The 143,175-nt window shown below is 42.4% G+C and overlaps 6 protein-coding genes and 1 pseudogene across 10 annotated transcripts in view; 3 read left to right on the plus strand and 4 right to left on the minus strand.

Moving 5' to 3' along the window:
• The first annotated feature begins 2,448 nt into the window (after positions 1-2,448).
• On the plus strand, positions 2,449-29,017 carry KLHL15 (kelch like family member 15). 3 transcript variants are annotated; one of them, XM_066622065.1, is made up of 4 exons: positions 2,449-2,811; positions 5,180-5,253; positions 17,415-18,126; positions 27,882-29,017. In XM_066622065.1, the coding sequence occupies exons 3-4, from the start codon at positions 17,422-17,424 to the stop codon at positions 28,989-28,991; spliced, it is 1,815 nt and encodes a 604-aa protein (XP_066478162.1). In that variant the 5' UTR covers positions 2,449-2,811; positions 5,180-5,253; positions 17,415-17,421; the 3' UTR covers positions 28,992-29,017. The 3 variants fall into 3 exon arrangements, with proteins under 3 accessions (XP_066478162.1, XP_066478163.1, XP_066478164.1); XM_066622066.1 differs by lacking the exon at positions 5,180-5,253; XM_066622067.1 differs by lacking the exons at positions 2,449-2,811; positions 5,180-5,253 and adding an exon at positions 13,971-14,059.
• On the minus strand, positions 9,459-9,575 carry LOC136646145 (5S ribosomal RNA; annotated as a pseudogene).
• A 5,025-nt stretch (positions 29,018-34,042) lies between the features above and the next one.
• On the minus strand, positions 34,043-52,625 carry C3HXorf58 (chromosome 3 CXorf58 homolog). Its single transcript, XM_066620597.1, has 8 exons — positions 52,548-52,625; positions 49,909-50,008; positions 48,183-48,277; positions 46,041-46,152; positions 44,762-44,893; positions 44,111-44,340; positions 36,957-37,101; positions 34,043-36,477 (listed from the first exon to the last, which is right to left on the minus strand). The coding sequence occupies exons 1-8, from the start codon at positions 52,580-52,582 to the stop codon at positions 36,316-36,318; spliced, it is 1,011 nt and encodes a 336-aa protein (XP_066476694.1). The 5' UTR covers positions 52,583-52,625; the 3' UTR covers positions 34,043-36,315.
• Positions 52,626-52,735: 110 nt separating this feature from the next.
• APOO (apolipoprotein O) lies at positions 52,736-87,452 on the plus strand. Its single transcript, XM_066620573.1, has 9 exons — positions 52,736-52,815; positions 59,880-59,990; positions 60,247-60,366; positions 69,371-69,425; positions 76,741-76,836; positions 78,168-78,259; positions 80,668-80,775; positions 82,748-82,836; positions 87,061-87,452. The coding sequence occupies exons 1-8, from the start codon at positions 52,807-52,809 to the stop codon at positions 82,814-82,816; spliced, it is 660 nt and encodes a 219-aa protein (XP_066476670.1). The 5' UTR covers positions 52,736-52,806; the 3' UTR covers positions 82,817-82,836; positions 87,061-87,452.
• Positions 87,453-94,523: 7,071 nt separating this feature from the next.
• On the minus strand, positions 94,524-99,483 carry SAT1 (spermidine/spermine N1-acetyltransferase 1). The gene is made up of 6 exons (XM_066620116.1): positions 99,197-99,483; positions 97,685-97,736; positions 97,506-97,589; positions 96,083-96,184; positions 95,957-95,997; positions 94,524-95,046 (listed from the first exon to the last, which is right to left on the minus strand). The coding sequence occupies exons 1-6, from the start codon at positions 99,257-99,259 to the stop codon at positions 94,876-94,878; spliced, it is 513 nt and encodes a 170-aa protein (XP_066476213.1). The 5' UTR covers positions 99,260-99,483; the 3' UTR covers positions 94,524-94,875.
• An 8,004-nt stretch (positions 99,484-107,487) lies between these two features.
• ACOT9 (acyl-CoA thioesterase 9) lies at positions 107,488-137,953 on the plus strand. 3 transcript variants are annotated; one of them, XM_066622428.1, is made up of 16 exons: positions 107,489-107,654; positions 113,500-113,591; positions 114,517-114,543; positions 120,058-120,103; positions 120,854-121,024; positions 121,122-121,159; positions 122,271-122,354; positions 124,595-124,698; positions 126,516-126,589; positions 127,823-127,890; positions 132,250-132,361; positions 133,226-133,316; positions 134,519-134,604; positions 136,408-136,495; positions 136,677-136,827; positions 137,536-137,953. In XM_066622428.1, the coding sequence occupies exons 1-16, from the start codon at positions 107,641-107,643 to the stop codon at positions 137,598-137,600; spliced, it is 1,311 nt and encodes a 436-aa protein (XP_066478525.1). In that variant the 5' UTR covers positions 107,489-107,640; the 3' UTR covers positions 137,601-137,953. The 3 variants fall into 3 exon arrangements, with proteins under 3 accessions (XP_066478528.1, XP_066478525.1, XP_066478526.1); XM_066622431.1 differs by lacking the exon at positions 122,271-122,354 and having other exon boundaries at positions 107,488-107,654; XM_066622429.1 differs by lacking the exon at positions 114,517-114,543.
• Positions 137,954-142,803: 4,850 nt separating this feature from the next.
• PRDX4 (peroxiredoxin 4) overlaps positions 142,804-143,175 on the minus strand; it is a 10,124-nt gene continuing 9,752 nt past the window's right edge. Inside the window, exon 7 of the mRNA XM_066622432.1 lies at positions 142,804-142,941. Within this exon, the coding sequence (XP_066478529.1) occupies positions 142,891-142,941 (51 nt within the window). The 3' untranslated portion in view covers positions 142,804-142,890. The remainder of the gene's footprint in view (positions 142,942-143,175) is intronic.

The raw sequence follows: 143,175 nt of genomic DNA on the forward strand, positions 1-143,175 counted from the left end.
GTCCTTGTATCGCAGCTGTGGTCTACTTGTAGGGCGCTTTCCTTGCATGAGTTCTCCATAGAGGAGATCCTTTGGGATCCGGCCATCATCCATTCTCACGACATGACCGAGCCAACGCAGGCGTCTCTGTTTCAGCAGTGCATACATGCTAGGGATTCCAGCACGTTCCAGGACTGTGTTGTTTGGAACTTTGTCCTGCCAGGTGATGCTGAGAATGCGTCGGAGGCAGCGCATGTGGAAAGTGCTCAGTTTCCTCTCCTGTTGTGAGCGAAGAGTCCATGACTCGCTGCAGTACAGAAGTGTACTCAGGACGCAAGCTCTGTAGACCTGGATCTTGGTATGTTCCGTCAGCTTCTTGTTGGACCAGACTCTCTTTGTGAGTCTGGAAAACGTGGTAGCTACTTTACCGATGCGTTTGTTTAGCTCGGTATCGAGAGAAAGAGTGTCAGAGATCGTTGAGCCAAGGTACACAAAGTCATGGACAACCTCCAGTTCATGTGCAGAGATTGTAATGCAGGGAGGTGAGTTCACATCCTGAACCATGACCTGTGTTTTCTTCAGGCTGATTGTCAGTCCAAAATCTTGGCAGGCCTTGCTAAAACGATCCATGAGCTGCTGGAGATCTTTGGCAGAGTGGGTAGTGATAGCTGCATCGTCGGCAAAGAGGACGTCACGCAGACATTTCAGCTGGACTTTGCTCTCAGTCTGGAGAGGTTGAAGAGCTTTCCGTCTGATCTGGTCCAGAGATAGATGCCTTCTGTTGCAGTTCCAAAGGCATGCTTCAGCAGGACAGTGAAGAAAATCCCAAACAAGGTTGGTGCAAGAACACAGCCCTGCTTCACGCCGCTTCGGATGTCAAAGGGGTCTGATGTGGAGCCATCAAAGACAACAGTGCCCTTCATGTCCTTGTGGAAGGATCTGATGATGCTGAGGAGCCTGGGTGGACATCCAATCTTGGGGAGAATCTTGAAGAGGCCATCCCTGCTGACCAGGTCAAAGGCCTTCGTGAGATCTATGAAGGCTATAAAGAGTGGCTGTCGTTGTTCCCTGCATTTCTCCTGCAGTTGTCTAAGGGAGAATACCATATCAGTGGTGGACCTGTCACCACTATATGCCAATAAAGATTCTGATGATGATGATGAAATAAAAAGAGAACATAAAAATGGAGAAGAGCGTGAAGTGGAGTGCTAGGAAGTATAAAAACAAGTTATTTTTTTCCCATGTTCACTTCTTTGATAAGAGTTTTTGAAACATCAAATTTCAAATTATTTCAAAAAGGAATCTTTTTTAGTGCCCCTGCTTTGCTGGTGCCCTAAGCATGTGTTCTCTAGCCCAATCCTAGGCCTGTCTGTCTACTCAGAAGTGAGTCACATTATAGTCAGTAGGACTTAATCCCAGGAAAGTGTAGCCTTAGGGCTGAATCCTATCCAACTTTCCAGCACTAATGCAGCCCCAAATTAAGGGAACAAACATTCCCATGTCTTAAGGAGGCCTCCATGACAACTGGCCCACTGCAGGATGTGGTAAATGCCCCATTGGCATGGCTGCATCGGCCCTGGAAAATTGGGTTGGAATGAGCCCTTAGTCTGCCTACTGGGTAATCCAGCCCTCATGTAAACACAAAATGAGAAAATTCACCCTGAAATCCTCATCAGCCATGAAGCTCACTATCAGCCACTGTATCAGCCTAATTTACTTCACAGGGTTGCTGTGGGGGGTCGGATGGTTGAGGAGACCTGTAAACCACAGAAAAAGTGAGGTAAAAATATAATAAAGATGAATAAATAAGAATAAGTGTCCACAAGGCTCAGCATCATCACAAACTGCAGTTCCCAGAATTCATTGGGGAGGAAGCCACGACAAATTATATTTTTAAAAGGCTCTTCAGTTTGCCCTGTAGTAGATCATATTTCTTAAGATAGGACTGTTTTAGATAGAGCTGTAAGGGTCTGTTTGTGAAGTGGAGCCATCACTCCACGAAGAAACAGCAGGCATCTCCTTGCCGGCTGTAATTTGCTTGGGCCACAATCCTGGCCACACTTTCCTGGGAGTAAGCCCCGTTGACTAGTATGGGGCTTACTTCTGAGTAGACATGCACAGGATTGGGTTCTGAGGTTGCAATCCTGGCCACACTTTCCTGGGAGTAAGCCCCGTTGACTAGTATGGGGCTTACTCCTGAGTAGACATGCCTGGGCGGGGAGGCCTGCTGAATGGCGGGGGGGGGAGGCAGGTGTTGTCAGCCAGCGTGGGCGGGGAAGAGGGAATGTGGGAAGTCTTAAGGGGCGGGCGGGGAAAGTGGCGGTAGCGGTTCATTGTGTTGTGCACGGCACGAGACGCCGGCAGCTGCCGCGAATGGGGCGGCCGGGGCGGCCGAGGTGGGCAGGAGGAGGAGGAGGAGGAGGCAGCAGCAGCAGCAGCAGCGGCGGCGGCGCCGGCGCCCACCCGGCCGCCCGCATGGAGGCTCCTTCTCCGCGCGTGCCTCTGCCTTCCCCGCAGGTGGCGGAAGTGACGGGCAGTGTCGGGGTGCTGCCGTGGGGCGAAGATGGCGACCGTGCCTGCGCCAGGCGGCGAAGAAGGTAAACAGCTGTGAGCGGCACGGGAGAGCCGGCAGCGCCGCCGGGCCGGGCCCGGGCCGGCCAACGCCGCCTCGCCGAGAGAGGCCTCGCGCGCGAGAGAGGAGCGAGCCCCGGACCTCGGCAGTCCCCACTCCAGTCCCTCTGTGAGGCGCTTCCTCTCCGCCTTTATGTCGCCCAGAGACCCCCCTTTCCGCAGGGTCAGCCGGGAGAGCGGTGTCTTCAGTGCTGCTGAGAGGTAGGTGAGGCTGGAGGGCCTACCGTGTGCCCCCTTTCTGTCTCTGTGTCCTCCCTTGCCCTGCCATGCCCGCTTGGCTTGAGCCCCCCACTTCAAAGATCAGGGGTGTGGGGCGGGTGGGGAGGCAGGTGAGGCAGTGCCTCCCCAGGGGGGTCCTTTGAAAAGCGCCTGTGCCCTGTGAGGCACCCAAGCACCCACAACCCACTTGCAGAGCAAGGAGGGAGGGAGTGCAGAGCGCATGGGTTGTGGGTGCTTGGCTACCTCACAGGGTGCTGGTGCTTTTCAAAGGACCCCCCTGGGGGGGCACTGCCTCACCTGCCTCCCCACACCCCTGCCAAAGACCCCTTTTCCCTTGCCTTCTCCTCTGCTGTGTCTCCAGCAGTGATTTTCAACCTTTGTCCTCTCAGGGCACACTGACAAGCACAAAAACTGACAAGGCACACCATCATTGACAAGGTACTTCATGCTGCACGTAGGGGGAGTTCACATCCCCCAATTGCCCTACTGATAAATGACCCTCCCCAAAGTCCCGTGGCACACCTGCAAACCATCTGTGATACACCAGTTGCACAATCCATGGATCTGTCATCTCACTGCACACTGAGGGCCCAATCCAATCCAATCTTCCAGGACTGGTGTAGCCATGCCAGTGGGGTGTGCACTGCATCCTGTGGTGGGGAGGCAGTCACAGAGGCCTCCTCAAGGTATAGGAACATTTGTTTCCTTACCTTGGAGCTGCATTTCAGTTGCACTGGTGCTGGAAAGTTGCATAGGATTGGTCCCTGACAAGGCACTAAAACTGGCAAGGCACACCATCTGTTTTTTGACAGTTGACAAGGCATAGCATGCTGTTGATGGGGGGGGGCTCACATCCCCCAGTGGCTCTACTAATAAATGACCCTCCCCAAACTCCCACAGCACACCTGTAGACCATTCATGGCACGCCAGTGAGCCATGGCTCACTGGTTGAAAATCCCTGGTCTACAGCCACAAGATGCATAAGCTGAGCCCCTTTCCTCCCCTCCCCCCTTCCCTAGTTTTGAAGGTAGACTACTATATTTCTAGAGAAGAGAACCATCTTGGCTGATGCTTCTGGTAAAGTAAATGCAATTCTGGCTATTGGTTCACATATTTCACGGTAGCTAACAACTCCATTTGGTGTTCCTTGAGGTACTATTTCTTTAACTAGTTGGGGAAGTTGTGTAATGCCTCTGGACTTGTCAGCTAAGCATTTTTCGGTCTAAGGTGCCTTCCTAAGGGGCAGTATGGTGAAGCTGTCTTTATGACTTTTTAGGGGGAAAAACTGCCTGTTATGAACTGAGTGGAGAATAGATTTTTAGTAAGGTGTGTATCCTCAGTACTTGCAGACCAGAACATTTAAGTGTTTTTATTTTAAAATGAAGCTAGTGATGGTTCCAGGAACACACCATACATAAAATGTACATGACAGAGACATTCGTTAGACTTCCTTTCCATGCATCTGTGCTTCAATTTTACTCCCCATTTGGACCAAGCGTTTCTAGTTTAGTTGCCCCAAGTGTTTTACTCTTTACCAATAATAATACTATATAATCTCTGAGAACGTTCTGCTCTAGTGGTCTTGTCCAACCCTAGGCACATTGACATCAGTAGTGTGCAGGCCCTTTTGTGTGCAGAAAATTGCCGTCATGTTGGGAAACTTGACATAGTTGAGACTTTGCGGATTTCCAGTAGGTTGTATAATCTATAAAACATACTGTTATCTTTTCGGTTTCAGTTTTTTGTAAAATATAAATAAGGGCTATTGTATAATTTGAAACAATCCTGAGAGTTTTGAAGGCGGGGGAAGCATTTGATTTTTGTTTGTAGATTGATATGCTGTGCACGGTCCATGTGTGCATCATCTCGGAATAGGCATTTCCTCATCTGAGAGAGGAGTAATGTGTCTTCTAGTTCAGGGGTCTCCAAACCCTGGCCCGGGGGCCAGATGCGGCCCACAAAATGCCCTTATCTGGCCCGCGGCTAGCCTCTGATCCCCGAGAGCCTCTGGCCCAGCTGACCAACACAACCAGAGTTGTGTTTGTGGGTTGGGGGAATAGGAGTCCATTTAAGTGTGTGTGCTTTATTTCTTGGGCTATGTTGGTGCTTGGAGAAATCCTGGACATTTCAGCCCATTCATTCATTCATTCATTCATTCATTCATTCAAGTTCCATCTCTAATGTATTTATTTAAATTTTATACTTAATTTCTTTTTCTGGCCTTCGACACCGTGCCAGATATTTGATGAGGCCCTTCGGCTGAAATGTTTAGAGACCCCTGTTCTAGATTGATACTTACATAAACAGCAGGTACTTATGTGAAATACTGTTAATATTTCCAACTTTCCAGCGCCGTTGCAGCTGTGCCAACAGGGCATGCACTGCATCCTGCAGTGGGGGAACAGTCATGGAGGCCTCCTCAAGGTAAGGAAATATTTATTACCGTGCAGCTGCATCAATGCTGGAAAGTTGGATAGGACTGGACCCTAAAATGTTGGAACCCTAATAACAATATTGTCAGGAAAACGGTGTAATAGTGCTGCAAAATATAAACACATTTGTACAATATGGCTTGTAAGGTTGAAACTACAGGTTGAGTCTCATTATTTGCATAGGTTCTTTCCAAGCACTCAAATGGATGGCAAAAAACAAAAAAAAACATGGATGGCACTATAGCAAATCAATTTAAAAAACAAAGTTTCTTTGCTCCAGTGATTTAAAAACAGCCTTGCTGACCTTTGTGATGTAAGATAAGAGTCATTAAGAAGACAATCCATCAATCAGTCCTCCTCCAAGTGCTTACAAAGGCACTTCACTAGGTCCCTGCCTTCACCAGTGCAAAGTGATCACCTTTCTTTCACGTGCTCAGGGGGAAGGGAGGGTCAGGTCGCCTGGAGAGAGAAGGATTGGTGGATTGTCAGCCAGCTGCCCTTTCTCTCTCATTAACAAGGCTATTGTTGGGGGACTGTTCCATTTTTTAAAACTGATTTTAAAGGGATGCATTTTCCCCCTTCTCCAGGGATCAGCACATTCCTTCTCATTTGCAGGGGCCATTCGTGTTGAGTCAAATCCATGTATAAAAAATCCATGTATAACAAGGCTGGACTTGCATAAGCCTGAGTGTTTCTGAACACTTCAGAGTGCTTCTGAAGTTTATGCTTCTTCTACTGGAGGCTTTGTAGGAATTTAACCCTGGTTCTTATAGGACCAAATACGGTGTTCTGTTTACTGTATAATTTGCCTAGCCAAATTATGCAATTACACACTAAAATAGGTAATTATTACTTAAAAGAAGACGTTGCATTAAAAAGGTATAGCTATGGAAGAGTAATTGAATTATGAAACAAATGTTTATGATGAGTTGAATGAATAACTTATGCACAGCAATTTCTTTGGCAGTTCAGAATGGCACTGTCTTTAGTTAGTAGTAACTCGATGGTTCCCAAACTTTTTAGCACTGGGACCCACTTTTTAAAGTGACACTCTGTCAGGTCCCACTTAGTGTTATGAGACTTTAAAAAAGTTTCACTTTACCAGCCGCTCAAGTCTATGTTTTTATTCTTTTAACTATGGGGGGGGGGGGAACCACCTTCTGGAGCATTTGTTGAGCTCCACATTCATCAGATTGGGACCATTCTGGTGGCCTTGCATTCTCCTTCACCTGACCTTCCTTAGGAGCCAAGGCACACTTACTTACTCAGGAGTGCATGTGTGACTTGGTTTCACTTTCCATAGAGCTCAATACATTTTTCCTTATCAGCTTGGAGTGGGGACTTCCTTCTTGAATATGTTTTGGGGCCTGTGTTCATTGGATTGGGACCATTCTGATGGTGTTGTGTTCCTCTTGACCTGCCCCTTGAAGTGAACTGAGGCACAGTTACCTACTCATGTGTAAATGTGCACATGTGGTTCAGTTTCACTTTTCTTAGGGCTCAATACATTCTTGTCAGCTATTACCTTGTCAGTTTCAGGTCCCACCAAAAATCAGATTGTGACCCACTGGTGAGTCCTGAGCCACATTTTGAGTAACACTGTATTAACTGATTAAATGTAGATTGCAGTGATGTCTTAATTGACTTAATGTCTTATTTCTGAATATTCATTTCTTTTCTAGTTAAATATTGCTAGGGTTAATTGTAGTGTTTATAGCTATGGCTATTTCCTGATATATGTGATTATGAAAACTGATTATGATATAGTTGTTGAAGGTTATGTTGGACAAGAATTACTTATAGGAGAAGGATGAAAATTTGTTTAAATGCATTTTTTTACCTATCAAAATAGAATACGAACTGATAAAAATTTAGCCTTGTTTGGCAATGGCAGTTATTTTCCGAAAGGGTTGCTTTGGATAATTTTTATAAAAATGGCAAAAAGGAATAAAATGAATAATTCTAATGTAATGTCAGTGCTAATCATAATAAACTTTAGTAGAATATGCAATTTTTCATAATAAGTTAGGGCCCAATCCTGTCCAACTTGCCAGCACCGATGCAGCTGTGCCAATGTGGTGTGTGCTGGCTGCATCCTGCAGTGGGGGGGGGGCAGTCATGGAGGCCTCCTCAAGGGAAGGGAATGTTTGTTCCCTTACCAGGGGCTGCATTGCGGCTGAACTGTTGCTGGAAAGTTGGATAGGATTGGGCCCTTAATCAGCAACACGAACACTAGTGCATATGTATGCATTGCAGTTCATTTTTCTGAAAGGAACAATTTCCAAAATAGGCTGTGTTGGGTCAACAGTGAATCAATTATACGCAATAATTCTGAACTTGTGGAAGAGTAATCCAGTGTAACTTCCACACCGTATTAACTTCAATTTCAACCCCATGCTAATAGAGGTAAAAGTATCTGTTCAGTAGTAACTGTTTTCACAAACTGTTACTGAACAATGTGGTAGAGATATGCTGTTGTAAGCCACCTGTTATAATATAATAATATACAGTATTTATATACCGCCTTTCTTGGTCTTTATTCAAGACTTTATTCAAGGCGGTTTACATAGGCAGGCTTATTAAATCCACGCAGGGATTTTTACAAATTGAAAGAAAGTTCTTTCTTTCAAGAACCACTACATTCAAGGTGTTACACTCCGATCTGGTTTAACATTCTGGCCTCCATCCTCCCACGCTCCGAGCAGATGGAACAGCTCAGCTGCAGCTTGTCAGCTGCTTCAAGGTCGCACGGTGCCAGTGGCCTCGAACTGGCGACCTTGTGGATGTTAATCTTCAGGCAAATGGAGGCTCTACCCTCTAGACCAGACCTCCTGCCCTCCTGTTATCACTGGAAAGTGTTTGACTGATGTAATGAACAAAGAGGAAATGTATATGTGCAGTTGCTGTTGTGGGCAAGTGTGGGTACAGTGTATCACTGTGATAACATATGTGAAATTGCTTGAGTTACCAGCCATTTGGCTATTGAGAATGAGTTAAATTGTCTGAAGTCTGGGAGAACTAATCAAATGTCCCACCTTGCCTTTCCCAGCAAAAAAGTAACTAAAGTGACTATTTTTCTCGCCAAGTTTTATGGCAAATCATAAGCAGCTATTCATGTAAAGTTCTTTACTGTATATAATAATAATAATAATAATAATATACAGTATTTATATACCGCCTTTCTTGGTCTTTATTCAAGACTTTATTCAAGGCGGTTTACACAGGCAGGCTTTATTAAATCCACGCAGGGATTTTTACAAATTGAAAGAAGGTTCTCTCTTTCAAGAACCACCACATTCAAGATGTTACGCTCCGATCTGGTTTAACATTCTGGCCTCCATCCTCCCACGCTCCGAGCAGATGGAACAGCTCAGCTGCAGCTTGTCAGCTGCTCCAAGGTCGCACGGTGCCGGTGGCCTCGAACTGCCGACCTTGTGGATGTTAATCTTCAGGCAAATGGAGGCTCTACCCTCTAGACCAGACCTCCTGCCCTACTACTGTATCAACAACAGAAGAATCAACAATTCTAATTAGAATTCTTGAGCAGCTATCGGGCAGCAGCATCTTGGGTGGAGTACTGTATTACTCTTCAGCCTACCTGTTTACACTGTGTTGGTCCTCTTTTATGGAACAACATTATATATCAACATTATATGGCTAGGTCTCCGTATATACTTATCAGGAGCTGTTGGTTAGCTATGTTTTGAGAGTATCTCTACAAGGACAAAAACATCACTCTTTTTCCATCAGCTTAAGAGGCTGTACTAGTTAGTGGTCAACTGTCCTGATGAGGATGCCTATGCCTTGTTTTATCTTGCATTGTTCTATTCACACTTTTACTTCCTGCAAGATATCACTTCACTTTACTGTTGTGGTTTGATCCAGTGTATGAGTGGAGGAAAATCAGCCATGTTGATCTTACTTACTAAGGCAGAGCCATCAATGATTGTCAGGACAAGTGTTATCCATCTGTTTCAGCAAAAGTTTAGTTTAGTTTACAGAATTAGTAATTGTACAGACCTCGGTTCTCCCAAGTGCTGAAGTATAACTTTGCCTCTGATCTCAGGCATATAATTTGACTATCTTTTGTTTTCCTCTACCCCACATTTATTCCAACAAGGCCTTTTAGAATAAATCACCTGTCTATTTTTTATCCTAGATGTTTGGCAACCTTCAGTCTTGAAAGACTATGGCATAAGCCTACAGCACCTGGTATTCCCAGGCAGTCTCCCATCCAAGTACTAACCAGGCCTGACCCTGCTTAGCTTCTGAGATCAGACGAGATCAGACATGTGCAGGGTAACAGTTGCTAGAAATTCACAAGTGCATGCTATTCAGAGTAGGTTATGTGTGCTTGCATGCAGAAATGAGAGAGTGAAGTTATCAGTCTAGGATAGTGGTTCTCACACATTTAGCACCGGTCCACTTTTTAGAATGAGAATCTGTCAGGACCCACCAGAAGTGATGTTATGACCATCAGGCAGGAAAATTTTTAACAATCCTAGACTGCAATCCTACCCACACTTAACCAAGAGTAAGTCCTATTTACTAAAAAGAATATACATAGTAGCTTGTTAAAAGTACAGGTCTGTAACATTTCTGCAAACCATCCCCAAACATTTCACATACCATGGTAGCATCAAGTCTAATATATTAAAAATAAAATATTGAAATGAATGGGGACCCATCTGAAATTGGCTCACGACCCACTTAATGGGTCCTGACCCACAGTTTGAGAAACACTGGTATAGGATGCTGTCCCCTTCTTCTCTTCCCTCACTCACGTAGATCAGCAGAGTGCTTTTGTTTTCCCTGGCAATGTCAAACAGACTAGTGCTCTTCGTATGTGTCCTTAGAAAACTACTTTGGCACGTGGAGCTGAGCACAGGCAGAATAGTGAAGGTGGCAGACAAACTCGTAGAGAAACTTTGGCCTCTGATTCACAAGGTTGTCAGAATTGTTTAAAGTAATTTCCTTCCAGATGTAAGCTGAAATTTGGTACATGCATAGTTTGATACACACTGATCACTAGTCAAATCTGAAAATGTGACAAGAAAAATGGGGGGGAAATTTTTTTCACTCCCTCACCTCCCATCCCCAAAATGAACATAAAACTCTCTAAACAGCAACCAGCACTCCAGCACATTGTAAGTCACAAGTATTGGACTGTTGGAGTTGTTGGTTTTCTGTTGGAAAGGGGGCAGAATACAAAGCTTGTATTTTCTAGAAATTATTGGATTGTGCCATTGTGCTTAAATGAACATTTCCCTTGCCTTTTACCTGAAATTATAATTTTTCACATAGTGAATAGTGTAACAATCAACCAACTTTTTTTTAATGAAAGAGCTTTAAAATTATGCCCTTCATGTGCATCTGCATCCAGAATTGAACTATTTAAGGTAGGCTCACACTTTGTGGGTGTGCATGCACGATTTCCTCTTAATATATTGATAGATGTGTTCTCATCTGTCCCTCATTGCTCCAAAACACTAAAAGTAATACACAATGTAGTAGTACAGTGTGACTAAAAATGGAGTGCAAAATTATTCTAGGAAACATGTAAAATAGCTTTGGGCAACGTTAAGCATTGTAGTACATTTTCTTTCTAATAGTGTTAACTCTTTCTTTTTACAGTTGTGACGTGTGAGTAGGTTTACCCTACAGCTTCGTTTGTTATTATCTCTGGTTGATTTCAGACTACAGCAGAAACTCCAGCTTCCACTAGGGTTGGAAAACCACCATTGGCATGTGCACCCAAGGGATATAAGTATTCATTTATTTTCAGCAAACAAGTAGTGAAACTATTGTGTGCTTTGTGATTATGTAGGTAAAGATAATTCAGACATTATTAATGAGAAAGTATTCTCTGTAGAAAGGAAAATCTCCAAATACTGTAGACTTCTGGAAAATGAATGTTAGGAATTGTAGTAGGAGTTTAGGGGTTTTTTATAAGGGGTTTTATTTCAAATTGAGACAGTGGGTTATGTCAGAAAGAGCAGGGCATTGAAAGAACTTGAGTATGAAAAACTTTGTTTTCAGTATATTCTACAGTTGTAATCTGTGCCTAAATTACTACCCAAAGGGATTCACCCACCTGATGTTTGCATTTAGCCTCATACAGGGTAATGTGTATGTTCTTACTATGATAGTTTGTTTACTATCATATGTGCGTGAGGCATATTTGAGCTTCTGTTTATGGAAAACAGGCATGAGTTTCCCATGAGCTAGGCATGAGTTGAGAAACGCTTGTAAAATTTGGCAGTGCTAATATAGATCTGAGTGGACACTTGAATAGGAGAATTGAAGGAATATTTTCTTTCAAGTTAGGGAAAATCTTGCTTTGTCTTTGTTTGCTATAATTTGTAGTCTGGCTGTATGCTTTAGGAAAATAAACATGAAGAGTTTTTTCTTATTATAAATGAGCAATTTTTAAAAGTGGAGTTCTTTCAACTCTTGTCATGTCTTGGCTCTGAATTGCAGAGCAAATCTAGCTGTTATAGGTCACATGCAGCGATTGCTGAAAAATTATTGGCTGTAGGCCCAATCCTATCCAACTTTCCAGCATCAGTGCAGCCGCAATACAATCCAGAAATAGGGGTACAAATGTTTCCTAACATTGAGGAGGCTTTTTTGACTGCACCCCCACCAAAGGATGCAGCACATGCTCCATTGACATGGTTGCACTGGCCCTGGAAAATTGGATAGGATTGGGCTCTGTCTCTCACATGTGCTACATGTCATGAGCCCCTGCTTATCACATGAATCTCTTGGCACTGGGTGAAGATTATGCTGTTGCTGTGGACACTGTGTGGTAGAAATTGACTGGATTCGAAGTTGTCAATTTAACCAAACTCTATAACTGCTAGGTCTAATTTAGCAGCGGTCTGTTTTGATTACTTAAGGAAGAACACTGCACTCCCCAATCCACCGCAGACCGTCTCTGCATGGAGCGATAAAGGACACAAGCCTACTAGTTAATAGCCCCAGGCAGAGAAGCCAGATAGTAGAAGTGTTATTTCAGTAATAAGGGATGTAGCATGTAGATAGGCTCCCCTTTAAGTGTGCAAAACATCTTTTGTTTGCTGCTGTGTGTAATGCATATAGAATGTGGGAAAAGTTCATAAGTGCTTATTTTTTCTCATTTTTCTTCCAGAAGATCTCATTTCTCTTGCTGCATTTAGATGTCAGTTACTCTGGAGGGATAGACATTCTTTCATAGTAGAAGTGAAAATTGTATGAGCTAGGCAAACAGAATGCATTAAGAGCCACAGTTCTGACAGAATCATCCCTGAATATATACTAGATTACGTCATTACTTTCGAGTGGAAGTGTGTTTCAGATGGGGGGAGAATGCCAAGCATTATCTGCCTTCTTAGTTCCATTTAGACGGAAGACAAACTCAAATATTTTTCTTTTACTGCAGAAAGAGGGGAAAAAAGAAAAATTATGCCAATCTGCCAGTGTTTTCTTAGAAATTTGCTACATTCAAAGTACAGTACACAGTCTGACTACTGCTGAAACTGTGGGAGGCATGTGAGAGATGTGTTAGACAAAATGATTACAACTAGAATTTTATATAGTCCTTTAAAATACTTTGCTACAGCCTGACTTATTGTTAGGGTTGGAGATAGTCTTTATGCTTCTATCTTTAGTAACAGATCACTGAGTTCCTAAAATGTGCAATTTTCTTGCCATGTTTACTGTTTTCAAGCCAATTAATATTTTTCATATTGTGTGTTGATTGTGATGTTGCTTTGAAATGACTATGTCAACATATATTGCAATTTACTGACTTCAGTTTGTGTTTTGAAAGTGTGTGCGTGTATTAAAGAACACAGTAAGCTGCAATCTGAACATATTACTGAGCATGCGGATCATCTGGTCACTGTGCCAAGATTCTGTAGAAAATTAAAACCTTTCTTTGTTGTGTAATCATAATCATAATGTCAACCCTTTGTTTAGGCTGACGCATTCATGAGGCCAACTGAAGCAGTCATTTCAGGCAGCAGATTGATGAGGAGTGACCATTGCCTACTTGCCTCTGCTATAGCTTCTTCTTATTCTGCTTCCTGGATCAGAAAGAAAGAGGGGGCAGATAGGAAGAAGTGTGGAGAGGAGAGTGCTGAACTGCAGCATTAGAGAATGGGAGCAGCAGAGGTTTGGATAAGGGGAAGCGGCAATTGGCATGCTGCCTTGGGCATCAGGAGGGCTAGCCCTGCCTTTGGCTGTATACAGGTGGTTATCTTTGTGAGGCAAAGAGTGAGACTTTCCCTCTATTGGTTGTTCTTAGTCCACTCTTGTAGCTGACTACACTACAAGCATAATTGCAAGGGGCATCTTTGCAGCTTGCAGCTTTGCCATGGTGATATCTTTTTGGCGTAGAAAATACCTATTTGTTTGCTTATTTTAAGTAATTAACTTTTAAAATACAGGAGAAGTTAACTGTTCATTGAAACATGGATTTTAACAAATAAATGATCTTGAAATAGCTGATCTTGAAATATGTTGATATTGGTCTGAGGAAGCCTTGCTTCATTTTCTTCCTTGCTAATTTTTTAAATGAACCAAACATACATCTATCTTCACCTTTACCACACAATAAACTTTAACCCTTTTTTGCCTGGTCCACAGGTGTACACGTTTGATCCCTGTTGCGTATATGCAACTTTGGGCAGAAATGGATTAAGCAGGATCACCACTGACATCTGTGGAGGGCAAGTCTATCAAGTGTCTTCCTATGAGTAGAGATGTTTGAAAACTGTAATTTATTTTACTCAGAAGTAAACCCACTGTGTTCAGTAAGTTGTAATCCTATCTTAGTCACCAGAGCCAAACACTTCTATCTATAAGGACTAACTGTCATGATACTTTGAATCTAGTCCTATAGTATATACTATAGGGCAGGGGTGCTCAATAGGTGGATCGCGATCTACCAGTAGATCGTGAGGCAAAATGTGTAGATCGCTGAGCCCTGTCTCTCCAAACTATTAATATGTCAGTTTCGTCTAGTGACTAGACGAAACTGACATATTTAGCTGACACTAAACTGAAACTGACACTTTAGCTGCTCTTCAGGCATGCAGCAACAAAACTGACCAAACTGACTAGACTCCAGCAGGGGCTCCATACATTAAAGGGAGTGTCTGTCAGACGCTTCCTTCCCCCCTGGTAGATCTCCGGGCCTTGCTGGGTTTCAAAGTAGCTCTCGAGCCAAAAAAGTGTGAGCACCCCTGCTATAGGGAATTTAAAGAGAGAGAGAGAGAGCTTTTCTGCCCTGTTTGCCTTTTCCTACAGTCTGTAGTGATATGGTTGTGTATAAGCTTATCTGCTGCTTGGGAGAACTTTGCTGTGGTCTTTAGTATCTATTACAGGGATGACTATGGGGATGTATTTTAGGGTATGCACTGGGACTCTGCATAGATATATAGATACTGGATTTAGTTGAGAGATGTAGAGCTTTTGGTAGTAGCTGTTCTCTGTGTAAATTCTAGTCCTTTGCAAACAGAATTGTAGAGGAAAGACAACAGTATGAGCTATTGCAGATGTAAGGTGACCCGCACCAGCATGTTGCTTTAAACTATGTCTCAGTTTTAGTAAGGCTGAAGTGCTTATGAAGTAGAGGTATCCTAGGCATCTATAGTGTAGGCTCAGGTGTATTCTGTATGCCTATTCACTGCCCACTGCAATTCAGTGGACCCTTTTCCTAAACCCATTCTCTCCAGACTGAGCATATTATTAATAGTAAAGGAGTTTAGTGAACCAGTCTCACTCTCCCTGTTGGCAACTGAAATATTTTCAATCTAATCTGTCACTAGAGAAAATTCAATATTAATTTTTTGCAAGTTTTAAAAAACTGATCCTAATACCTGCATTCTGTTTGTTTTGAGTAAGACAATGTTCTTTCTTCTTTTGTTCTTCCTTGTTTAATATCTAAGACATGCCTTATCGTGAGATTTAATCAGGGTCTCTCTTGCTTGCTTAACTTCTGGTACAACAAGACAAAGCTAGTGCTAAATATAAGAAAACACCACTTTAAAGCTGCCTCTTTGCCCAATTAGCAGTGGAAAAGTGTTCCTATATTCATGTTATGCTGGTTTCCAGGAACAGCAAAGGTACAAGGCCTGGATGGTGGAGTATGTCATTCTTTTGATCTCCTTACCAATTCTTCTGCTTTGAAACAGTTTTGAACAGTTTTGAACCATCTAGGCAGGTGATCTTAATTTGGCCGAAGTACATTTCTTTGATGAAATGTTGACTCCTTGGAAAGAAGCCAGAAGGTGACAGAAAGATATAGCAGTGTAAGAATTGACCGAAAGTGACTTGCCAAGGAAGTAAACACAGCTACTCAGAAATTTGACTTGATGTAGGCTAGAAGAGTGGCTGCAATCTTTCCCATGTTCCAATATGTTCCAATTAGTTTACAATAAGATGCTTTTGAAATTGAGATTCTTAGAACCAAGTCTTTTTTCCCCCTAAAAAACTTTCCTGCCTAGTGGTAAATCTTACTAATCCCAGTGATAACATTTTGATTAGTGTTAGGTGCTGAGTGGGAGAGAGAATTAAGTCACTAGTTTTCTTAATTGGTATTTGGCAAGGGATTTAGTCAGATGCTGAATCTAACCCATGCTGATGATAGGGCTAACACTTCAGGCACTTAATCTTTGTGGCACTTGTCTGAATCCTCCCTAACATAGCAACATCCTTCCTGAGCTGTAGTGTCCAGCACTAAAAACAGTTCAAATGAGATCTTATTTGTTCTGTGTTGAGTGATTCTCTTACTTCAGTCTTGAAAAGACTTGGTGTATGCTTTGGTTAATAACTCCTGTCACTATTTGTTTTGTGTTGTAACTTAATATTGACATGTTTGCTGTGTTTCCAACACTTGTGTCTTGGAAAGGCTACTTACCTATCTCGGTTAAGCTGCCCTTTCTTGCATATTTGATTTGTAATTTTATGTACAACACTTGTTAAACTACATTTTTGTTTTTGCCTCATACTGTAATTGATTATTCTTTAGAAAATCTTTGTTACTTGTTATAGTATTTGTAGGGCTTGTATTCTGTATAATCTGCCATTTAGATAAAACAGGAAAGCACATTTCTCAATCCTTAATGATATTGAAAGCACTGAATCCCTATGCTAATGTTTTGCAAAGGAGAGGACTGCTGAGAAGCTAATTTAAGGCTGTGCCATAGCATACTCTCTATGATCTGTTAATATAACCCAGTGTACTTCAGTGGGGCTATAGTTGTCTTGCCTCAGCTTATAGATAAATTCCATAAATGGGGCTAACTCCATTCCAGGATCCTTTTGCTTTCAGTGGCACAAAAAGTCAAATAAAAAATAGCATTTCCACTTGCAAGGAATAATGTTTTTGTGTGACTGGTCTTCTGTGCCAGGTCTCCCCAAGTTCAAGTTCAGTACTTTATCTACCGTATACTATAACTATAGTATTATAATGTTATAATACTATAACAAATACTATAACAAGTAACAAAGATTTTCTAAAGAATAATCAATTACAGTATGAGGCAAAAACAAAAATGTAGTTTAACAAGTGTTGTACATAAAATTACAAATCAAATATGCAAGAAAGGGCAGCTTAACCGAGATAGGTAAGTAGCCTTTCTAAGACACAAGTGTTGGAAACACAGCAAACTCAACATGTCAATATTAAGTTACAACACAAAACAAATAGTGACAGGAGTTATTAACCAAAGCATACACTTGGAGATTAACCAAAGCATACACTTGGAGTTATTAACCAAAGCATACACTTCCATACAAGTGTTGGAAACACAGCAAACTCAACATGTCAATATTAAGTTACAACACAAAACAAATAGTGACAGGAGTTATTAACCAAAGCATATGGCTTGGATATAAACAAAACAAAAGCTTGGAACGAAAACGAAAGCTTGGAGAGAACAGCTTAAAAGTTTACTTAAAAAAAGAATTAGTGTAAGTAATTTTGAAAGATCACCTCCCAATTCACTCTCCTACTCCTCCCTCTGGAAGCAAAATTTCTCTTAATAGTCACTGTTTTGCAAAGTGCCATACTGCAGAATATGTCAAACAAATGTAATTATTAAAGTTTTTCTACAGCTCATTAATGTTTAGGAATTATAACCTTTATTTATGTTTTTTCCCCAGGTGATTCATGGCAGGGGACGTGGAAGGATTTAGTTCCTCCATCCATGATACCAGCGTCTCTGCTGGATTCAGAACACTATATGAAGAGGGTTTGCTTCTTGACGTCACTCTTGTTATCGAGGATCACCAATTTCAGGCACATAAAGCACTGCTTGCCACCCAAAGTGATTATTTCCGGATTATGTTCACTGCTGATATGAGGGAGCGAGATCAAGACAAAATCCACTTGAAAGGTCTGACTGCCACAGGTTTCAGCCATGTTTTACAATTCATGTACTATGGAACCATTGAACTGAGTATGAGCACTGTTCATGAGATCCTGCAAGCTGCCATGTATGTCCAGCTTATTGAGGTGGTGAAGTTTTGCTGCTCTTTTCTTTTAGCAAAAATTTGTTTGGAAAATTGTGCAGAAATTATGAGACTCTTAGATGACTTTGGTGTGAACATCGAGGGAGTCAGAGAAAAGCTAGACTCCTTTTTGTTAGAGAACTTTGTGCCACTCATGTCCAGACCTGACTTCTTATCCTATCTGAATTTTGAAAAGCTTATGAATTACTTGGATAATGATCGTCTGAGCAGGTTCCCTGAAATAGAGCTCTACGAGTCTGTTCAGGCTTGGCTGCGGCATGATAGAAGACGCTGGAGGCATACCGACACCATCATTCAGAACATCAGGTTTTGTTTGATGACACCATCCAGTGTGTTTGAAAAGGTTGGTGCATTTGAAAGCAATAGATAGAATTCATCATTGCATTTAGGGCAGCATGCTGTTAATAGGTAACATTCCCAGAATTAGAAGGAAGGAAAAATAAGACACTATTTTTAGAAAATGGAACATTGAAGTCATCAGTGTCTGAAACAAGTACTGTCTAGCTTTTAAAACAAAAAAATTCCCCAAATGCAGACTAGCAGGATTTACAGCCAGGAAACAGGTAGGTTTGCAGCTTTTTCTATTTGTCAGTTATGAGGGAAAACCTCATGAATAAGTGCAGATAAGGTAATTGACCAGGCTGTGGTGGCTCAGTCAGTGAATTTGAAATAATGGGTTTCATCCTCTGACTGTGTGTGTGTGTGTGTGTGTGTGTGTAAATGTAGCATAGTTGTGCAGATTTTACATTTTAAAAGAAAACACCAACACACTCTGTAAAGGCTTTAAAATTCCTGCTGTAAAAAGAAGTCATAAATGCATGAGTATACTGAAAAATGATCATATTTGACTTCTAGATTTTTAATTTTTCCCCTGTGCTTTTAATTTTCCCCGCAGTCTTTCATCAATAGAAAATGTAGATCATAATTTCTTAAAATTGTGTATATCAGACCATAATGTTCTCTTGTATGTGAAGTTAAAATGGACAAAATATTTGAGAAGTGCAAGTGGATTCTACTGTGGTTCTGACACTTTTTTTCTAGCTGCTGTTAATTCATGTTCAACCTTGCCCATAGGTGATGTCGTATACTTGTCTTACACTCCCAGGGTTTTGGGTGCTCAGAGTTCCTGATTCCTGAACCCTAGAGCCTCAAGAACCCCTGTTCGGTAGAACTGCCACCACCCTGTATGTGCCAGTGCCTCAGTCCAGGGACACTGAGACCCTCTAGGCTTAACTATATCCCTTGTAGGCACTGAGCACTTTCTTTACTTAAAGTCTCAGTTCTCATGTTACTAGTCCACAATGAGGATTTGGTAGCTTGCTGAACGGCTAGGCAGGATTCTGAACCTTTGTCCCCAACAGACAATGAACAACTTAGTAAAGGGATTTTTACTTTATTAAGTACATAGGGTTACAAAAAGTTACAAAAGGCAGCAAATGCTAGAGGCATAAAAACTTCTAGGAAACATATCAGCATAAAGCAACAAAGCTAACTGGCTAACTCTATTATTCTCTAACTCTCACCTGGGTCAGCTTCTTTTGTAAATCCTCGGGCCAGTTACCTATAAGGCCACATGGTCCTGGCGGGGCAGGATGTGCACCTATCTCACCTATCTCACCAAGAGACAAAGACCAAAAGACCCTGTTCTACGGAAGTGGGGCTGGATGCTAGCCCTCTCAGCTCTTCCCTCCCCCCTGGAGATCTACAGCTGCATTCCATCTTTGATGGGCATCTTTCTGGCTGCCTAGGTGCTACATTATCACCTTCCATTGAGTTGTAAATTCCTAGCAGCTAGGAACTGCAAGCCACTTCTGTGTTACTGTGTTACTGTTTTAGCTTGGTTCAGGCTTTACATGTTACTTGGCCTAAACTGTACATATTCATGACAGGTGAGTAGAACGTGGAGTGAATGTGAAGGGTCTAATCTTATCAGTGATTTTGGTCCCACCCTGCATCTTCTCACCCTGTCCATCTTCTCCTTGTAGAGGGAGATGGTTAGAACTCTGATCATAAGGGGACTTATTCTTCTCTTGCTTGTATTGTTGGAACCTTGTGAAAAGATGGGAGAAGCTGAGCTCCCATCCCATTGAGGGGAGAAAGCAATATAATGCTTTTCCTCTTGGAGCTTCTCCAATAGCAGAGAAACAGTAGTAGTTGTGTACTGAGTTAAAGGTAATATTTGTAGCATAGGGAGGCCAGCTAGAAGGGATGTAGGTCTTTGGGACAGGTTCTTTGAGGTGGGATTTGAGTCAGTCAGGAACCAAATTCCTGTGTCAGGAAGGTCAGCCAGGTATGTATTGGATTAGATATATTTCATGAGTTGGACATAATTCTAGGAAAGTCTAAATGGGAAGGGTGCAAGGCAGGCACAAGGTGGGTGCAGGAAGGATAATGTAGAAAGGTGTGGTAGGAAACAAGCAAGGAATGATGTAACACAGGGCAAGGTAAGAGAGTAACATAGCAGTGTACTATGTTGCTCAGAAATTGAAGCATGGAAACAATTATATAGGGATACAAGTGAACTCCATTTTCTTGTGTGAGAGATGGATGGCCAAGGGAAAGGGCTGTTGGGGTTTCTTTAAACCCAGTAAGCCCTCAATCTATAAGGGAGGTAGTATCTGAATGACCAGGACTCCTGCTTCCTTTCCCACCCTAAACCTTCTCACTCAGGTAAGAGTGTTGGGTTGCTTCCATGCAAATGCATTAGGATATAGATACAAGACTGGAAAAAAAAATTAAAACCCATTCTAATAAAGTGTAACTTGTTCTCCAGTGTTACACAAAAATATCTTTTTGACAACCCTGACTACTTAATTGTAAAAGTGTGTATCTGCTGGGAGTGTGTGCTTTTGTTGGCCCTTGGCAGCCTGACTAAATAAGGCCTACTGTATGGCAAAGCTGAGTTCCCCCCCCCCCTAAATCCCTCACAAGAAGGCAAATACCTTCTCAATTACCATAGATACTTGCCTATAGGGTGATAAATTTGTCCCAACAGATAGCTCCTGAATTCACCCTTCGCCTTATCTGCGGGGCCACTCTGGGTCAGGGCTGTTTCAGACACACTGCGGAGCAGCTGTGGTGCTGCTGGGGAGGGTGACGGGCCACTAACTGTGCATGCTCGCCTGCTGCTCCCTCCTTCCCACCTAGAGTGGGGAGCCTGACAGAGCTGCTCTGCTCACCTGCCTTGTTGCTGCTCCTGGGCATTGCAGTCCTGCCTGATCAGGCTCCCTGAGCCTGGTCTCCTTGGCTCTGACTTCCTCCTCCTCCACCCCTGCTCATCTTCACAAGGACAGGAAAGGGGAGCAGGAACCTGGAATGCATCCCATGCCTGTTGTCAGTGGGGTTTACTCCCAGGAAAGTGCACGTAGGATGGCAGCCTTTGAGCCCAAGCCTGTGCATGCCTACTCAGAAGTAAGTTCCATTATTGTCAATGGGGCTTACTCACAGGAAAAGATTGTAGCTTGAAGATGGGGCAAGAAACGGGAGGGCTGCTTCTTCATGCAGTGTTTACAGCTCTGCATCTGCTTCTTCTGAGCAAGAGGGAGGAGGGGAGCCCCCCACACAGCCTCCCTCCTGCCCCCACTCCTGCACTGCCTGATTCTCTCTGCCCTTCAGCCCCAGCCCCCTCCATGAGCGTTCACTCTGTTGTACTGTTTTTCCCCCCTTCTCCCTTCCCCAGTGTCTCTCTTTCTCTGCCCCCTATTTACAAGCCATGCAATCAGGGAAACTGACCAGGAAACTCCCTGACAGCCTTGATCCTGCTGTAAATCAAGAGGAGGAAACAGCCCTCAGACCAGGTGAGGGTGGGCTTGTTGCAGCTGCAGGATGCACCTTCCCTGAAAGTGGAAACACTCCCATCAAATGTCTCACAAACTACAATTCAGAGCACCATTACTTAGGAATAACACCCAGGGAAAGCAATGGGTCTGCTTCTGAGTAAATAGGGTTTCAGATATGTGCAGCTGCACTTGGTCACAGCCATTTGCTGTTGCTTATCTCTGCTGTGAATTGAATTGCACACTCCCAGTTGTGTTCTAAGTTATATATGTAGAGCTTCTGGCTTAAGAGCAGAAGACTCTGCCTTTGCACTGTTTTGCATCAGAAGTGTCCTGAGAAATTCTGAGTGATAGATCACTTTTTTTATGTTTTAGTTTTTTTCCTGTGCTGTCTTCAATCACTGGTTCATACATGAACTGATCACTAAAAATTAGCTATTGGTGGGGCTTTCACAGTCAACTAGCAACATCCCTTCCTGCCTTGCTGGCCCTGCAAGGCATTCTGGAGCACTGCCATTACTCCATGCTCTTTCAAGTACCCCTAAAGGTCCTGTTGAGTGCCCCTGGGGGTACATGAACCCCAGGTTGGGAACCACTGTTCTATTAGCATGTTTACAGTGCAGTTACTCTTTGATAGTGTTTACAAAAAGGTGAAGACCAGAATTTAAAAGTTTATGAATAAAAATGAATCTTACGATCTTTTACTATATTTTTAATAAATTAGAGACTGTCAGTTCTTAGGTAACAATTACTGGTAGGTTATTTTTCAGGATTTGGCCTAGGGTAAAATCAGACAAAATTATAATCAGACACACACACCCCAAGTTTATGACCCCGACTTATCCGAGGGTCATAGAAAATTCTATGATTCTTGCCTCAAAACCTGCCTTCGTTTTATCTGTGAGATCGACTTATTGGTGAGTATCTGCTGTATATTTTCCTCTGACTTTGCGCAGCCTGTGCTATTTTGTACACAGAACTCTGTGTTAAACAGATGTTAATTGAAAGCATCTGTTTCTTTCTGTAATTAAATATAATTCTAAACTTGCAATTTACCTGCCACAAGTACATAACTATAATTAGGAAGATAGGGTTATGTAAGATTCTGTAACAGTACTATGTCTGGTAAAGCTGTCATACCAGTTTGTCATTTTTCTTTTTAGTATCTATAGACTTGAACAGAAAATGCAAATTCTTAAATCCATGTGCTTAAAAATATGCATTGGAAGAAACTTCAATGATGTGCTTCTTTTAAAACTAGATCTGCAAAGGCAAGCATGTATTTTTGTTACACTGCTTTTAAATATACATTTCTGACTTCTGTGCTATGAGCTAATAGAGTAAAGTAACAGAAAGCTTAAAAGACAAAGCTAGAGTGAAAATATATTTTCTATCACATACCCCTAATGCCACATTTCTTGAAGTTTATCAAATAAATGGTTATACACTGACTGTTGTGTACTGTAGTCATTGGTTATAAACATTTGATTTTACATCTCTCTTTAAAAAACATTTTGCTTTTTCAACCCTAATACTCTGCTTTTTTTCTTGGCCTTGGTTGCGTTAGAAATTGATATTTGTGTTTCATGTGTCTCACCTTTTATTTTCCATTTCCATTGATATTTCTGTCATTGATTAAGATGAAGACTAACCTGTGAAATAATGCCAAGATACCTGTGTTTTGGACACAAATATAAATGAAGAGAACCCTTTTGTGCCTGTACCGGCCATCCTATCCCATTTTCCAGAGACCAATGTAGCATTTGTTTTAGAGCATTTATAGTGCTCTTATTTCATGGCTGTTCTTACTTATTTTAGTGACCTACTGGGCTACTGCCTCTACGCATATTTCTAGCAGCTTTTGTCCATGTCTTCTAACCCTTTTGTTCTCCAAAATATTGTTTGCCTTGGCAGAAACTATTTTATCTTGGAACACAGATACTGCCAAGTGAAGGCAGAATAAAGGGAGGGGGTCAAATGCTGCACTTAGAAGCCGTGTCCCAGTGTGTCATAGTGGATTACTAAATTAGTGCCAAAGGTGTTAAGAGGTCTAGGTATACTCTCACTTTGGCATCTAAGTGAAGACGGGTCCCTCACTGTTTCTGGAAGTCAGTATGGGCAGAGAAGGGGTTCTTGTGCTGCAATCCTTTACTTGGTAGTAGGTCCCACTGAACTTAACTAGACTTTCTGAGTAGACATGCCTAGGATAGGACTATAAATTTCCTCCTTTGTTTAGATTCTATCTTCTATGTGTAGCATAGGCAGCCTGTGCCAGAAAGAATACAATATGCTTAGAAGGCATTTCATGCTTGGATTGCCTTTTGGGTTATATCCCACATGCACAGTTGAATGCAGGTTTTTCATCCTAAACAGTATTCAACCTTCAGTGCTGTGTGAAGTGATGCAGGATGCATTGAGCCTATGCTTGTACCCCATAACAGATGCTTGTATCCCAGTACTATAACCAGTTTTGAAAATACTGATCACTAGGGAGAGAGGGAGGGACTGAATTCACCAATGTGGGTGACTGATGGCTCCAAAACTGATTCTGACTCAGTGCAGACGTAACATTGCTTGATCCTCCAACTATGATTAGATCAAGAATACCGTGAAGACTCATGCACTTCTTTCTCTCTTCCTTGCATGGGTATTCAGAGAATAACTATAGCTTAATGGTGGAGCATAAGCTTTGCAGGCAGAAAGTTCCACATTCAATCTCTTGCATCTCCAGGAAGACAGAAAAATTCTGCCCAGTTGCCAATTAGTGTAGATACTATTGAGCTAGATGGACCAATAATATTACTTGTTATGAAGCAACTTTCTATGTTTCATTTCCCTTTCTCATTTACAGGGTAAACTGGCAGCATTCATTACACCTGTATGGGAATTTTTAGTAATCCCAACCTGTTAGGAGATACATGCACAGACCCTATTGATCTTGCCTTACTTCACACATCACAGAATGATGGATGCTGTCTAGGATGAAAAGCCTGCATCCAACGCATGTGGGATGTAACCCAGTAGGTGATCCAAGCATCGCATAGCGAGCTCCAAAATTGGAAAGCAAAGGAAAGTGCTAATATAAGAGAAGAGGACCCTGTGGGCATTATTTATCTCCCAGGTGTGGTTAGATTGGACTGTGCTACATCTGCACCAGGCCCACTCAGTTATCTTAGAGAGATGCAATATGCATGGAACCTACTCAGCCTGTTGCTGTGTAGAGATGACTGAAACAAAATTGTGATGCAGATTTAGTGGACACTGAAACAAATGAGCCAAACTTCAGATACTTTGGTAGGTAGCAGGGCAAAAGTTCTGGAACCATGTTTGGGAGTTGCTTTTAATTTAAAAAGAATAGTATTCATATCGACCAGTTCAAGGCTGAGTTATTCATCACTGCCATTTGTCTCACTGATATCAGTAAAGAGAGTACTTTGCAAAATATTTATACACTCAGAGCAGGTTACTTCTTGAACTTGTTCTTGTGTGTTGGCTAAAACTCATGTGTGGGGTGTATTGGTATAGGGCAGGTTATGTAAGGAACTTCTTGGGTGGGTTAAGATGTAATGCTAAATCATGGTTTGGTATTAGCATTAGCCACAGTTTTGCACACTTCCCACATTGTGTGCAAGGAATGAAATTCTGTTTGTAGTTTTAAAATAAGCCATAAGCATTATGTCTCTATCCATCAAATTATGGTTTTAACCATAGTTTGAGCAAGCCAGGATATGATTCTGGTTTGATATCCTGGCCTGTTCACAGTCTGCAATTAGAACAAAGGGTAATTTTGCTGAGTTCAATGACAAATCTGCCTATTTTAAACCAAAATGAAAGAAGCAAATTTCTTTCCCTCACCTGCAGAGGGGAAGGGAGAATGCAGCCTTGTCTGTAGATAAAGAAAATTTACGTGTCCTCAGAAATGTTTGCTCACCTGTTTCAGGGTGGGGGTCTTGCCCTCCATGATGGTAGTGTTGTGGCTTTTCATCATACCTATGCAGGCAGTGGTAGCTTCTGTGCTTAAAGTGCTATTGCCAGCCAGTAACTCTGCCAATCACCACTTTTTTCTTGCCTTCAAGTGTACCAGGAAACAACTCTATGTCACAATCTACTCAAAGTATGTAGGTTATAATGAACTTGATCACTAGAATTCATTATTCTCAAACACACACATTGAAGAATTCTACTTGTTTCTGTGATCAGGTGTGTGAATACTAAACTCAAAATATTTAAGTTTGATATCAAACTTAATTTGAGCAGTTAAAACAGCAGAGCCCTGAATAAATGTGAAAGTAGATAATAATGTGAATAAATGTGAAACATAGATAACAAAATGTATTGTCCCAGGCCAAAAGATTGTAAGCCCAAGTTTTTATGTTCAATGGAAGTCCCTATTGACATAGGATGCTTCTCTTCTTTTATCGGTGAGATGAAGATTCTGTAACTCAAGAAGCACTTACTTTAGGAATGCAGTAGGAAGTCTCTCCCCTGCCAGTGGTTTTATTTGGGGGGGGGGGGCATGAGGCTTATTCACCATAAGGATGTATTGAGGATGCTGTTAGTGTCTTGGCTAAACACTGCAGAGAAACAAGTTTTCTTACTGTAAAGTATACTAGAAATGCAACTAGATTCCTAGTCTCAAATTGGTTAACATATTTTAAAATAAAGTGAAACAGAATGTGCATTTCATTTGAAATTGTTGGAGAAAAAAGGAATTCAGGAACTGAAACTTATGGTTTGATTTACAAAGATATGTGTAATTGCTGATAGAGATGTATTATCTACAGACACAGAGGTGCCATATAGGATTTAGGCACTTGGTTTTAAAATTCATATGTGGCTCAAACGCTTGTAACTCTGCAAGGATTAGCAGTTTATGGCGCAATTCTAACCTGCGCTGGAGCAGGCAAGCAATGCGGGATTGCAGCAAGCAGTGGCTCAGCCACAGGCAAGAGGAATCTTTTCCCCTTACCCATGGGTAAGGGCTGCACGCCCCTATGGGTCTCCTTGGACCTGCGCCACCTCCAGAGGTGCGCCACATCCCCTCGCCATGGGGATTGGGATTGGGCAAAACTGCCAGGTCCCAGCCCCGCCCCCGGCTCCCTGCGCGCGCGCCCCTGGGCCCGCCTTCCCCTGCCCAGTAACACCCCCTCCGGCCCCCTTCCCACACCTCACATGCCTACCTTTGCTGCTTATGTTGGCATGCTTGTGCCGACGCAAGTGGCAGCGCGGAAGCTGCAGCTGAGGCTTCTGTCTCTGTCCGTGCATCTGAATGCGCTGACGCAGCTCCTGCCTAAGGAGGCGCAAACGTGCTTTACAGCACATTTGCAACCCTCCAGGGCCACCTATACCGGCATAACTGCCGGTTAGGATTGCGCCCTTAGTCTTGTTTTACCAGGCTATGACTGCACTATATAACTATTTTTGATTATTGCAACATCTGGATGCAATGATAAAAGGTGGCAACTAGCAACTTGCACTAGTGCAGGGCCATCTGGGAACAGTTCCACTTTCATGGTCTATCATGGTCATCCTCCAACAGGATCAGGGCCATCTTGCATTTTATAAACAGCATGGATATGTGTCCCTTTCTGGTGCAGTTCTGATCTTTTCAAATAAAACTTTGAAAGCCCTTCACTGTTAACAAAAGTTGTCACAGGTCTTAGAATGATTTCAAAGCAGAAGGCTACAGATTCCAAGGTTTTCTGGGTTCCTGATGATATCAGAGCAGTTGAGGCAGAGGCAACCGAAGGACATGACATTGTGGTTATGGACTGGCAAGAATAACAAAAGCCGCTGGTGACATGAGAGGATCTGCAACTAGTTATTTGAAATAGCTAATCAAATCTGATTATCTGTAGGAACTTCTTTGGTCAGAGTTATAGGAGAATAGCAGTTTCTTGGAAGACTGTTCACACTTTGGTTTCACACATTAAAACATTGCCATAGAAAAGAATTTTGGTCTAGTTAAAGTTTTCTGCCAAGCAGTTCATTTTGTTTTTGAAAGGTTTTGTTATAGCAATCAATCTCAGGCCAAAACCTGTGAACAGAGCCCTTGTTATAAGAATTTATGGATTTCAATAGTTATGTCCACTGAAATCAGCAGGGAAAGTAATTGTAATGGGGACTTTGGGGGTGGAGGGGTGGAATTGATAGGCCTTACTGGACTTGCAGAATCTTGCCTAGGAAGCCATCTTTGCTGTAATGTGATCATAACTTTTTCAAGATTTAATTGAGTGAAACTAGGTAATACTCTTTGAGGGAGATGTCTCCTCCATACTGTTTTTCCTTGGTCAATATGACATTTCTTTTGCTCTGTCCATAGGTGAAAACATCGGAATTTTATCGTTACTCCCGGCAATTGCGACATGAGGTGGAGCAAGCTATGAATTACTTCCATAGTGTTCACCAGCAGCCTTTAATGGAAATGAAATCAAATCGCATTCGTTCTGCCAAACCCCAGACTGCTGTATTTAGAGGAATGATAGGACATAGCATGGTAAACAGTAAAATTCTCCTTTTGCACAAACCAAGGGTTTGGTGGGAGCTAGAAGGCCCACAAGTACCTTTACGACCAGACTGCCTTGCTATAGTTAATAACTTTGTATTCTTATTGGGTGGGGAAGAGCTGGGGCCAGATGGTGAATTTCATGCTTCCTCCAAAGTGTTCAGATATGATCCAAGGCAGAACTCTTGGTTGCGAATGGCAGACATGTCCGTACCACGCTCAGAATTTGCTGTTGGTGTTATTGGAAGATATATCTATGCTGTGGCTGGAAGGACAAGGGATGAGACGTTTTATTCAACAGAACGATACGATATCACAGAAGATAAGTGGGAATTTGTGGACCCCTATCCAGTCAATAAATACGGTCATGAAGGAACTGTTCTTGGTAACAAGTTGTACATCACTGGTGGAATAACCTCCTCATCCACATCTAAGCAGGTGTGTGTGTTTGACCCTAGTAAAGAAGGGACTGTTGAACAGCGAACAAGAAGGACTCAAGTGGTCACTAACTGTTGGGAAAACAAATGCAAAATGAATTATGCAAGATGTTTTCACAAGATGATTTCTTATAATGGTAAGCTTTATGTTTTTGGAGGTGTCTGTGTAATTCTGAGGGCTTCTTTTGAATCTCAAGGGTGTCCTTCTACAGAAGTTTATGACCCAGATACTGACCAATGGACTATTTTGGCTTCTATGCCAATTGGTAGAAGTGGCCATGGTGTAGCTGTGTTGGACAAACAGATAATGGTTCTTGGAGGCCTTTGTTACAATGGTCACTACAGTGATTCAATCCTCACTTTTGATCCTGAAGATAATAAATGGAAAGAAGATGAATACCCAAGAATGCCCTGCAAGCTAGATGGCTTACAAGTTTGTAGCCTACATTTTCCTGAATATGTACTGGAGCACGTTAGACGTTGCAGCTAAAGCATTCTACAAACTATAACTTGATGGGATGGGAAGAGAGGGAATACAGATTTAACTCCACTGAAGACAGAGTTCTAGTAATACACCACTTGAATTAATAGAAAAAAAGTGTACAGGGAATGCATCTACCAAGTTTAATAGGAATGCCAATAACTGTGGTTTCGTACTGTACCGATTGTTTTTATTTTTACATGCTATTACTGTAAGTTTTGAGAGAGGGATAAAATGAAATCTGTTCTTCTATTTGTGTGTTAAACCCATATAATGTTCATGCTTTGCGAGCAAGGACAACACATGGGAATATATTTGCAAGGTGGATCAAAAGCATCTATATTGTGCATTTTAACTTTTAAAAACTGTGTCAGAATAAAATTTAGCAGCCTTACCAGGAGAACTTGACTTCTAATGTAGCAGTGAAAGGGGCCTTTCACTTTGTTTCTTTGTTTGTTTCAATATTACTCCACCGACAAGCCCACACTCCTGATCAGGTTTGACTCCTCTCATTTTTAACACCAACAGCTTCAAATGGTTTTCTGTTTTTCATTTTTGCATGACGTTCCCCTTCATTTTGTGTAGTTCCACTAAGTCTGCTGAAAAATGTTCCTTTTTTAAACCAAGTTTTCTACTAAATAAATTATAGGCTGCTTTTGTCTGCATTGTGGTTTGTGAATCAAATATATATCTGTGTATACATACATTGCATACACTGTTTGATCAAGATAAAATGCATCTTTATGTGCAGCTAGAGAACTTTTTAACTAGTGCACAGGTATCTGCCATATCTGTTGAATTTTAGCTGTAATAATGCCATGTAGTTATGTTCATTGGATTACTGGAGGCCTCATTCCTATAATGTAATTTTACCTTTGTTGTATACTGATTAATTCAGTAATAGTTGAACTCTATGGTAATGGTAGCTTTACCTTTGTGTTTTTGTGTGCGTGAAGAAAAAAGTGCCAGAGAACCTATCCCAGCACTTCAGTACTCTAATTCCTGAAATTAAGAGAAGCCACTCTGCCCTGTGTGAAGGATAGTTGTGTTTTTCTTTAGATGCTGTTCTCAGCGGTTGTGAAGCAATACAGCTTCTTGTTGAAAGCTTCCATTGATGGCACTCCTGTGCTTGCAAAAAAAAAAAAAAAAGCTGGATCACATGAAATTCTATTTATTTTTTTAAGCAGCCTTAGAAGAGAAGTACTAGCCTTGAAGTTGTTGAATTGAGGCCTGTGAGGCTTCACCAACTGCAGCTTGAACACTTTCTTAGCTTGTAGACAATTTGTCCATAGATCAGCAATACTATCCCTGACATAGTAGAGTTCTTAGTTGAAATTCTTGAATCTCTCAATCTTTTTGAAGTCGTATATGGAGATGAAAATCCTGCCTCAGCAATCTAAGACCTGGTGTTGTTGGGCATTCTGCCAAGACTTACCAAGAGATACCACATGCTATCCTGTTTTTACAGGATAAAAAACATACAAGCATAAATTGTGGATCAGTTCTTGTTTTGTCATTTTTGAGCTGGAAATCACTATAGAACAAATGAATTCTGGGGCCATTTATTTGATTTTCTCTGTAAAGCACTATGAACTTCTTGGTGAAACACAGTATATAATATTAATAATATTCTGGGAGTTCAGAGTTGTGCATGCCAGAAGGACCAAACATTCCTAAATGTGTGATACATTTAAATAGTAGCGCATTTGACTACAATCTGTAACTGTAGTAACCTGTAAGCTGCATTAAGCCAGACATTGCCCAGCTTGAACTCGCTGAAGGTGACTGGAGCTGTGCTCTGGTCAACCCCAGAGGACTTTCTGAAACCTGCATAGGCCGTGTATGTCCACCTGTGGCCTCTGCGAACTTCAGAATGGCTGAAAAGGCAAAAAAAAGTTACTTCTGGTTTCCAGAGGGAAACCAGAAATGATGTGTTTAATGCCTTATAAGGCATTAGGAGGCCTGGGGAAGCCTTCCCTCTGGAAACCGCAAGTAGCGTTTTTTCCGCCATTCTGAAGCCCGCGGAAACCATGGGGTGGACTCACACAGGCTCTGCGGGCTTCAGAAAGCTGTACAGAAGCAACCAGATTTCGTTATCCGCTGTTCTGTGTATCCGTGGGGGTTCGAGAATGGATCGCTTGCGGATACTGAGGCCCCACCTGTAACTGCTCTTTATAGACCACTTTCACTACACACTCGTACTACCTTTTCAGGTCTTTAAATCAGACTTCTGCAGCTATGGATTAATACTGAAAAAACACGATTGACCATTTTTGTTTACATATGAGTGTAATAGTAATTAAAAGAAAATATTCTACACCAGGGTGTCAAAACATAAGACCCAGGGAGCCAGATGCAGCCCGCAGAAGCTTTTTATCCGACCCTTGAGCTCTCAACTGCTGGGCATTGCTGAGATGTCACTTCTGAAAGGGAAGCCCACATGAAAATTGGGCTCTCCCATATCTTGAAATATGATCAAGATTTGCTTATTTCTGTTCTGTCATTTGCAGCTAATAAGTTCCTAAGTTAGAAGAAATGCTTATTTCTGGTTATGACCTGTTTAATGACATCACTTCCTGCATAATGACATCATGTCCAACCTTCAGCAGGTGTCCTGAATGCTGTTTGGCCCACTGTATGAAATGGGTTCGACATCCCTGTTCTACACTGTCTTAAATGAGGTGGTGATGTTATATTAACATTGATTGCTAGATCAATCTTTCGCATTTATCTTCCAGTACAAAATAAGGTTTGCTCGTAAACTATTGATTGATCATCTTTAGCCAATATTCATGTACTTCAGACATAACTTTCAGTATGCTTCGCAAGCTACTTTTGTAGCAGAAACCCAAATATACATGTGTCCTAAAGTGGTGGTGGGGGTGATTTGTATTAAGCCCATAAACATTAACTTCTATAAAATGTCCTTACCTTACCTATAAAATAGACTTACCTTCGTACAAGTGGGTAAGAGCCAAACTACATGATCAGCATCCCCGTTAATCCAGCTTCATGCATGGAGAAAACTAGCATATTGGGAAGAGGATTCTAGCATAGACCCCTCCTCAGCATTGTATTTTAAAGCATAGGGAATGCTTTGTTGGGGGAGCATGACTTCATCTTATTACTGAAGGGGTGATATCCACCAACAGATACATCATGAGGGTTTTAACTGTATTTCAGCTTTAAGCCAAAGTAACCTCATAGTAAAATAACTTAAATTGTTTCATTGCCCATTTAGTTTTATATTGAGAACTAGTTTTGTGTTGGGAATTTGAACTTGTGCAAGCTGGTATACATTGTCACAAATCTTCACAACAAAACATTTATGCTGAACTGAATCTAAAATTAGCGTAGTATTGATCTATACAACCAGTATATCTGGGCATAGTGATGACCAAGAATGGTCATGATTAGACAGCATGGAGGCCTTCTACTGGCCTTCATGCTGTGCTATTTGACTTAAATGTGCGTACCACTTCTGACTTCAAGTACGTATCTGGTTTTAGGTTTCTGTTTGCAGCAGTTCAAAAGGTGTATCTGAAAAGATGCATGAGGTAAGAACACTAAGATGACAATTGAAGAGGGGGAAAAATAGGACATGTAAAAAGTTTTTAACGATTCATTTAGAACAGGGGTGGGCAAACTTTCAATTTGAGGGATCCTGGACCTTTAACAATTGTATAGAAGATAACAAGCTGCACCTGCTGAAATTCTCTCTCCTACACAATTGTTAAAGGTTCAGAATCCCTAAAGCTGAAAGTTTGCCCACCCCTGATTTAGAATGTTACTGTTTAATCTTATTTTCCTTGTCATTGCAATGCAACCATCTGAAAGGTTTGTACCCCATACCTATGCATGAGAGTAAGTGCAGTGTTCCTCAAACTGTGGGTCGGGACCCACTAGGTGGGTTGTGAGCCAATTTCCAGTGGGTCCCCTTTCATTTCAATATTTTAATTTCAATATATTTGACAGGTATGTGACTGCATTTGGAGAAATGTTACAGATCTGTACTTTTAACAGGCTACCATGTATATGCTTTTAACAATGATAGTCACTCCTAGGTAAGTGTGGGTAGGATTTCTGCCTAGAATTGTGAAGTTTTCCAGCCTGTTGATGTCACTTCTGGTCATGAAACCACTTCTGGTGGATCTTGACAGATTCTCATTCTAAAAAGTGGGTCCTAGTGCTAAAAGTTTGAGAACCACTGCCTCAGTGAGTTCAGTGGGGCTTACCTTCAGGTCTGCATGGGATGGCAGGCTTATTTCTCTGTTAGGTACACTGGATTTTTTTTAAAACTATGTGTATCTCTACTATTATTTCTGTCTCAAACAGCAGGTGGAAAGAATAAACAAGCATTGTTGTTGTCTTTTGGATACTGTTAAGCAACTATCTGTTAACAGTTTGGGTAGGTAATTTTTTGGTGTGTTAGAGTAGATTTATTCATGTTGCCAGAAACACTATTTTATATGTTCTCAGAACTCCTTTCTGTGCATTGTCTGGATATGCTTGCTTAAAAGAAAAAAAGGTGGAGAGCTGGTGGCAGCACAAGTTTTGACTCGCATCCTCTTTCTGATTAAAATATACATCCCTGGCATTGAATCCTTCCCCATTTTTTCTTCCATTCTCTTCAGCTAAATTACCTTATATTATGGACCAGAACTGTCAAGTACTGGACTCTTCATAAAAGACTCAAAGTTGGTTCAAGTCCTATGGTTCCTGTTTGCACTGGTGACTTAGTTGCCCTTTTTAATAGTGCCAAAAATAAAGAGCCACAGCAGCATAATGGCTCAATACAAACATTGATCACAATACTGAACATACTCAAAGTCAAATTTTTTCAAGGGGGTTCTGCATTGGCTTGTGGCTTATTTAGGTAGGGCTATATGTAGAGTACATTAGCTGTCAACAGTAGTTGACAGTGCAAGAAGAAAGGTGGTTGAATTAAATGTTCTTCCAAGGGATCAGTAGCTCTACAAAGACCAGAGTGTCTTGCAATCAGGCAATGTTTACATATCTTTATACTTATGAAACAGTTGATACCTGCATTTTTGTGGCATAAATCAGACATTTATTGAAGAAAACATTTTGCAGTCATCATCACTAATTGTGGATCAAGCCTGTTCTTGGAATCATATCTTAGATTTGTACATGCTGATACAGTTAGCTTGATTATGAATAGTTTTCCCTAAATACCAGGAGATGAAAAGAGTAAAACTAGAATGGGTGGGATACAGCTTGCAAAAATTTAGACACCAAATAACATTACCGCATGTTTAGTATGATCATTTCTTATGCCATTAGTCACTGCTAGGAAAAAAAATGTGTAATTGGAGTGATTTAGTAACCACTTTACACTGAACTGCATTATTAAAACATCAGGTGATGTGATATAGAGCTCCATTACTACTCTTTCTATGCTTGCTTCATTTAAAAAAATTGAGGAAATACTATTTTCTTAATCTGTTTATAGAAATTGTTAACTTTCAGAACTTTCAAAGTCAAAAGACTTTTATTCTGAATAGAACAAAAGTAGAGAATTAGATTCAGAATTTGAAAATTCAGGGTGCTTGTGGAGATTCAACTGGATTACTCATACCTGAAATGTAAACTATAACAACCAATATTCAGTGTGAGCCTATCCATGCATAAAACTGAACATGTGCTTAAAACCTCACATCTGGAAAATCTTATTTTCCTTATAGTATCATGTCTGATCAGTGACAGATTTTATTCAGGTGGTGTAGGAAAGGGGCCAACAGAAAAGTGAGTGAAAATCTGGATTAATAATCCTGGATTTTCTGTGGTGGTTTCTTCTTTAAAACTTCTAACAGGTTGTTTAGGATCAAATCCAGTACTAATTGTGAAACACTTCCATTTCCAGATATTTAAGATCAATGATTAGAAAGTCTGGAGAAATTATAGTAAGCTAAAAGGTGTGAGGAACTGCAGTGGCAAAGACAATTATCCAGGCACAATTATCCACTGTTGGTTTCTAGAATCCAGTAAATGGGGTGACAGGTGTAGGTGTTTCATAAACAATGTTAACCTTTTCAGTTAAATTGCTCTCTTCTAAATTCATTCTGGGCTGTTGCAAATAGAAATACTTCAGTGTGTTCAAATACACAAATTCAGAGGTGCATACTGGGATACTTTTCTAATTTTCCTGAACTGCTTTGAAATTCTAAAATCTATAAAGATTTGTCTTAACTTTTAAAAGCATTTTTCTCATTTTAGTTTGCAGAGTTAACTTCTCTCATGCTGTGAATGCATTATGTTCAGACATGCAAGTGTATTCCGTTTTTAAACTAAGAGTTGTACAAATTGTATAATAAACATGTAAATAAAATATTTTTAATCTTTATGGTACTGTGCTTCATATGTACTTTACGCATCACATTCTTTCTTATAGAAAAGCATGTTCTAAATCAAAAGTAGTATTCAAATATTCATTTGAAATGCTAATATATAACTTATGTTCACTATGTTTTGGATCAGTCTAGCTAAAATTAAGCATGTTTTAAGTCCCATTGATTTAAATGGGAGAGATTTAAATATGTGTGTAACATTCTGATTTAAAATGAATGGGATTTTAAAAGTGCTCAACATGGGGAATGTGCCCATCATCAAGATATAAATACCCAGCATTGCATCCTAATCTGTCTGTGAAGTATTGCTGGAAGCTTCTTCCATTCCTAATAGGAGTATTCTGCTTGTGCAAGGATTCCTTTCATGAGTGGAAAGAGTCCTTGTACAAGAAGAATGTTCTTTCCAAGGAGAAATTTCTGTTGATGCTCCACTGACAGGTTAGATACTTCCCTCTTCCCCCCTGCCCCACACACAGTGAGTGAAGGTCTATTACACTGATGAAAACATTTTAAATTTCAGTGTACACTAGATTAAGCCTCTTGCACAGCATCACCTTTCTATCTGTTTCTTTGCCATATGTTGAAAAGGAAATACGTAATTCCTTAATATTTACCTGCCTTGGTTCTGTCTACTATTCCAGTCCAGATAACAAAGTTATTGCTTTTAATGTCCTGGCTAACAGGTTTTTGGATGATGGTGCTTCCAACGTTATTAGTTTTCTGTTTTCTAATGCTATGTATTCTTTGCTTTTTATTCTTGCCACATTTATATAGTTGCATGTCTCATCCAACAACAACAACTTGCTTAATTATCAGAAGAGGAGTTTATATGGAATTTCTACTTTGCAAGGGCTGTTTGCATTGCGTACACAGCAGAATAAGAGAGAAATACATAAGGAGAACAATTTTCTCTTTCTAAAGCTCTATGATTCAAGTGAGAAAACCATGGGAAAAATGATCATAGGTTAGTCTTCCCCAATATCTTCAGTTCTTAGTGTTCTGCTCCAGTCATACAGCTTTACAGCTTCTTGCTCCCAGTCTTCATCTTGAAATAGAGATGGGGTACCTGGGTGTTCTGATTTAGGTTCTGAACGATAACTTAGATCCAAAACAGCCTGCTTCTGCTCCTGAAATATAAGGTATAAGTGAAGTAATTTACAAATTAGAACTTTGAAGTTAGTTTTGTCTTGAACCATCCCATCAGAGTCTTTGATGCCTAAGGTGCCTGAGTGCAAAGGCACAGATGGACGATATATGAAGTCTTGTGCTTTTTCAAGCTGTATGAATACTCCCTTAAGCCAAAATCATGCAAATGGTATTCTGGAAAAGTGTTTGTCCATCAGAGCAAAACTCTCATAACAACTAACTGAATCTGTAATATAGCACCTTTGAGGAATAGCCAGTCTTCTTGATACACTTGTTCAAAATGCTTCCTCAAGCTGAGTGTTCCAGAAAAGAATTTAAGGAGGGAAAAAGTGCTTGCGCATCATGTTACCTGGATTATCTGTTTTCATCTTTCCAAAGAGATCCTCTGTATTGGATAAGTATCCTGCCACTGCCTTAATATGAAAGCTGAAAACACCCCATGCATTTTGTATGTTCTTACCTCTTTTTTCCTCTCAGTCCTATAGGACTTCCTCATTTTTGCAATCTTCTCCCGAGCTTGGTAAGAGCGACGCTGGGTAGATTTGTGTGCTGTCTTTCTGTCTACTCTTAATAGGGTGGTGGTTGTGAGACATGCTCGGGGGGATCTGGAAGAGAGTAATATTTTGAATTTTTATTTCATAAAACCTTACTGAATTCAAAGCTTAATGGTTTCTGTAGGAAAGTGTGGGCTTTCTGGCTTTCATGTCTGCCTTCTTGGTGCAGCTTTATATTGTGTCCAAAAGCCTAGAAAAGGCTTTTCTTTTTTTTAAAAAAATCACTTATTTTTCTATATGAACATATGCAGTCAACGAAAATGGCCAACACCTGCTAGAGTTTTGCTGTCATCATGGTCTCTGTGTCAGCAACACGTTCTTCAACACAAAGCCCCAACATAGAGTCTCTTGGAGACACCCAAGATCAAAGCACTGGCACCAGCTTGATCTGATTCTTACCAGACGCTCCAGCCTTCCCAGCATCAAGATCACAAGCAGCTATCAGGGTGCTGTCTGCGACACTGACCACTCCCTGGTGTGCAGCAGAGTGAAACTGCAAGCAAAGCAACTGTATCACACGAAAAAGGAAGGAAGACCTTGCATTGATACCAGCAAGATCCGGGATCAGAGAAAAGTGGTGGAATTTGCACGAGCTCTTCAGGAATCTCTTCCAGGCCTGGCCAACGCAAACGCATCCAATAGATGGGAACATTTCAAGAATGCTATTTACAACACCACCTTGTCTGTATTCGGCAAGAAGACCAACAAGACGGCAGACTGGTTTGAAGCCCACTCTGAGGAGTTGACACCAGTCATTGAGGAAAAGAGGAGAGCTCAAGCAGCATACAAGGCCTGTCCCAGTGAGTGCAACCTGCAGATCCTCCGAGCTGCTCGTAGCTAAGTCCAGCATACTGCCAGGAGATGTGCTAATGACTACTGGCTCCAGCTCTGTTGCCAGATACAGATAGCAGCTGACACAGGCAACATCAAGGGGATGTATGACGGTATCAAGCAGCCCCTAGGTCCAACACAGAAGAAAATTGCCCTTCTGAAGTCTGCAACAGGCGAGGTCATCCAGGATCGGGCGCAGCAGATGGAATGCTGGGTGCAGCACTACTCTGAGCTATATTCCAGAGAAAATGTAGTCACCGAAGAGGCGCTGAACAACATCGAGTGCCTGCCCGTGCTGGAGGAGCTGAACCAACCCTAGAAGAACTTCACGTGGCCCTGGACTCCCTTGCCTTTGGCAAGGCACCTGGAAAAGACAGCATCCCTGCTGAAGTCCTAAAGTGCTGCAAAGAGATTGTCATTGAGCTGCATGAAATCCTCTGTCTCTGCTGGAGAGGTGGAGTACCTCAAGACATGAGGGATGCAAACATCATCACGCTGTACAAGAACAAAGGCGACAGGGGTGACTGCAACAACTACCGCGGCATCTCTCTCCTTAGCGTTGTAGGAAAGCTGTTTGCCCAAGTTGCACTAAAGAGGCTCCAGGTACTTGCAGAGAGCGTCTATTCAGAATTGCAGTGTGGTTTCTGAGCCAACAGGTCCACCACTGATATGGTATTCTCCCTTAGACAACTGCAGGAGAAATGCAGGGAACAACGACAGCCACTCTTTATAGCCTTCATAGATCTCACGAAGGCTTTTGACCTGGTCAGCAGGGATGGCCTCTTCAAGATTCTCCCCAAGATCGGATGTCCACCCAGGCTCCTCAGCATCATTAGATCTTTCCACAAGGACATGAAGGGCACTGTTGTCTTCAATGGCTCCACATCAGACCCCTTTGACATCCGAAGCGGAGTGAAGCAGGGCTGTGTTCTTGTGCCGACCTTGTTTGGGATTTTCTTCGCTGTCCTGCTGAAGCAGGCCTTTGGAACTGCAACAGAAGGCATCTATCTCCGGACCAGATCAGACGGAAAGCTCTTCAACCTCTCCAGTCTGAGAGCAAAGTCCAAGGTCTAGCTGAAATGTCTGTGTGACTTCCTCTTTGCCGACGATGCAGCTGTCACCACCCACTCTGCCAAAGATCTCCAGCAGCTCATGGATTGTTTTAGCAAGGCCTGCCAAGATTTTGGTCTGACGATCAGCCTGAAGAAAACACAGGTCATGTGGACTCACCTCCCTGCATTACAATCTCTGCTCATGAACTGGAGGTTGTCCATGAGTTTGTGTACTTGGCTCAACAATCTCTGACACTCTTTCTCTCGATACCGAGCTAAACAAACGCATTGGTAAAGCAGCTACCACGTTTTCCAGACTCACAAAGAGAGTCTGGTCCAACAAGAAGCTGACGGAACATACCAAGATCCAGGTCTACAGAGCTTTCGTCCTGAGTGCACTTCTGTACTGCAGCGAGTCATGGACTCTTCGCTCACAACAGGAGAGGAAAATGAATGCTTTCCACACGCGCTGCCTCTGACGCATTCTCGGCATCACCTGGCAGGACAAAGTCCTAAACAACACAGTCCTGGAACGTGCTGGAATCCCTAGGATGTATGCACTGCTGAAACAGACGCCTGCGTTGGCTCAGTCATGTTGTGAGAATGGATGATGGCCGGATCCCAAAGGATCTCCTCTATGGAGAACTTGTGCAAGGAAAGCGCCCTACAGGTAGACCACAGCTGCGATACAAGGACATCTGCAAGAGGGATCTGAAGGCCTTAGGAGTGGACCTCAACAGGTGGGAAACCCTGGCCTCTGAGCGGCCTGCTTGGAGGCAGGCTGTGCAGCATGGCCTTTCCCAGTTTGAAGAGACACTTGGCCAACAGACTGTGAGGCAAAGAGGCAAAGAAGGAAGGCCCATAGCCAAGGAGACAGACCAGGGACAGACTGCACTTGCTCCCAGTGTGGAAGGGATTGTCACTCCTGAATCGGCCTTTTCAGCCAAACTAGACGCTGTTCCAGAACCACCATTCTGAGCGCGATACCATAGTCTTTCGAGACTGAAGGTTGCCAACAACAATATGCAGTCACTTTTTAAGGTTACGGACAGGAGTCTTACGGAGCCCTACCTGAAAACACCAAGGACTGAAATTGTGTCTTTGATGTGGTACATTGGAAATTTATATATATAGGTCTAAATCTGAAGTGATGACACTGGGGGACAGTATTTTGCAGAATGTACTTAATGCTTGGCAATTTGAGTGGTGCTTGATAAGTACCTAGGAATTTTAATTCCTGGGAATGTAACACAATTGGGTTGAACTTTAATAAATTGATACATGACATAATTTTGGAAAGATGTGCCTCTTCAAACCGATACCGCTGGGGTAAAGTTAATACATTTAAAATGAATATCATACCTTGTATGTTTTGCATGCAACTTACACACACACACACACACACACACACACACACACACACACACACACACACACACAGATATATTAATAAACTATACTCAAAAATATTTATGGGGATCTGTACTGCCTAGCAATTTTTTATGCAGATGCAATATCATATAAGGAAGAGGGGTGGACTTCTTGATTTCAGTTGAATATCATCAAGCTTACCTTTTAACCTCCAGTAACTATTTGAATAACTCTTCACAAATGGAAACTCCAACCTGAAGGATTTTAGAAACTTCTGTAGTAGCTTCTCTGCAGAAATGGGTTGTATTGGGGGTTTACATACAGTCAGTTCTCATTATGTGCTAGGATTAGATTCCTGGAAACACTAGTGGATAGTGAATTCGCAGATAACAAACCACAGATCCTATGGGATCAATGTGATTAGGTATAAGGGGTACCAGAATAATTCAGTAGAGACCCTTAGGAAGCCATCAGAGTGCGGCAAGAAGTTCCAGAAGGTCTCTGGATGCTGCAGAGGTCTTCCACAGGCTGCAGAGGCCTTCAGAATAGCACATGCAACCAGCAACCGTTACCCTGCACACGTCTGATCTTGGAAGCTAAGCAGGGTCAGGCCTGGTTAGTACTTGGATGGGAGACCGCCTTGGAATACTGGGTGCTGTAGGCTTATACCATAGTCTTTCGAGACTGAAGGTTGCCAACCATGCAACCAGTCCAGACCCCTTTAAAAATGACCATCAGAAGCTTCCACTGAAGGTCCCTGCAGCCTCTGGAAGGTTTCTGCATAGTGGATAAGGAGAATAGAGGTACAGATATGGAGAAAAGGTGGAAATTCTGCCCCCTTGTGAATAAGTAAACTCGCATATAAAGGAGAACAGACTGTTAAAGATATGTGTGGAATGTGATGGTGTAGAAATAATATGATCCCTATTTACCCTCTTAACATTTCTGCCCTATGTTGCATATATGCAACAGGGATCAAATGTGTACACCTGTGGGCTGGGCAGAAATGGGTTAACACTGTAGGTCAATCCAAAATCAAAGATTGGGATGGAATACTTTCTGTGGATGACCTGGACTGATAGGACAATTTCTACTCTAGAGCAATTAATAGGCAGAGATCAGGAGTGTTTTTGTTCCTCAGCCTAATGACTACATATGGATTGTCATTGTAAGTCAAGTGGCAATACTTACAACTGAGGCATTTAGAGTCTAAATTTGATCCAGCAGCGTTATCCACTTCTCAGACTCTATTACTTTTAAAAATACTCCACATCAGTGGAAAAAATAAGCCTGTAATACTTGTTTATAAACATTTGATATCACTTAACAAATATGACACTCAGATACTTATAGCAATATGAAATGAAGAGCTTGACAGTCCTATCTTGTATAATTAGTGGAAAATTACTTTAGATATATCTGCAGTATCTGTGGATTTTAGACTGCATTTAATCCAGAAAAAAATTATTTTCAAGAGTTACTAGACACCCTAGAGTCCTAGTAAAGGATTAATTCAGGGGTGTCAAGCTCATTTCATATAGAGGACCAAATGGCACGCATGGTGCCCATTGAGGATTAGTAGTGATGCCATTAAGCAGGAAGTGACTTCTCTTTGTTTTCCAAATGTTCCATTCCTACATAGTCTCTAGAAAATATTTCCATCTGTTAGCCATGCACAGAAGGCAGCAATCAATGTGCAGCAATGACATAATGCTTGGATGTCATCACTTCCAAATCCAATGCATAAGTATGCTTTCTGAAAGAACCAGTAGTGCTTCCCCCAAGAACCTCCTTTAGCATAGTTGTGGATAGGAGGTGTGTATGTAAATCCACTATATGGCAGACTTCCCAAGAAAAATGTTCAAGTTCCACCGCGGTACTAGTTCTTGCATGCAACACTTGTCAACAATGTATATAATTTGTATTGATGTCTGTGATGGGAATAAACATCTTACAAAAGAGGAGAGCAGTGAGCCCTCTGGCCAAGGAACTGTGAAGGTACACTACTACAGCAAGCTCTCAAAAGATCACAGGTAAGAAAACTGGAATCTCAATAGGAAATAGCAAGGAAATGGCTAACAGGAAATACAAGTAAAGTTAGCAACAATGATTTTTGACAGAAAAAGAGTGAAGCAGCAGAAACTGTAACTCAGGACTCCTTCTGCAGTGACCAATGCTCATCCACACACAGATGTGCAACTCACATTTTGACATCTCCTGGGGGTTGCGCTTGTGCTATGCCCTTCCTTCAGCTCCACATGTGGGCCCCGAGATCCTACTTAAATAACCTAGGAAATGTAGTTCACTCAAAAAACAGAAACTTGACAAATGGTCTCAGGTTCAATTTCTAGCTATGGATTCAGAGGAGAAAAGGATTGTGAAAAGTCATGTGCACACATGTACCCTACACTGCAATGATAGCTGGCCAAAGTGATTGACAATAGGCCTCAGTCATTTGTCTGACACATTCATGCCCCAGAACACCTTATTCTGACCAGTCTTCTTCACCTCACCCAGCTATACATCCACGATGTTCATTTGGTGGTTTGTCAGTAGCTGCTGATTCACCTGGTTATCATTACCATGGAAATCATTCTCCCTGCCTCCATAGCAGCATGAATGCTGGCTTCATTATGCCAGCAGTAATATGGAAACGGGGGGGGGGGGGGAGAAAGAGGAACATTTTTCCTTGCTTATGCTCAGACAGCAAGGCTGTGGTTAGAATACAGACCCTCAGCCCTGCTAGAGTGACCTGCTGTCCCTTACCATTGTTTGCTTATCCAGCTGGGATAGTAGGAACAAAGAGGCAGATGAAGCAATCACTGCTTTTATTGAACAATATCAATGGTGATGTGAGTTCCAACAGAAACACATAGGGGTTGCCAACTGCTTGTTCTTGCACAGATCTTGGGCCTTCGAAGTGCATGACAAAGACACTGGTACAACCTTCCTCACTGCTGCTACTTCATGCTGGGCACATCAGCTGTAATGGCTGCTTCCTTTGACAGGGTGCTCCTTTGGGGTTGGGAAGTAAACCAGGCAGGAGGACTGGTCTAGAGGGTAGAGCCTCCGTCTGCCTGAAGATAACATCCACAAGGTCGCCAGTTTGAGGCCACCGGCACCGTGCGACCTTGAAGCAGCTGACAAGCTGAAGCCGAGCTATTCCATCTGCTCTGAGCGTGGGAGGATGGAGGCCAGAATGTGAAGCCAGATCGGAATGAAACACCTGAATGTAGTGGTTCTTGAAAGAAAGAACCTTCTTTCAAATTGTAAAAATCCCTATTTAATAAGGGATTTAAATAAAGCCTGCCTATGTAAACCGCCTTGAATAAAGTCTTGAATAAAGACCAAGAAAGGCGGTATATAAATACCTGTTGTTGTTGTTGTTATTATTATTAAATATTTGAATTTGCCTGGCAGGGAGTGTCTGTTTACACAACAAAGGCACGAGATTGGGCTGGGTGTTCACTTAATGACATAGTCCCATAACAGGGATAGGAGAATGTATCACCTTTAAGTGATGCACACCTGTATATGATTGCCCATTCCAAAACTGCTGCATAATCAGCTTGGTGGATGGAAGAAGTCTGCATCTGTCATAGTCTGTGAAAGTCTAGCTCTGCACTGTAACAGGTGGAGTTACTACACTTGTCAGCATCCTATTAAAAAGCAAAGCCCAGTGAGAGTACATAGAAACTGGAATTTGAAAGCTTTTGGTTTCTTATTTTCAAAAATATTTTAAAAGGCAATGGAAGAAAGTGCAGACATTCTGAAGTGAATGAAAATGACAACTTATATGCTTTTACCTGACTCGGCAAATTGCAATGAGTTGAGCACGGTATGTTTCTTCGTTTGGTGGCCTCAGCAGGAGAAATGGCAGTTCTTCCTTAAGTCTGTGTGACAGCTTTCCAGACTGGGCATAGTCCATAATATCATACACTATCATTGTCCTGGGAAAGTCTTCCAAAGACAGCTTTCGCCAGTAGTTATGCCTACCACCAAAGGATGCTGGAGTCTCATCCAAGTGACTGATGTACTAGAGAGTCATAAAAAAACCAATATTTATGAGGACTTAATTAGTCTGATGACTTTTGCAAGTTGTCTGCTTTTCTTCAAGTGTTCTGTTTAACCAGCCTCAGGATGTGAATCTAAGGTTGCAATTCTAGGTACACTTCCCAAACAGTAAGTCCTACTGAACACAATGGAATTTACTTTTGAGTAAAATGCATAGATTTGAACAGTAAGTGGTGATATGATTAAATTCTCTTTGGAATCACAAATGTACTTGAGCTGGCTTTGGGTTGCTCAGATGCTGCATCATCCTCTGAACCTCTCTTTACTGAGACTGGGAGGAGATCTTAGGTTCAGACACCCCACCAACCTTTCTCACTTTGTTTGGATTTTTAATTATATAATTATATAACCCCAGATTAAAAATAACTTTAAGCCTTGCTTACTTGCATGTAGTCTTTTATTGTAGCAACATCCATCTCATCTGTTATTCCATATTTCTTATAATTAAGTTCATCCTGCAGCATCTGGTTATAATATTTCCGGTATCCCATTAATTTGCAAGCATCTACAGCTGCCTATTAAAATAGGAAAAATAGAATGAAATAGCCTAAACCCAACTGCATCTCCACCTCAAATCACCACTCTGAAATTCTCATGCTTGTTACATCCATAACAAACCCCAGGTTGATTAACTAGTTATGAAGGATAAAAAGCATCCTCTTAAAATCCTAGAGTTTGCAACTATATTCTCTAAGGCCAGTTTATGAGGAGGTGATCCTAGACCCATAGTGAAAGAGTGGATATATGCCATTCCTTCCACCATGAACCTAATGTAACACAGGAACTCCATGTGGAGGTCCACCCCCAGTATACTGATTTATGCAGTCTGCCTGCTTTGCTTTTTGAGGAAAAATAATTCCGTATCAATTAGCCCTCTACACAAAGCTTGTTAATCACATTTTACATTTGATGAGTGGGCATCCTGAAGGACATGGAATGGAATGGAATGGCATGGAAGGACATGCTCTTGATCATCCACTCCAGTAAGCAGATGAACCAGGTCTAAGGTCTGGACTGGGGGAATGATAGACTGAAAAAGCTACTAACTATCTGTGACATCTTGGAATCAATAACACTGTGAAAGTAGAGTTAAATAAAAATCAGCCTTTTGGATTGAAACTAGACCATTAGGCTATGACCAAGAGGCAGCATTATTCTGAGAGTTATTCTCCCAGAGCCACATAAAACATAACCAATCTCCTGCACATCTAGCAAGCCTGTGTAGGAAATCCATTCAGTTTGAAAGGGTTCTTAGCAGCTACCCCCATGACTGTCCCCACTTACTTTTTAAACTAATTCAGAAACAGTTTGTGGAGGAGGTGTGACAGCTTCTAAAAAGGGAACTGTTGCCAGTGCACACATACTATTTCTGCCTAAATTTTACTTTCAGTGGTTCTTATATAAAATCTCCAAGCTGTTTTTTACACTCAGGAGAGTTTTTAAACTTGAAGGAGTTAAAAAAAAAAAATTCCACTTTTTCTTTTCTGCAGAGAAAATGCCAAGCATTCTGGTTTCATTCCTAACCAAGTAATGGTGAATGGTTTGGTATGAAGTAACTTGGTATGAAGCTGTGGAATCAATCAGTCTGAAGTAACATGATAAAGATATTACAGAATGTAAAAAATGAGCTTATACTGAAAATAATTGTGCTTAGTGAGTCACCTCACTTGTTGATGTTATTACATTTTTCCCAGTGATGTACTGGCTGCCATGGCCTTTTGAGTTGCAAAATATCTTGAATATGACGAAAGGGGGAAAATTAGACCCAGCAAATCTGAAGAAAAAAAAACCCAAAAGTTAATTACCAACTATTAAGAGAGGCTTAATTTTTTTAATGTTCTGCAATGGAAATGACTTTCACTTTAGTTCCAGTTCAAAGAATAAGGGCACAATCCTAATCCCTTATGTCAGTGTTTTCCAGCACAGACTTAAAGGCAATGCAACTCTGAGATAAGGGAACAAACATTCCCTTACTTTGAGGAGGCCTCAGTGAGTGACACCCAACTGCAGGATGCAGCACATGTCCCACTGGCACCGCTATGCCAGTGCTGGAAAGCACTGACATAAGGGGTTAGGATTGCGCGCTAAGATTAGCAACTATTTTAAATGTTCTTCTGTAGACTTAAATTATGAGAGACAATTGAAAGAATTATATCCCTAATCCCACATGATATAAACATATGTTCTACTGAAGTAAGTGGGATGGTCTTACACATTGTAACCCCGCCTTTTAGATGTATTCTGTCTGCAAATCCCTTTTTGTAATGAGGTTCTGTGCATGTAAAAATTTCCCTGATGATTTTACAGTTTCCTTTGCAGGACTCCTGCAAAGAACTCCTGGGGACTGAGCAAGTGGTTCCCTTTGCTAGACTGAAATTGATCATCAAGTGATGAACTTACAGTTGGCCTGTAAGTCTTGACAGTGCCAATCAGTGATTTGAAAAGAGGACTGAATCCAAGTCTCACTTTTTAATACCTTCTTACAGAAGATGATCCAGTAGTACCGATACGATGACCTTCTTTTTGGTTGGTGCATGCTAGGACCGCAGGGTGTTTAAGCTTACAATTCTAGATTCCTTATTAGGAATTAAGATTTTTACCTACACATTCAGTAAAGTCACTTGGTAGAGTATGTTCTAGATTAGCCTTCTATAATGCCATATAATAAAATAAGGAATTGTAAGTTTATCAACAGGAAGTATCCTTTCTCATGTATTTTGTAGAGGAAAAAATATTCAATGGAAATCAGCCCATAAGTGATAGTACAGCAACATTTAATAGCTGAGGGCAGAGGGACTATTAAACTGAACAAAACCCAGACTGTACTATACTGAACAAATGTGCACAGACAAGGTATGTCTATAAAATAACGAGATTGTGATTCCACCTAGTAAACAAAGCAGTCAGAATCGGTTATAACTGCATACATAGTAACCTTTGAACATGTCTGAACCTGCATGACAAGCAGCAACACTCTATGACGTTCAGTTGATTGTGAGTCGCCATTTAGTTGGGTTGTGTTTTCTGTAGAGTGCCGAAAAAATGCTAAGTTTAAAAGTTGAACAATGTGTCTATTTGAAATTTTTAGTAAAATTGCACAAAACACCAACAGAATTGGACGCAGATCCAAACCTGTTTCATACAGTAATCACTTGTGATGAGACCTGGATCTTCCAGTATGATCCTAAAACCAAAAGACACTGGAAAACACCGTCATCACCAAGAATGAAAAAAGCTCATCAAAGCAAGTCAAAATTCAAAGCAATGTTCATTTTTTTTTTTCCGATATCAAGGGTGTAATTCCAGAAGGCACAACAGTTAACCAGCATTATTATAAGGAAGTTTTGAAAAAGCTGAGAGAAAGAGTCAGAAAGAAACAGCCGCAACTGTGGAAAAATGGTTTCATTCTTCACAGGGACAATGCGCCTGCTCACACAGCACTTTCTGTGAAGCAGTTTTTGACCGACAATCACATTACTACACTTGAACATCCTCCATATTTGCCCGATTTAGCACCGTGCGATTTTTATCTTTTCCCAAAAGTTAAATCAGTGTTTAAAGGGACACATTTTTAGTCAGTTGTTGCTGTAAAGAAGAAAACGGCAGATATGTTGAAACAACTGACAGAAATTGATTTGCTCCATGCCTTTGACCAGTGGAAAACAAGACTACAGTGATGTATTAGTGCAAATGGGGAGAATATTGAAGGGGACAAACATTAAATTTGTAATACCAATAAATAAAGGTGAGTTATTTAATCAGTCTCGTTATTTAATAGACATACCTCGTATGTTTGAATTTTACCTGAACCTGACTTTGCATTGAACAGTTGGCTCTTTAAGAAGTTCCGCTTCCAATGGACTCACTCTTTTCAAAATATCATAGCTAATGCAGTGTTCCTGAAAAGAAAACCAAAAAACCTCAACTAACCTGCAACATGTTTTGCTTTTCAGTCACCATAATATGGAAAGCTATGTTTGAAGAGCAAGGAAAAAATGTACCAGAACCTTCTTACACACACCAGCAGAGTGACAGAGGCCTGCTGGAGCACTTAAGTCTGATGCAGGGGGCAGAACAGGCTGGAGGGAAGGCAAGGAGGAGGTTGAAAGGGTGGAGGGAGGGTAGAACAAGGAGATGGGTGGGGTGGGTGGATTGAGCCTGGGAGTGGGTTTGGAGGTGGTGTACATGCTGAATCCTGATGGTCTTCCCAGGCCTGCTACACTTGCATGGATCAATGTGGATCTGCAACAGCATTATCAATGGCACTAATCTGAGTTGATTCATTGCTTGAGCTTACTCTGGCGCAAGGAGACAAATGTCCCCTTACCCTGAGGCACTTGTAGTCCTACAGGATGTGGCACCCAGGGGCACATCCTGCCACCTGCCGCCCCTTCCCCTGGAAGTAATTGCGGTGATGTCATCATGTCACCACAACTCCTTACAGTATCATGCCGACAGGGGCTGCAATTTTGCAACACCAATCTGAGGGCTGCTCCTTTTTCTTCCCCCTTTTTGAAAGAGAACAAGCAGCCATCAGATCCATGTGACCAGTGGTTCTGCAATGATCTGAGGGCCGCCCATTCATTCTCCTCCTCTTAAAAAAAAGGGGGGGAAGGGGCAGCCCTCAGATTGGTGTAACTGAGGGGTTCCGTGCCAATCTGAGGGTCACCCATACTCTTCTTTAAAGAAAGGGGTGGAGAATGGATGGCCCTCAGATTGGCAAGGTCAAATGGGAGGTATGGGGGGAGTGGATCACTGCACTGTCTCTGGCCGAGTGCCATCTGGGGTATTTGCAGCCCTTTCCCCTGGTGTGCCAATGCTCTGAGGAGACCTCCAGCAGCTGAAAACTCCTGCGGGATTTAGTTAGGATTGGGTTGTTAGGGCAGCTGGGAGCTTCAGGATTTGGTGGAAGCCTCTTATGACAGCACAACCTGAGATGTGCTTGAACCAGTGGTCATACACCAATGGAATATTGTGGCTACTGGTGTATCCACGGTAGTGAATCCACTCCACTGGCAGAGGGCCAGGACATTATAGTGATGGGTGTATGTCTGTGCTGAACATGGACAGACTGAACTTACACCAAATCCTATATACCTCTATCCTGCTCCTACCTGTAATGCTAGTGTAATAATATGCCGATTTCAGAGGTTGTATAAGTGAAAAATGCTCCCACTGGAGAGTTAAAATTCATGGTTCCCCACAACCTCCCAATATGTCACAATGGACGAGTGACTAGATGATTCAGACTAACCACACAATCACAGCTGATCCACTCCAGTATATCTAATTCCCTGACTGAGATGACAAGATGAAATCGGACTGTGTGCAGTGTTGGAAGGATATAGGATTTGACTAAATTCCATATTCTGCTCAGAATATTCATATATTGCTTGTCAACAATAAAAGTTCACAATTTGTTTTACATAGTGACACTGAAAACAGGAACAGTGACAAGAAAAAGTGAGAGAAAATTAAACTGCAAGATTACATCTACAGTACTCACATATCACAAAGTGCAAGAACATACCGCAGCACGAATTGTTTGTTTCAGGAGTTTAAACAGTCTCTTCCTTATGTAAGTCCACCACATCCTCTGAATAATTTTAACTGCTTGTTCTTTTTGATCCCTGGTGGAAGAAAGCACAGTCACTAGCTATGTAGTCACTGAGAGGAGTGTGAATAGGACTAAAATATAAACAAAAAGAGAATGTGACAACAGGGGCTAGCTGTTAGCAAAGGGTTGGCAACATTTTAGCAAAAAGTTGGGCATGTCTACCTAAGCCAGTAAGCACATAGACTGTAAGTGAAACATCAAGTTTCAGCTTAAAATAAGATGCCGTGATGATTGTATGATATTACTTCACAACAGGTATGTCTTCCTGGGCCAGATGGTAGAAATGGTGCATGGCAACAGATCAGTTCTTCATCATGCAAAGCTCCACAATCCAAAAGCTGAGCAAGATAAATATGCAGTATCATTGTGAGCTCACTTCTAAGCTGGGTTAACTCCTTTGGGACATATGAACATTATTATTTCCACAATGAAATCAGCTCTTTTAACCTAATGAAAGCATAAAAGGTGAGCAAAATGATGTCAAGCTCAGAACTGAAAGTATGAGAACAACCCGACAATGATGACCTTCCATGATGTAATACAAATGAGCACACTGGAAATATTCAGCAGTGTGTACAAGTAGAATGAAAAAACAATGAGAAGTGGATGGGGCACTCTTTAGTCACATCATTGGTTCTTGGAATCATCAGGGTCTTTGTCACTGGGCTTGCCACCATCTGGGACTTTGACAATCCCAGAAGACCAACCAAGTTATTTTAGGCAATGATACCACCAACATTAATATTTCCAAACTTATAACTTCAAAGCAGGCAGCTTGTAATGCTCACCTCAAACATGAAGCTAGAATTACAGGAACAGAAGTTCTTCACTAAGATTTTCACTCCTGTTTCTCAGATTTCCCTCCTCCTTTCCATACACATACCCCTCTGAACCGCTTCCTTCACTTTCACTGCAGAACTTTCACAGTTCTACATGGGTAGAGGTGCTTGAAAAGAGTTATTCATTTTACTCTGAATTAAGCCCATTGTGTTCACTAAGACTTAGGCTGTAACTCTATTTCACTCACCAGAAACAGACACCTCTATCCATAGCTAGCAACAGGGAGTGCAGGAGAGAGAAAAGTGCTCTTCCATAAAAAAAACACCCATCAGTGGAAGGTGGGGGCTGGACTTCTGGAGTTATTTGAAGGAAAAGCATTTTTTACATAGAAACTGCATGTCTTTATTACATGTCAATATTCACATATCGAACAGTTTCCTATGTGCTCACTGACATTTATATTTAGAAGTATTAATGTGAAATTTACTGTCTCTTTTAGAAAATCAACATGTGTGACAAAACTAACCTGCTTTCAAATGCACTTTACCTCTATTTTCTTTTTCCCTTGTTGGCACTGCTAGGATTGCCACTTTTTTTTCCTGGGACAGTTCCAGTTCCATGGACACAGGGATTCTTAACTTGGGGTCCATGAACCAGGAGCAATAAAAGAACTGCACATATCATGCTTGTTATCACTAGATAAAAAATATCAATGGATACTTAGTGGAAAAATAGTGGAAACTCAGTGGAAAATTAGCTTTAATGACCCACTTCCAGGCTTCTTGCTCTATACCGATGCATTCTGGGGTGACAATGGAGGAGCAAGAAACTCAGTAGTGGGTCTATAAAGATATCTTTAATGCCGAGAAACCTGCAACCAGTGCAGTTTAACAGCACGAAGGTAGGAAATTGGATTTTGGTGCTTTTTCTTTTTCCTTGTTACAAGGCATTTCAAGGTGGACCCCAGTCAGGGTGACTAGATACAATGGAGGACAGTGCCTATACCTTTCAACATGGTATAGAAAAGGGAATTTTGGCAGGTGAAGCTCAACATGGAAGGGTTTAAAAAGCTGTACTTGCCAAACCTCCCTCTCCTATACAATGGTTAAAGGTAGAGGCACTCTGTGCTCCATTGTACCTGGACATCCTGACCCTGCTGAGTCAAATCAGTGGACACCAAATCAGTGGATAAGGAGGCACGACCTGTTTGTGTTGTGTGCGCATTTCTGAGCAAAGGGTCTGCAGCTTTCCTCAGCGTCCAAAAGGCATTCCATGACCCAAGAAAGAACCACTGTGTTGAGATATCAACGAGGCAGAGATTCAACTGGTGAAGCTTTCTTGGTCGCAGAGTCTTCGCGCTGGGCAAAGCTGCATTTCCCGGACTTCTGCCTTAGCACGTACAGTGCCAGCCCCCTGGCCACTTAATTCTGCTGCGTCTGTACCAAGGATGGGTGGTGGGTGGGGAGGCAGGCGGGGGGGCAGGTGAGGCAGAGCCTCCCCACTGGAGTCCTTTGAAAAGCGCTGCCGCCGGGGGGAGGCACCCAAGCACCCACAACCCATGCGCTTCGCGCATGGGTTGTGGGTGCTTGGGTGCCTCCCCTGGCGGCGACTCCAGCGGGGAGGCTCTGCCTCACCCCCCCCCCCCACGTCCCTGGTCCATAGACAGTCCCACAGCCGACCAGGCCCACAGGCGCCTTCTACAGCCCAGGCTCAGAGGCAGCAGACAGCCAGCCAGACAGACCCACCTCCGCCTGGTGTGCTCAGGCCCGTACTTGCTGGACAGCGTCGACGGCACAGCCGGCAACATCCTACGAGGGGCGTCGCAGAGCCCCTCGTCTGTCCTTGTCCGCTCTACGCGTTGCCTAGAAACCCGGGACGCGCGGGGCAGAGCGGAAGCGACGTCAGGCACCGCGCGCGGCCCCCAAGGCCGAAGCGGAGGTGTTTCGTCCCCTGCAGGTCACCGTAGGAAGCGCGCCGTTTGTGCTCGGGTCATTGCGGCTGCGCCGTACGGAGCGGGGCTGTCCCCACACGATGTTCAAGGTGAGGAAAGTTTCATTGGGAGAGGAGCTGGTGTTACGGGTGTGGGTGTGAGGAGGGGGGATGACTGTCGGTTACAGCCGTTAACGGTTTTCTTCCCCCGCCCGCCCAAGGATGGTGTGATGGGCTCCGGGCTCGCGTTGTTGCTATGGAGACCCGCGCGGGGGGGGTTAAGGAAGAGGGCTCCGCACGCGCCACAGCTTTCAGCCCCGCCCACTACTGCTTGGAACTCAGCTGATGAGTGCAGAGCGCAGCAGCTAGGAGGGAGTGGGAAGGACGGGGCTGCTCGTGAGGGAGGGTGGTTAGTCTGTGGAACTCCTTGCCACAGGATATGATGATGCATCTTGCCTGGATACCTGAAAAGGGGTTGGGCAGATGTGTGGGGAAAGAGTCCATGAGAGCTGGCAAGCCACAGTGTGTATGCGCAGCCTCCTGACTCTCCAAGTGGGCGACCTCAGACTGCCAGGTGCAGGGAGGGCACCGGGAGGCAGGACTCTGGTTGTGCTGTGTGCCCCCGGAGGCAGCTGGTGGGCCACTGTGAGACACAGGAGGCTGCACTAGGTGGGCCTGTGGCCTGGTCTTCTTATGTTAACATAAGTCTTCTTATGTTATGGATAGCAATGTAGGTCGTGGTAGTGAGGAGGCAGGCCTCAGAGGTGTGGCCACCACTCGCCTATAATGAAGCGATCAATGTGACTGTGTGGGGCACCTGCCTCTCATCTGTCCGCATACACATCTCACATTCACGGGGTGACCAGATGTCAGGTCTGCCAAAGAGGACCCAAAGTGTAGGACATCCAAGGAAAATGCAGGACATGACAAAATAAAAGCTAAAAAACATATTGTTTTTATAGTATATTGGTTTCTTGTGGTTAATTTAAACACTATATATCACTAAATTTAAAACTATATCACATTTAACTTATTAATTGCAAGAAGGCTAAGCACTGCCTGTAGAGGCCCATTCACAGAGGGAGGGAAAATGTTAACAGCCCAATCCTTTCCACACTTTCCTGGAGTAAGCCCCATTGACTCTAATGGGACTTACTTCTGAGTAGACCTGCATAGGATTGTGCTCCAAGTTCTTTTCCAGGACATGAGGCTAAAAAAGAGGATATGTCCAGGAAAAAGAGGACTACTGGTCACTCTGCCACACACAACTTGGTTCTTCTGAGCATGTTTTATTCAGCCCTCAGTTCTATTTACCTCAGTGGGCTTTCTTTCTAATAAAGCCTTTTTTTTTAAAGAATTACAACATAATTAAGAACATTCAGTGCCCAATCTGGTGCACCTTTACTCAGAAGTAAGTCCCATTATGGTAAATAGGGCTTACTCCCAGGTAAGTATGGCTAGGATGAAGCCTCAGTTTACCAACATTCAAGATACTAACATTCCTGACCATGTGTGTCCATAAATAGTGTTAATGCACATTCCCAGACATTCCTCATCTTATTCCAGCCAGTCCCTGCTAGGTCACTTTTCAAGGTAAGACTACACAATATTTACTGTGCTTCTCAAGGTTTTTCCTCCACTGTACTACTTCACATGGTCCACCTATTTGATGTACCACTGGAAGTAACTGACAATAACACCATCACCAGAGTTTTCTGGGTTGGCAGGCCAGGTGTGGACAAACACCAGTAAGAGGCTCAATGTGGATGGGAGGGCTTTTTCAAGCACTGAAAAGCGTGATTTGGAGCTCTGCCTACTAAGCCTAGTCTCCTACTGCTGTTTGTTGCATCATGTTTCTGATCTCGATGCTGGGCAGCAGGTGCCCAGAGGTCCTGCAAGTCCACTACCAATAATAGTGGTGTTGGACGAGAACAAAACTTGCAAACAGACCTCTAGAACCGAGCCTGCTCTTAAGTAGGGAAGCTTCTGTAGGTATGTGAAATTGGCTCAAAGTTCACAAAACCTGCATGCTTCACTGGAGGTTTGGTTATGTTACATATCATAATTGAGATTGTTGCAGACCAGTTACAGGAATGGCTTTCTCTTAATACATAAGTAGAGGAGTGTCAGATGTTGATTTATTTTTTTTCTAAATAAACCTGCACTCTATCTCACGCTGATGGAAACATTTGGTAGTCCTCTGTTGGTGTTACACCTTATGCTTTTCTGCAGAGGGAGCCATAGGATAAAGCAATGAAAAACAGAAAAGTGCTGTGTAAAAGGAATTACTGGCCTGAAAGGGATTCCTTGGCCTGATTTTCTACTAAGCAGTATTTAGTAATCTACTAATCTAAACCTTGGTCTGGTTTTCTAATAAGCAGTATTTAGAATCTACTAATTCAGATTCCTAACCATTTAGTTTATGCAAGAAAACACATTAGCTTATGAGTACTGGATCAAGAACTAGATAAGGAGTCCTGGTTTCAGTTTCCACATTGAATGTTAATTCACTAAATAGACTTGGGCACATTAATAATACATTTCGTGTTTGAAAATTAGGGGATATTAAGTTACTTCATAACACCTATTTTAAAAGTATGCAGTAAAGCACTATGTCCTCAAAATACAACGGAGTGAAACTTAAATCTTTTGGCCCATTTTCAAGATTGAGACTTGCGTTTGGAGACTTGTATGAAGTATAGCCCGGCATTTTTAACTGTTAAAAATGTTTTGAATGCATTCAAAATTGTTTGCAATCCTGGGGGAAGGATCTGGTTTTTGAGCACATTCCGGTTTCATGTGTAACTGTTTACTGTTGTTAGTATCGCTATTAATGATTCAATGCATCTGGTATGCTAGTGCAACATAAGCCAGAAAATCAGTTCCATCTCAAGGAGCTAATCTGCAATTTAGGATAACTTGTATCCTGCTTTTTATCTGTACAAGTTTATAAAACTGGATAGTTTAAGAACTTAATGAAGAAATGCTGAATGAGCACTGACTGCACAAATGTAAGAAACAGATGATAGTATGGCATCCTGGTAGCTACGTCCATCCACTTAACTGTTTGTTACATTTTTTGCATTCATACAGCTTTTTCTCCTACTAGGGTTTTGTTTAGTTCAAGGTGTGAAGTGGCAGTCATCTATTTTCATATCAGGTCCATATTTTAGATCACTTTCCCTGTTGCCCATTTTACTCTGAAAGGGCATTATTTTGGCAGGCAGAAAAACTGCATAGAATTTGTCTAAATCCCTTATTGCAGTGGTTCTCAAACTTTTAGCACTGCAACCCACGTTTTGGAATGAGAATGTGTCAGAACCCACCGGAAGTGATGTCATGACTGTAAGTGACATCATCAAACAGTTTTTGATGTTTTATGATAAAAGTTTTTAGCAATCCTGGGCTGCAATCCTACCCACACTTACCCAGGAGTAAGTCCCATTGACTATCATTGTTAAAAGAATATACATAGCAACCTGTTTAAAGTACAAATCTGTAACATTTCCCCAAATGCAGTCATATACCATGGTAGCATCAAGTCTAATATATTAAAAATAAAATACTGAAATGAATGGGGACCCACCTGAAATTGGCTCGCAACCCACCTAGTGGGTCCCAACCCACAGTTTTAGAAACACTGACTTATTTGGTATTGTATGACTGTAGTTGGCTGTTTTTCAGCACTCCATTATGTTCTGGATTTTCAGCTTCAGTGAAATTATTTCCACTAATATAAGTGTAAGAGATTGGCAGTTTGAAATAACATAAATCAATTGTGAAAGTATATAGAGACTCAGAGGTGCTCTCTTTTTTTGCTCCTTTTGGTATCCACTTTTCTTGTCCTAAGGGTATGCATTCCTAATGGAGAGTCTCTCTCTTTGACTTGCATGTACATTGTCAGTGGAATGTAATATAAATTCACCTCTGGAGCACAAAGCACCGCTCATGCTGGGGAGGGCATTCCCCATGCGCAGCAGTCTCCAGTTCGGGGACTGCTGATCTAGATACATTCTGCAGACTGCTCACTATCCTCAGGCAAGCTACTCTCCCTCAGTTCCTCATGCCTCACAAGACTGTTGCCAGGCCTGGCTCATCCATGAAGCAAATGGTACAGCTCATATCGAGTGGTGTGGGAGGGGCAGACCTGGGACTAAGAATAACCACATGAGAAAGGAGTGAAGGGGGTGGAGAATGGGTTGCTGTTCACCATGTGGTTTTTCTCAGGCGTGATCAGTGGCAATCTGCTTCACTCATCTCCTCTTTCCTTGATCATACCTCTAAAACAGCAGTTGACAAACTTGCGACTGCTGTCCGATGAAAATGTGGTCCCTGTTTGGAGCAGAGCTTACTATTACCCCTCCATTCTGCATGTATTTCCAGTAGATCTGGGCACCAATATACTCTGAGCAGTCGTGCCTGTTGCACGAGTCACAGGAGGCCATGCAACAGGATGTTTGGGCAGATGCAACTGCCCAGAGTGTCCCAGTGCCCAGATCTACTGAAAATACACGTGGCACAAAGGCAGAACGGTAAGCTCTGCTCGTGGAGCAGATGGCTTTCTCCAAACTCTGGATCTGACCCCCGGGGGTTTGGAAAGCCCTGCTCTAAAGGGACTGTGGGGGAAAAAAGGAATAACAATGGGAAAGCGGTCAGTCTCCTTGCAATCCCTTTAAACAGAAATTTCAGGATATGCTAGGAGTTCCCAGCATGACCAGTGCTTCCTGTTTTGTCCAAAAGGCAAGGTACATGGCTGTTGTTGGGGTGTTGTTGGGATTTGTGTGTGTGTGTGTATTTTGTGTGCGTGCATGCGTGCGTGCGTGCGTGTGTGTGTGTGTGTGTGTATACACACATACATACACATACACACACAGGTCCAGCCTTTTTATACACAGATTTTTTATACACGGATTTGACTCAACATGAATGGCCACTGCAAATGAGAAGGAATGTGCTGATCCCTGGAGAAGGGGAAAAATAAGCTGCTCAAAACAATAAAGGGAACACTTAAACACATCCGAGATCTGAATGAACGAAATATTCCTATTAAATGCTTTGTTCCTGACATAGTTGAATGTGGTGACAACAAAATCACACAACAATCATCAAGGGAAATCACATTTATCAACCCATGGAGGTCTGGGTTTGGTGTCATACTCAAAATTGAAGTGGAAAAACACACTACAGGCTGATCCAACTTCGATGTAATGTCCATACAGCAAGTCAAAATGAGGCTCAGTAGTGTGTGTGGCCTCCACGTGCCTGTATGACCTCCCTACAATGCCTGGGCATGCTCCTGATGAGGTGGCGGATAGTCTCCTGAGGGATCGCCTCCCAGACCTGGACTAAAGCATCCGCCAACTCCTGGACAGTCTGTGCTGCAACATGGCGCTGGTGGATGGAGCGAGACATGATGTCCCAGATGTGCTCAATTGGATTCAGGTCTGGGGAATGGGCGGGCCAGTCCATAGCATCAATGCCTTCATCTTGCAGGAACTGCTGACACACTCCAGCCACATGAGGTCTAGCATTGTCTTGCATTAGGAGGAACCCAGGGCCAACCGCGCCAGCATATGGTCTCACAAGGGGTCTGAGGATCTCATCTCAGTACCTAATGGCAGTCAGGCTACCTCTGGTGAGCACATGGAGGGCTGTGCGGCCCCCCAAAGAAATGCCACCCCACACCATTACTGACCCACTGCCAAACCGGTCATGCTGGAGGATGTTGCAGGCAGCAGAACGTTCTCCCTGGCGTCTCCAGACTCTGTCACGTCTGTCACATGTGCTCATTGTGAACCTGTGAAGAGCACAGGACGCCAGTGGCGAGGTTGCCAATCTTGGTGTTCTCTGGCAAATGCCAAACGTCCTGCACGGTGTCGGGCTATCAGCACAACCCCCACCTGTGGACGTCAGGCCCTCATACCACCCTCATGGAGTCTGTTTCTGACCGTTTGAGCAGGCACATGCACATTTGTGGCCTGCTGGAGGTCATTTTGCAGGGCTCTGGCAGTGCTCCTCCTGTTCCTCCTGGCACAAAGGCAGAGGTAGCGGTTCTGATGCTGGGTTGTTGCCCTCCTACGACCTCCTCCACGTCTCCTGGTGTACTGGCCTGTCTCCTGATAGCGCCTCCATGCTCTGGACACCACACTGACAGACACAGCAAACCTTCTTGCCACAGCTCGCATTGATGTGCCACCCTGGATGAGCTGCACTACCTGAGCCACTTGTGTGGGTTGCAGACTCCGCCTCATGCTACCACTAGAGTGACAGCACCGCCAGCATTCAAAGGTCACCCAAACATCAGCCAGAAAGCATAGGGACTGCGAAGTGGTCTGTGGTCACCACCTGCAGAACCACTCCTTTATTGGGGGTGTCTTGTTACTTGCCTATGTTTTCCACCTGTTGTCTACTCCATTTGTGCAACAGCATGTGAACTTGATTGTCAATCGGTGTGGCTTCCTAGGTGGACAGTTTGATTTCACAGAAGTGTGATTGACTTGGAGTGACATTGTGTTGTTTAAGTGTTCCCTTTATTGTTTTGAGCAGTGTACATCCCTTTAAAATCAGTTTAAAAAACTGAACATTCCTTTAACAATAGCCTCCTTAATGGGGGGGGGGGCAGCTGGCTGACAATCCATCAATTCTTCTCTCTCCAGGCGACCCCTCCCTTCCCCCTGAAAGAAAGGTACATAAAACATAAGAACAGCCCCACTGGATTAGGCCACAGGCCCATCTAGTCCAGCTTCCTGTATCTCACAGCGGCCCACCAAATGCCCCAGGGAGCACACCACTTAATTAGGTATGTGGGATAAACCCATGGAGGGTTTAGGTAGGGATTAGGTAATCCTAATTAGGTAGGGATAAAGGTAATCCCTTTGCATTGGTGAAGGGGGGGGGGTCAGAGTGAAACATTTCTAAGCACCTTGAGAGAGACTGATTGTTGAATTGTCTTCTTAAAGACTCTTGTCTTACATCACAAAGATCAGCAAGGCTGTTTTTAAATCACAGGAGCAAAGAAACTTTGTTATTTAAATTGATTTGCTATAGTTCAGTTTTTTTGCCATCCATGTGAGTGCTTGGAACTGAAGCAGGCACACGAATAATTAGTCTCAACCTGTGTGTGCGTATAAAATCATTATTATAATAAATAAAATTTATTTTTTTATTATGTTTAGGTAGTGCAGTTGATGGCTGCTCCTGCTAGCTTGAGTTTCCTTGCTGTCCAGGTGTGTGCTGCTGCTCCTGAAAATGAAACTTCCAAAAAGAACTTACTGAAAGTTGATGAGGTAAGAGTGTGCTCTCTGGAAACTGTTATCATAGATTCGCCATCACCCAGTTTCAATGTGCAGTTTAATAATTAGAAGGTTTCTCTTCTTGGTGTGTAATTATTCTGTTTACACAAACCTGACTTGCAATAGTGCCATTCTACTTATAGATTTATTTTTTTTATAGAAGGACTTGTTATGGGATGAGAATTGCACAAATGGCTTTGTTGAAAAACAAGATTTATCCATGTAGGTAACTCTGTATTTGCTTCTGCAGCTGTCACTTTATACCAGTCCATCATCAAAATCAAAGTATGTGGAAGATTCACAAACACAGTTGGAAGAAGGTATCTGTCATTTGCGACATTTTTTGAAGCCATACACGGTCTGGTTTCAGGTATGGTAGTTTTTTGTACTATCGAGCCACCGAGAGCGCCAGTAGTATTCATGAAAGTATCAAGAACACATTTCAGCAATTCTTACCTGTAAATCCAGAACTGCTCTTGTGTGTACATATTCTCTCCAACTTACAGTTCTCTGACTTATGGATCACTGCTTTGACACTTTCACACAGATTCAGTGCATCTTTTGCTGGTGCTTCGGCACAGGCACAATAGTGCTGGACTGGCAAAAACCAGCTGTTCTGATCCACATCTGTTTCAAATAATGTATGAAATGAAATCTCAAAATAGGTAGGGGACTGAGGGCCCTATCCTATGGTCTGCACCGTGCCTCCACGGCATGGTCCACAGTCGCACACATGCCATAAGGCACGTTTGCGGGGCTTACCACCGGGCTCCTGCCGGAGGTGGCTCAGCTCCGGCCAGCGCTGAGCCACCGCCCGGTGGGCGCCTGTGTTTTGCAGCTCGGCGGTGCTTGCCGTCGTCCCCACCCTCCTCCCAGGCCCAGTCTGCCCACTGGCCATGCCTCCTCTGTCCAGTTCTACCCCTCCCATTGTTTTCAATGGACTTAGGCATGCCCAATTCTGAATAGGCTGATAGTCTTGTCTTTATATGTTACAACATGCCTAAATCAGGACACATTTTATATGTTTGTAGTTTTTATGAATATATTTGATGTTTCTGGACTCTTACAAACTAGTGACATTGGATGTGGTCTTTTGATGATCAATGATACTTTTGCTGCATCCTGATACATTGTATCGGAGTATGAGAACAGGTAGAAAGTTTACCAGGTAAGTCACATAGATATTAGTGATTGGCAAGAATAATCCAAATGTCCCTTCCCATGTTACCTCACTAGGCACTGCTGCAACATATCTCTGTCATGTGACATTTTGGTAATGTTAAAGATCTGTGGTAACATGGGAGCAAAGGTTAATGAAACTATTGCTGATAAAATGCTTACATCTATTCTAACTTGCATTCCACTTTGGGAGTAGTCTGTGATGCCCTGGGGCATCTGCTTGCCCTATTTTGAGGAATACTTCCCAGTTTATTCAGCCTGAGGATGTGGCTAGGTTATTTGGAAGTGTGAGATGAATCATATCCATGCTAGGCCCTTGTCCTTCCTGGCTGCTTAAGACAACTGGGGGCTGGCTGTTTTAGTGACAGAGGTAGTAACTTTCCATTTGTACTTAAGGAGGCTATTGTAAAACATCTACTGAAAAAGCTCTCTTTGGACCCTATCACTCTAGATAATTATCAACCATTTTCAAATCTGCCATTATTGGGCGAGGTGGTCAAATGGGTTGTGACTCAAATCTAGTTTTTATATGATGATGCCACTTTTCTTCATCCTTTCCAGTTTAGCATCAGGCCAGGTTATGGAACTGAAACAGGCTTGATTACCCTATACGTGACATACCAGGAATTGGACAGGGAAGTCCATCCTTGATGGTTATGCTGGACTTTTCTGAGGCTTAATACAATCAGTCATGGCAGTGGTTCTCACACCTTTAGCACCAGGACCCACTTTTTAGAATGAGAATCTTGTCAGGACCCACTGGAAGTGATGTCATGGCTGGAAGTGACATCATCAAGCAGGAAAATTTTTAATGATCCTAGGCTGCAATCCTACCCACACTTACCCAGGAGTAAGTCCCATTTACTATCATTGTTTAAAGATTATACATTGTTGTTGGCATCCTTTAGTCTCGGAAGACTATGGTATCGCGCTCTGAATGGTGGTTCTGGAACAGAGTGTCGTCTGTAGTGCGCGAAGCCTGGGTAAAGTAGATATGGAGGATAGACTGTTATCCAAGCAGCAAATCCCCTCTCTCCACGTCGCTGAAATGGTCCAATGGAAAGGCAGAGGCCAATACGGTTGGTTCCAGCGGCATCGCAGGAGTTGCCAGAACGTGACTTGTGTTCAGCCATGAACTGCCTCAGGGACTCCGGCTCCAGATTTTGCCTCGAGGTTGACTCCTGAAGCCTTTTCCATAACTGGATGTAGCCACAAGGCAGTGGAGGTTTGGGATCAGAGTTTTCCTTCTCTCAGATGAGCTGCCTTCCCAGGCTGACGAGTCCCATCTACCCGGTGGCTGTTTAGTCGCCTCTTACGACAAGTACAGCCAAACTGAGGGCCTATTCTTATCCCCAGCCCCCAGGGGATAAGATTATACATAGTAGCTTATTATACATAGTAGCTTGTTAAAAGTACAGATCTGTAACATTTCCCCAAATGCAATCACATACTGTGGTAGCATCAGGCTTAATATAGTAAAAATAAAATATTGAAATGAATGGGGACCCACCTGAAATTGGCTCACGACCCAGCCAGTGGGTCCTGACCCACAGTTTGAGAAACATTGAGTCTTGGTATTCGTCTAGACTGCCTGGCAGGGTTGGAGTTAAAGAGCACAATTTTACAGTTACTATGATCCTGCCTTTCAGGTAGGCTCTAGAATGTAGTGCTGAGGATCATTGCTTGGCCTGTGTGGTCCTGGAGGGTTCTGTCTTGTCACCTGTGCTACTTAGCTTATATGAAACTGCTGCAGGAGGTTGTTATTGGAATTGGATTTGGCGTGCACTATCATCAAAATACTGATGAGACCCAGGACTTTCCACCTAGCACCAAGAGAATGGGGAGGTTCTGAATCTATATATGACAGATGTGAAGAACTAACCGTGGGCAAATAATCTAAACAAGACAGGGGTGCTGTTAGTCAGTAGGAAAGCTGATGCTGGGTTGACTTGCACTTGAGGGATCCAGTTCACAATCTAGGAGTGCTCCTGGACCCAGCCTTATTCCTAGATGAGCAAGTGGCAGATATACCAGGAGTGCTTTAGCCCAGTTTTTGTTGGTGTACCAGCTGTGGCTTTTCCTAAGGAAAGTATCTGCCCACACTGATCTATGCCTTAGTAATGTACAGAATATATTCCACACTGTGCTTGGGGCTACCCTTAAATACTGTCTAGAAACTTGAGCTGTTCCCAGTAGTGGTGGTTAGTGTATTTTTCGTCACTTACTGGTCAGAGCACATTCTTCTTTGAGGTCTCTCTGCAGTCTCACTGGAGTTCAGCACATGTGCAGAGCCAAACTTCCAGAGCTTTCAGGTTTTTCAAAGGTCAATCTAAAGTCTGTGTTGGAAAACATATGTAGTTTGAGTGTCATTATTCCTGAGGGTTCTGTTCCCAGTGGATGGCAAAAATAGCACTAAAGAAATCAATTTAAAAAATCAAAGTTCCTTTAAACAACCTTGCTGACCTTTGTGATGTTAAGACAGAGTCATTAGGCAGAAAGTCAATCAGTCTCTCTCCAGGCAAGCCAACAATCCCTCCCTTTCACCCAGAGCAAAGTGATCTTTCTTTCACTGAGAAAGAGAATCATTGATGGATTGTCAACTGGCTTCTCTCTCTGTCTCATTAAGGAGACTGTTGTTAAACAACTGTTTTCCTTTAATTTAAAGGTCCTTTCTCATCTGGTTGGGATAGAAAAATCTGTGAATAATTAGGTTATACCTATTATCCCTTGCATGACTGTCTCTCTACAACAGTAAGAAAAGCAGTTTTTTAAAACTGTGATTTTAAAGGGATGCATTTTTCCCCTTCTCCAGGGATCAGCGCATGCCTTCTCATTTGCAGTGGCCATTTTTGTTGAGTCAAATCCATCTATGAAAAATCTGTGTATAAAAAGGCTGGACCTGTAAATGTTTTTAATTAGTATCTAAACTGTATCCACTGGCCAGACTTCTGGTTCTATCATGGAGTGTATTTGGTTTTGTCTCAGCTTATGGACAAGCTGTTTGTACCCATAACTACAGTGGAACTATGACTACTTGTATTCCAGTTGATATACCTGATGGTCATTACTTCCTGACAGAAAGGTAGTGAACCTATGCTCTGTCCCTCCATGCATCAAATTTTATTGGGACAAAGCGGCCGTGAGGCTGGAGATTACCTTCTTACCCAGTATGGTCTCAACATTCCACAAAGACTTTTCCCTGCCTATTATTTTTCAGAATCTGGCTTCAGAGGGGGAGAGAGTTGTACACACACTGGACATTAGGAAAGCTTGCTTTTTCCATGTTTTCAGGACTAATGGCACAATCCTATACTTGCTCAGTGCCGGTAGTGAGCTCCAGTGCTGTTACTGGGTGTTGTAAATGTACCATAAAGCATATGTAGGGAGCACATAAAGGGAGAGCAAGGTGTACCTGCACTGGGCCAAGTGCTGGGAGGCCAACGCTGGGCGAGTGCCCAGTGGTAAGGCACACCGCTGGGTGGTGGTGCAGGGTTTCTGGGTGGTAGGAGGGGTGTTCCAGGGCAGGGGGAGGAACTACAGCAGGAGTGGGACCAGCAGAGCCCTGTTCTGCTGGATCCTATACTGCATGCCGGGCTGAAAAGCCCGACACAGAGCTCCTCCAGTCTGCACCAGCAAAATAGCTGGCGCAGACTGGAGAAGACCTATTGCAGGGCCTATGCCTTTACCTGGGGAAAGGGAATGAATGTCCCCTTCTCCCAAGGAGACTCTGGCAGTTATTATGGCTCCCATAGGATGTAGTGGTAGTCATTTTGGCGCCACTGCTTCTCTGGGTGCTGTGCAGTTTAGGATTGGGCTGCCCATCATTCTGGACAGAAAACAAGCTAAAAGGATGTTTCTGCTCTGACTCACTGGGTGACTATTGCCTTAGCTTACAAATTAATCAAGAAGGAATCATCTGCCACCTTGAAAGGGCATTTTGCCAGAGCAGTTTCATTCTCCACTGCAAGCCTAATAGGTGTTCTGTTTCTGGAGCTTTGAAGAGCAACAGTGTGGTCTTCTCCCAATCTTTATTGGGAGGAAACATGCCCTGAGCACATGAGCAAGAGCTGGTACCTTGTTCGGGCATTCTGTTCTGCAGAACATCTTCTCCTGTTCAGTCTACATCCAATGGGTTAAGGGGAAAGCTAGCTAGTCTTCTCTAGGGGTGACTACCCAGAGACCATAAAAGAGGATGTATTGCTTATAGTTCTTAAAGTGGTCATCTGTCCAGTCACGTGATCCACCCATGCATTTCCTCTGCAGGTTGGCATCTAATGGTGGCATCTCTTCAGATGTTACAGTTGTAACTTAAAGGCAATCCTCAAAGGAACTGAGGGTTTGGATGTTCTTCCTGCTCTTGAGGTACACTGTGTGCATGGGCTTTCTCCCCACTCACGAACAAGGGCAGAACACTCGTCAAAGTCCTGGAAGCTTCTGAGGTTAACTCTGTGCATGCACAGAACTCCATTTTGTGTGTCTACATGAATGACTATTCAAAAAATTATATTTTTCTTTACTGCAAGTAATAACTAGGGTGTTAGTTATTACTTCTCAACTCCTATGTGGCTTGAGACTTGGTTACCTGAAGGACTGCATTCTTCCACATGTAGGAGATGAGCCTGTTCAAACACTGTGTTCGTCATCTGAGTCTTTGCTCCATGTCCCACTGTCTATTGAGGTGGATCTAGTGAAGATGTAGGACAGGGCCTTTTTTGATGTCAGCTTTCTGGCTGTAGAGTTCCTAACCCCATGGGGCCTTTCTGGTAGCTGCATAGCCTGCTTTTAAATAGGCACTCAAAATGTTTTTGTTTTTGTTTGACTTAAAGGAAAGTGTGCTTTTGCTGTGCTGTAGTTTTATTTTGCTCATGCTGTCTACTTGTTTCTGTTTGTTTTATTGGCTGTGCCATTATGTTTGTTGAAATTGTAAGCCACCTTGGTGACTCCTTTCATTAAAGTAGAAAGGCAGCCTATAACCTTCTTTAAATATTTTCAGTGCTAGAGCAGTTGTAGTGTAAGGAAGAACTCCATTGCAGATTCCTCCTATCTTAACCCAGGCATTCCAGTACACATAGGAAGGGCTTCTGAAGAACAATGGTTTTTGGCTTTATGCTCATTGTTTTGGCCTGTATGGGAGGTTTCTGCTGATGTGTTACATGAACTTATGTTTTAAATGCCTCGGTTGGCATTTACGATTAATTCTAACTAAATTTCCATACCTGTTCTTGATTTTTCAATGCTTTTGTTAAATTACTGAAACATAATATCCAACAGCTAATTTTAAGACATTTCAACTGCTATTAGAAGCTGTAAAAATAGTCACATATCAGATTTTCGTGCTTTTATTGAATTTACAATAATACTTTTAGACTTTGTTCTTTTGTACTAGCTGTGTATATATCAGTTCACAATCTCTCTTGATAAGTCTGTTTTATAGTCCCATGCTGTGAACCAGCTTCCTCTGAAATGGAGTTAATGATTCAGGGGGAGAGGGAGAGAGCATTGCAGAAGTAAAGCAGTATGCTTTTGCAGTTTGTTTTAAATGCAAGGAGGCTTTTTTATATTTTGAAATGTTGAGGATCTGAAGTGACCAAACTTGCAGTACAACCTTACCTTTGCTTCAGAGTGACTCTAGAATAGAGATCACATACTCCTGAGGTGTACTGTTTGGTTCCTTCTCCCCAGTTGCCCTCCCAAAAGCAAAAGAAGCATATTGAGGGAGTATTTTCTGTAAAAATAAGAACTTGCTAGTATGAGAGTGAAGGTTTAGAGCCTTGGTCCATCCACTTACATCAACACCCCTAAAGAGGCCTTTACTTTAGATGCCGTTATGTACCTCATACGTACTTAAATTAGAGAATTGACTTATAGAATAGATCAAGTGTAGGTATAGATGTACATGTAGATCAAGTGATTTTGTTACAAGCAGTAACTAAATAGTGACATTTTGCATAGTCTTTAAATGCTTTGCTAATGTAAGACCCATTTAAATGAAATGGGTTTGTGTTGGTGGAGAGCCTGAGGATAGCATAGTGTTGGATTTCTTGCATTTACTGTATTCCTGCAGGTTATTTTGGTTGCTTTATGTGGCATATTGGAATTATTTACTGGATTTGCATGACTGGAGGCAAACTGTACTATCCTGTGGGAGATGGAGCAGACTTGTTGTCAGTTGCTCAGGATGGTAGCACCTAGACAAATGGATGTAAATTACAATAGAAATTTTGATTAAACTTAGGAAGAACTTTCTGTCAGTAAAAACAGTTTAGTAACAGAACAATGTGCTTCAGAGGCTGTAGACTTTGTCATTGGGATTTCTTTAGGCAGATGCTGGATAGCCATCTGTTGGATAGTTGTGGTCTGCCTGCATTGGCAGGTGGTTGGACTCAATAAACTTATACAGGTATAACCTAATTATCCACAGATTTTTCACCCGCGGTTTTAGCTCAACACGCTGAGAAGAACCCTTTAAATTAAAGAGAAAAAGTCATTTGACAATAACCTCGTTAATGCAAGAGAGGGCAGCCAACTGACAATCCATCAGTCATTCTCTCTCCAGGCACAGACAGCTTCATTCTGAGGCAAGCGACCTCTCCCTTCCCCCTGAGCACATGAAAGAAGGATATAGTAATCACTTTGCATTCTTTCACAGCCCTTAGCTCTGGATGAAGGGAGAGGTTGTTGGCTCAAAGTGAAGTCTTTCTAAATGCCTGGAGAGAGACTGATTGATGGATTATTTGCTTAATGACTCTGTCTTGCATCATGAAGGTCAGCAAGGCCAAGCAAAGGGACATTGTTTTTTAAATAGGATTTACTTTAATGCAATTTTTGCCATGCATGTGAGTTCTGGAAACGGAACCCTCACGAATTTTGAGACTCAACCTGTAGGCTGGAATGGGCAAATCCAGTGTAGCTTGACTTGAGGCAAGTCACAAGTCTCTGCCCCGTGATAGTCAAGTCAAAAACAAGTCCTAATGGGGACTTTCCAAGTTGCCCAAAGCATTTTGGCAACTCAAAAAGACTCGAGTCACGAGTCTTGCCCTTATGCTGCTTGCCATATGCTTGCCATATGCTGCTCCACAGGGAAAAAAGGGGCTGCTGCTGTGTGTGTGTGTGTGTGTGTGTGTGTGTGTGTGTGTGTGTGTGTGTGTGTGTGTGTGTGTGTGTGTTGGAGTTCTCTACCACTTCCCTGATGTCCTCATCCCATCTGTAAACCAGGTGGGAGGGGGTGAGATGCACTGCGTGAGAGCGGGGACAGAAGCAGCAAGAGGGAGGAGGGTCATGTGCAACAACTGGGAGGCTTACCAGTACAACCTGATCTTTTGTAGCTCCTCTCAGAAATAGTCCCATTTGCAGCAGTCATTCAGTGAGGCTTCCTCTTCCCAAGTAATGATGGAGTTCACAGGAGCCATGTGTTTTGAAAGCATGATTGCTACAACTGCCTCTCCCCCTGGCCTTCCTGCCCCCTTTCTCCTCCTGCCTGGTTCTCTAGCCAATTTGAAGGCAAGAACCCCCTTGGGCTCCTCCTTCTGCCCTGCCTCATGCAAAGAAAAAAATCATGCAAAGAAAAAACCACCCATCTCTTGTCCAATGACCATCAGTTCCTTCAGAGACGGAAAAGAGAGCCCTCTCCTGACTCCCTTCCCCACCTCCTGCTCATTGCTAAAGCAAAATATTAACCATTTCCTGCCTCCTGGCTGGAACTTCCCCGCTGCTTGTCCAGTCTGAATGATGGCTGCACGAGGTCTTTCACATCACAAAAAACACACTTGAGTCTGCACATGTGGGGACTCAGTGCTGAGTCAGTGGCCTCAGACTTGAGTCAATGTCAGAGTCATCAGCACAGACGACTGGAGTGTAAATGAGTCAGCAAAAAACGCATGTTTTTGTGACTCAGATTCACCTGATCCAAGTTCCCATCCTTCCTTATACAGTAGGTACCTTCCAACTCTGTGGTTCTAAGCCTAGAATCAGGAAGCAGATTGACCATTGCAGTCTTGGCCCTACTGTGTCACAAGCAGAGACTATCACAAGGTGGAGGCCAGGGCACAGGTAGCAGTGTTGTACATAGACAGTAGAAATTTCATATATACATTTCTGTAAGAATTTTAACTTTAAATTGTTTTCCAATAACTTAAATACCGTCAGGAGAGTACAACATAGTCACTTCATTAACTATTCCCCTTCCATCTCTCTAGGGTTTTTATGGCAAAACCATGCCAAAGGCAGAAAAAGCTGCAGAATATGGTAGAGGTAAGATCAGTTGATAGTTCTTATAACTGGAACTAGATAGACATTAGACTACAAGGTTATAATACAATGTTGTATGTTGTGTAAGATTGCCATTAAATGTTGCTTTGTCTTCTTATCCATCATTTATAAATCATCATTTTGTAATTATGAACCTAGTCACACGTCGTGTTTCAAATAACACTGAGATTAGGAGTAAAAAGATACTGCAAAAGGCATTTGTGATTATTGGATACTGTCTGGTCATAGGTATTCAGAAGTGCCAGAAGATTGGAGGATAGCAAATGTCACGCCTATTTTTAAAAAGGGAAAGAGGGGGGACCCGGGAAACTATAGGCCGGTCAGCCTAACATCCATACCGGGTAAGATGGTGGAATGTCTCATCAAAGATAGGATCTCAAAACACATAGACGAACAGGCCTTGCTGAGGGAGAGTCAGCATGGCTTCTGTAAGGGTAAGTCTTGCCTCACAAACCTTATAGAATTCTTTGAAAAGGTCAACAGGCATGTGGATGCGGGAGAACCTGTGGACATTATATATCTGGACTTTCAGAAGGCGTTTGACACGGTCCCTCACCAAAGGCTACTGAAAAAACTCCACAGTCAGGGAATTAGAGGACAGGTCCTCTCGTGGATTGAGAACTGGTTGGAGGCCAGGAAGCAGAGAGTGGGTGTCAATGGGCAATTTTCACAATGGAGAGAGGTGAAAAGCGGTGTGCCCCAAGGATCTGTCCTGGGACCGGTGCTTTTCAACCTCTTCATAAATGACCTGGAGACAGGGTTGAGCAGTGAAGTGGCTAAGTTTGCAGACGACACCAAACTTTTCCGAGTGGTAAAGACCAGAAGTGATTGTGAGGAGCTCCAGAAGGATGTCTCCAGACTGGCAGAATGGGCAGCAAAATGGCAGATGCGCTTCAATGTCAGTAAGTGTAAAGTCATGCACATTGGGGCAAAAAATCAAAACTTTAGATATAGGCTGATGGGTTCTGAGCTGTCTGTGACAGATCAGGAGAGAGATCTTGGGGTGGTGGTGGACAGGTCGATGAAAGTGTCGACCCAATGTGCGGTGGCAGTGAAGAAGGCCAATTCTATGCTTGGGATCATTAGGAAGGGTATTGAGAACAAAACGGTTAGTATTATAATGCCGTTGTACAAATCGATGGTAAGGCCACACCTGGAGTATTATGTCCAGTTCTGGTCGCCGCATCTCAAAAAAGACATAGTGGAAATGGAAAAGGTGCAAAAGAGAGCGACTAAGATGATTACGGGGCTGGGGCACCTTCCTTATGAGGAAAGGCTACGGCGTTTGGGCCTCTTCAGCCTAGAAAAGAGACGCTTGAGGGGGGACATGATTGAGACATACAAAATCATGCAGGGGATGGACAGAGTGGATAGGGAGATGCTCTTTACACTCTCACATAATACCAGAACCAGGGGACATCCACTAAAATTGAGTGTTGGGCGGGTTAGGACAGATAAAAGAAAATATTTCTTTACTCAGCGCGTGGTCGGTCTGTGGAACTCCTTGCCACAGGATGTGGTGCTGGCGTCTAGCCTAGACGCCTTTAAAAGGGGATTGGACGAGTTTCTGGAGGAAAAATCCATTATGGGGTACAAGCCATGATGTGTATGCGCAACCTCCTGATTTTAGGAATGGGTTAAGTCAGAATGCCAGATGTAGGGGAGAGCACCAGGATGAGGTCTCTTGTTATCTGGTGTGCTCCCTGGGGCATTTGGTGGGCCGCTGTGAGATACAGGAAGCTGGACTAGATGGGCCTATGGCCTGATCCAGTGGGGCTGTTCTTATGTTCTTATTCAAAGTAGAACAAGACTGGACACTCTGTGTCATTGTTCACATAAAGTTTAGCATTGAGCTGAGAAGTTTTTAACTCTCCTAGAGCAGAGGTTCTCAAACTTTGAGGGAGCTTTACTTCCTCAGTAAGTTCTTGCAGGGGAGGGGCTAGGGCAGCGACGCGATTCCCAGGATCGCATCGCTAAAGGGGCAAAGGGGGGTGCTTTGCACTCAAGTTATGTGGGCAGGGCTGCAGCAGGCTGCAGGAGGTGCAGGGAATCCTGTGCAGCCCTGCACAGCACTCCCCGAGGCTTGGAACGTTCGCTAAAAGCAGGCGCAAAGCACCTCCTGCAAAACAGAAGTGCTTTGCACCTGCTTTTAGCCTCCCCGCACCTCCTGCAGCCCTGCCTTCTTGGAGTAAGTGCAAAGCACCCCCCCCTTACCCCCCTTAGTGACATGATCCTGGGGATCACGTCGCTGCTTCCCTTCCCCCACCCCTTAAAAGGATGGTGGAAGCGTTACACAAACTGGTGGGTCACAACCCACCAGTTTGAGAACCACTGCCCTAGAGCCTAATTCTATGTGTGTCTACTCGGAAGAAAGTCCCATTATAGTCAATGGGACTTACTCGCAGGAAAGTGTAGATAGGATTGAAGCCTTAATGACATTGGAGGTTTTTTGATTATTTCACCAAATTCTCACAGCCCAATCCTAATCAAATTTCCAGAGCTTATGCAGCCCCATGATAAAGGAACAAGCATTCCCCCCCCCCCACTGCAGGATGTATCAGTGCATTCCTTTGGCATGGCTGCATCAGCACTGGAAAGTTAGTTAGGATTGGCCTGCATATATGCAAGACATAGCTTCCTTCTGTTTATGCTGTATGACAATCTGTTTTGACTGTAATGTTTCTTTGGTAGTATGCTATATAATTTTTGAAGATACTCCTGCCATATTTTTTCCTTAGGTCAAAGGTTCCCAAACTGGGGTGTTGGTGCTCCCCAGAAAGGGAATCCCTGTTGCTGCCCCCTTAAGGGTTGGGGTGACAGCAACTGTGGCAATGTGATCTCCACAATCATGCCGTTGCTGGGGACAGAAGGTTTTTTTTCCCTACTTATGTGGGGATCACTGTGGCTCTTTGGAGGGTTCTGCTGTAAATAGCATGAAGGCAAAAAAAGAAGTCCAGTTTTAATCACAGGAGGTCACAGTCTCCCCAGGTTCTCTGGAGAGCCATTGCAACCCTCAGGTAAGTAGAAAAAAACCTTCTGCCCCAGTTGAAAATGTCACTTGGCAAGAACCTGGCTACAGAGAAAAAAAGAATGAGAAGAATTTAAAAACACTTCAATGTTCTATGGGTCTAATGAATTAGAAATTGATATATAGATATACTTTTTTCCTGTGAATGAAAATGTATTTTAAACATAACCAGTAGATCAGTGGTTCTCAAAATGGTGGGTCTTGATATTGGGCAATATTGGTTTCTGGTTTGCAAATGCAACTAGGAGGTGGTTTGCACTCGCTTTTATTTTTTAACATTCCAAGCCTCAGAGAGCTCTGTGGAGGGCTGTTCGGGGCTGCCTGCACCTTCTGCTGCTTGCCCAAGCCCACAGTAAGTAAAAGCATCCCCCCTGCTCCTTTTAGTGACATGATCCTGGGGATTGTGTTGCTGCCGTCACTGCTCCCCCACAAAGACTTACTTGGGGAGTAAGGGCCCAATCCTAGCCAATTTTCCAGCACCAGTGCAGCCACAATGCAACCCTAAGGTAAGGGAACAAATGTTCCCATACCTTGAGGAGGCCTCTGTGACTGCCCCCACCACAGGATGCAGTGCACGCCCCATTGGCACGGCTGCTCCAGCACTGGAAAACTGGATAGGATTGGGTCCTAAATCTCCTAAAAAGTTTGCACACCACTGCAATAGGTGGTTTAAGATACAATACCTAATATGTTATATGATTTTGTAGAAGAACAAAGAAATGTCAATTCAGAACTCCACACTTGTCACACAACTTTCCGTACGTGTTTTCATTTTTATTTCTGTTTTAATTTTAATTCTTATTTCTATCTTTCTGAGTTTGTACTTATTGTTGGTGTTTTAAAATAAAATTATAATTAATAAATAAAAATATTCAAGATTCTAAACGAAGAAGTCAAACAACTGCATTACTGAGAAAGATGGTGATATTGAAAAGAGCTCAGAAGCAGTGGGATCAAAAGCTGTTATTAGAGTTAGATTTGAGAAACTGTATTTGATGCAGTGTCATTTCCTTTAACAGAATCAGAACAAGGGAGCTAAGAAATCTGTTAGAAGCAAAATAAAGTTGTTTATACTTTTTTCTGTAACTATAGAACAAAAACAATTCAGTGAAACTACAAGTCAAAAATCTTGGAATGCACCACAATCATGTGTACTTAACTTGATAGAGCACAAGATGTTAAAAGGACAAATACATACTTATTTAGATAATGTGACTGAGAGGAGGTAACCTAAAAGTTTCTTTTTAAATGTGTGTATTGCATTTATAATGATAATTGCAATACCTTACCATAAAGAGAGGGAAAAAAGCACACATCTCAACACTATCTTGAACATTCTCATGGCAATGATTCACAAACTGGACTTTGAAAGCTATCGCTTGATATTCCATCTTTACTTGTAGTAAGCCTGGTTAGTAGAGTGTTTGTCCATGTTCATACATACTATTCCAGAAAGGTCAGTGTACTTGATTTCCATATTGCTGCATGCTAGCAGAGAGGTCAGTAGTCCTCTTCCAACTTTTCAGTACTTTGGAACATTAAAATACTCTCCTTACTGAAGGTCAGAGACTTGGTTCAAATATCCATATCACTGGATAGTATCCCTTAAGAAATCGGAAGACAAAAACTGGACATTTTAGAATACCGAAGTGACAGATCTGGACTGAAGTCGTTTTTATCCTTGTACTGTATATTTAAGATGCTGCTCATGACTATGATTCTAAAAGTGTTGATTCCATTTGAGACAGCACTCCTTCACTTTCCCTGGGGGTACTGAAAGACCTATGTGCTTTGTGGCAAGACAAAGAAGGAGAGCACCCACACCAGGATGCTGTTCAGATTAGCTCATGAAAACACCATCAGTGACCTGAAACAATTCTGCTTTTTAGCCTAAGTAACTTTTTCCATTGGTTTCAGTATTGTAAGACATTTTGGATGTCTTGGTCAAGGGACCCCAAGGCAACTTATGCTCTCCATGATTTATTTGCTTTGTTCCTATAACATTTGAGGTTGGTAGAGGTTAGAAAAGACTAAATCACCAATATTTGTATATCTTTGATGCAGGGTGTTATTTGGTCTTGAGTGTCACTTTAAAAATCCATTGTAGCTGTTAGGGCTAAAGTAATGTTGAGTACAGAAAAATTCCAGAGGGATAGCTATGTTTGGTCTGTTGCAGTAAAACCAGCTAAGACTTCTGTGTTCTGTTAAAAGCAAACATTTCTTCTGACTTTAAGTTTTAGGATCAAAGGTCATTTAGGCCATTACAATCAAGGCCCATTTCATCATCTAGATCAGGTGTGCACAAACTTTTTGGCAAGAGAGCCACATCATCTCTCTGACGGGGGTGGGGGGTGGGGCTGGGAAAAAATTAATTTACATTTCAAATTTGAATAAATCAACATAAATATATTAGAGACAGAACTTGAATGAATGAATGAACGAATTCAAACCAGTTCATAAACTCTAACTTGGAGGGGGCATCTTCAAACCAGTTTGTAAGTACTTTCAAACACAGTGAGAGGGGGGTTTGCAATATTTTTTTTTAAACCAGGGAGGGAATTCCAGGAAAATCCCATGTGGACACCAGACCAGAAAAAGCATTTTAAAAATCACATAGAGGCAGATATTTTGGGGGAAAGTTGCAGGCAACCAAAAAAAACAACAGCAAACAAAGGCAAAGAACCTGTTTTTTATAGAAACTCACTGTTCAGGGAGAGTAGAGGTGAGGGTGAAGAGCGCAGCAATGATATGGACGTGGCAAGGGAGCTGGCTGGGAGGAGGTGGCGGCAGTGGCACGTGCTGCTGCTGTTCTGAGGTTGTGGCTGCACTGGACTACTCGCCTGCCCTTGCATGTCCACGGTCCCACTCTCCCTTGCCAGGGCACGGGTGTGCTCTCGGTCATGCTGTCTCCAGGCCACGTGGCATGATTCAGCACTTGCCGCCTTGTCTTCCCTTGCTGCCTCAAGCTCCATGTTTGTGCCGCTTGGGAAGCAGGTAAGGAAAAACCAGTCCGACGTGCCTTCAGGTGTCATGTTAGTTCAAGAGAACTCGCACAAGACCTACAAGTCTTTCATTACCTTTCATTACAAACAGAAGTGGCCCATGGGCTGGGGTTTGGGTATCCCTGATCTAGATAAATGTCCCACACCTGTACATCTTGTCCCACACCTGTACATTTGGTATCAATTGGGAGTTGCATCCACTATGATTGACTCTTTTTGTCTGAATTTTATTTACACTACTTGTATTGCTGGGCCATGTCTTCTATGTCAGCATCACTTCTTCTTGTCCCCCACCATGTGTGTGCATGTATGTTGAGGATTATACTTGAGACTTTTGGTAAAATTGGATGTGGCTTATGAAAGCTTATGTCACAATAAATGCGTTACTCTTCAAGAGGCCATCAGACTTTGTTGTTGGGATATGAAAACTAACTCATAGCAATCCATTTAGGTTTGTTTAAAACAGTAATACTTTTGAGAAACATGAATGGCCAGTTTTACCTGCTCCAGTGACTGGCAAGAGAGCCAATGATATGGGTGGGAAGGCTCTGGCCTTCCTGCCGGCATCCTGGCAGTGTGCTATTCAACATACTGCTGGTAGGCACTTTACAACTGGTTTACAGAAGTCTCTGGCAGTAGAAAGTGTGTTTGACTGCTGGCCAGAGCCCATACGATTAAGCTGTTTGTGTAGGAAGCTTTTTTTAAAAGTTCACCTTTGTATTAAAAAGGACACAAATAAGGTCCTTTGCTCTTTGAAGTGGTACAGTTCTTGAAGAATTCTGTTGTATGATAGTTGAACTTTTAACCCTACCGTCACTTTGCCATCAAAGCATAGACAAAACTACATCCTACTTCTGTCATCTCTGAGCTTTTCTAACAAAGGTGATCTAAATTGCATTAATAATATTGTAGCTTTTAGGAGTGATAAATTTGTCTCCTTTAATGGCTTTGGAATGTGCTGCACTAGTAGGCAAACTAAGAGCCTAATCCTATCCAACGTTCCAGCACTGGTGCAGCTGCAATGCAGTCCGAAGGTAAGGGAACAAATGTTCCCATACCTTGAGGAGGCCTCTGTGACTATCTCCCCACCACAGGATGCAGTGCACACCACATTGGCACCACTGCACCAGCACTGGAAAATTGGATGGGATTTGGCCGTAAGGCAGTAATAATAATATTTGTGTTATTTCTAAGTTAGTTTAATTATGAGTGTGACTGTATGGAGAGAAATATACTGTGGTGTGATTTATTTATTTGTTTATTTTAGGTAGCTATGAATTTCTCAAAAACCCTCCTCCAGGATTTTACCCAAGACTTGGTGTAATCGGCTTTGCTGGTGTTGTTGGATTGTTCCTGGCTAGAGGTATGTGATGATTTGCAATCTTGGTCAATTAAATTTACACCCAAATCTTCGTCATTGAATCTCGAACCATGGTGTAGATTAATTATTCTTTAAATGCTACTTAGTGAGTTATGGATTTATGAATTAGTTAATACTAAAGTCAGTGATGATCTAAACAGTATGTGTGGAAACGAGAAGGTCAGTGCTGCGGGTCTTGGAATACTTTAGTTCCCCTCTTATGAACAGAAGAATTACTAATTTGTTCATAAGCTCAGTTTTGTTTCTGAGTATACAATATTTACTTGTTGAATTGGACTACATGTTCATCGTGACTTTGTGCATATTTTGGTACATTAGCCGTTCTCAGGAAGCATTTGGTCCTGAAGAACTTCTTCTCTATGGCTTATTACCCAATAAAAAATAAGACTATTGTGTTACATTTAAGATTTACATTTTTAGTCACTACAGCAAGAAATCTAGTAACTCATGTTCCCTGAAAGACATTAAATGAAATGTTGCTGAGAATGAAGACTAATCTCTTCTTGAATCCAAGTTCCAGTAGTCATATTTATACAGAATCCTAAGAAACATAAAGAATGATAACTGATATGATTTGTTATGTAGGATTTGGTGACTGATTTTTTGGAAGTTCTAGCTTTCATTTGAAGCAGAAAAGTTTCTGCTCTCTTGATTGCAGAAAACTTGGGAAGATATTTGCAGGATATGTCAATGGTTTAGAAGCCAAGTTAGAGTGTTTTGCTGATATGGAGAGGACCCTCTGTATTCAGCATAGCTTTGAACATAAGAGGAGCAATGCTAGATTGGGCTAAAGCCCAACTAGTCCAGCAGCTGACTTTCCACAGTGACTGACCAGATGCTTCTGGGAAGCCCATAAGTAGAAGGTGAAGGCATACCCCTTGTCCACTGTTGCTTCCCTGCATCTGGTATTCAGAAGCATCCTGCCTCTGAAACTGGAAGTAGCGTATAGGTACTACCTAGACTTTCCACGGAGCAGGTCTCCTTAGTTGGAAGCTCCCTCCATGCACAGATGAAGCATTTTGCTGATGCAGAAGTTCTATGTAACACCCTATGTTCTTCTTTGCAGCATCTTCAGATGCTGTAGCAGTGTCCCTATGGAATCCCATTGTCTTTATAATCTTCAGAATACAGAATTGTACAGAATATAACTTTAAGAATGATTTTGAAAGAATTTCAAAATTCTTAATTTTGGATTTCTTAATGGAATTTCTGTAGTTTATTCTCACTGATGAATTAGTGGTTGTAGTGCCTTATCGTTTGGTTGGTTTTTTTGAAAGATGAAGGCATTATGAAAATTATCTCTTATGGAACAGGTTCTAAAATAAAGAAGTTTATGTACCCATTAAGTTTCATGGGAATTGGTGCCTCTCTGTACTATCCACAGCAAGCCATTGCCATTGCCAAGGTTAGTAACTCTGGAAAATTTCATTTTCTTCCTGTTTGTATAGCTTTAAATGTCTTTCTTTGTGGCAAATGCTATTGATTGTGGTTGTTCTTGGCTTTAGAAAAACAGGTAACCATACCACTTCTTTTTTACAAAGAGAATTACATTAAAATTACATGTTCCATAGTCTAAAATGTCAGAATGACACAATGCATGGTAGGGTGGTCTGTTTCCGCTGTTGTTTGCCTGTGTTAGCTAGGCAGATTGTAAGGCTTTGTCCCTCTGATACAATATTTCTGCTTGAAACATCCAAAGGTAAGTTTACATGAACAAAAGCTCATTTGAACTTGTTTGCCATGTTTATATCTCACTTAGATTTTTCTTAAACACAATGTATGGGAGATGTCTTCTAGCACAGTTTAGAGTTACCCTAATTCTGAAAATCCTCTCATATGGTTGTTTTTTGTAAAACAAAGTTTGATCCTTCAGATGTAAAGTTTTGTCATACCATACTGAAGATAATGCTGATGAAGTTACTGTGTTGGACTCTTCTGCTTAATGGATGTTTCTTTTATGATACCTGAAACTAACGCTAGAGTAGGAGTCCTATTGTGATATCTGTGTTAGAATGCCAGGTTGCAGGAAGAGGGAAGTTTTCTATGCTGATGTTGATAGGCTGCTTGTAGAGATGATATCTGTTTGAAACTAGGCTTCCACATCCTAAATTGGGCATCACCACAAACGGGCAGCCACATTTTAAAATGTGTAAACTTGCTCCCAGTTGAATATTTCAAGTTATATGTTTGAAAGTTCAGCGTTATAATATATTGGGAGTACAAGGCAGTGTTGTTCTGTTGTACATTATACAAGAGGAGAATGACTCCTAGAAGTACAGTGCTTTGAATTTCTAAGATGTTGAGTACAAATGCAACACCATGTGTTTACCAGCTGGTAGCTCACAGTCTAAGTTAATGATTAAATAGTGTTCCTGCTCATCATTTTTTGCAATCTAAGTACTGAACGACTGTTTTTTGGATTTAATCTTATCTTTGAGCAGTCCTTATGGAGACCTAGAATTGATTTTCTTTTTTCTCAATTCAGCCTAAGCTGTTTTAAGCTTAAATGGTGAATAATTAAAAATTAGTTTCTGTTAATAGAGAGTTTCAAAACATTGCATGAAAGCCAGCCATTTGTTTGCTCTGTGTTGGCCAGTTCTTATTTCTGCATGTCCTGTTGTTGCAATTCTACTAAGGCTTGTAAATATTTGATACAGTCACTTTGTTAGTGTCATTGGCCATGTGGAAGATGTTGGGGATTATGTGCTGAGGCATCCATTGTATGATGAGTGGAATGAAATTTTGTCTAACCTTCTGACTTTGAAAGTAGGCTGTTCTATAACAACAGGTGTGTGCCACTTAGCAACGTTTCACCAAATGACTGACCACATATACAACAGTGGTCACCCGAGATCAAAGCCTAATAGGCTTTAGTGCCAAACTGCTCCCACACACCTTGCAGAAGTGAAGGTAAAGCCTACTCAGAAGTAAGCCCCATTACATTGATTGGGGCTTACTCCCAGGAAAGTAGATGGGGTTTGCAGCCTCCAGATGCTCAAATTTGGGCTGCTGTTGCTGGCATGTGTCTCCATTTAAAAGCCTAATGAGCTCCGGTGGCAGTCAGGTTGCTGGCATGAGTGTGCATGCAAAGGCAAAGCCTACTCACATGTAAGCTACTCACATGTAAGTAGGCAGGAATTGCAGCCTTGAGCCTTAATGAGCCCGGCGTTTGCCTACAAATGCTTAATGATGGAACCATATAATGACAGAGATTTCAGTCCCTATCCCCGTCGTTAAATGACTTATGACTGTAATTATATTTGAAAATAACTGTTAGATGGAAATGTATATACTTTGTGTAGAACAGTGATTTTCACTCTTTTTCATCTCATGGCACACTGACAAGGTGCTAAAATTGTCAAGGCACACCACCAGTTTTTTTACTATTGACAAAGGCACAGCATGCTGCTGGTGAGGGACTCACACCCCCATTGGCCCTACTAGTAAAGGACTCTCCCCCAAACTCCCATGGCACACCTCGAGACCATTCATGGCACACCAATGTGCCACGGCACAGTGGTTGAAAATAGCTGGTGTGGAAGGCCCTTTTTTTGAAGTCGAAACAAAAATGAATGAGGTGGCTGTTAATTGTACAAGTGAGTCTGTCATATAGTATCTTGCTATATACAATGTGTTTACTCTTTCCTTGGGCCATACAAGTAGTCTATGGCTAAATGCAGTAAAACGGACTTGACTAGGGATCCTGATAAATATCTATTGATGAATATCAGGTTTTGCAAAGATACAGTCAGAACTTGAAAAATAAAAAGCGTTTTAGGTGGCTAGTAAATCAAATCTTCATTTTTTTAAAAGATAACTGGTTCTCAGCTATATGACTGGAGTCTACAAGCATACATAAATATGGAATCTCTGTGGAAAGACAGTCCAAAGAAGAAAAAGTCTGCAAAGGGAACTGACAAGGTATGACATCTACAAAGTTTGTTGCTGATGGAGAGATCTGTTGGAGACATACCAGTTGCAATGTTTGGAACAGTCTTGTAGTTTGGTGTGTCCCATACTGTGCCACACTCTCTCTGCATTAGAATCCCACAAGAGCAATGAACAGTGTAGGGCAGGGTTTCTCATACTTTACACTGTGTGCCTGATGGCACCAAGGTGAACTCACAGGGTGCCATGGGATGTCCTCGGCGGCCGCCTCTTCCAATTCTCCTGGGCAGCACCATCTTGGATCGTGTGAGATCTCACATGATTCTCTTCTGATCCAAGATGATGGCACCTGGGAAAGTTGGGAAGAAGAGGCTGCTGCAGAAGAAGGGCGCCGTGACTCGTAATTTTGGGAACTGCTAGTGTAGGGATAAGCCAAACGGAGCACATATTTTTCAAGCGCCTTGTTTCTGCTTCTACTTTCAATTAAGTTTACCCATAACTGGGAAGGGTAGCATGCTGTTACAGCTTTGGGGTTGATGCCATGTGCTTTTTGACAGTGGGTGATGGGTATGTACCATTCAAATTCTTCATTTGAATGAATTCTGGAGAGGAAGTTTGTAAAAACTGGTGGCCTCGCCACTGGGCAATTAAGCTTAATTTATTATTCCAGGAAACTTGTGCTTGCAAATGAGATTATGCCAAGGTGGGGAGTCCAAGTTTGCAAGAGCTAAGAGGAGGGTGACATATAGATGCCTTGCAGTACTTCAGCCTTCTGTTCCAATCAATGGCCTTTAGTGAGCATGATCTTGATTAGAAGGAGAAGCCCTGGCTGATTCTGGAATGTCTCCTAAGGAACCCAGATGGAGTTAGGACAGACTGTGTTTGGAAAGGGAGGTCACAGGTAACAGTTTCATGCTTATGTCATGATTTGATGTGGCTGCAGATGAAGAATATTCTGTCCATGTTAGTGGAGATTCAATCACATATGTGCTATACTAGACATTATGCTTTCTTCCAAGAGGAAAAAAATTGTCTTTATATGAAGGCTGGAGAAACCAGGCATTTGGGGGCTGAAGTCTGTCTGGAAGCCATGGCATCTGACTTGGAAGGCCTAAATTCCCTCTAATTTCCTTTGGCTCTGTTTTTTCCCCCTTATCACTTACTACATATGCTCAGAGAAACTCTCTCCCTACTACTCAACTTTTAGAGCCAAGCCCTAGCTTTTCTGGACAAGTTCCACAACCAAGCCATGTTTCACAACAACCTCTCTCAGAGCTCAGTTCTGCTCTCTTCTACTCCAAGGCAAGAGCCTTGCATTTTTCTGACAAGGCCAAACTCTACACAAGAGGGTGGGCATTACTCTTGCCTTTGTACATGAATTCCTGTTAAGGTGACATGAGGACAGCCAATGACTTTAGGAAGGTGAGAGATTATTGCACAAGAGGATAAAGTCTCCACAGCATACATGAATTGCTGGCCCTAAGCCAGTTTATCTGCTCTGTTTAAAATCAGCATAATGATAAATAATTATTTGACAATTGAAATAGGTCATGTTTCAGTCTTTACTATAATTTACTGCATTTCTTTCAAGACTGGGGAACAAAAACCAGAATTAACTAGAAAGAGCACCAAATATATGTTTTCTAATTATAGTTTACTTTTCTGTAGAATAGTTTAAAACTCTCGGCAAGATCTGTACCAAGGCAGAGTTTGTTCACTATAGGAAGTGTGCAACCTGAGCATCTGATCAGGGATTGCTGCCATGACCTGAATGTTCTAGAAATATAGAAGTCCACTAGGACTTTGTAGGTATAGAAAGTGTTCTAGTGTGTATTAGGGACCCTTTCCAGGTGGCTAAGTGTAAATCAAGTAGAGTAGCATGTTAAAAGATGGAGTTAGTTTCTTGAAACGATGAGCACAGGAACCACCACAAACTTGGTTCAGAAAATGTCTGCCAGTGATTTATGCTACAGTGTAATTACAGTTTTGTTTTTTTTTTAACAAGGGTGATACGGAAGGTGAGAAAACAGCAAAAGCACAAGAAGGTACTAGTGAAGAAAAAGCAATAAAATAGAATTGCTTCCTGTCAATCAGGTAGGTTGCATGCTTTTACAGCAAAAATAATTCTTGTGGTTCAAGGTTCAATGGTTCAATATTTAAATTTTTTTTCATATGGAGTACAGGTGACCCAGAACAGGCAAAGAAGTTTCATTTAGCACTATCATCTGAAACAGTATTGGTTGACTTGGAATGTAAAGTTCAGTATATGATAAGTATCGCCAAATCTTACACCGATGGGGGGTGGGGCGAGGAGAGAGAGAGAGTTTTGTATATAGTCATATTGACCTGCTTTTCCATGAAACTAAATTATCTATGAAACAAGTACATAGGCATCTTCTGAAAACCAAACCAGTAAACTGGGTTTGTTCTTATTTTTGCTCTTGAGACTCTGAAGTTATTCGGAGTGTAACTGTTCTGTAGTACCTCTTTGAAAACAATTAACAAGAGTAACAAAACACAGCTATCTTTCCTGTCTGTTCTCAAGGTCTGGTGATGTGTATCATAATTAAAAACAAATTGTTGTTGTTGTTATGAATATTTATATACCACTTTTCAACAAGAGTAGTTCACAAAGTGGTTTGCATAGTAAAATAAATCAAATGGTTTTGTAAAACTTAACACTTTAGAAAAGTTTAACTTCTTAGGGATATAAAATACAAATCATGCTGGTGACTTTATGGTATCTAGTGCACTAGTTTCCACTATTTTCATGGACATTTAGCTCCATGGCAGACCATGTGCTTTGGAATGCTTGGCATCTCCAGTTTAAAAAAAGCAGCTTGAGTAGAAGGGCAGTGAAAGACCTCTGACCTAAAGCCTTTGAAAGATGCTGCCCAAATGGTCTGATTCAGTACAAAGTGGCATCACATGTATCCTTTATGCGCCACGAAGTTCTTCATGGCAGGGAGAGCCACAACAACCTGCTATAATCTGAGTTCACCTTCCAGTCTGTTGAAAAAAGCAACGCTTGCCACTCTTGAAGATTCCACTAACAAACTTTATCTGTGGATTTGTCGCAACGCAAATGGGGTGGCGGTACTGAAAGTCACACACACCTTTGCTTCCTTTGCCCTGTGCTGGCCTTTCACTCCTTTTCCAGGCAGCCCAAAACATTTCAAAAGGCTCTGCCTCGCCCAGGCAGGAAATAACCCTGGAGCCATGGAAGAGGTTCCCCTTACGAAGGAACAGTAACATTCCTGGAGTCCCTGAGCCAGCAAAGAGGCTGAAGAGGGGGGCAAAAAACCCTGTGTAACCAGAACATGTGCAGCAAGGTGGAGCTCTCTCTCACTCACTCGCTCGCTCGCTTGCTCACACACACACGCACACACACACACACACACACACACACACACACAGGTGTGGTAGCAACAGAGGGGATTGCTTTAAAAAACCCAGGGAGTGTTTGCCAAATCCCCCCCCCCCCGCCAGAAGATGCAGGCAATCACCGACACAAGCAAACCTTCCCACCAAGCAAAACATGAGATATAGCTTACGATCCTTTCCACACTTTCCTGGGAGTAAGCCCCATTGACTACAATGGGGCTTACTTCTGAGTAGAAACGCATAGTGCTGGACTCTGAAAAGCTGGCAACTGGGAGGGCTCAGGAGGGGAAGGAGAGGGAATTGCTTTAAAAAATCCTGGGAGTGTTTGCCGAATTCCCCCCACCCTAAGATGATGCAGGCTCTCCTGCTCCAGCAAGCCTTCCCAAGCAAGCCTTGGGAAGCCTTGGAAAGACAGGTGAGGGTGAGCAGAGAGCTGGACTACAAGTCCCAGAATGCTCTGGGGCAGAGGAGCTTCCATGATGGTGGCCAGGGAGGGCTGCAGGAGCGGCAGCAGCGAAGAGGAGGAGGAGAACCTGCATCGCTGTTGGAAGGCTGCCTGGGACACTCCCAAGCAAGCTCACCATTCCAACTGTGAAAGAAGCAGGACAACTGGCAACAGGAGGGCTGAGTACAGAGGGGAGGAGATTGAGAACAGCTGCCTTAGTTTCCTTCCATTCGGAAGTGTCAGGCTGCAGCGTGTTTGTGTAACTCTATGGAATTCAGCACAACGCATTTTTTGTTAATTGCGCCGAGTCACGGAATGGAACTAACGCAGATAAATAGGCTCCACCTGTATATGCTTCCTCCAGGTTCAGAATCGGTATGCATTGAGTATCGGGGGAGCTGGAAAAGGTTATCAAAAGGACTGTTAAAAGATGAGGGTAGAAATCACATTTTAATAGCAGTTGTGTTACTTTATTAAAAATTGTTCAGCAGTAGGTATAAGGTGAAATTTTAGGTCTGTTTTCTTTCATCCTTGCAGTCTAAAATAACATCAAGCTAACAAAGCAGTCTAAACAGTCCCTATATGCACTTTCTCTTGCTAACAATTCAGCTAGCCAGTTTGAGTTGATCACCAGGAAGCTGGTAATGCACTAAGGCCTTATTGGTAGGCCTCTTCCCTTTGGCTCTGGTCTTGCTTGCTATTTTCATAGTCTTTTTGACATCATTTTAGGTATACCATTTTTCTAGCATTGAGCAGTGACTTTGCTGACTGACTTCTTGTCCTCCCCTGACCTAGCTGGCCCTCACCCAGCTCCATCTCTGCTAATTCTTACAGGGGCTTGCACATTGGGAAGGCTTCTTGTGCTTCAACATCCCAATATTAAAAAATTATAGTCCCAATTATTCCTTATCAAGCAAACACAAGTTCTTTGTTTACATTGATTTGCCCCTCTTCAGTCATTACAGGCTCTCTTGGTGTCTTCCCAAGAACACACAGCTCCCTGCACCTTTTCCTAGGTCAGCCATCTGAAAGCAAATCCAATGCAAGCAGTTCTTGCACATTATGTTCAAAATAGCAAATACATTCATTAGAGAATGCAGCAATTGGGTAATTTGTACAAGACAACAATGATGAAATGATGGATGAAATAGCTTGTTCCTTAACCAAAGCAACCTTAACCAAAGTAACTAATAATAATAATAATAATAAAACTTTATTTTTATCCCGCCCTTCTCCCTAACGGGACCCTTTTAATTATAAAAGCCAAGTCTGTACCAGAGCATGATGGGAAGGGGTTCTTCATCTCCAGATTATGGGCTTCACAGTGGTATCTGGTTGGCTACTATGGAAAAGAAATTTCTGCAGTAGATCTAGCAAAGCTCTTTCTATCGTCTTAGTTCCTTGTATGCATATTTACAAGAACCAAAAGTAATAAAAATGACAGAGGAGATTAACATTTTCCTCATGAATTTCTCCACACAAGACATATTGTGTCTTATTAATGCAGAGCATTTTTTGCTAATGTTAGAGTATATTAGGAAATTCAGTATGAAATTGTCTTCTGAGCATATCTCAGTTATGTTAGCATTTGCAGGAACTTGTTTTGTGCATACATGATAATTGTTTTACTTTGTCAGGTTCACTCTCTAACATATCTCTAAATTCGGTTTAGCTGCCGAACCAAATTCATCTTGTCAGTTACATTCTGGTGCACCAAATATACAGTATTTAAGAATTTTAATAGATGTTGAGGAGTATGAAAGAACAGCAGCCTGTTAGGTTACTGTTCTATAAATGCGCAGAAATCTTAGAGGGAACAACGCCAGTCTAGCACCTAAAATTTCTCTTCTCTTTCTATGCATGCTGCTCTTTGTGAGCAATTCTGTCACTGCTGCTCCACCAACCCATCCCTTCATGTATAGCACTATGTGTGCTTGCACAGGATGGACTAGATTTATACTATAGCATTTCTGCTGCACTCGCTCCCTTATATGCAAATGCCAAGAAGAACAGGCCAGAAAGGGGGTAGCTTGACGGGATTTCTTCAGATTGAGGAACCTGCTTGAGAGTCAGGAGACCTTGCTGGCTTTTAACAGCAACCACAGACAGTCATCTGGTTGGAAATTAGGCCATAATATTTCATTATCATTTTTCCATTCTTCCAGTGGTATCAATAAAGTTATTGATAGTGACTCATGAGATTTTTCTCTCTGATGCTACTACAAATAGTTTCATAAAAAGGCTGCCGTATTAAACAATTTCTAGCCCTAGAGTGAACTAAGAGCGGCATGTGGGAGAGCACACCAGATCTCTACAGGTGACTTAGATGTGTTCATTTGGCTAACATCTTAAAATTGACTATTGAAGTAAATTTTAAACTCTGTCAGACTTGTTTTAAAAGCTGGGTAGCTATCTTAACCAGTGGTGATTTTGAATGTAATTAATTGAAAAATAATAGAAACCTAATTTAAATCTTCTTTTCAATATAGATGAATAGAATACTTATAGAAGATCAATGCTTTTCTAGAAGAAAAGATAACCACAGAATCTGAGTTGAAAATAGGTACAGTCTGCCTGTTTTCTCAGAAACGGCTAACCTTGCAATCTCCCTGAGAGTCCCACATCTGACTGTGAAGGGACACGGCCTTCTCTTTTGCTGCTTTTGGACTTCAGGTCAGAGTTCTGCAAGATCACTCATCAGTTGTCTCAGGACCTGAGCTTACATTTATAGTTCTGAAGCCTGCTTACAAGGAAGTATGTCCCATGGGACTTAATTCTAAGTAAATGTTTTGGATTGGGCTGCGAATTAATGAGTCTCAAAATTTCTCAATCTCTTGTTACTATTTATAGGCTTAATTAAAATGAAGATTTAAAAAAACTTTGTTTGCCTCCTCCCTTTTTTGACCTCAGGCATTTTAATCAGTACCTTTTTAATATGTTGACAAAGAAGAATGAATTGCATTCTTTGTAAGAACTAACAAAGCATATTTGTGCTTGGGGGGGGGGGGGAGACAGCTAAACTTAAAAACCAGCACTCAACCAACACTGTAGTTGTGTTTAGCAGTAGGCTAGCAAACTAGACAAAAGGAACACATATACAATGGCCTTGTCTCTTGTCTGAGCCTTCCTCTTCTTCCCCCCCCCCCTTGCAGCTTACTGCAAATCAACTCTTCTGGATGACGAAGGTCAGTGGGAAGTATATAATGGAGCATCTGTGAGCTCCCCTCTATAGATGGATGGGAACAGAATTTTTGTTTTTTGTTTTTTAGGGTTTTTTCTTTGCCTGAATGCACAGCTCAGTAAGGGTCAGAATGCTTCACTGGTGGGAACTAATTTTAGCATAGCTAATGATTTATCATGGTGAGCCAGAAAGGACAACCATAGAACAAAGAGTGCAAACATGTTGCATAGGGTTGGACAAAACACACAAATCTTTTATTACTTAATAATATCCAGTTTATAATATTCAGCCTTTCACATTCAGAATTTTCCAAATGAAAACTGCCTTGCAGAAAGGCAACCTGCCAGCATTTTGTCAATTAGGCTCAAATGTAAAACTTTCCAACATATTGGCAAAATAGCAGAGGTGATACTGGGCAACCTACATGGGAATCTCTGTTTTTCACTTTAGTAGTGTTGACAGGCTATTTTATGAGTCTGCCCAATATTTGAAAATAAGAAGCATCTTGCACTGTCCTTTACCATTCAAGAAGTGATTATGTGGCCTGGAAATCCTGTAGTTCAGAACTTCACTAATCAGATAAATTGCACTTTGGCTGTATGGACCTCATGTCCCAATTCTCCATTTTGACCTTAGTCTTATCAGACTATTGAGTAATATGGTGCTGCTTCTAATATAGACCTTAATTTTTTTTAATCTCTTCATGCTCTCATTCACACATACCCATAAAGACATCGGAACACTGGCTCTTGTGTCTTCTTGCCTGCGCTTCTCTGCTAACATAAAAGACCTCTTCCTTAATTCATCTTGTTTACAAAACAGATACACATTTGCTTTTTATACTTTTCCTAGTTTTATTTTAATTCACCCCCATATTCTAAGGTTTAAACAAAAGTTGAAAAAAGAAACCTCTAAATCCACAGATCATGTTCAGCAGAGGGTAAAGGCCAGGTGCATAGAATCTGGGTCATTTTCAATTCACATTCTGAAGATGTGTAAGTAAAAACAGTCCTGCTGCAACACACACAGAATCTATCTAGTCCTGTCTAATTCTTTTTTCAACTGTGGCCACCCAGGTGCATTCAGGTTTATGATGAACAGGACATGAAGACAAGTCTTTTCCCCCATGGTTTGTTTTTTCCAGCATCTGGTATATTGTCTCTGGGCCTAGTGCAGGGGTTCTTAACCTGGGTTCCATGAATGGGCTTCAGGAGGTCCATGAATCAGGCTCAAAAAGATTTTGCAAGTGTGTGCTTATATGCCATTTTCTGCAGAGGGGTCCATAGCTTTCATCAGATACTCAAAGGGGTTCAGGTATCTTGTTGTCTTGTGTGCTCCCTGAGGGATTTGATGGACTACTGTGAGATATAGAAAACTGGACAAGATAGACCTCAGTCCTAATCCAGCAGGATTCCTCCTTCTGACCCCAAAAAGGTTACAAACCACTGGCCTAGAGGCTCCATTTAGCTATCATGCCTAATAGTTGGCATCAATTTTAATTAATGTTGTTTCCTAGTGCTTTGCTTTAGTACTTTTTTTCTTATCGTCTCTGCGATACCAATTGATGTTTCAACTGCTACACAGTGCAACAAAATGTTCCTTTAAAGACTAACATTAACATCTGTTTCTGTTTGGGGTGTGCAGATTTTTAAAGTGCTTTAAGATCTACAAGTAAAAATACCCTGTTCATACTATGGCTGGCATTTAGAGATGTGATTGTTTTCAGGGGAGAACATTCAGGCAGCTGTCACTTTGGTTTCCCTTGCAGCAGTTTCTTGTGGCTGAACAGAGGAGCCATTTTAGAAACCTGTGGCTTGTCTGTTCAAGCACTGCTGACAGCTGCAGTTTAAATAGCAATGTTAAAGCACACAATACTAAGCAATGTGTGTTCAGCCTCCTGCATTTATATTATTGCTATAAGTTTCATGGCCATCTATCTGCTCCAATAAGGAGTCATCAGGGCAGCTTAAAATTTCAGTAAAAACCATTTAACAGCTAAATAAAGCACCTTAACAACCCAAACAGAAACCAGCAAGTATATGTGTAAAAACAAAACTAAAAAAATAGCAGGTTAATGCATAGTGAAAGGGGTTATCACTGCTTCAGATCTTGGCTTATGTACAAACAGAACAGCAGATTCTAAAACATGTTAGCTCTAGCTATTAAAAGGATAGCCCAAGCACTTCTGTAAAAGTGCAGGTGTCCAGTGAAGAGGGCAGCTACACAGAATACTTGTCCATGTGCTCCCTCATGTTTTGATTGCCTATGTGGATGATGCAGTAAAAAGGACATAGATTTTTTACACATGGATTTGACTCAACACGAATGGCCCCTGTAAATGAGAAGGAATGTGCTGATCTGTGGAGAAGGGGAAAAATGCACCCCTTTAAAATCAGTTTTAAAAACTGAACAGTCCTTTAACAATTGCCAGAGAGGGCAGCTGGCTGACAATCCATCAATCCTTCTATTTCCAGGCGACCCCTCCCTTCCTGAGCACTTGAAAGAAAGATATTGCATTGGTGAAGGGAGCGGTCAGAGTGAAGCATTTCTAAGCACCTTGAGAGAGACTGATTGTTGGATTATTTTTAACGACTCTATCTTAATATCACAAAGGTCAGCAAGGCTGTTTTTCAATCACAGGCGCAAAGAAACTTTTTTTAAAAATTGATTTGCTATAGTTTTTTGCCATCCACTTGAGTGCTTGGAACCCATGCGAATAATTAGTCTCAACCTGTACTGATTAAAGAACATACGGTACTGAGAGCCAGGATGATGTAGTGCTTTGGGAGTTGGATTTAGACCTGGAAGAGCCAGGCCAGGTTCAAATCCCTCCTCAGCCATGAAGCTTCCTGGGTGACCTTGGGCCAGTCACTATCAGGGTTGTGGGGAGAACAAAAGGAGGGGAGCAACTATGTACACCACCCTGAACTCCTTGGTGGAAGGGCCAGTATAAAAATGTGAAAAAATAAACGACATAATCACATATAGGACAAAAGGTGAGTGTGGTAGTCAAGTTTCTCATGATGTTCCTGGACTGAGCCACTTCAGGCTACAGGTGAGCTTCCTGTTTTAAAGCTTTCCCCAGGAGGTGGAAGAGAAATACTACCAAACTGAGGGCAAAGGTTTAGCCTAGATTATCTATGTACAAACAGGCGGTGGTTGCATTCAAACATGCAATGCTGTACTTATAAGCTGAGCCTTATTTAAATCATGTAAGAAAAATGCCTCATCTACAGTTCAAATCAGGTTTGTTTTCTCTTTAGTTTAAGCAAGTAATATGCAGCTAAGCTAACAGTTAAATTTCACTTCCTCTTACACTTAAGTCACAGAAGCAGAATTTCCTGTTTGATGAAACGTTGAAGTCAATAACTTGTATGTGCCAGCGTATGGCAAGAGTAAGAAAATACTCTGCTGACAGCATACTGTTTTGTACTCAGAATACATATATGGTTGTGTTGCATAATTAAGCTCAGGACATCTATTTTCTGGGTACTGTTCTACTTGCCAAGTTGCTGGGGCTGAAAAGATTCCTAAAAGTTTAACAGGATGAGAAATTTCCATGTCATCTGCTGAAGAAATCTGGATTTCTTCAGAGACTTAGAACTTGGAGTAGGAATACCATAACTTCTTAAAATACTGTTTGCTTCCTTTAAGATTGAGAGAAGTGTATAGACAAAAATGAAAGAACCACAGTGTGAACTACCAGACAACTCTGCTCTTGTACTTATTATGGAGGAAAAGATAAGTTTATGAAAAAAATGTTTAAATGTGGCCATTGATTTTTTTCTCCTGGCATAAATGAGATTTCAGTTGCATTATCAAACCATGAGTATCAAGTCATGTTTTACATGTTCTCAGATCAATAAAATACAATGGGTAACTGAGTTTCCAGTACTTTTGCATTAATGAACAGCATATTCAAGGAGAGGAATATGATCCCAGAGCAGAGTTCATACCTCCATTATTTTTTTGCAGCTGAACACAAGAACCAAGATGACAACTGAAGCATCAGGGATGGAATCCAATCCCCTAAGAGGCACTGTTTGTCTCTTTTCCTCCCTCTCCCCATTGTCAATATGGAGGTGGAGATGTGCTTACCTGTATGCCTAGGTCAACAATTAAGATCTTGCACTGTGTTGCTGTCCCTGCCCCTGTTTGATTTTCACAGGTGAAATATGTGGCCCCAAGAAACAAGGCCTTTTCAGTACTGGTACTGAGATTTTAGAATGCCTTCAGAAGGTGATAAGTAGTAATCACTGAAAGTAGATTTGTTTTGCTTGATCTGTCTCCTTCACCAAAGAAGCAGGGTGTAAAACTCATCTCATGAGATTGTCAATGAAGTCTCTTCAAAGCTGCGTAATTTTTGAAGGAGGAAAAGGTTCCATTCCATGTAAAGCTAGGCATACAAAATATAACACTTGTCTCTGTTTCAAAGGATCAATCATTATGCTAAGTATTGTACATCATATTGCTTAACCAGACTGGCCTGATGTGACTCCTTGCATTGATCTTGTTGTAAGAGGCATTTTAGGAAGCTCAGGCTAAGATGAATGGCTAGGAGGAGGGGGTGTCAGCCTTACAGAAATGTAAAATACAGTGAGACCACAATGTGTACATTGGCTTTTTTGCTGCAACACTTACTTATATGAGGGCCAAACTTAGACATTCATCTAATGACACTAAGAAGTATGCTTATGACTGGAAGTGCCTCTTTTGTTCACAGAAATACAACTGCAGGGGTCCTGATTGGGACCATAGAAAGGGGGAGGCCAACTTTTTACCTTAACTCTGTTTTCTCACTGAAAATAGTTCCCCAAGCTGCTATTCCCCCTCCCCAAAGCAGTTATTTGCAGCAAATTGCTGCTTAAGGAGGCAATAAGCAGTTTTGCAGGAAGGTACTTTTGGGCAGGAAAACAGTATAAAGGGGAAGAGTTAACCTTCCCCTTTCTGTGTGCCATGGGCTGAATCAGAATCTGTTCCCTCCCCCCCTTGCTTTTTTTTGTGAGGCAAGGGGACTTCCAGTTGTGCTAACAATTTGGTGAACATCTAATCTGACTCAGAGTCACGCAGGTTGCAGGCAACATGGACACTTCTACACTTTGTAGTCTGTCTAGTTACATAAATTTGCATCTTTCCTTTCAGTATAGAGCAGATCAGTGTTTTTGTGACTGAAACCCTGCATCTAGAAATATGCTACATGATAGAATCCTGTTGTCTCTCAATGGGTTTAATTCACCACTTTCACTGAACATGCTTTTATGCTTTTTAAAAATCTAAGCAAAGACAAGTTTCTGACATCACTTTGCTATTTTAAGTATGTTTACAGAGTCCCAGTTACCAATTCTTAGGCAAGATTATTTGCTTTGATTTTTTTGTAACACTATATGTATCCCTTTTGGCTATTTATTGACTTTGTTTGAACCTCATTTTTATGCAGAAACATTGAACTCTGGAAGTTCGCAAGACATATTCTAGTAGTTGTGGATTCTTCTATATTTTGCAACCTATTTTCTTTCTTACTGCTTTTTCTGGCCTTTTGCTTGTAGTGCACCAAATTGCATTGATTCTCATATCCTTGCCCTATTACTAATAATCTAGACTTTGTGTACCTTTTTTAAAATTTTAGCTATGCCAGTTTATTATGGTAAAACCTATGCTATTGTCCTTATACTATGCTTTGACTTTAATGTGCAACAGGTTTATCTGATTTCAAATGGGACTTCAAATAGGATTTGTTCATACAGACTTCCACTGCTCCAAGTTAAATTCAATTCTGCCTAATTTATGGGCAGAAATCAACCATTTGGCCTGCACAGAACATGGGTTCCTCTCAGCAGGCCTTGTGGAATGCCCCTGCAAGATCTGGGTGAGGGTTAATGCTCACTTCTCCATACAGACCACATAATCTGTGCTGATGTTGCAATGCGCCATTTATGGTGGAAGTTCAGCACAGATAACTGATTTCTGACAGATGCTTTTTGCTAGCTTGTTGAAGTTCCACCTTTCCTTTCACTTTAAGCTACCAGTATTACAGAGATAGTTAAGTCACACTATTGTCCAGGAGTATAACTTTCTCCACATGAGAAAAACAGATTTTATAATGTTTGCCAGAGTCTGAAGATTTTAAGTATTATGACTATGTAACTACCAGCAACCAACACTTAAACCACAATGCTCAGTGTGACGACAGAAGAAATGGCTTCTGAAGAGGAAGCAATATGTTTTCCACATATCCAGAACTGGGACCAAGAAAAGGTGATGGTAAGGGAAATGGAGCAAATAAAAATGGTCAGTATGGAAACTCAGGGATGCCTGGGAAATGAAAGCTAAAGAGAAAGGCAGGATATTGTGTCCTAAATGGTAATGCTAGGTCTTCCCATTAGCTTTTATTGCCTACCTATAATGGAATCCAAGTGATCCAACCTGACACATATCATAGCCACTGCGCTGCAAGGACTGAAGAGGCCTGAATCCATCAATAGCCTAATGGGGCCTCTATGCTCACCCCATTTTGATCAATGCTAAACTGCTCTGGGACAATCACACTGTAGGTGATGCTAGGTAGTAGCTTCCTGAAAGCTCTTGAAGCTGGCAGCATAAAGAGGGGGCAAAGGCAGTGGGCAATAGGCAAAGGTGGCCCTGCACAAAGAAGGTATACTTGAAGAATCTTCAAATATACTAGCAAAGCTAATCATTAGCAAGTGCAGTAAAAAGCCTCTAAACAAAGAGACAATACCAGCTATGACATCACTAGCACTAACACAAAAGTAGTTAATGTGAAAAACTTTATTTTCTTATGCATGTAAACAATTAAAACAACCTCTACCAGTGTGTACACTGTACACATTTGAATGACACTTACAAGAATGAAGTTATATACAATATACATTTTAGGATCTTAAGTGTACTGACTGGACAATGGAGACAGGCGAATACCCAGCTTTCACTATCTGTGGGACTGGGGTCCCAGAACACAGTCATTGATGCCATAATGCCACTGGTAATGGCTTTGACTTAGGGTCTATTCTAACTTTCAATAAAAAAATGTATGAAAAAGGAAGGTAGGAAGAATGCAGTCAAAGAAAAACTACTGGGTGGGATTTTCTATTAGCCAGACAAAACTTTACTCTTCTCTCGCCATCTTTATCAAATACTCCTTGTCTATTTTGAAGAGTCTCCATCCTTCCTCAGATGACAGGTCAGAAGCTCCTCGTCTCTTATAGAACCTGATGGAAGGCTCATTCCACTCTGCCACTAAGAAGTGCATGCTGCTACAACGACATTTGACAGCCACCTAGATAGAGCAGACAGAACATGAACAATCGATGTAGCATAAGCTCAGATGGTTCTGGTTATTTTGCAGTGATCTTGTACCAATTTGTAGTGTTCCCCAGCTGAACTGAGAATATGCATTCAAGGCGAGACTAAGCATTCAAGAAGTTGTGGTAATTTCAGAACTCCACATCTGAAGGATGGATAAGTTTATCATCAACAGAAAAAAATGACCAAGTAGAATTCAGGGATTTTATTGGTCTAGTGGATATTGCAACACATTCATAGTCATGAATTCCAATAAGGTTGTGCATTTTTACCACAGAATGACTTTAATGAAATAAGCTGTGTGGGACTCAAGACTGATTCATGTTACTTATATTGCAGTAAGAAGTTCTTCCACTTCTTAATTCATCATCTGAACATACCATCATCACCTCAGTCTATGATTCATGCACTAGCACAAAACCTTAATGTGGGGTGGGTTCCGAGCATGCTGTACTGTACAACATGCTCACAAGTACAACTTGTACTTGATTTCCACAAAACAAGGCAGCACTGTTAAATCCAAGGCACAATAGAAAGATATTCCAATAGGTGTAGGGAGGTGTATGTTGAAACACAGGTCCCAAGAGGTCTTGCCAGAGTAACTTCCTCAGGATCAAGATTTTAGAATGCTTCTATTGGCCCTGTGCAATCTATTGCTGAAAAATGTTCAAATCCATATTGCATGTAAATGTATGTTCTGCTTCTATTTGTTTATATTGTACTTATGACTGATCAATTGGATGACTGGTATCTTCAGGCCTGAATACTTTAGCAACTACATCCAACAGTGTTAACTGTACAGCTTTGGTACAGTTAGCAGCTATTTTAGAAGGCACAAATTCTACTGTATGTTTGTAAAAAGAAAAAAGGCACCAACTACTTACCTGACTCAGATTCTTTAGAATTTCAGAACCAATGCCCAAACCTAGAAAAAAAACCCCAGTAGATTAGTCAGTTTTAGTAGAAAGTTTACATCCAGCATCAGTCCAAAATATTCCTTAAAATGGTACCTCTGAACTCATTCATCACATAGAAGTCTTCAAGATACAGCAGTTTCCCTATCCATGGATCATAAGTAAAGTAATACATGGCAAAACCAATGATACCATATCCTGTAATAAAGGAGAACAATTACTTTAGAGACACAGCAAATGGTATTTTGAAAAAGCAGCAAAGTTAGTATATTTCAGGTCTGACATGCATTTGTCAAAGAGACTTTCTGGACATACAAAATTAATCCATTAAGCAGCCAAAGATCACATTTAGGAACTGACATACATCCTAGAGAATAGCGCTCCAAATAGGGAAAGGATTCCTATCAAGTAAATACTGTAAAATCTTGGAATGCCCCCAAATCCAGCATATTTCCTGGGCACAATTAGTAATGCTGCCCTTGGGTACACTAGGAGTTGTCTCAATGGTCACTGTAGAACAGTTACAACTTTCTGCTGGGGTACTCTGTTGATTTATCAGCATGAACACTCTGGAACACAATTCAGTCTTACAATTTTACAGGGCAGATCAGAACATTGTGGCAAGGGAATATTGCTTCCCTTCGAATACTGGAACACAAAACTTCAGAAGTAAAAGCTCCTGGAGTTTGTTTTCCAAGTTAATTTAAGACCAAGTTAATTTATGCAGCTGCTCTTTGGGAAAGGCCAAGATACTGACTTATTTGCAACAGCTAAGGGTAAAACAGCAGTGCTATTCTTTGATCTAGGCACTCAGATATTAGCAATTACACTGAAGTGCCTTTTATTGCTGGTACTGTTCTATACCTCTGCTTGCAAAGCAACCAAATGCTCACTGCAACCAGTAATCCAGTTCCAATTCCATCCTAGTAATATTAATAAAATGTACCCTTCCAGGTTCAATTTACATCTATGCTGTGCTTTAGAAGTGCTCCTAGAAACAGAGCTATGTCTAAAATTTCTGATCTGCCGAGTTTTATATGCTTTTCTTGTTGTTTCTTTTTGGAGGTAAATGTTTGGGAGTAGTATATGTCCCTGGAGACCTTACCTCATATATCATGATCATCTAGTTTATTGTGTAACGGATCTTTTAGTTACCTCCCCGCCCATCCATGTACACGGAAGGGCCATGTACATGGCGAAGCTAGAGACTGTAACCTGAAGATTGGGGACAAATTAAAGAAAACGTGATTCAACAGGATTATATACTGATAAGGTAGGGTCAAACAAGAATAACCATGTAACAAAGTGGAATTACAGTATACATATTTTTACCATTATAGCTGGTTCTCCATGGACTTCAGGATAACTTAAGAATTCAGGCACATATGCTATCCCTATTTCAATAAGCTTAAACATTTACCCTTACCATAACTTGTAGCTAGAGCTTTATGCCCAATCCATAAACATTACATAATATTTACATCCTGTTCTTTTCTAAGAGTATTAATAGTATTTTCACCTTCAGGTGTCCAGTGTTCTTTTGGCACTTCTGCAACGAGACAGTGGTAAAAAGGATGCTCTCCAAAGCCGTCCTCAAGTAGATCTATAGGACAATAGTAAAAGGATTATCTAGATAAGTTTTCCTATGCCCTGGCTGAATTGTCAGAACATTGACTTGACAAGCTGGCAGATTATTACCTTTTTCAGTCAGCACTACTTGATCCTCCATCTCTTCATATTTAGCAAGCTCCTGTCCAAGACAAAACAAATATGGTGGATATCCTTTAGTGGACCCATTTTTGTTGGTGTAATTTGTACAGGTGTCAGGTGTCCATATAAGAAAAACACCTGAATTTTTATTGCCTAGGAGGTTCTGTCTTTCTTCCCCACATGGTGCATTCTCTTCTACTCTCATTTAAGACACAGGAAAGCATTCTGCAAGGAACTTCACAAATGAAGGAAGGTCTACAAGGTGGAGGGGCTGAAGGAACATCAGAGAAAAGATGATCAAGGCTGAAATCTTGAATGCACGTACTAGGATTTAAGCCCCACTGAACGCATTGGGGTGCCTGAGCAATGACCGTAGGATAGTGCTGTAAAACAGTCACCTATGCACCCTGATTTAAATGTAAAGCCACAGTGGACTTACTTTCAAGTAAAGATGTATAAAATTGAGCTGCATAAGTGTTAGCAAGTTTTAGGATTCAAAGTGTCATAAAGGAGACAGTGAATAATAATTAATCCAAGAAGTTTCAATTATACAAGTGTTGGTTTAAACAGAATATCAGGGAGACAGTAGTTGCTATTTAAATAGTTCCTAAAGTCTCCTTCCTTGGAGTTTAAGATAAGGTTGGGCATGCAACTGCTTTAAGAGGGCAAGGTCAAGGAAATCAGAACTGTGAAGCTGTTTCTGTTTCTGTTCCCACTTCAGCAGTCACTTCCTTCCACAGAGCCTGTTGCACAACAAGCAGGGAGAGGCTGTTTTGCCAACTCAGGAGAGCAAAGTATCTGTGTCCAGAGATGAGGGAACAAAACAACCCCACCAGGTGCATTTTGCACCTTTGCCCTCAAGCTGTAGGTGCTAAGAGAGACACTTGTAGTAGAACATGGGAAACTGAATGATCAAGGGAAATAGAGAGGACTTCCAGAAAGCATGACCACAAAGCGTGTGTACAGGGAATGGGATCGCCCACTGCTGGAGCAGACTGCAGCTGTGCTCTGCTACACCAAGTGACCAGAACAAGCAGCTGCAGGCTTATTTAGAGAGAGACCACAACTCAGGCTCTTGCTTTTGTAGATCTTGGGTGTTTTTGCTTTGCTCACCACCAGTCACCTTCTGCTGGAAGAGATAAGTCTGAGCCTCCTCCCCAGACAGTTTCTTTTCTGGACTGTCTCTTCAGATAAAGGAGTATCATCTCGCTCTTAAACCAACTAGCTACTGATCCTACCTCCTTGGCAAGAGACAAATGGGAATCAGGGAAGTGTGGATAGGACTGCAGCCTAAGAGGCCAGTCCTGTGCGTGTCCACTCAGAAGCCAGTCCCATTACAGTCAGTGGGGCTTACTCCCAGGAAAGTGTGGCTAGGATGGCAACCCCAGCTTGAGGCTGCAGTCCCACCTACTTTCCTGGGAGTGAGCCCCACTGACTGTAACGGGACTTGCTCCGGAGAAGACACGTCTCGGCAGGGGCTGCCTGCGCAACGCGAGATACCTTTATGAGGCGCAGGAGGTCGGCGCAGTCCTCGGACCGCGCAGTGCGGATCTGGAAGGCCATTTTCGGCGGCGCTTGCCCCTGCGTCCCCCCCCTCGCGTGAGTCCCCGATAGTTGAAGAGCAGGAGAAGCAGTTTCTTCATTCGTGTCCCGGGCGAGGCGGCGGCGTAGTCAGGCGGCGAGCATCCCTCGGAGGCAGAGCAGGCGACCTGAGAGCGAGACAGACTCCGACCACAACTGCTACTACTCCTTTCTCGCGGCCTGTCTTTATAGAACGTTCGCCTCCGCTGCGTTCCATTTGCCATCCGCTCAGCCAATCACAAGACGCCAATGTGCCCCCTCCCCGCATCTCTTAGCTCATCGTTCTAGGAAGTGTCGTCAGCGGAATCTTATGACTCATCCAGGGCTGAGCCGAAGGCAGGACGAGGCCGGGCTGAGATCGCCACCTCCTGGGCAAACGGCGACCCGAGGGCACAGTCCTGTCCACACTTACCCGGGAGTAAGCCCCATTGGCTATAATGGGACTTACTTCTGAGTAGACATGAATAGGCTTGGGCTCTGAGGCTAAAATCCTATACACACTTTCCTGGGAGTAAGCCCTACTGAACACAATGGGATTTACTTCTGAGTAGACATGTAAGTCCCATTGTGTTCAGTAGGGCTTACTCCCAGGAAAGTGTTGCTAGAATTACTGCCTAGCTTCGCAGTGCAGTACACTTCCTTCCTTTGCAGGGGGACCGAGAGCACAAGCCTATGCATGTCTACTCAGAAGTAAGCCCCATTATAGTCATTGGAACTTACTCCCAGGAAAGTGTGGATAGGATTGGGCTGGGAGTCTTTTGTCTAAATAAAAATACCGCTTGCCCCCTTCCACCTTCCTAAATCATAGTTCTCTACTGAAAATGCAACCCCTGCCATCAACACATGATGGGAGGTCTATGATCAGATTTCCCTCGTCTTTAATTGAGAGCGGCCAGAGGGGGCGCTTAATTTGATCAGAAGATAGGGGGGGGTTGAAAGTAACCAGTTTTTCCCAGCACACCCCCCTCTAAATTTTCATTTAAAGAGACAAAGGGAGAAGCTGGTAATGCAGGTAACTTTAACCCATATAGGTTCATGTAGGTACCCAGAAGGGCTAACAGCAGCTAGAGAGGGGCAGGCAGTTTCAGTTGGGAAAATGGGACGGGGAAGGGAAGAAGATTAAACATCACCTCCAGGAATTTGCTGTTATGTCAGTAGTCATGCCACAGCATCCCTGGGAAGGGCGTTCTGTTCCCAGAACCCCTGCTGATGCTGAAACATGCAGCTAATCAAATCCGCAGGTCAGGGCATGCTAAACCCTCCAAACGCGACCATAGCTGTGCTCCTGTTGCATCCAGAGGGCCGGGGAGCCTTCCCTGATCCCCAAAAGGCCTTCTGAGACCTCTGGAAAGCTGAAAATTGCAATTTCAGGTTTTTGGCCGAAAACGGGAAGTTGCAATTTTCAGCCTTCCAGAGGCCTCGACCAGCGCAGCCCTCACATTCCGAAGGTACAGGTCCTGCCTCCACCTGAACCCTGTGGGTTCAGAACCCGCAGTTAGTTAATTAAAACTGCAGGTCCTGGATCTGCAGGTAAGGAGGCTCAACCTATATAGACAATATTGATCTTGAGTTATACTTGGGCCAAACAATGTGTGGAAAAAAATAACAATTATAGTTAGTTTGATCTGATACGAATAGAAGAGGTTGAAATTATATATTTTGTAGCACTAACTTTAGGGTTTTTTTTGTTTATTTTATTTTTTACATATCTAAACTTCAAGAACAAAACAGGCCTTTCCTAAAGCAACTGACTTTAGTACTAGTAGTTACTGAATCTGATTTAGAGGAGAAGGGTGAAGCTAATTGTGTAGATTTCTAGGCCTTAAAAACGATATTCGACAGTTACATTCAGAAAACAGTAAATGTGAATGTAGACTTTCTTATGTAAGAGGAAATGACAAATCATGAGGAAATTCCCAATGGAGAAGAATGAGGAAAAGGGGTTGGTGATTTAAGCTGTTGTTTCGGACTGCAATCCTATGTACATTTTCCTGTATACAATGGACTTACTTCTGAATGAACATGCACAGATCTGTGTTGCTAGTTGTATAGGCCGTTTCATCATGTATTGTTGCTGCTTTAACCAAATAAGTAGAAACAACCGCATCCTGGATCCACCTGCATAGTCCTGTGAACCTCTTAAAGAGGGCTCTTAAAAAAGCACACACAGTGGGTTACTAGATTACTTTTAATCCCAATTTGCTTCAAAAGATGCCAACAATCCTTGGTAGCCACAATTGGATCCGTTATTAGGATCAACCAAAACAATATTATGAACTGCAAGCTTGAGAGCTTTTCAGATCTTTCCATCAGGCTGTGTGAGTGAGTGAATGTGTGTGTGTGTGTGTGTGTGTGTGTGTGTGAGAGAGAGAGAGAGAGAGAGAGAGAGAGATGGGGTAGGGAGGAAGCTGGGCACAGTGGCAAAACCCCAATGTGTAGGACTGGATTGTCAGAGGAGTTACACAGTCTACAGTTGAATAGCCTAAGTACACTAGATAGTCAATAGAAGCCAAATTGGGTAGTATTACCTAGTGGGTAGAAGGCATTTAAAATCCTGTATTTCAGGATGAGGAAGCACACCTACTTGTTACAAAACAAGCACACCTCCTTGTTACAAAATAAGATGTTTTGAGAGTGCATTTTAGAGCTGGTGTAGCATAGTAGCAAAGAGACTGAGCTACAAATCAGGATTTTCCTGGATCAAATCTCACTTCTGCTATGAACTCACTAGATGGCCTTAAGCAAGTCACTCCCTCTCAGCATTAGCTACAGTATTGGGGATCATAATCCTTATTACTTGTTGTCCTACAGAATTGTTATAAGGGCAGCAACAATCACAATAACACACGTGAAGGGCTTTGCACTATATAACTGTTAAGCATGATTGTTACTGTAAACCAGTGATTTTCAGCCTTTTTCATCTCATGGTACACTGATAAGGTACTAAAATTGTCAAGGCACACCATCAGGGTTTTGACAATTGACAGGGCACACTGCACTGCCAGTGGGGGCTCACATCCCCCAGTGGTCCAACTATGAAATGACCCTCCCCCCAAACTCCCAGGACACACCTGCAGATCATTGGCGATGCACCAATGTGCCACAGCACCCTGGTTGAAAATCACTGCTGTAGATAGTCACTGATATACTGTATGTTGCTACTCTTTCAGGCTTTGTTTTGGTTCTTCACTTAGTTCCCATTCTTAAATAACAAACATTCTTTTTTAATACATGTGTCCTCTGTGAGGAAAGAAAACGTGTATGTAGAACACATCCTTTCTCCCAGTACTTGGTGGAAAAGTCTTTCCTTCCAAATGGAGCAACAAGCAACAATTTTGAGGTTATAGCTGAACAGTTTTTTTTTCAGCCTTACTAGTTACATAAGCTGGATTGAAAACTAAACAGAAAGGCTGCCAAGGATCTAATAAGACAAAATTGTTTGTGTTAGAAAGCTATTAATCCTTCCTAAATCGTCAACGTGGGAAAAGAACTTTGGAAAGAGAAAAAGGTGGCAGATAGGGTGGGAGCAACATGTGTTTCTCTGTTCCTGAGGAAGGCCATGCAAACAATCCATCAAAGGATGGATTTATTTAGACACAATAATTTGAATGAATTAATTTCAGTACTCCGAGGTCAGTGACCTTATAACACACTAGTTAATGATGATCAGGAAATAACTTTTTCAAGCAAGCTAGTTTAGAAATGTTGTGAACTCGTGAATTCGAGCTAATTATACACAAACAGATTTATAGAGAGTGTGCATGTTTGGACTGCAGTAGTTACTGAATGTGAAAAAAGCAGCACACACCAGAGCACTGCTTCTCAGATCTCAACTATTTTTTGCTTACAATTCACTAGAAAGAGAAAAGCCCAGAGCAGACAGGCTTCAAGTCATGTAGGATACAAGTGAAGCTTATCTGAAGACTGTCCATTTGGGTTTAGGACTGCTCGGGGCCTTGAGAAGTTCATACAGACTCAATCACTCATACCAATCTCCGGAATAGGCACCAGATTGCTACAAGGTCTAGAGCAAAGCCTGACCCCTGCCCCAGACTGCCCTCACCACCCCCATGATAGTCTATCGGGTGCTACCACTCTCATTAGTACAGACTAGGTTGACTTGGTAAGGTGAGCCCTCTGTTGGGCTTGGGTCCTTTGTCCACTTCTGATGCCACTGCTGCCAGTCTCTGCTGCAAAAGTGACTCCAGTTCACACAAGTGGCCTGTATCACCCTGAAGTCTTCTGGGCTTGCCTTTGAAAGAGCAAGACACAACACTGGTGACCTGGTGTATTCTCAAAGGAGCAACTGCTGCCATGCTATAACGGATATACACATCAAATTACATAATTAAATATACATTTTATTTGGCTCAGAGTACAGGACAAAAGTCTTTCTGAGCTCACATTGATTTTGAAACTGTAACAGCAGAATTCAATAAAGCCACATTTGTCTTGGGTGTTCTCAGTCTCTTATTCCGTTAAGTCGCCCTTCTTCTTTCACAGTGTACTGATTCTGGAGTTAGACCGGGAAGATCCAGGTTCAAATCCCCATTCAGCCATGAAGCTTCTTGGGTGATCTTGGGCCAGCCATGATCTCTCAGCCTCACCTATTTCACAGGGTTGTTGTGAGGACAAAAGGAGGGAAGGAACCATGTATACCACTCCGAGCTCCTTGGAGGAAGGGCGGTATAAAAATATGAAAAATAAAAAATAAATGAATGTAACTGCATGAACTTATGTGGAAAATATATGTATGAAATGCTGTAGTTTGGTCCCCAGGTGTGCTACAGGAATTTAGGAGAAGGTCATTTATTAGTAGGGCTATTGGGGGATGTGAGCCCCCCATTGGTAGCACAGTGTGTCAAAAAACTGATGTCAATTGTCAAAAAACTGATGGTGTGCTTTGACCATTTTAGTGCCTTGCCAGTGTGCCATGAGATGAAAAAGGTTGAAAATCACTGCTCTAACCAATTTAAAAGAAGTGGTGGAGGTGGCAGCAGTCTGATGATGGTGGAGGTGACAGCATTGCCTACCTCCTCTAGCTCCATTGCAGAAAGAGGAGAAGGAAAGCCATGTTCCTGTCCTCCTTTTGCTCGCTTTAAAAGACAACACACAAGCAGAGGCTGGACAATGATTAAGTGGTGCAGAAAGATTGGTGGAGGGCTGGGGAAGGTGATAAGCAGGTGCAGAGTGTGGGGCAAAGTGACTGTTCCAGTCAGCCTCATGGAAGGGCTGTTCCGGGTTGAAGAAATGTGGTGCTCAACTACCTCTTACAGTAGTTGTGTAGCATTCAGGTAGCACTTGTTGTAGTTATATTCTCCTTTCCCTGACAAATATTTTTGTTTGTCTCACGCCAATGGCAAATATGGAAATGTCTCATTAGCAAAGATCTCATTTCAATGGTAGAAAATTTGTTATCCTCTCCACAGTGGATCTGAGAGGGTGACAGCACAATCCTCCTATGCACGTCTTCTCAGAAGTCCCATTGTGCTCAATGGAGCTTACTCCCAGGAAAATGTGTCTAGGATTGCAGCCCAAGTGATTTGCTCCCACAAAGCAAGAGAGGTCAAGCAGCTCAGGATCTGTTGTTGGTGCTTGGGATCAATATATTTGAAAACACTGTGAGCTGCAGTAGGTACAGGTGCGATCTGTTTTTTGGTCTTGTTACTCTGTAAAGCACCCCTTAGGCAAGTAACAAGGAGAATTACTACTAATAATATAACTGTGGGCGCAATCCTAACCAATATTCCAGCACTGACCTAGCCGCAATGCAGGCCCAAGGTAAGGTAACAAACATGCCCTTACCTTGAGGAGGCCCCCCTTGACTGCCTCCCACTGCAGGATGCAGTGCACGCCACATTGGCACAGTTATGTCAGTGCTGAAAAATTGGTTAGGATTGCACCCTGTGTGTGTTAATCCAGAATAACCATGATCACCCCAAAGTGCTACAATCACTAACAAGGACTAGGATTCTGACTTTATCCCAGTGAACCATGCACTTGAAGGAGTGGGGAAAAGTCAACTGTTCAACAACTCTCATTTTGCAAGAGCTGCTATGATAGAGCTTAAATGAGAGCCAGGGTTGGATTAAGACCTTTAGAGGCTTAAACACTGAAAAAATTATGGTGAAATTAAAAAAGAAAAACTAAACCATAAAATAAAATGTTATCTTTTGAAATGAATCAAAACTTACAGTAAGATTTATTTACAGTTAACTTACAGTTAAGTTTATTTACAGTTTAAAAAATGACATTAAGGGCCCAGTCCTACTGGGCTGTTGCATAGCATTTTAACACACACAAATCAAAGCACTGGGGAAAAAAAATCTCTGTGGTGCCCCCTTCCCTTTATGCCCCAAGCACATGCTAGGCCAGTATTATTCAGACTCGGAGGAGTGGCTCTTTAGGGAGGCGCCAGGAACTGAAAGGGGAGGCGTGGGATGTCCTCTCGCAGCAATACAGTCACACCCCTGGGTTCTGTTGTCTGCGCTTTTTTTTAAAGCAGGAGTTGCTCAGCTGTGAGAGTGGCTGCTGCCGCCCTGCTCTCTTCTCCCTCCACTCCACAACTGTTCGCTGCATTTTGTTTTCAAAGCTCTTGGACTCCAACCCCCATCTGACAAGTACAGAGCATGCTCAGCTTGCAGTCCTTAACCCTCCCTGATCCTTTTCTGGTTGGTTCCTAGTTCCCAGCCTGGGATCGATTCTCATCAAAGTGAAATCTCTCTTTTCAACCCCCTCCCTCTTCCACTCCCCCCTTTCAATCGCCAAACCTTCCCGCTTTCCTCCCCCTCCCCAAATAAAACACTTCCTATTTTACCAGTCACCAGGGGTCTTAAAGTTGCTTCCATGCAGTTGGAAGCCAAACCTTCCCACTTTCCTCCTCCTCCCCAAATAAAACACTTCCTATTTTACCAGTCACCAGGGGTCTTAAAGTTGCTTCCATGCAAAGGGGGAGGGGAGAGACAAGCACACACTTTACTTGGCCAGGAGCAGAAAAAGGGTACTGTTTTTAAAGTGATTTATTAATCTTGTTGTTTGACTGGAGGAAAGGCTGTATTTTTAAACTGATGAATCTTGCTATTTGAAGGGAATACTTATCAGCCATTGATGAAGTGATTGCCAGCTCAATCCTATCCACTATTACTTTCCTGGGAGTAAGTTCCATTGATTCTAATGGGACTTACTTCTGAGTAGACATGCATAGGCTTGAGCTGTGCATCTCCTAGTATAGGAGACAAATCAGCTTCCTAATCAAACCCTTATCAGCTCTGATATATTTTCATGGTCTATTTTTGTTTTCCCCACCAGCTGCTGGAAAAATTGAATTTCATTAAATTAATAAAGGATTCAATCCTATCCAAGCAGAATGGGAGAAATGACTAGTTGGATTCGGGTCCACAGGGGTGTGTGTGTGTAATGTTGGTCAGACTGGTTGTTCACGAAGTTCATTTGATAAAACAATTCTATTGGTATGCTTACAAAGTTTAAAGAAATGAGTCCTCCTGGACCAGACAAAATCTACCTACTCCAGCATCCTGTCTCCAACAGTGATCAGCAGCTGATCATTTATAAAGCATGTATAATTGCTGTGTATTAATAATATATTTTAAAGATCTGCATTTAATTAAAGATATGATTAATATAATTAATATTAATCTAGTTAATATTTCTGGCCACTTCCTGTTTAATGATGTCACTTCCAGCCCTCAGGAACAGGATAGGGAGTCATGGCCAACAGCCAAGGGGGTCAAGGGAGCCACTGGCCTGAAAAGTTTGAGTAGGCGATTGATCCAGGGCTGTGCTAGGCGGTTGATCCAGGGCTGATGAGCACCAACATGTATGAGGACAGACAGTGGGGCTGGTGGGAGGGGGCAGCTCAAACGTCCCAGGGTGGAATCCTAACCCACTTTCCAGCACTGGCATAGCTGTGCCAGTGGGGCATGTGCTGCATCCTGCAGTTGCGGGGCAGTCACAGAGGCCTCCTCAAGGTAGGGCAATGCTCGTTTCCTCACGCCGGAGTCGCACTGCCCTGATGCAGGTGCTGGAAAGGGGGTGAGGACGGCTCCCAAGGAACACAGGGTGAAGGCAGTGCAAGCCACCCTTGCTTACTGCATGGAAGAGTCCGAGCTGCAAGAGCGGAGAGAGGCACTGGGAGCAACCACTGTGCGGAAGAGGGGTGCCTGCGGTGTCGGCCACATGCCTGGAGACTCGGAGCGCCTGGGCGGTCTAGCAGGCAGCGCCAAGTTCCTGTGCCAGGCGTGGCTCTTGGCAGGCGGCCCTGCGCAGCCCGGAGAAGAGCTGCAGGCGGCGGCAAGAGCAGTCTCCCCGCAAGGCGTTCTGCGGCTTGCGCAAGGAGCAGCAGGATGTTGCCGTGCAGGTAAGGCGATCCCTCGGACGCCTGCTGCTGCTGCTGCGCCGGGCGGCGGGGCAGGGGAGACAGCGGCGCGGAGAACACGCACGCGCTTGCCGGGCCCGGCGCCAACGGGAACAGCGCGAGGCGAAAGGGGATCTCTGCAGTGGCGAGCCAGGCCGCTGCACGCACCGCCCCTCTGCTCTCCTCCGCCTGCGCGCAGCCAGGGATCCCCAGGCAGGCTGCAGCCAAGCTTGGACCGCAGATCTGGCTTCTAGGAAGCAGGCACTGGGCCTCTTACCCACACTGTGGCTCCAGTCCGAGCCACGCTTTCCTGGGAGTAAGGCCCATGGAACATAATGGGATTTACCTCTGAGTTGACGGCATAGCTTTGGGCTCTGTGTGTGCTGCATGACTGACAGCCCAATCCTATCCACAGTTTCCTGGGAGTAAGCCCCATTGACTGCAATGGAACTTATTTCTGAGTAGACGTGCATAGGATTGGGCTCTGAGGCTGCGATCTTAGCCACACTTTCCCAGGAGTAAGCCTCACTGACTATAAGAGGTGTTACTTCTGAGTAGACGTGCATAGGATTGGGCTCTGAGGCTGTGATCTTAGCCACACTTTCCCGGGAGTAAGCCCCACTGACTATAAGAGGTGTTACTTCTGAGTAGATGTGCATAGGATTGGGCTCTGAGTCTGCACAGACATGCACCTATTCACGTGTCATGCTCAACATGAGTACACGGGATCCGTACTCCACATTTTTGAGTGGTCCGGTCCCTGTGATCACCTGTGGAATCATGTAGGGAAGTCAAAAGTTTGCACATGCGAAAACTGTGCATGCATACAGGCTCCCTGTATAAGCCTACAATATATCATGTTCGAGTGTCCCCTTGTCTCTGGATTGCACAGGAGTCACCTTGTGATAGCAGAACATGCAGTCAGTGGCACAGATCAATGAGGCCTGGCCTGTGGCACTATGAAACTCTAATGAAGACTCAGATCTTCTAGAAGGATTTGGATGGGGTTGGGCACAAGTGTGTTGAGCTGATCAGTGGTAGTGTGTGTAGTGGAGGAAATTACTCCCCTATGAGTCATACTCAGAACAGCCTGCCTGTTTTCATGCAGTGTTTTCTCAGCAGTTTGCTGTGGGCAATGCTACATTAAGCGAGGGTTTGCAGTCCTGAATATACATCCTTGGAAGTTACTGCCACTGAGATCACTGGGATTTTTTAGGCATGGACAGTTGAGGCAGCAGTCTTGCTGAAGTCAAGACTTTGCTTACTGTTAGGTTAGCATTGGGAACATCAGGGTGGTGGATGTGCACCTTTTGGAGTTAGTCAGCAGTAGATTTTTTTTTCATTTGCACTCCTGACAATACCAATAGCTTTAGGCTGTTATCCTATACACTTGTACCCAGGAATATGCCCCGTTAAACTATGGGACATGCATTGGATGGCGCTATTATTCCGTGTTACAGTATCATTGGGTTGACAGGAATTGTAATGAAAAGATATTCTGGAAACCACAGAGGTGAGCTCAGTTATCTATGACTTAGGTCAGGGGTGTCAAACATAAGGCCTGGGGGCCGAATATGGCAGCTTTTTATCCAGCCCTCATGCTCTCAGCTGCTGAGCAGTGCTGAGGTGTTACTGCTAAAAGGGCAGCCCCCACAAAACTTGGGCTCTCCCATATCTTGAAATACAATCAAGATTTGTGTATTTTTTCTTCTGTCATTTGCAGCTAATGAGGAAAAGTGCTGATTTTTGGTTATGACCTGTTTAATGACATCACTTCCTGCCTTTTGAAGGTTCTCAGAGCCCAATATTACACACGTCTACTCAAAAGTAAGACATTATAGTCAGTGGGGGCTTACTCCCAGGAAAGTATGGATAGGATTGCTGCCTCACTGCCCAATCCTATCCACACTTACCTGGGAGCAAGCCCCATTGACTATAATGCTACTTACTTCTGAGGAGGCATTCATAGGATTGGGCTATCAGTCATGTTAAGAGAGCCCTCCATACAGCTGGAGCATCAGAACTTACAATGAAAGTGTGGAGGCTGGGTGCACACAATGCTATCCCCTCACATGTTTATATAGTATCTGGAAAGAGATACAGTGCAAGTGTGGTGGAGGATGTGCACCTTGCAGACCTCAAAACAACAGTGGTTCATAACAGGGCCATGGATCTGAAATTTGTGCAATTTCTGTTGTTGTCGGCTTTTAATAACTATGCTGATGGCAGAATTATATCAGTGGATTCCCAAACCCCTTGCTTCTTTCTTGCTGACCTTTTGAGGTTGGCAAGTAGTTTGCTGACAGAAAAGGGGCAAGCAAAAACTAGAGGAAAATAGGAGCACACACAGTATTGATAGGGGAAGCTCTGATGGTGGGAGCAACCTCTCATTCCTGGAACACTTGCTTCCAATGTTTCTTACACATTGCATAGGTATAGTAGGGGTGGCCAAATTTCCTTAACGTAAGAGCCACACAGTGGCATAGCTAATTGGGGTGTAGGTGGTAGCAGTTGCACCGGGCATCAAGCTTTAGGGGAGCAATAAGCTGAGCTTGACACTAGTGACCAAAATTGTGAAAATCTTGGTATGTATGAATAATACCATCATGTTATATATCATTGGAAAGGTATTTTAATGCAGAATGTATTGCAACAGTGCACTGGAATATCTATATTCTGTCAAACGTTATGGCCAATTAACCAGAAAATGAAAACACAACTGCCTTGTGGAACAAAAAGTGGATTTGCTTAATTCCAAACTGACCTATGAGACTGATTGTTCTGAGTGCCAATGAGATGTTATTATGATGCAGCATGGAACCAATAACTTTTTATTTATTTACTTAATTAAATTTGATTTTGTCATGCAGGGGGACTACAGAATCTTCTTTGACCCCAGGTAGCAGATATATGCCTTAGCTATGCCACTGACTGGGGGGAGACAGCAGAGCAAGTGGGTGGCGAGCTGCTGGGGGGAGAAGGTGGGTTCCTCCCAATTTTCACGTTTTTAAAAGACTGGGCATGATGTCACTTCTGATTGTGACATCACTTCTGGGACAACACTTTGAACTTCGTACTGGGCTACATGATCATTAGCTATGTCAGTGGAGCTGCATATGATAAGCTTCAGGTATTTGAGAGCCACAAGACATGAACAAATATTACACACCCAGCCACCAACGTCACAATCATGTAATCCCAAGCCATGCCCACAAAAACTAACATTGTCAGAACTGGCTTGTATGATTACTGATTCTTCAGCACAATTCCTCTGTAATTCTTGATGATCTGAAATTTCTTTACTCCCTGACTCAAATCTAACATTAAAATTAGCATTAAAATGCTTAAATATACTCACCACGAACATTAAATTTAAATTTTAATCCAGTGAACACTCAGTTTGTACTTGGCACATAATTACTTCAGATACTCGCCTATAAGTCGACCCCACAGATAAGCCAAGGGCAGGTTTTGAGCCAACAATAATGGAATTTTCTATGGCCTTCAGATAAGTCGGGGGTTAAACTTAGGGGAGTGTCTGACTATAGTTTTGTCTGATTTTACCAGAGGCCAGATACTGAAAAATAACCTACCACTAATTGTTACCTAAGAACTGTAGTCTCTAATTTATTAAAAACATAGTAAAAGGTCATAAGATACATTTTTGTTCTTTTTTAAATTCTGGTCTTCACCACCTTTTTGTAAACACTATCAGAATAAGTGCACTGTAAACTACATACCAGTAAAACATTGGTTCCCAACTTGGTATTCATGTACTCCCAGGGACACTCAACAGGACCTTTAGGGGTAATTGAAAAAGAATGAAATAATGGCAGAAAAAGGCAGGCTGTGCTCCAGAATGCCTTGCAAGGCAGGAATGCCTTGCAAGGACCAGCAAGGCAGGAAGGGAGGTAGCTAGTTGGCTGTAAAAACCCCACCAATAGCTAGTTTTTGGTCATCAATTCATGTATGAACCAGTGATTGAAAACCAGCACAGTAAAAAAGCGGAAACATAATATGGAAAGGGATCAATCACCCAGAATTTCTCAGCACACTTCTGGTGCAAAACAGTGCAAAGTCTTCTGTTCTTCAAACAGATGAAAAGAGAAAATATGTGATGAATACATGAAGTCTGAGAGGAGATGAGGGCTTGTATTATTAATTACAAACATTTTGCTAATATGAAGGGTACAATTTATGGAAATAGGCTGTCAAGGGATATGCAAGTGAAAAAGGTTGGGAACCACTGCAGGAGATCCATGAATCAAATCCACCTTTAAGGTGGACATGAGGAGAACCATGAATCAAAGACACCTTTAAGGTGTCTGGTGTGTTAAGCCAGAAGCTCTACATACAACATACAACCCATAACACATAACTGAGAGTGTGAAATTCAGTTCACAGCGGAGAGATGAGATATTTGCAACCCTTTTTACTCAGAAGTAGACCCACTGCTTTCCATGGGTGTTATTCTGAAGGAATGGTGCACTGAATTGTAGCCTGGAAAGGAGGGTCCTATCCTGGTGTTTCCAAAAACAGACCTGCTTTGCAAGCATTTGCCAAGCAGAACCAGGCTGCAGCACAAGGAAGGAGAATAAAAGGTTAACTTTGGCTGGAATGTCCCTGGAAAGTAATTATAGCAACTAAGGAGGTGCCTGCCTGAGCTGAGCAACAGCTCAGCTGAGAAAGGAAACTGTTCAGAGTTGAAAGGCTCTGCCCTCTGTTTGAGCCGGAGATCAGGCGAACTGAGAATTGGAGCTTGATTACTTGGCAAAAATTTCATGTACTATACGTGAGTATCTACGGTATATGCTTGAACATTTTTAATGTACCTTTTATATTAATTGTGATGCCAAAAGGAACTCAGCCAATATATTTCTGTGAGCTGCACATTATATGTCAAAAAGGTGCATGTGGCTCACAAGCCACTGTTTGGTCACCCCTGAGCTATAGCATGCTTTGGGGACATAATAGACTGAGGGCGCAATCCTAACCCCTTTCCAGCACTGACATAAGGGCAATGCAGCTCTGAGGGAAGGGAACAAACATTCCGTTACTTTGAGGAGGCTTCTGTGAGTGACACCCAACTACAGGATGCAGCACACGTCCCATTGGCACCGCTATGCCAGTGCAGGAAAGTACTGACATAAGGGGTTAGGATTGAACCCTGACCCTCTCCTTTTACCCCTCCTGCTTCCTGTTTGTTATATGTGGCACATGCTTCTCAAAAGAAGGCAGAACACCAGTGTTGACAGCAGTCTGTAGTCCTTGCACCACTGTACTGCTATTCTGGAAGAAAGGTTGATTTTTTTGCACTAAGAGATGTGATGATTCAAGCACAGGAAAATACAGGTAGATACTAGGTGGGTGATGATGGAGAAACCCTGGCCTCTGAGCGGCCCGCTTGGAGGCAGGCTGTGCAGCATGGCCTTTCCCAGTTTGAAGAGACACTTTGCCAACAGTCTGAGGCTAAGAGGCAAAGAAGGAAGGCCCATAGCCAGGGAGACAGACCAGGGACAGACTGCACTTGCTCCCGGTGTGGAAGGGATTGTCACTCCCGGATTGGCCTTTTCAGCCACACTAGATGCTGTGCCAGAACCACCTTTCAGAGCGCGATACCATAGTCTTTCGAGACTGAAGGTTGCCAATACTACTATATGATGATGGAGTGTAACCCCTCCCCCCCAAAAGAGCAAAATGTGGCAATCTCAGTCTTGGTATCCCATCTGGAAGAGTCCTACATCACATCACTTTTCTTTTTTGGCAGGATTAGGCTCCCCCAACTTTGAGTCAAACTCCCCTCTTCTAATATAATTTTGAACCCCATTTTATTCTTCCTGTGGTGCAGATGGCTTCAGTTAAACAAGGCCGGTCCTACCCTGATGAGGATGATGACTTCTGCTACTGGTGGCTCCCCAGCTTCTCTGGACATGGAAGGAGGTAATGTCACTGAACTGTAGATGGTCTGGTCATACAATTAGAAAGGTTTCTTTTGTTTTTTTGTGATGACATCATTGGAGGAGTAAAATGGGAATAATTGCTGTATTGAACTTAGTGGTTGTATCTCCACTCTTGTATGCTATAGAACTGTGGATCAAAATATAAGACTAGCTTTTTTTCTTTTCTGTTGGAGTGCTGATGGCAAAACTTTGTGCTGAGAAGTTGTTTGGGGCACAGTTGGCTGGGCTTATAGCAGGGCAGACCCACTTTGAGGACAGCTGAGGCAATTACCTCAGATAGCAGCTTGGTAGGGAATGCCCACCTCTGTGTCTCTGCCACTTCTCCTTCTCCACTCCCTAGATTGGAAAAAGAAAGGGGGAGCGGAGCTGGAGAGGAAGTGTGGAGAAGAGTGGTGGGCCTTGCTCTAGCTCACGTTTCTCCCCCACCACACTTCCTCTCTGTGCTGCTCTCCTCTTTTTTCTAATCCAGGGATGGGGGTCAGAGGCTGGCATGTCAATAGGTAAGGGATGCACCTATTGACATGGTGCCTCAGAGACTGGGAGGTCTTGGGCCAAGACCTAAGCCAAACCTAGCTTACAGTTTTTCTTCTGACAGTGTGGGACACAGAGTGAGGGTAGAGGAGGATGGGGATAGATGAAGGTGAGAGTGTACGAATGAAATCAACAGGCAGCTATGGAAATTTAGTATCCTGCTTGGCAAGCGAGTGGATTACATTAACTGTGGCGCTGAAATAGATTATTATCAATACAGTAGAATTCATTTATATGTTAATGGACATTTGTATGTGCAGTTCTGGGTGTTTGTGATAGAATGTAGAGTGTCCAGGAGAATAAGAGGCAGGTGGCTTTTTCTATTTCTTTTTGCAATTATGCTGGTATTCTAAACTGCTTTTTCTCCTCCACAGGGCATTTACCCATTCATGTGAATAATGGTGTGTTGTGGTAACTTGCATTTTTAATATGACTGTATATCTGCTGCCCCTGCCTTACTTCTTTCTATCTATGTTGCATGGCTAATCATATCAACATTTCTGGGTAGCTAGTCCAAGTTCTCCTCATTGATGGCACCAGATGGGTTCATGCTGCTAAGCCAATAAAGCAAGCCTTATTAATCAAACTATCGTCTGCTTTCAACTTGGTCCATTGTTTACATCAACAAAAAGAAAGAAGTTTACCTCCAAAACACTTGTGTGGATGTTAGCGTTTAATCTAGAAGCCTGCAGCCAAAGAATTGGCCGATTAGTTCAGATCTGTGTGTGAAATTCAGCCACCAGTACAGTGTTTACCTAGCAATCCTATGCCCAGTTGGTTCCTTGTTCCCCCAGTTCTTCAAAGCTCCTTATCTGTTCACTTTCCAGTAATGCACAGCCCCTTGTACTGATGGATTCCTGTATCACGCTTGGCCTTGGTCTAGTGTTCTCCTTTATGCCTGGTTTTTTCAGCTCCATGTTGTCTACTACCTCTGAAGATGCCTGGATGGCTGTTGGAAAGGTGCCAACTTCTACACATCCTGCACTTGTGTAGAGGGGCCCTGATCCTGAGGTTCATGCATGTGCAGCCAGCGGAACTGCTGCTGAGTGAAAGTTCTCTCCATTACTCTTCTGCTGTTGTCTTGCTAGCCTCCTATCCTAATTATGTTTTTCCTTGGTATATAGCAGGGGTGCTCAAAGTTTTTCGCAGGAGGGCCACAACAGCTCTCTGACACTGTGTCAGGGGCCAGAAAAAAAGGAATTAATTTACATGTCAAATTTGAATAAATTTACATAAATGAATATATTAGAGAGGGAAAATGAATGAATGAATTCAATCCAGTTTATGATCCCATTCACCCTAATAAGGGGGGGAATCTTCATGCCAGTTGATGAGCTCATTCACCCTAGTAAGGGGGGGATCTTCATGACAGTTCATCCTAATAAAGGTGATCCCATTCACCCTAATAAGGGGGGGATCTACACGCCAGTTTGATCCCATTCACCCTAACATGTGCTGCAGGCTGGGCGGGATCTCTCTCTCTCTCCCTCTCCCTCTCTCTCTCTTTCTCTCTCCTGCACTCCCCTGGCTCAGGTGGCAGGAGAGGAGCTTAGCTCAGCTGAGCGGAGCCCAGCCCAGCCCAGCCCATGGGCAAGGCAGGAAAAGACCAGCCGGCAAGCACGCAGGGTTCTTTTATAGTGGGAAGTAATGCGAGATCTGCAAGTCCCTGCTCTATAAAAGGCCCTGCGCACGTGCTGGGCTTGTCTTTCCTTCACTGCCACTGAGCTCAGCGGCGTGAGGGAAAGCAAGGTGCGGAGCTCCTGCGCCGGGCCAGCGTGGGCTGGGGTGACGGCTGAGTGCCCATTGGAGATGGGGGGACCCCCTGGGGGCCGAATGGGGACCCGCATAGGGCCGCAAGTGGCCCGCGGGCCAGGTTTTGGGCACCCCTGGTATATAGGGTCAGACCCATGTTTACAGACACTTGTTGTCATGTGTAGTTTGGCTCGCAGATTCTTGTGTGCAATGTGAAAGTAAGCAGATGCACAGCACAATCCTATCTTGTTCTGGAACAGGCAAGCCAGTTGGCCTGTGCTGTATCCAGTGCAAAATAGGGGCCCAAAGTGGCTCGGCCGGAGGTAAGGGGAAGTCTTCCCAATGGGTCTCCTTGGACTTGTGTCAACTCAGGAGTTGGTATCAGTCTGAGGAGAGCAGATCGGTTTGCAGCTGCTCTGTGCTGCTCAGGGAATGGGGTTGGGAGCCGGCATAACTGCCGGGTCCCAGTCCCGCTCCCTGCCCACCTGTTCCTGGGGCTGCCCTCCATCTGACCTCCCGCTGCCTCGGAACGCCTCCGTCCCGTCCTCCCCAGACCCTTGAATCGGCTGAGCTCCGCCGATGCAACCCTTCCTCCCAGAGTCAGTGTGGAGGCTGGATCCAGCCTCTGCAGGCTGGCGCGCATCCCTACGCCAGCCCAGTCATCTCTTGAAGAGGTGCAAACATGCTTTAAGGCATGTTTGTGACCCTCCTGGGCTGGCAAAAAGGATCATAGTCAAGTACAGAATACAGGCATGAAATTCAGCGGTGATGGGGAGAGCATTATTTGCTTTCTTCTACTTTGGTTGCATTTCCTTTGGGCACCCTTTTCTTCATGATTTAGAATTATAACTATAATATAAAATAGTTCTATTTGAATCAAATTGCTTTATGCTGTCACTGAGAAATAAAATACTGACAAATGCTTACAGGCAGGACTTGGAAAATATTTCCACCAGCCGTGTGCCAGGCTCAATTGTTTTGGGACCCAGCATCAGATTAGGAGGCACCTGTCCCTGCGCAGGGCATATGAAATATGCTACATCTTATTTATTTTTATGTTTGTATTTATTCCTGCTGTATCCAAGTGTTGAGATGGTTTACAAAATTTCTAGACATCGGAATCAAATTTCTAGGAGTTCAAACAACCAGGTGCCGAAGTATTTTTCCACTCCGGTTATCTAGTTATAGTAATGACTATCCCTGCATATGCCTTACATTGGGGTTAGGCAACATATAGCCTGTGGGCTGGATCCAGCGTATAGTCCTGAAATGATATATCCACTTGGCCTGTGTTAGTCCTAAAAAAGAATTCAAGTTCATAATTCTATATCTGTAAGGCTTACAGTATCAGCAGATCAAGAGCAAAAGCTTCTTTTAAGCATCAATCTCTGTCTGGGCATATACCTCTCTGTGCTGGACCCACCTCTTTTTTCTTAGTTCTGTGGCCTAATTGGAAGTTCATGCATGCATGTCAAACACACATGTTGTTTTGCCAAATTCCCTTTCCAAACTTTCTCTAGAGAACTTATGCCCACTTTAAGCTAATTATTCACTCAAAATAGCGCTAATTCTGCAGAATGCACTGCTGGATCCCACCACTAGGGTAGCTTGCCTGTTCAACCTGCAGAGTTCCTCCTTCCTCCACTCTTTGCCAGCAGCTCCGCCAACTGCTACAGCAACACCTTGGTTCCCAGCAGCTCCTGCACATGGCAGCCACCCACCAGCCTCCAGTGTCCCCAGTGGTCTATGTTCCAGCAGTTTCCAGTAGTCTCCATTCAATCCATTTAGTCAATCTGTCCTCTTCCTCGAAGCTACTTCGTTCTGCTTTCTCAGGGCCCAATCCTATCCAATTTTCTAGGATAGGGGCATGCACTGCTTCCTGTGGTAGGGAGGCAGTCACGGAAGCCTTCTCAAAGTAAGGGAAAGTTCATTCTGTTATCTCGGGGCTGCATTGTGGTTACACCAGTGCTGGAAAGTTGGATAGGATTGGGGCCTCACAGCCCAATCCTATGCCTATCTACTCAGAAGTAAATCCCATTAGAGTCAATGGGGCTTACTCCCAGGAAAGTGTGGATAGGATTGGGCTGTCTGTCTCTCCATCTTCCTTCCAGTCTTTCCAACCTGCTTCCTTCTACACCCATACTCCGTTCCTTCCTCCAGGTGCTACTTTTATTCCTGTTCACCTTTTTGCCTTCAAGTGGCTACAACTGTGCAGCCCATTCACTGTAATCTAAGACCCTGGTGTTAACCCCATGCTTGCCTGTCAGGTGCCACTGTTGACACCACACCCTACCTCCTCAAGGGATCTTGTGCATTTCCATTACACAACTGTACATACTATTGAAGAACTTGATGTCTGGCCCCTTTGTGGAAGAAGGCTGCCAATCCCTGCCTTACATGGTAATAGTGTGAAAGAACAAAACATGCAATTTAATGGCACTCTTAAGATATTTTATTTTGCAGTGTTTTGCACGGCTATTGTGATATACACACTCAGGAGTATGCAAGGGAAATGTAAACTTGTAAAGTTATGGAATACCTCTGATATAAAATCATTTTATATGTTGATTCTGTTGTCACTGAATGACTACGGGATGATCAGGGACTTTAACAAAGGAAGTCTTATTCCTCAGTGGTTGGAAATCTCCCTCTGTTGCTTTTGGAAGTTGACATCTTTTGGCTAATGGAAGGGTCAGAGAGAAAAAGCGCTGTTGAAATTGGAATTTGGCAGAAAGAGAGAGAATCATACAAGGAACTGAGAGTTTTTGAGTTTAGCTGGGCTGGTGTCCACAATTTGCTCTCTGAAAAATCTAATGCAGGATTGCTGGCACTACTGCCAGTTTGGGAGCTGACTTTTCCCCCAAGATGCTCTACTTGTTCATTTCTAAATAAATAAAATTACAAAAGCTTAAGTCTATAACGCTTTTTCATCCAGAGGAGATTAAATGTAGTTTTGACTCTGGAACTTCCCACTGTATATTTTACATGCCTTTTGAGCACCAAAAGCAGAAATATGAGCACATCTGTGTCATGTTTATATTGAAGATTCTTTGAGGGTATATCTGATCCCCAGAGTACATACATACCAGGATCAGTGCTGGTGCTAGATTGCCCTGAGATTAAATTGCCTTTATCTGGTGCATTATGTGCTACCACTGCTGGGCTGAATTTAGCTGATAAAGAAGAAAATAATAGCCACAAGGTTTATCGGCTTTTTAAACCATGATTTTTTTCATTGTTAAAGCATTTTGTAGTGGAGCCCCTATTTTACATGTGCTAAGCCCCAGGTTCAATCCTGGACAATTCTTGGTAGGGCTGGGGAAGACTTCTCTCTGATATTCTGAAGAGCCACTACCAGTCAGTGAAATATTACTGAACAAGATAGACCAGTGATCTGATTTGGTGTAAGGCAACTTCTTCTGTGCCTACCTTAAAGGTCTAAACCAGGGATGCCCAAACCCTGGTCTGTGGGCTACTACTGAGTCCCCTTGGGGACTCCCAATCCAACCTGTAGGGAGCCCCCAGCTTCCAATGAGACTCTGGCCCTCCTGTGACTTGCTGGAGTCCATGCTGGCCTGACACAACTACTATCAGCGTGAGGGCGACTGTTCGACCTCTCATGTGAACTGTGGGATGAGGGCTCCCTCCACTGCTTGCTGTTTCACGTCTGTGATGCAGCAGTGGCAGCGAAGGAAAGGCCAGCCTAGCTTTGTGCAAGGCCTTTTATAGGCCTTGAGCTATTGTGAGACCTTCATTCATTCATATAAGTTCCATCTCTAATATAGTCATTTATGTAAATTTATTCAAATTTGAAATGTAAATTAATTCTTTTTTTCCTGGCCCCCGACACAGTGTCAGATTGATGATGTGGTCCTCATGCCAAAAAGTTTGGACAGCCCTGGTCTAAACAAAATTTTAAAAATCGTGTTATAAAGATAGAGTGCCAGCCACTATTAAATTAGTTTTTCTTGCACCTATTTATAATGACGGTGTGACCCTGAGAGCAGGAATGATGTTGGCCATCTTTGGACGTTGAGTTTCTCTTTGCCTGGCTTTGATTCCTTCCCCTTTTGCTTCTTGGGAAGACATTGGTTCCCTTTCCACAAGTCACCTCATAGCTGCCTGGTCAAATATTTTTCTGACTCTTCTTTGCTTTCTTTCAGTGCGAAGTAGATTGAGGGATATAGTGGGAGCATCCACTAACTGGAGGTATGAAGCTTACAGGCATTTTTTTCCCCTAATTTATTGTTTGGTGAAAAGTTTTCTATAGTTTTACTCTAACATCAGTGAACAAAGATTTCTTCTCTCCCCCTCTAACAACCATTGATATAAGAGTTAAGCAGAACTTCTACTGATTTTTTTGAGTAGTTACCTTTCTGTGTGGAGCAGCCATGAGGGATGGAAAAGGAAAGCTCAGTGTATCCTTCAGAGAAAACCCTTAACTGATCCTGTCTGAAGCACTGAGGTTTGTTATACCCAGAGCCTCAGAGGGGAATTTTATTGGGGTATACAAATGCCCCTTGGGCCCCTTTCCTTCTCCCTTCAAATGAGATTCCTGGGTCCCCTTTCTGGGCTCCCTTTTTGACCCTTTTTTGGGCTTCCTTTTTGACTTTGTGCCCAGTTACTATACTCCCTGCACCCCTCTCTCAGAGGCCATGGTTACACCTCCAAATATAATTGGAAAGTATCATTATGATGTGCTCATAGTATACATACCTTCTCTTATAATTCCTTAAAACAAACCCTGTAAGGAAGTTTGTTTTAAGACTTATCGACCTTAAGTTGCAAAAATGGCTTGAAGCTTATGGTGGCTTGCCTCAAGCTGCTTTGTGCTCATGGCTAAACTAAGATTTGAACTAGTAACTTCCAGCCCTGTGCTGGTCTACTTGTCCTGCATTTTGTGATCTGCTCGCTACCTTCTTGTTTTGTCTGTTTTTTGACTCATTTTCTCCCCTTCAGAGACCACGTGCAAGCAATGAACGAAAGGAAAGCACTACATACGCTCCTTGCCAAAAACCAGGCTGACCTACCTCCTAGGAGAATGAAAGACAGCTATATAGAAGTTCTCCTGCCTTTAGGAAGCCAACCTGAAATAAGAGAAAAATATCTGAATGTCCACAACTCTGTCAGGTACTAGCAGTAGTTTTAATATTGTGGACAGCTGCCTGTTTGGTGCATTACCACACTTGCTGTGTTTCATTAATGTGTAACATTTGATCTTGACTAGGTTTGGGCGAATTCTTGAAGATCTGGACAGCTTAGGAGGTATGTATGTGCTGCACCAATTCATTTTGCTGGTAATTAGAGTACTTGAATCTTGGGCTTGTGTCATTAGAGATCCCAGTTCAGTTTCTGCAGTAAGACTGGATATTAAATTATCCTAATAACTGAATAAACTATTTAGCACTTGGAACATGCAAAGTTCTTACCATCTTAACATCAAAATGTTTTGCAGAAGAGGAGTGTGAGGCCAAAAGTTGGACATTAGGCAAGATTGGTAAATGAGGAGAATGTGAATGTTTTGGGGTGTTTGCTTTTGCATGTGTGGTAACGTTCTAGTTGGGAGCTTGTGCATCTCCCTCCCAATACTCAGATGTATGAGGCCCAGGTGTTGGTTCTGCTCCTGACTCTCCCTATGGAGAATATGTATGAATTTTGGCTTGAGCCCTTCTGTAAGAACATAAGAACAGCCCCACTGGATCAGGCCATAAGCCCATCTAGTCCAGCTTCCTGTATCTCACAGCAGCCACCAAATGCCCCAGGGAGCACACCAGACAACAAGAGACCTCATCCTGGTGCCCTCCCTTACATCTGGCCTTCTGACATAGCCCATTTCTAAAATCAGGAGGTTGTGCATACACATCATGGCTTGTAACCCATAATGGATTTTTCCTCCAGAAACTTGTCCAATCCCCTTTTAAAGGCATCCAGGACAGATGCCGTCACCACACCCTGCGGCAAGGAGTTCCAGAGAAACTCCAGAGAAACTGTAGGAAGCAGAGAAAATGGAAGTTCATATCACTTTTGCTTCCAACTGATCCATTGATTTTATGCACAGTGTTCAGTCTCCTTTGGTTCTTTGGACAAGCTACAATGGAAGTGCACATGTTTAGAAAGAAGCGAATGCCATTAAAATGGGAAAGCCTTCCTTCCTAACTCATATGATTATTTGTCTGTCTGGCAGTTTTATATGTATGACTGAACACATTTGAATATCTAGCGAATGAGACATTTCATGAGCTTCCCTGCTTTGAGCTTTAGAAGGACTTCTCTTTGAACAAAGGCCACATTATTGCTCCACGTCTTTTAAAAACGCATTTATAAATGTCAAGAATACATAATACAAGCAATGTCTTTTTAAAAAAATTCTTTACAGTTCTCATTTGTTATACTCACACGAAACATGAAGCCGCTCAAAGATCTCCTTTATCAATTGTGACAGCGTTGGTGGATAAAATTGGTACGGTATTTTTTTTACTTGTTAATATTTTTACTTGTTAAATGATTTACTTTTTGCCTGAAGTGGGAGTTTGCACTGCTTTGAATTACAATAGGAAAACTTGACCACTGTTACTGGGGAGAAGAGAAGAAGCTCTTCCATACCCTTTGGATGAATTTTAGGAGAAGTTGGTGTGGTGATCAGTGACCACTTGTTGCAAAAAGTGACATCTGCGCATTAGTTCCCCTTCTTCTAGGTGACATCTAGTTAGAGAAACACATGACATTTGCATTTCCCACTATCACTCTTCCTGCATCAGTCAGTTATATAGAGCAGGGTTGCAGAATGTGTAATCTTGCATCTCACATTTCCCTAACTGGACATTACACCAAGAAGAGAGCAGATGAGCTAAATTGCTGCTGCTGACACATCATGGGAGTCTGTGCCTTCCTGCCCTCAGCCAAACAGCTCGACAGCATCCTAGTTGCCTCTGCAGTTAAGTCAAGTATAGCTGAGGGACAGCCCAATCCTGGGCTGCCCAGTATGCGGGGCTGCAGCAGCGCAGAAAATGACTGCCACTGCATCTTGCGCGCTTCACAGGCACCTCCAGCAGCTCCTCGGGAGATAGGGACTTTCGTCCCCTTCCCCTGGGTAAGCTGAGTAGCCCTGCAATGGGGCTACTTGATTCCAACCGTTGGATTGGCATAGAATTTTGAGCCTCTGTTGGGCTGGCGGCCTGAAATTGAGACTTAGGATCCTGTGGAGCTTGCTCCACTGGTCCCGTCTCCCTTCCCTCTCTCCCCCTGGAATGCCTCCTCCCCACCCTCTCCCTACCCTCCCTCTGCCTCCCCCCTACACCAAAAACCTTTCCCCCCCTCCCCCCACACCTCCACCTACCTCACTGCTGTTCGGCGGTCTGTGTGCCAGCTGGTGCTGGGCTACCACCAGTGGAGCACCGGCACTAGGGCTCGCAAAAGTGCCTTACGGAACGTTTGCAACAGTGCACACCAGTGGTGAGCTGGCACGCCGATTTCAGGATTGGGCTCGGAGACAGCAAGATGGCAGAAAGATGTGGATCTGTTGCCAAGGTGACAGAGGTGCTTCCTTTTCTGCCAGGACACTTAAATGTTTCAGGGGTTGGTTCTCCTGTCTGGCTTGTAGCTAATTTTTCCTAAGTCAGTGAGGGAGGATCGGCTCCTGAGCTCTCCAGCACCCAAGGAGAGCAGGGTGATGAGAGGAGAGTGCTGATGTCAGCCAGGGAGAGACAGAAGGAGGACACTGGTTGGAATTACCCTCTTCTCTTTCCTTCAGCAACTGAGGTGGACTGAGAGTCAGTCCAGGGAAAGCCAGGCTAGCTCTTTTCCATTCACCACACTGCCTTTTAGCTGGCAAGTGTGCATTTATTGTAACTTCTAGTACGAGCCACAAGTAATTTTATATACAACAAAATACAGAGAGCAAGTTTCCCGATTGCTGTGTTCTCGATCTTGGAAGATGTGTTGGGGATACGGTTCTTCTAATGATCCTTAGACACATCTTGTGTTAGAAGGCAAATTGTTAACCCCCAGAAAACATCTCCAGACTTGGCTTCTGCCATCTGCCTGAACATTCCTAGATGTTTAGAATATAATGTACTGTTGAATGTACCATCAGGCAAAGGCCTCATATGACCTTATGTACATTTTGCACACTTACTTGGAGCTCCTCTCTTGGGAGTCACAAACTCTTACGGGTACGTTCTGCTTCATTTCCAAATTCCAAATAGTGCCATGTTGTGTAATAAATTGCCAGTTTTGAGGAGATACTAAGAAATTTTTTAGTGACTTGATGCTTTGTTTGAAAACATTTTTGGCATGCTTCAGATATAACCTTGTGACTATCTTCCTTGCTTTAAAAGTAAATAATTTTTTGTTCCTGCAAATTATGTAATCCAGAATTTACTCTTTGCTAACTAGATACTGGTTATATCTAATGCATATGTATTATTTACTACTTTTATATCCGTTTATGTCTGACCCAGATACATGGAATATCAAAACATGTAAGGTCATTGTTCTTCCATAGTTGGTACCCCAAATTTCTCTGCTTCTTACATTTTGGGGGGAAATGTAGATCAGAACTGTTTCTACCTTTTCATATGTGCTCCTGTTGTTTGGTATTTTAGGACTTGTAAGAACTAACAAATCTAGCGACTCTTCCTTTTTACGTTTAATTACTCATGTTCGGGTTCTGTGCCCTGACTCCTCTTCATTCGTTTTTAGGTTTAAGGAAGGAGATCATTCATCCAGATTGTGATATCAAGTTTACTGGGAATGTTTCATGGGTAGGAAGGACATCAATGGAAGTGAAGATGCACATGCTTCAGGTGAGCACAGTGAGTAAAAACAAGCACCAGAAAAAAGGGGGAATTTCTTGAAAGAATCTGAAAGGCCCAACTCTTTGGGGCAAAGAAAGCTTCTTGATACTTGCTAGAAATTCCACTGGTTATGGTGACTCAAAAAAATACGATGTCTTGGAGTTGTCATGATATGTGTATATATACATGCCGACTGAGGGTAATACTTCCTGCATCTGATGAAGTGCCCTCTAGTCCATGAAAGCTTATGGTACAATAAATGTGTTAGTCTTTAAGGCAAGTGTTCCCAATTTTGTGGAGCTTGAGAGTGCCATGAGAATTCTGAGAAGGGATGGTGGACACCATTGCAAAATGGCTGCTGATGGGGCACTGAGAAGGACTACATTCACCTCTGTGAATCTGTGCTTCTCCCTATCCTCTGAACATGTCAAACTACACTGTCATACATGTAAGGTGGGTTCCAGCTACCATCAGCTATGTGAGGTCAGGGTCACTGTAACCTCTTCTTTCTGCTTGGGGTTGGAAGAGTCTGTCAACTGGCAGTCCTCAGGCTGAACTACTGGAGGAAGAAGGAGCAAGGAGCTTCCTTGCTGACATTTTTGCTTAATTTCTCCCCCTGTCCTCTATACATACATTCCCTAACAGTAACACAACACACTCGTGCCTTTTCTGAATACTGGGCTGATTAAAGCTTTTTTGATGGGAGGACAATTGCTCTTTTAAAGAACTAAGCAGGATAATTTAAGTAAAAGCAAAGGAAAATGTTATTGGGCATAAAAATGTGACAAGCAACAGAAGACAAATTGTTTAGTTGAGATCAAGAGAGAACATTTCAAACCAAGTTAAATCAGATTCTGTCCACCCCTATCTGCTAGGGGCACTTACAGAAATTCAGCATCACTCAGCACTCTTTACACCTTGACCACAGTGGAAGTGACAGCTTTAGGAATTAACCTTGTCCTGACCCGAAAGTACTGGCATTTCTCTTCTCTTGATGGGCATCTTGCAACTTAATGCAGCTGGTCTGCTCTCTCTTATCCCATTTTTGGGGAGACTAGCCCCCCAACTCTGATAGATTGGTTTGAAATTAATGGACCTCCAAATTTCCTGTTCCCAAGTCAAGTGGGTTGACAGGACCAATGATCAGGTGTGAGATAAACCCAGCAGCAGTGGCAAACCTCCGATTCATTTGATGGGGCAAATGCCCTGGGCTCAAGCCTTTAGGACCCCGTGGAAGCCTCTCTGAGGCACCTGATGGGGTCGGAAACTGTACTTCTGGTTTTCCGGAAGCACAGTTTAAAGCAACAGGGAAGCCTCAGGAAGCTTGCCCAACACAGCCTCCGGTCACGCAAGGCTCTGTAAGCTTCAGATAAGTGGAGGATTTGCACTGGGGGAGCCATCCTGGGCTTTTGCCATGGGTCTCTTTTGTCATGGGCTGGGGAGGTCTGCCACTGCCCAGTAGGGATCCAGGAAGGTGTTGGTCAAAGTTATTATTTCCCTAGTGAGATCAGTATAGATTTGAGGGAGGAATGTGTAAGATATGTGACCCAGAGCTCGGCACTCAGTGGAGGATGGGGTGACCTCAGTGTAGAGTGCTCTCATTTAGGAAACAAAGAGGGTTTCCTCAGAAGTCAGGTGCTTGTTCATGAGAGACTCACATAGGTGTTATTCTTATTTCACAGGTGTTATGCAGTTGTCAGAAGATTCAGCCCTAAACTTTAATGACTTTTTGGTCTAGGTTTTTGAAGATTTTTGAAGGCTGGTTACCATCAATGGACATGAAATAGCTTGTTAAACATAATTTCCCTTCTATATTTTTCTCTTAGTTACATGAAGGTGTTTACAGCCCAGTGTTAGATGCAACATTTGTCATGGTGGCCCGTGACCCAGAAAACAAAAGGTAACATTTCCAGCAGGCCCTTGGAAATAATTGTGGAGTGCAAATGACGTTTGGTTCTGTCCAAAGAAAGTAGCTGTGGCTAAACCCCATTGAAATCAAAGAGATATGTTCGTTGCTAATCCTATTAATTTTAGTGGATTTAGCCTCGATTAACTTTCTTTGACTGCAAGTTACGACCCAAAATCTTTTGGAGGTGGAGGTAGAAGAAAACTGTAATTATCGTGTTGGCTTTGTTTAAATCATAAGACCTAGAAACAGGTATGCTATTAAAATTGTTTGAGAGGAGAAGAATGACGAACCTCACAATCCTGTACTTGTCTATTCAGAAACAAGTGTCATTGTATTCAGTGAGCCCCTACTCTCAAGAAACTGTGTATTGACTTGCAACCTTATTCAGTGACCTCTACATGTCTACAGGCTTCTTGGCCCCTTTGGAGACATACAAAACTCATTCTCCATAAGTATGACTTTCTTCTCATTCAGAGTAGGAAACATAATGCATTTCATACAGAATGGATTGGAACCCAATTGGAATTTTCCTGTAATAATTTGATTGAAATGGTTCCTGTAACAGGCAAGGTTATAAGCATTTGTTTTGGCAAAAGACAACTAGCATACTTCAGTAGTCCTATCTACCAAATGTCTCTTTTAAAGCCAGCATAAAGAGGGAGAGGGAATGAAAGTAAGTGGCTTTTGTAGTATGCTTGGTAAATTGCCAGAGATGAGCTTCCTAACCCAAGAATGAGTCGTATTCAGAAGAGTTTGAAATGAGTGTGGCTGTAGGGGAAGCTGGAAAGGACCATTGCTCGTATATTGTTCATAATGGAGGTTCCCAGAATTGTGCATGTGCACACATGGAGGCTGAACCCCTTTTGAGCCTTGAGCCCTGGTTCTGCAAAGCAAAAGGCAAAGTTGAGCACTTGTCTCCTTCTTACTTACTCAGGGCTGTTCCCAACAGTATTTTCCCTACTCAAAATCTGAGAACATTCACTGGAAGGTAGCCAGAAAATCATAGCAGCTGCATGTCTTTGTAATGGGAGGGTAGTTGGATGTGATTAGATGGTGGCCAGCACCAGCAACATTCCTTCCTCAAATGAGCATTTGAAAGCCTCATTGATTTCTGAGGAAGTTACACATGTGTAACTGTGTGCATGATTGCAGTCAAAGGAGGGTCTATTCACTCATGTATTCCAGATCATACAGTTCTGAATTTTTTTTTGTATGTATCTGTAGGGCAGCATATGTGAACCCACTGATTCCTGAAGGCCCAGAAGAGGAAAAAATCTTCAAGGAAGGAGAATGTATGCAATTTTTTGTTTCAACTCTTCTTTTGTGTTAATGAAGTTCAAAGCTGTACAAATGCACTTTTTTGGGTTCTGGCCCATTTCTTAAGTTTCTTAGGGTTGTATCCTAAGAAAGTCATGACTCAGCACCATTGAAATCCATAAGACAAGTTAGTCTTGACAACTTAAATTCAACTGATTTCAATGGGATGTTGGAATCTTAACTTTCTTGGAACATAACCGATTGGGACACTGTTGTGGAAGATCGAAGTGGTTAAATAGGGAAATAATTGTCTTTCTTGGTTTGTCACAAATCAGTCACCCATTTAAGACTTAGTAGATTGGATAATTAAAGCAGTAACAATGAAAGAAAATATATATAAAATTTTTTATAGATGGTACCTGTCTCCAGATAGGTTGGCAAAAATGTATCCCCGAATATGTAACAAATGTTGGAAATGTAAGGAGGCAATAGGATCTTTTTATCACATGTGGTGGCTTTGTCCTAAGGCAAAAGAATTTTGGGAAAAAATACATAGAAATATCCAAACTATTTTTAATTGTGTTATACCCTTCGAACCAGAATTGTTTCTATTAAACATTTTCCCTGAAAGCTATAATAATGATTTCAGACATATTTTGTTATATGTAATTATTGCAGCAAGATTAATTTATGCTAAGATGTGGAAGAATTCAGAAATTCCCATTATAGAGATGTGGATCAAGAAATTGTATGAAATTATTAAAGTAGATGTTTTGATGGAAAGACTGAGGGATGGCGGGATGGAGAGAATGCAGCAATTATGGAACCTGTTATACAAGTGGTTGGATAAACGATTATGAGCTATTTAAGTGATGATAATTATAGAAGCAAAATAGTATTAGCTACAGTTCTGCGCTTTCCTAGTGTTTTTCCCTTTGTATTACCCTTAACATATGTATTTTTGATTTTTCCTGTACCCATATCTTAAATTAAATTAAAAAAGAACAAAACAGGACTTAAAAAAAAAAGACTTTGTAGATTGTCTATTTCCCAGTATATTGACAGCCCAAGAGAGTACAACAGATGCTAATTTGAACTACTTTGGACTTAATTTGGAATAATTTTTTAAAAATAACTTTTTATTATGCATAGGGTTAGTTAAGGGGGTTTGTCTTGAATCTGGGTTTCAAATAATTTTGTATTTTTTCCCTAGTTTTTTTGTTGCTCCTTGTGCTTATAATTTAAGTATCAGTGAAAATGTCCTTTTGACTTTCTGTGTGGAAGATTTCCTTTTAAAGGGAACTATGCTGTGTTTTTGTTTTAGGGTTAAACTGGGTTACTTTTGTCATGCTGTTTTAAAATAACTGGGAAGAAGCTGTCTTCTCCAGAGAAAGTTCAAAATAATAATGAGTCTCATTATTCTGAGAACTCAAGTGGATAGCAAAAAATGCACCAAAACAAATCAATCTAAAAAACAAATCCCTTTTGCTCTGGTGGTTTAAAAACAGCCTTGCTGACCTTTTGAAATGCACACAGAGGCAATCAGTCTCTCCAGGTGCTTAGGCTTCACTAGAAGACAGCAATCCCTCCCTTCACCAGGAGCCCCAGTGATAATCACTGCCATTTAACCTTCTTTCACGTGTTCATAGGGAAGGGAGGGGTTTGCCCTGTGCCTGGAGAGAGAACTATTGAGGGATTGTCAATCTGCTGTCCTCTCTTGCATTAATGAGGCTGTTGTTAAAGGACTGTTTTCCTTTAATTTAAAGGCTACTTCTCATTATGTTGAGATAGAAAAAACTGTGGATAATTGGGTTATACCTGTAATCGCTTGTATTGTGTTGTCTTTCTACAACAGTAAAAAGCAGTTTTTAAAACTGATTTTAAAGAAGTGCATTTTTTCCCTTCTCCAGGGATCAGCACATTCCTTCTCATTTGCAGGGGCCATTTGTGCTGAGTCAAATCCGTGTATAATAAGATTGCACCTGTAATTTAAAGTGACCTCATTATTTTCAGTATCTAGCTCTCTGGTTGATTAATTTTAAAAGATTCTAGGATTGTAGAGCCCCCTATAGTGTGCCAAGAGCTTGTGCTGGGGTACCAGGAAATTTTTTTCCCAGTAGCAGGTCTTTACTGAGGACCACTTCTGAAATGTCCTTGACTGTCCACAGCACCTTGTTCAATGCAAGAGACCACTTAAAAATTGTTGGTCTCAGAAGTATTCTGAGGCATGTATGGAATTCCCTTTTGATCAGAGATATAGCGTTGGAAGTGAACCTTAGGGTACCCTTCTGCAGTTAGAATATCCATACTGAAAGCATCCCTGAGAGATATGTTAATAGAAAGGTAACCTCCAAATAAAACCTTCTTCAGCGGTGGATTGCACAGCTGAACTTCTGTTCTTTGTTAAAATGTTCCTTTTTGTTGTTCAAATGTGTTGGTTTAAGTTTTTATTTATTTTTGTTGTCCTCCAGTGGATATAATGAACAACAGTATCTGCCTCTGTTCTTTCTGACATAGTTTTTAAAAAGTGCAACTTTGTCAAGGTATCTCTGTCTCCTTTGTGAGGGAAAAGGGGTATATTGTTCCTGTGTATCTAACCCAGCCTTTCTCAAACGGTGGTTCATGTGCCAATTTCAGGTGGATCCACATTCATTTCAATGTGTATTTTATTTTTAATAGATTTGCTACCATGATAAGTGACTGCTTTTGGGGCAATGTTACAGATTTGTACTTATAACAGGTTACTAAGTATATGCTTTTAACAATGAATGTCAGTGGGACTTACTCCTGGGTAAGTGTGAATAGGATTGCAGCCTTTGGGATGTTTGTGGAATTTTTTTTAAGCTGATCAGCCGCTTTTTGGTAGGATTAGGAGGGTTCTTCTTTATTTTAAATAATTTTTAAAACTTATTGCAAACTTATAATTTATTTAATTAAGGGCGCAATCCAAACCTTTAGATAGGCCGGCCCAAGTGGAGGGTCGCAAACGTGCCGTAAAGCACACTTGCGCCTCCTCGAGGGGAAGTCAGGCTGGCGCTCTGAGAAGCGCTGGCCTATGGAGGCTGACAGATGCCTCCAGCCAGCTTCTCCTCAGCTGCTTATGTCGGCCCGCCTGCGCCGACTCAAGCGGAAAAGATAGGTGTGGGGGGGTGGAGAGGCGAAGGGAGGGAGGCGTTCCTGGGCAGGGGGAGGGAGGGTGATGGGTGGCCAAGGGGGCAGGTGGGCGAGGAGAGGGACTGGGATCCGGCAGTTATGCTGGATCCCAACCCCCGTCCCCGGGGAGAACAGAGTAGCTTCAAGCTGCTTTGCTCTCCTTGGACTTGTGCCACCTCAGGAGGTGGCGCAAGTCTGAGGAGACCCATTGTGGCCAGCAGCCCTTACCCAGGGGTAAGGGGAAAAGTTTCCCCTTGCCTTTGGCTAAGTCGCTGCTGGCCACAGTCCTGCGCTGGATACAACGCAAGCCTCCTGGCTTGCCTGTTCCAGCACAAGTTAGGATTGCACCCTAATTTGTTTAAAAATTTCCTGCTTGGTGATGTCACTTCTGGCCATGACATCACTTCCAGGTCAATGACATTTCCTATGGGTTCCCATGTCATTCTAAAAAGTGGGTCCCAGTGCAAAAAGGTTAGAGAACCACTGATCTTCTTAGTGGTTCTTCTAATCTCTTCCATATGGATGAGTTCATCACCTATAAAGTGTTATCAAATGACGATTTGCATGTGCAAAATGTCCATCACCAATAAAATGGTCAGACCTACTTTGCTCCTTATCACTTGGATGTTCCCTTAGTCACAGGGTTATTCACTAAAGGGAGTTCACATTTTTATCTAAAGCTCACGTAAACTATCAAGTTACAAGGATGTATGAGTTGACCTTAGGTGAAATTAAGAAATTGTTCCCCTCCTCATTTCTGTGATAAGATAGAAATTGGCAGTTCTGCTTAGCAGGGCTCTTTTTCCATGTAGGCAGATAAAATAAATACAGTATAGAGGAGTATCCTGGTTCGCTTTAAGTTCCCTGTGGCAGAAAAGCACATGAAAAATGAGAAATACTCCATTTGTTTTCTGACAAGACCAACGTAACAAATAGCCTGAGGTGTACAGAAGACACAAGCACATCCACTAGGGAATTGTTCACATCTCTTTTCCCAACTACCCAAACTTTCTTCCAGCTAAGCACCATTTCCAAAATTAAGAATTTCAATAAGATGTTACTTCTTTCCTTGAGGTGGTATGTCCAAGTCAGGCCTCTAACATAGCCTATAGAAATCTCTAGAGTGCCATCAGTTTTTAAAGTAGAAAGAGACTGGGTAATCCTACTGGAGACTATTATTACTCAGCAATTTTCCACTAGCCTTATTATCTGTTTTTCTTTCTGTTTGTTTAATCAATTAGTAAACAAGAGCAGAAGAACTGACTTCAGTAAGGCCTCGTTGCTCAAAATGGCACCTACTGCAGAAGAAAGAAACATTGTCCATAGCATATTTCTTAACACGTTGGACCCAAGGTAAGGGTACAATGAGTAAAGTTTGCAACTACTTATGACAATTGTTCAGAGATCGCTGATTGACATTAGGATTGCGCCCTAAGATGTTCCCCAACTCTGCAACATCAACTCCACCTCTGTGCTTCCTAGGAACAAGAGAAAATATTCATGCCTTCCGAAATGGAACTAATACAAAACAGGGTAGACCTGCCCCCCCCCAAGAGTTGTTGTGGTCATACTTGTTGAGAAAAAGGAATGGGTAGAGTTGTTAAAATCTAAGTATGAGGTGGACTTGTGTTCTCCGAAGAGCAGCCATACATAACCAGAAAGTTCATGAAAAACTTGCTTAGCATAGAATCATAAAATAATAGAGTAGGATGGGACCTTGAAGGACTTTTTGTCCAACTTCCTGCTTAGCACTGTCAACTACAGTATCCCTGACATATGACCATCTCTGCTTGAAAGTCTCCAGTGAGAGAGAGCCCACAACTCCATGAGGCAGACTGTTCTGGTGTCAGACAGCTCTTACTGTTGGGCAATACTTCCCAATGCCTAACCTAAATCTGCTTCTCTGTAGTTGTAACCCATTGGTTCTGCTCTCAAGAATCACCTAAAGCAAGACCTTCCTTTCTTTTGCATGACAGCTGTTCAGATACTTTGACAGCTGTCATATCTCCCCTTAGTCTTCTCTTTTCCAAGCTAAACAAGAGAGAGCATGCAAGCCTAAGAGCCACTCTCAAACTCAGTTCTCACTCCCTATCCCATTTTGTGTAGAGGTAAAGTAACATTAAGTAGCCTCAAGTAGGGATTGGAAAGAAGCTTGTTGGATAATACTGGAATGAGACCATGGCCTTCGTTGTATAAATTATGTCTCCCATTTCATAGGACAATCAGTTTTCGAAGTCGTTTAGTACCACCCAATTCGGTGTGGATGGAAGATGCAAAATTCAAAGGTTTGGAGATCTGCCATCCTCAGGTATTTACTGAACTATAACATGAGAAGATAATTGAGTGAATGAGGTGGGTTTTTTGGGGGGGGAGGGGGACTGTTGGTAAATAAATGCTCAGCCCCTAATCTAAGATGGCATATTTGATGGAACTTCATTCCTGTGTCAAATATTTCTGTTCAAGTAACAAAGTAGTTTTGATAAATTTTCATGGTCGTGAAATTAGTCTTGAGTCATTTTCAGTGGTTAGCGTAATTTTAGCTTTGAAAAAGGGATTTATATCTGTATCATAATCTAAAGTGATTCCTGGCTGTGGCGGAGAACACGTCAAGCATGTCCTGCAGACACTGCTGCTTAGTGATTGGTGCTATGGCTGCCTTCCAGCACTGGCTAGCATATTACATTTTATTATTTAGCATATTACGTTCACATTTTAAGGAAATTATCACCCCATTCCACAACTGGGTGTCAGTGTGGATTATGCTACGCAGAGGCTGTACCATTTGTACAAAGCAATCTGTTGTCTGTGGTCCAGCTCTTTTCTGACCCTCGTCAAAACCATGACATTCATGCAAAACAACCCTGTTGGGCTGTACACCCAAAAGATTTGGATGTGCTTTTGAATGAGTTACTAGTAACTCAGCATACTTCTTAGTCTTTTGCTCCTCCAGTTTTACTCCCTGCAATGGCAACTAAAAAACAAATTTTGGTCATTGCAGGACATCTGTGAAAGAGCTCATATATACTGGTATGAGATTTAAGCATAGTAATAACTAAATCAGTGACATCGCTTCCTGCCCTCCCTTTTAAATCATTGGACTGCATTTAATGCTTCATGATGATAATGACTTAAGAATATTTATATTCCACTTTTCAGCAAGAGTAGTTGACAAAGCGGTTTTCATGGTAAAAGAAATCAAATTGTCGCTATCACCAAATTGCAACATATTGTTGGAGTAGCATTCCTGTAATTTCAGTGTCATATAATCTTGCAGGATCACAAAAGTCAGTGACATCTTACTTGGTAGCATAGCACGCTGTAGGATTGGGCCATTAGTCAAACTTATGTCCTGGTCCTCCCCATCTTTACTTTGGAGCCTTATAGCTTTCAGAAAATCATACTTTCAAGAAAACATGCACAATAATGTAATTGACTCCTTAATAGAGAACTAGAAAGCATTCTGAATCAGCATACAATGTTCACTGTTTGTCTTGTTATCTCTGGATATAGGAACGCAATATTTTCAATAGAATCTTTGGGGGATTTCTCATGAGAAAGGCATATGAACTTGGATGGGCTAGTGCCTACAGCTATGGGTAAGTGGTAAGTTGGCAATACGTATAATACTCATGCCCATCAAGTTTCATGGGCAAGAAGGATTTTTCCTTCCCTGCTGCAGTTAGGTTAGCTACTGGGTAAAAGGGCATCTCTTTTCTCCTTCCTGCTCACTCAATACAATGCGAGCAGGGGCAGACCATAGAAGGACCCTGTAAAGTTATTTATTTTGCAGACCATAAAATGGTACAGTACATTCAAAAATATTTTGACTAATTTTATATACTGGTATATAGACTGTTTTCCTGGTGATGAATGAAAGCTCAAAATGTGCAGGACCATAATGGAATCTTGCATAAGATGGTAATTGCTACATTTTTTTTTACTTTTATCTTTATTGAGGGACATAATTTCAAGTCTTTAGGTCATTAAAATTGTAATATAATAGCCCATGTAATACTTGCATATGCCAAAATGAGCTCTAGATTGGCCCAACCCAGTTCCAAGGCCAGTTTAGTGCTACGTGTTAAAATGTCAATGCATATGGATAATGTCTCCGGATTTTCCAGAGTGAGCATGAAACTACAGCTTGGATGATTCCACAGTAATTGATATTTTATCCTAATTCTAAATTGTGAGCCCTCTGAAGTATTTATACTTGCAAAGCAGAAAAGGAGAAGAGCAAAGTTGTTATGATGAATGAACTCTGGAGTCTCCTGTTGGGGGGAATGTGTAACTGTAAGGGCTAAATGGCCAAGGCTCAGAGCAAAAATAAATAGAGAAGTGGAGGCAAACACCGCTAGCTCTAAAAAGTTGCAACAGACAGAGCCCATTGCAAGAACCACCCTGTTGGGTTCTATACATTGGATGAAATTTCATTGTGAGTCTGCATTTGTTCATGTGGCCTCCTTATCTATGGCCAAATGTCCATCCCAGCCTCTATATATGGTAATGTTGCAAATGTTTTAAGTTGTTTAAAACTGAAGCGCCCTTGCCTATAGAGAGATTCTGTAATCTCAAGCAGTGATTTGCAACTAGAATCACCTTGAATCTTGTGATTACAGAATCTCTCTATAGGCAAGAAACCATTAGTGTTCTCATTGTGTAAGTTGTCAGGTATGTCCTCTTTATTCTGGGTGATGGTCATGCACAGGCTCTTTCAGCTCAAGCAGACAAGTACAGCTTGAAAAGCTATTGATTTTGAGGCTGCAATCCTAAGTACATTTTCCTGGGAGTAAGCCCCATTGATCACATTAGGACTTGAGTAGACGGGATTGCACTGCGAGTATGGTACATCAGGATGATTCAGGTTAAGCTGTGATGGTGTGAAATTCTACACAGTATTTTTTCCTATTCCTATACCTGAATCCGTCTGCCTCCCAATGCAACCTTAGCATGTAATTATTTTGTAATCACTTAGTATATGTACCAGGAAATGGGCCCCATGCAGAGAGTGCTCCTGTATGATTTTGGCCCTGTGAAATCATAATGAAAGCCTTTGCTGCAATAAAAGGTAATGAACCTGAGGCTCAGCTGCAATTTCAGGAGGGGTTCAGTGCATGAGGGTCAATTGAAATTAACACCGTGTAAATTTGTGGTTTTGAGTCTGCCTCATTTGGTTTGATTTCTATAAATCTAGGCTTGAGACTCAGTCATGCCGCAGAAAGCTGTAGGAGCATTCCTCACTGAACATCTATTTCATGTAATGAAATTCTGCTTGAGCTCCCAGAAGTTGTGTATGCAAAAATTCCAATTTTGCGATAGTTTCTGATTTCATATGTCATTTATAATGTAGGATTTCCAATACCACTCTTTAAAAAATGTATTTTTTTCTCCGGCTCTAGAAACTCCAGACCTTATGTGGTAGCTGTAGATGATATCATGTTTCAAAAACCAGTTGAGATTGGATCCTTATTACTTCTTTCTTCTCAGGTAATAGGTTTTTAATCAAACAATTTTTATAGATCACATTAATGTAAATTACTTGTATCACTCTTGACAGTGACTACCAAGCCAGAGAACTCTTGACTTTTTCAAATAGCGAAATGTCATATCCATCTTGTTCAACACAAAGTTTGCAAACCCAATAATTTTTTCCATTCTAATTTTTAAGGTATGCTATACAGAAAAAAACTACATCCAGATTCGGGTACACACAGAGGTGTATGACCCAGACACCAGGGAACACAACACAACCAATGTCTTCCACTTCACATTTATGTTGGACAAGGAGATACCACAGATTGTCCCCAAGACATATGGAGGTATGTGGCTCTTTCAGTGGCTCTCCGGGAATGGTGGTGTGTGTTAATATTTTAATTAGGTTTCAGAGTCATGGCCTTGTGGGAATACAGAGCCAGGAGTGATGTCTTCTCTCTGTTAGATGACAAGGTCTTGCTTTTCGTGTTGCCAGGGTGCTATTCCAAAGAGTACAACATCTTCCCCCATAGAAAGTAGGAACTACTTAATAAGAACTCACAACTTTGGGCTACATTGCTGCATGAAAAGCTACCTTGTCGACTCTTGTACTTAACATATGTGAACAATGCAGAAGTAAGGTTAATTTTCCAGAATAATTCTATAAGACTATGTAGCACTCTTTGCATTCATTTATATAAATGCTGTGGTAGAGTATGTGGCATAACTCATTTGCTCAGGGCACTTAACTTTTGATTGACAACACACAGTAGTGGCCTTTTTGAAGCATTGTGGCTCCTACCATCAGTATAGGAGGTTATAAGGTCCCCTCAGATGTACAGCTTTTTGAATTCCCCCCCCCCCCTTTACTGGGATAACGTAATATTAAAATGGATGCCTCCTTCAGTTTTTTCAGCATTCCCCATCCCAACTTTTGCCTCCTGGGTTGATCTATTTTTATTTTTTGATTTATTTTTATTGTGAGACCATTCAGGGACAAGGGATCTGTAAGAGACTATCACTATAGTTGCTTTGTCTGCTCTCTCTTCTTTCAGAATCCATGTTGTATTTGGATGGAAAGCGGCACTTTAATTCAGCTATGAACGAAAATAGAACATAAGTATGGTACCGTCACAAAATGCTGCCTTTGGAAGGAGATTGATAAGCGGTGTGCCTGGCTCTTTCAGTTTTGACCAAAGGAAATGGGACAGCATTTATATTCTAAAAACAGTTTAATCATGAATGCTATAGTACTGCAGAACACTTGGTTTTATATCCAAATATTGCTTATTTCTATTTATACAAGTCCTTTTAGGTTGACTTCAGTATTTCCCATATTTGTGTGTGTGTGTGCTTTTATACAGAAAAAAAAGAATGAATACAATATGATGACTATCAGTACTAACTGATGAAATGAACAAAGCCAGTTCTGAAAGGTTCGGGGGAGGGTAATAAAATATACTGTGGACTGCTGGTGCTGAACGTTTCTTTTGTTCTTCATAACTCAGATGGTGATCTATACACCATTGAAACTGGTACCAGTTTGCCCTTAAATGTTGTTTTACTCCCATTTATTTAACCAACTTAAATTCACATACACCCACTGGAGGGGATTGGTTGCATAGCCTGGAGGTCACATCCAACCTATGGAGACTTTTACCTTGACCACACACAGCTCTGTATGGTATCTTGCCCATGGATGTCATTCTGAGAGAAAATCAGGTTAAAACTGTTCCAGTTGAAAGACCTGGGTAGGCCAGGTGCCATCTTACTGTCCTATAAATTCCGAGTGGGACTGTCTCAATATCCATTTTATTTTAGTCTTATATAAACAGCAGTCTTCTAGCTGCTCTCTAGGGCAAATCACAATCCATGCAGAAGGCCAAGACTGTCTTCCAGGGAACCTTCAGGTTCCTTGAAAGCTTGCCAGCATTTCTTCATGAGATTAGTAACAGTGGACAAGCTTTTCTGAAAACAGCTTTCCTCATCATACTGGAATGTTCCAAACACAATGCTGGGAGGCAAGGTCATAGTACAGTTCTATGAGAACCCCTATGTATCCTGTTGACAATGGGTAGAAAATGCTGGATTGCCCCTTTTATGATAGCATCTCCATTGTCAACCCGTGAATCTATTATGTGTGTATTAGGTATTACCAAATCAATATTTTTACCTTCATTGAAACTTCCTTTGAATGAATGTGGTTTGTGGAGAAAGTGTAGTTGGGAAATCTCAGGCCAATCTCACTCAGGTTGATGAGATGACAGCTTGAATATCTCATCACCTTCTGAGAAGGAATGGAACACAGAAGTTGCTGTGAAGGCTCCTTCTTAGATCAAGCTCACCAGATGCACCCTGCCTGGAGTCAATGTTTCTTCTGAGGATAGGTCTTTGGACCCCTTCACCCAGCTGGGTTTGATGATGGAAACTTAGAGATGAACTTCTTTCCCACCCTGTTTTTATCTCTTAGTGAATGTTTCCTCTTCACTGTGTCAGTTGCATTTTGAAGTTTTTACATTTGTTTATTAGTTGGGTAATTTTTTCCGCATCTCTAGTAGCACTTTCAAAACTTGTGACTCCCCCTGGTGGATGTCTGAAGTAAATACAGTTCTACCTCCACTGTGGATGTAACCAATTACCTCACATTACTGGATGTCCTCCTCCACCCAAGAATTATAGACTATTAAATCTTAGGTATTTTAGTGTTTCAATGAGTATCTAGTGTGTTGATTTTATTGTCTTGGGTTTTAGTAGCTGTTAGCCATCATGAGTCATGAAATTGTATAGGCTTTGAAGTTCAGTGAACTGACAATGAATACATTCCACTGATTTGAAATAAATATTTTGGATCAGTGTGGTAGGTTGGATATCTATATATGCACTGTACTGTTCCTTCCAAAAATATATTGTATGCCTGTATTTCAACTAATTAACTGCAGTCTTTCCCAAGCTGCAGTAACTGAATTTGGAATATAATCTCAACTTGACACCATTAACAGCAGCACTTGAGAGTTTTACATCTCTTGGCTCTAAAACTCCAGCTTACAGTTAAGGCTTTATGGAGAACTTTAAAGCAAGTAAGACTGTGAAGTGTTCCTAGAAGAGATACTGAAAGGCTAAATAGAAACAAGGCTCAAACCTCTTCAAATTACATGTTGGAAGATAAAATAAACCATCTCTTGAAAGTAAGATTTATGGTGGGGTAGAAAACATTTAAAAAAGTATTTTATTTCAAGCTAAAACTAAGGATGCAGGGACTAGAATGGCATTCTCATGAAGTGCAACTCCAGCCTCAGTGCAACTGGATCACAAGGAAATGAAGAGAATATTCTTTTTCAGTTTTCAAGGCAGCTGTACAGAATGGGGACTGAATTTTTCCCCCCTTTTCTTGTGGTGCAATCCTATATTTCAGAAAGGCCAGTATGAATGGTAGAGGATATAGCATAAGGTACTGGTGCAACAACAGTCCTGCTAGCACAACTACCCCTGTTGATGTAGCTCTAGTTCTGCAGATGGCTGCGCTGTGGATATCACAGACATATCGCCAGTGCAAGCCTCCAAATTGGGCAGGATGAGGAGTGAACATATCCTAAATCTTCTCCCACTGATGGGCATGCTCCAAATGTGCTAGAAGGCTCTGCTGGTTTCAGAGCTGGTGTGCCAATTCAAAATCGCGTTCTTAAAAAATGAGGAACACCAGAAAATCTCATCTCCTGCCTCTCTATTCCACCCACTTTCTTATGGCAAAACATAATAATAATACAGGTATTTATATACCGCCTTCCTTGGTCGTCAGTATTCTCAGACTTTAATTCAAGGCGGTTTACATAGGCACTGTTCTAAATCCCCATGGGGATTTTTACAATTGAAGAAAGGTTATGTCTTTCAAGAACCACAACATTTCAGATGGATCTTTTCTGATCTGGTATCACATTCTGGCCTGCAGTTGCCTCCCACGCAGGCTGACAAGCAGCTCCTTCATCTCTCACTTGAAGGGGGGCCAAGATGCTTCTCATACCAAAGAGCAGGTGGAATAACTTGGCTCAGATTGTCAGCTGGTCTTGCCACATTACAAGTGGCCTCGAATTGGCAACCTTTGGATGTTATCTTTAGGCAAACAGGCTCTACCCTCTAGACCAGACCTCCTGCAATATACTGGTAAAACATAGGCAATACACTGCACTCTGCAGACAATTGTAACACCCCAACCCCAGATGACATGGCAAGTGGCATGGGGCTAAACATCTCTGGAACCACAGGAGTCCTGAGTCACATATAAGTCCAAGCCCTGTGTACTGCTCATTCTTACTGGTCTGTCCTATTGCCTCCTATCCAGGTATGGCTGTTCTGTGTATTGTGCTCCCTGCACATTTCCTGCCCCCAGTACTAGCCATGCTTGCTGTGGGATTGGCCGGTGGTGCCTGTGCTGCTCTTGCTGCATATCAGACATAGCACATGCAGGACCTCTGGGTGATTTCAGGAGGAAAGGGGGCTCTGTAATAGCAGTCCACCACACTCTCCTCAGCTGGTCCTTGTCTAAGTGGGGGCAAAAAAGGAAGTGCTGGTTAGGGGTCCTGCACAAGGCATGACCCAGGAAGCATGTATTTGTGTCTTACTAAGTGGCTTCTGTGGTGTTGCTTCAGTGCATGGCCCTCCCAGGCCTAGTTATGTCAAACAAGATGCAGATCTCTCAACTTTCCAGGACATAGCCCTGCATGTTTTGCTGCCTGGGTTCATGGCCTGGCTGTAGCTGGATGCTGTCTTTAGTTGTGCTCCTTCATGCAATTAGCCAGTTGGTCAGACCACCCTTCCCAACTGCCAGCCTTTCTGGGCTCCACAGCCAAAAATTACCCCCAAGCTCCAGGATCTAGTGGCATCTTTTCTTGACCCTTTGTCTGCCACATTGAGGGGTAATTCAGCAAATTGTCACATCTTTTCACCCTGCAGATGCTGCTATAGGTTTGTTTTTTAAGTAAGAATCCCTTAAATTCAGTGCTCTCCTGGGAGGGTTTTTCCCCACAGGCAGCTTAGCCGCTGTAGCCTGGGACAGAAGCAGTGAATACAAAGTAGTAGTAATAATAATAACAACTTGGTATTTATATACCTACCGCCTTTCTGGTCATCGGATTACTCCTCTGACTTTATTCAAGGCAGTTTACATAGGCAGGCGTTTCTAAATCCCTCAAGGGGATTTTTACAATCATAGAGGTTCTCTCTTTCAAGAACCAACATTTCAGAATGGATCTTCCTGGTTCCAAGATTTTTCACGCATTCTGTAGCTGCTAGGCTAGCACAGGGACAGTGATGAGTAGGAAGAGTGGGCACATGTTAACCCTTGGTCAGCTGGCCTTCTCCCCAGGGGTCCTTTTCCCTTACAGGCTGTTGGATTCTTTTCAGGTCAAACTGACATGGGGCTGTTGTCCGGCAGCTGCAGCCTGGTAGGGTGGTGACATAAGTCTCCATGGACCCCATTGGGGTAGCAGTCTTCATCCTTTGCTATATGTAGGCAAGGAGGGCATCTCTGCAGTGCTGTGTGCAGTCTTTGGGCCTTTGTTGTTCTTTGGTCAACACTGATGGGATTGTTGGCTCCACAGAAACATACAGATCCTTAGCCAGGGAAGTGGCATTCACCCCCCCCCCCCAATAAAAGGAAAAAGTATCAATTTTAAAAGGAGTGAGGGGGAGCACCTACATGAGCAGCAGCATCAAAGAGAACTTTGTAGAAATGTGCTTGTTGTGGCCTTTAGTCAGGTTTTTTTCTTTTCCCCCCTTTCTTCTCGTTTGCACTACTTATAATTTCCAATCAGCAAGCACAAAACACGATACAGCTGAATCACTGAATCATTGCCTAGGTCTAAAAGTATTGTTTGTTCTATTGAAAAATAGTATCTGCTTAAAAATGACAGTTTTTTTCTAGAAGTATTAGGTTCGGAGCAGGTATCTGACCTCAGTAATGGACTAGATATGAGCTAAAAAATTAAGGCTTAAACCAGATAAGAAAAAAATGTTAATGGTCACTGAGATATCTGAACTGAGTTTGGGTCCACAGCCTGTCCTGGTTGGAACCTGTACTCCTCTGGAAGGATCAGGCTTACAGTTTAGGAGTGTTCCTGGATCCAGCTGTGTTCTTTCATGGTCAGGTACAAGTCCATTGTTAAGGAATGCTTTTACATAGCTCCAGCTTGAGATTGTGTGTTAAAATTTTTGCAGTGCTTCAGCACCTCCATATCATCATTCTGCTTAGAAATGATAAAGTACCTTGGGGAAGTACTCAAAAAAGACAGTACAGTATTTCTACCATTAATCAACATACATGAAAAATATAAAAATGAATGGAACTTTATTGGCAGCTTCTTAGTTGTAAACTGTGTGTTTAGAAGAAAGCAAACTGTATGTTTAGAAGAAAGCCATCAGTTCACTTTATCAAAATACTTCAATTTTCCTGCAGGGTCTGGAATTATCTGTAAAAGAAAAGTATCACCATCAAAACCCAAATGAAGTAAGACTTGTTTTATCTAATAGAAGGGTATAACTAAGAAAATGAAACAAGGCCTTAGTTGATTGAAGACTGCATATTAGCCACACCCACCTGTAGGTGATTTGCCTAAATTAACACCTGAATCTAAGTGTACTTACAGCTCTTCTTTTGGCCACCACACTCTCATAGCATCTTCAGGTTTGATCTAAACACATGT

Source organism: Tiliqua scincoides, chromosome 3 (assembly GCF_035046505.1).
Source record: "Tiliqua scincoides isolate rTilSci1 chromosome 3, rTilSci1.hap2, whole genome shotgun sequence".
Taxonomy (NCBI): Eukaryota; Metazoa; Chordata; class Lepidosauria; order Squamata; family Scincidae; genus Tiliqua; species Tiliqua scincoides.

Excerpts from the sequence above, each read along its gene's own strand:
- KLHL15 (XM_066622065.1), top strand. The coding sequence starts at position 17,422 with ATGGCAGGGGACGTGGAAGGATTTAGTTCCTCCATCCATGATACCAGC. Across the intron at positions 18,127-27,881 it reads CATCCAGTGTGTTTGAAAAG|GTGAAAACATCGGAATTTTA; the intron begins GTTGGTGCATTT and ends CTCTGTCCATAG.
- C3HXorf58 (XM_066620597.1), bottom strand. The coding sequence starts at position 52,582 with ATGTTGCCGGCTGTGCCGTCGACGCTGTCCAGCAA. Across the intron at positions 48,278-49,908 it reads AACAAACAATTCGTGCTGCG|GAACACTGCATTAGCTATGA; the intron begins GTATGTTCTTGC and ends TTTTCTTTTCAG. Across the intron at positions 46,153-48,182 it reads CAATGCAAAGTCAGGTTCAG|ATTTGCTGGGTCTAATTTTC; the intron begins GTAAAATTCAAA and ends TTTTTTCTTCAG.
- APOO (XM_066620573.1), top strand. Across the intron at positions 60,367-69,370 it reads CATACACGGTCTGGTTTCAG|GGTTTTTATGGCAAAACCAT; the intron begins GTATGGTAGTTT and ends CCATCTCTCTAG. Across the intron at positions 76,837-78,167 it reads TGGATTGTTCCTGGCTAGAG|GTTCTAAAATAAAGAAGTTT; the intron begins GTATGTGATGAT and ends CTTATGGAACAG.
- SAT1 (XM_066620116.1), bottom strand. The coding sequence starts at position 99,259 with ATGGCCTTCCAGATCCGCACTGCGCGGTCCGAGGACTGCGCCGACCTC. Across the intron at positions 97,590-97,684 it reads AGTAGTGCTGACTGAAAAAG|ATCTACTTGAGGACGGCTTT; the intron begins GTAATAATCTGC and ends ATTGTCCTATAG. Across the intron at positions 95,998-96,082 it reads TGTGATGAATGAGTTCAGAG|GTTTGGGCATTGGTTCTGAA; the intron begins GTACCATTTTAA and ends TTTTTTTTCTAG.
- ACOT9 (XM_066622428.1), top strand. Across the intron at positions 132,362-133,225 it reads CTTAACACGTTGGACCCAAG|GACAATCAGTTTTCGAAGTC; the intron begins GTAAGGGTACAA and ends CCCATTTCATAG. Across the intron at positions 134,605-136,407 it reads GCTAGTGCCTACAGCTATGG|AAACTCCAGACCTTATGTGG; the intron begins GTAAGTGGTAAG and ends CTCCGGCTCTAG.